The sequence below is a fragment of the Phodopus roborovskii genome, unplaced genomic scaffold, assembly GCF_943737965.1.
Source record: "Phodopus roborovskii unplaced genomic scaffold, PHOROB, whole genome shotgun sequence".
Classification (NCBI taxonomy): domain Eukaryota; kingdom Metazoa; phylum Chordata; class Mammalia; order Rodentia; family Cricetidae; genus Phodopus; species Phodopus roborovskii.
In genome coordinates, this window is record NW_026126689.1 from 7,659,414 (window position 1) to 7,781,309 (window position 121,896).

General features: G+C 47.1%; 1 protein-coding gene across 2 annotated transcripts; it reads left to right on the plus strand.

Annotated features, from left to right (window-relative positions):
• The first annotated feature begins 3,886 nt into the window (after positions 1 to 3,886).
• Creb3l2 (cAMP responsive element binding protein 3 like 2) lies at positions 3,887 to 117,414 on the plus strand. Of its 2 annotated transcripts, XM_051174652.1 has the most exons (12): positions 3,887 to 4,248; positions 66,898 to 67,114; positions 90,012 to 90,187; positions 91,995 to 92,082; positions 94,959 to 95,143; positions 97,697 to 97,843; positions 98,627 to 98,685; positions 99,808 to 99,876; positions 110,383 to 110,482; positions 110,727 to 110,853; positions 112,003 to 112,219; positions 117,066 to 117,414. In XM_051174652.1, the coding sequence occupies exons 1-12, from the start codon at positions 4,147 to 4,149 to the stop codon at positions 117,139 to 117,141; spliced, it is 1,563 nt and encodes a 520-aa protein (XP_051030609.1). In that variant the 5' UTR covers positions 3,887 to 4,146; the 3' UTR covers positions 117,142 to 117,414. The 2 variants fall into 2 exon arrangements, with proteins under 2 accessions (XP_051030609.1, XP_051030610.1); XM_051174653.1 differs by lacking the exon at positions 66,898 to 67,114.
• Positions 117,415 to 121,896: the final 4,482 nt, after the last annotated feature.

Sequence of the window (121,896 nt, forward strand, 5' to 3'; positions counted from 1 at the left end):
TGGTCAGAGTTCGCGGAAACAGTGTTGAGAGAGGATGCAGGGTTTGCTAAACTAGGAGACAACGTCCCCAGAAGGAACGAGACTCTCTCAGAGCCCAGGTCGGGCTGTGCAGTTCTAGGTTGCACAGCCTTTTCACACTGACTTGGGTTCATTTTCTTTCCTCTCAGTAACAAAGGTAACTCAGTGCTTGACACTGGGGCGTCTTCAGTTCATGGCTATACAGACTGAACTATGTAAAAACAAATACAGCCAAGGGGCCAAAGAGAAGGCCCCATGGGTAAAAGCACTGGCCACTGAGCCTGATACCTTGAGTGGAATCCCCGGGGTTCACATTATCCTCTGGATGCTACATGCTCCCTACAGCACACACGTGCACAACAAACAAACAAACAAATAAATGTTGTTCCGAAAGACCCCAGCTGTGGGAAAAGAAAGGAGAACTACTGTCTCTCTGGCCATCGAGTCCTCAGGTCAGAGGTCAGTTACAACCCTGGGAATACTTCACCATGCTGGAATGCATCCGTTTCCCTGATGGGTTCCACATCTTCATGCTCAGACTGAACCTGATCCTTTTTCCTCCCCAAGTATGAGTCTAGAAACAGGTGACTTGACATTTTATTTACTTCAACAAGGGAGTTGTAAACCTAGATAAATGTGCACAAAATGCTGCCAGGAATTTTTCAGATGTTTAACCAATCCTTTTGGAAAACGCAACAAAACAAAACAAAAATCTTGGCTCTGGAACCCATATCCAAGATCCAATGGATCAATATTTGCTGATTAATCAAATACAAAGTGTGCCAACGATAGAGGTCAGTTCAGTACAGAAGGTGGATTTTGTTTTCACGATGGGAGAATCTGTCAAGTGCCAATTCCAGAAGTGACAATGACCAAGGAGAGAAGAAAGAACTGTATAACCTCTTTGTAAAGAGGTTGGCACAGGGAAACAAACACCGTAAGGGGAAATCAGGAACGTATCTCAGTGGCTCATCGTATGTCTGAATTTGGTTTGAGGAAGGCATGGCTTCCAGTCACACGCATGTCATTTGCCAACTGATAACAGAGAAGGCACCAAGTGAACTGACTTCCACAGGACACCGAGAAGCTGGGAAAACAGTCTACTACACTGCCACGTCCTAGGAATGGGATGGTGGGGTGTGACTTTAGTATTCAGGGTGGGAAACAGGAATGCGCACCGCAGGAAGTCTTGTGTGCAATTCCCAGGAAAGCCATTCGTGAAACTGAGGAGGATCGTGCCTACATCATCGGGATAAAGGAAACCTACTCCAGGCTCAGAGTACGGATGACCCTGCCATGTACTTCACAAAGGAAAAACTTGTTGGCCTAAAGCCTCATGTCCCCTAGCTCACCGAACCTGCGGCTCAGGAATCAGTGTGGCTCAGCTGCAATCTGCCTGAAGGCCCACCTCAGAGAGGACCTTCTTCCCTGCCTATCAGCAGATTCGGTTGCTCGTGGATTGTTGTTTGAGGGGCCTCAATCCCTTGTCTGGTAACTGAACACCCTCCTCTGTTCCATGGACATATTGGTCTCTCCACAGGGTAGATGACAACACAGTGGTTGTCTTTCCTTGGGACAAACTAGCAAAAGAGAGGATAGTGTCAGAACACTTTTTATTGTCTCCTTGTTGCCCATGCTGGATTGGAGAGGTGCATCCAAAGTCGATGATGCCTGGAGGCCACTGTGGAAACTGCCTGTCGCTGGGTCATTGCTAGGGACAGACTTTGTCATATGTAGTTATGTTGGGCACAGAAATGTTTGTGTCCATATGTTAAGAAGAATGTACATTTCTAGCTTTACTTTCTCATGATGAATACTGTGTTAAAAATACGGCCCGCACTTTAATCCCAGCACTTAGCAGAAGCAGGCGAATCTGAGATCAGAGTCCAGCCTGGTCTCCAGAATGAGTGAGTTCCAGGATTGCTAGAACTGTTACTGAGAGAAATCCTGTCTTCTGTTCTTCCTTCCTTCCTTTTGGTATTTTGAAACAGGGTTTCTCCATGGAACAGCCCTAGCTGTATCACAAATAATAAAAACCCAGAGACAGAGATATTGGAGTTCAAGCTGAAGCAAAGCAGCCAGCCACTGGAGAGCTCTTACCTGTACCAAGGCTGGGGCAATCCTGTCTTCAGCGTGTTTGCAGACTGGACACTCTGCATTCCTTATATTCTTCTCTAGTGCTGAGATTAAAGGCGTGTGCCACCACCACCTGACTAGTGAGTGTGGCCGACTAGTGAGTGTGGCCAGCTTTGCACTCTGATCTTCAGGCAAGCTTTATTTGTGAGATCATAAACAAAATATCATCACACCTAGCTGTCCTAGAATTAGCTCTGTTGACCAGGCTGGCCTGGAACTCAGAGATCTGCCTGCCCCTGCCTCCTGAGTGCAGGGATTAAAGGCGTGTACACGCCATGAGCAGGGGAAACCCCGAAAGGGTGATTTACAAAAGAAGTTGTCTTGAAGGAAGCTAACAGTTTAGAAAAGAAAAAGCAAGGGCTTATGGGAAAGTTGTGAGATCTATTATATAAGCAAGCTATGTATTCAAATACTGGAGCTGTCTCACAAGATGCTAGACCAGACAAATAGACTCGTTTACATGAAAACAAAATGTTAAAGGCAATGTAAAGTTCTGAGACTTTTGAATGTTCTCAGACAGCAAAGCCAGGCTTTAAAGAGGACAAAACAAAGCCGGGAGGCAGAGGCAGGTGGATCTCTGTGAGTTCGAGGCCAACCTGGTCTACAGAGCGAGTGCCAGGGCAGGCTCCAAAACAACACAGAGAAACTGTCTCAAAAAAAAAAAAAAAAAACCCAAACAAACAAACAAACAAAACAATACCAATGCAATGCAAGACTGCCCCATTGTAAGAGTTCCTAAGAATGTAAGATGGTAAATTACACTCAACCAAGGACTGTTTTTCCATAAAATTGGGAATAAAAGGTCTATGAACCAGGCACTAGTGGCAAAACCCTGTAGCTCAACTCTCCGGAGGTGAGGCATGAAGATCAGGAGTTCAAGGCCAGCCTCAGCTACACAGTGACGTGGAGGACAGCCTGGGCGGCATGCGACCCTCTCTCAAAAACACAACAAAACGACAGCAAAAACCCATGAATTAAAGGACTTTAGCCAACTGATTTAGGACTTGGATAGGTGTGCCACTGGCTAATGTCTGTTTAGCAAAGTCCATCAAACCAGTTTTAAAAAAAAACAAAACAAAACAAAACAAAAACCAAGCAAGCCATGCGTGTGCTAGAACTGTTAAAAATTCAGATCCATGCACTAGAGTTACGTGCGCGCTTTCGTATATATGTCGCGCATCCTTTAAAACCCAGACAGACTCCGGCGACCCAGACTAGTCTGAAATGTGGGCAGCGCTCCAGCCTGCTAGATTTGTTTCTCTAAGGAAATTAGGGCTGGGAAGAACCCTCACGGGGCGCGCACGCCCTCTCTTATAAAATGTATTCTTGTCGCTACGTGACTGGTTGTCTTCTCCAGATCGCCCTCTCTCATTGGTAGACGCTCCAGTCGATCATTCCCAGACCCAAGCACCCTATTGGTCCGCCGCGACGCCCGGGCAGGCGGAGTCCTCCCGTGACGTCAGACACGGTCCCCGCCCACATTCCGAGGTCTGGGCGGAGACTTCCCGCGACTCTGCCTCCGGGGGCGGGACCTGGCTGAGACGGGGACTTGTGATACGGCGTTCTCGGCAAGACGGGCGTCCGATTGGCCACCGGCCTGGAGGGGGGCGGGGTCGCCTCTGGGTCGGTGAGCCGAGTTCGAGAGCCCGGCGGAGTCTCAAAGTTTGTCTGGAGCAGTGGCGGGGAGTGGGCTTGCGGCGCGGGGACTGTCTCGGCACGGGAGCTGCCTCCTCCTTGCCTTCCTTTCGGATGCACAGCCCGATTTAAGCCGTGCACCTCCGGCCCGAGCCCGGCAGGCTTGTCCTCCCCAGGGACTCCGGGACCTCCGAGGACACGGGTCGCCCAGCTCTCGGCGGGGCTCTGCTTAGTGCGTTTGAGTCCCACGCGTGCACACTCGAGCACTCGCGGAGAGAGGCGTCTCGCCGGCCCGTGGCGGCTCTGAGCGGTGCGCTCCTGCCTCAGCATCCCCGGCCCCGCGGGGCCCCCACCGCCATGGAGGTGCTGGAGAGCGGGGAGCAGAGTGTCCTGCAATGGGACCGCAAGCTGAGCGAGCTGTCAGAGCCCGGAGAGTCCGAGGCCCTCATGTACCACACGGTGAGGACCCCGCGGCCCGGGCAGGGGGGGCTCTGAGGAGAGAGGCGGTTGTTGTCACCAGCTGGAGAGCTGGGAGCTGGGAGGCAGCGTCTGGGACGGGGCAGGGACAAGAAGTCCGAGGATGGAGTTTTCCTCTATGAGCACATGGTGGTGCTCAGCTGGGGCTTCACACTTTCTTCCCAGTAGAGACTCTTTGTATTCCAAAGTATTACACTGTTTTTCTGTCGGCAGCACCGTTTCCTGTCGCAAACGGTACAGCATGTTGGGAAGGGGATGCGTTTGGAGAATAACGCCTCCGCCCAGTTGCCCAGTTACACTGATTTTTGTGGTTTAAAAAAAAGAAAGAAAAAAACAAAATTGGACAAGCTAATGTACTATTTTCTTCCCATCTGTTTCTTATCTCCCTCTGTCCTGTTCCTTAACTTTTTTGTTTGTATCTTTAAAATGTACGTGCGTGTTGAAAAGCCCTCTTTCTTCACACGGGACAGTGGCTGCCTTATTTAGCTGCTTCTGCTACAGTCTTGAAGACCTGCTTCCTCCCGATTCGGGGGAAACCATCTCTGGGAAGTCTGGAAAATCTGAGGCAGCTGCATATTTCAGGGAGACTTTGCGGGAGAGGTGGGACAGCTCACCAGTTCCTTCCCACAGAGACCGCCTGGGAGACTCAACTGTTGCAGAGCCATGACTCGTTTGGAGATGTCACTTTCCGCCTTTTGGCATAAGCTTGCAGGAGGGAATCTTGTGTCTGACAGTCAGTGTTGGTAATATGGCTTTGTCCTCAGTCATCTGCAGATTTGTAGACAGACAGACAGACAGACACACACACGCACACACACACACACTAACTGTGAGGTAAGAACAGGCTTGGCTGCTTTCCTGCCTTGCTTGGTGCTGTTAATGGGGTCAGTACCAGGATATTTGAAACTTTTGCAAGCCCCACCTCTGAGGCCTTTGCTGCTGCTGGCTGACTGTATTTTGGGAAAAGGGATAGGGCCTCCCTGCAGCTTCCTACAAAGCATTTGTGGTGGCTGAGAAGGGCTGGTTATAAAAAGAAGCCATGTGCAGGCTTGAGAGGGAGTGGTGGTTCACTCTGGGGCAAAAGCCAGATGCTGAGTGTGACCCTGACCATCCAGTTTGCCCGTCCCCAAGAAGCCTTTGGGTTAGGAGCCCAGATGTGCTTCCAGAGCACTGCTCTAGAAGGAGCCTGAGTATGCTGACCCATAGCTGTTTCCTAACTGTGGGGGCCCCGGATGCTCCCACTGGCAGGAGCTACAGCTTGATCTTGAGTGGAGAGACCCTTGCTTTCAGCAACAGCTCTCACTGAGACCATGCCTCGGCAGAGGCCGCAAGGCCACCCCTTCAGGCTGCCTTTCAGCAAGGTGGTGGGATAAAATGTGCAGACAGCGGCATTGCTGGATCCCGAGAGATGCCACACAGGGCTTTGAGATGAGTCCCTACCTGGGACTGGCAGGAACTGCAGGACAAAAGCTTGGCTTGGCTCCAGCTGCCATCTTTACAGTTCCAGAGCTTGAGACCTCGCATTCCCTTTGATATTAACAACTCAGGTTTTCTGTGTCATCGTGGCAAGGCAGTGATGTGGGGGTCATTTCTCTGATAATCCCTCTGCTTCTCAACGACTCTTATGGTCTCCAGACGAGGCTCTCCCTTTTGAACCGCTCACACATACAAAATGCCACTCACAATTGCTGCAAGCCGTTAGTGTGTGTATATGCATCGGTGGTGAAAGGGGCATGGACGGCTGGGTCTGAACTAGGGAAGTTTGGAAATGATTTGAAAACGGGTACTTTAATCAGCTACCTCTTGAACTCAGATGTCTAAATGCTGAGCTGTTGGTGAAATTTGTCCATGATGGCAGAGGGGCTGATTCCCCAAGTGGGTGAAGTGATGGTCTGTTTTTATTATGTTTTCATTCAAAGACATTCTTTCACTTCAAATTTATTGAATGATTTCCATGTGCCAAACACTATTCTGAGCACGTGGGATACATAATGAACAAAAACCAGACTAAAGCACGTGACTCTGAGTAGTTTACATTTTTTTTTCTTTTTGCATGCGTTTGCAAATGTGTTGGAAAAAAGAAACAACACATGATGAGCATAAAAAGAAGCAAGCAATATAGCACGCTCGACATTCTAAGTACAATGGAAAAAGTAAAAGTAGACTAATGTCACCAGGATCGAGTCTTCGAGGTAGAGGAAGGACAGGGGATAGACTGGAACTGATGAGTAGAGTCTCCAAACAGGGGTTTGAAGGATGTGAGTGTTAGCAGGAGGAGAAGCCTGGGCCCAGGCCATCTGTCAGCAAGTGGACTGTGTATGTAGCATCGTCTTCTGCTGTAGGTTAGTTAGCCTACCTTGGTGAGTCATTTTCTTTGTAGATACGGGCTGCTTCCAAGATGCTGGAGCCTGAATTGATCCAGTGAAATTTTCTAAGTAGAGTATATTGAGAAGAGAACATGGGTGTGAGTGTGTGTGTGTGTGTGTGTGTGTGTGTGTAGATGAAAGGCTGTCTTTGGGAAAAGTATCAAGTGAGAGATGATGATGATAGCTATAGTCTGTACCTCAAAGAGGAGCCCCTGGTGTGTGTGGCCCCTTGTGTGGTCTCCCAGGCCCCCACTCTAGGTTGGACAGTGTCCTTTTACTATCTTCTGACAATGTCTCTCTCTCTCTGTCTCTGCCTCTCCTGTGTGTGTGTGTGTGTGTGTGTGTGTGTGTGTGTGTGTGTGTGTGTGTGTCTCCTGTGCCTGTAGAAGCCAGGGTACAATCTTGGGTGTTATTCCTCAGGCACCCTCCACTCCCTTTGTCCCTTTGCTGTTTCAGACAGGGTCTCTCTTTGGAATTTGTCATGTAGGCTATGCTGGATGGGCAGTGAGCACCAGAGATCTTTGCTTCTCTATCCCCAGCGCTGGGATTGCAAGGCTGAGACAGCAGGCCTGTTTGTTTGTTTTTCCTTAACAATGGTTCTCCTGATTGGACTCCAGTGCTTGGGCTTGCAAGGCAAGCACATTCTGGGATGAGCTTTCTCTCCAGCCCTGCTGTTACCATCTTAAAAATCTTAATCACTTTTGGATAGGAGCCCTATAATTTTATTTTGTAAGGATTCCCTCAACTTTTGTTGGGGGAACAAATATTTCACTAAAATGAAGCTGTTTTCCCCCTTTCCTGACCCAGTGAGAGAGCCCTTGTTTGGTCTGTTTATTTTTCACCACGGTTTCCAGTTATTGAGCTAAGGTCCTCGGGTTTGTGCAGTTAGGTGCCCCTTACCTGCTGGGCCATCTTGCTGTTTGAGGCTCCCTTCCCCCATTGGTTTAATTATATGAGAAAACTAAGGCTGATTCCTTGGAGCATGATGTGGGGTTTGGGCCTCACAGCTAATTAGTGATGCAACCTGGATGCAAATCCAGATCTCCCTGACTCCAAAGCCCCATATGCTATAGGTTGAAAAATCCCAACTTAAAGCAAGGTATCTGATGAAAGGTTGGGAGAGAATGATAGGGTTATAGAAACTGCTGACTCCCGAAGCAGCTCATGTTTAACTGGGGCTGGCTGTGTCGTCTCTGACCCATGCTTTGTTTTAAGTTGGGATTGAGCTAGCGTATCTGGTCACCAAGGCTCTGTCTCAACAAACCTTTCACATACTTCGTTTCAAAAAGAGAAGAGGTCCAAGTTGCCCAAGGCTGGGATTTTCTCTCTCGGATGTGTCTTGTGAGCAGGGAGAGCAGTGTTTTTCTTGTTTAGCTAGCCATGAAGACTTCTCTGACCTGAAGGCTCACAGAGGGGAGGTGGGTTTAAAGTCACCTGCAGGTCCTGAGTGAGGAGAGCTTTGGGCTTCCTCTTGAGGCCTGTATAAAGCCTGAGAGCAGAGGTGTGACCCAGGAGGTCCATCACCAGCACTGAAGAGAAAAGGTTGTGATTAAGGTGACAGATGTTATTTTTGTTCAACCAATAGTTTTTCCATGAAAGCTGCTGCTTCCAGGCCGATCAGGGCTGAAAGTGTTTAGTGTGTTGGCTGACACGGGAATAAAACCTTGTCCCTTTTCATAGACATGCCTGGGTGTTGGACTGTTCTAATGTTATGTGCACTTGTAAGAATCTATAAAGCATTATTAAGGTATCTGTGCACAGATTGTGTCTGGGTATGTGATTTAAAAAATGGAAAATTGTTTCTGGTGAAAGGATTTGGAGATCAGGAGTCAGGAGAATGTAGGCGGTTCAGCTATATACTGTTCATTTTAAATATTTATTATAATTATTATTTGTGTGTATGTGCATATGTGTGTGCATGTGTCTACGTGTGTGTTAGGCATTGTGTGCTAGTGTGCACTGCATGTGTGTTTGTATGTGCATGTGTATATATGTGTGTATGCACATGCATATGTGTGTGCGTGCATATATGTGTGTGTGTGTGCATGGCAGGCATGTGTGTGCGAGTGTGTGTGTGTGGAGGTCAGAGAACACCTTTCAGGTTTGGTTCTCTCCTTCACTGTGAGTTCCAGGCATTGGACTCAGATTGTTAGGCTTGCACAGAAAGTACTTTAACCTTGCCAGCCTCCACTGTTTGGAGTTTTACATCCTGGATTTGCTTAGAAAACGAAGGCTTGGAGCTGGATGTCATAGTAATGGCTATAATTCTGGCATTTCGGGCTGACGCAAAAGGATCACAAGTTCATGGTTGACGTAGACTACTTAGCAAGTTCCATGTCAGCCTGGGCTACATAGTGAGACGCTATTAAAAAGACCAGAAAAGGGGGGAAAAAATGCAGTTTAAGAGACCAAGGCAATTAAATTGGAGTCTAAAATGAAACTAACGTAGATTCATCTAAATCTGGACTAGACACAATTTTCCCAAGAGTACTGGGGATACCAGCACTGCATTAAAGCATATCACTCGTGTTGCTGCAGACTCTGTGAAGACACCAGGCAGTAGGGACTCGTGGTTGAAGGCTAACCATGAGTTGTGCAGAGTAAACTTTGCCATCTTGGTCACTTCTCCTCTTCTGTTCTACCCGATGAATAGATTCTGTCAAGGCTTACATTGATTCTGTCCATTTAAAAATGAGTAGATAGAAGTAGTCTTTACAGAGTTGGCCACAGGTCCTGCTTGTCTTGAATGTACGGTACAGATGTAAAATGCATTGGGGGCTCCACTACTCAGATTTTCCATCTGCTCAGTTTGGTCTCAGCTGGTGGGAGTTAAGGAACCTGATGGTGCTCCCTGGGAAGCATCTGGCTTTCTCATCTCTGACGCTGTCTGCTGAGGAATGGGCCCATCTCAGAGACTGAGGGGTTTGACCTTCTTGCCAGCAGGCCCAGAGACTGGGATGGTTGGGCGGTGAAGCCTCCTTTGGCCGGTGTTCTCACTCAGATGTTACCTCCAGTTTTTTCCACTGGCAAAGTCCTGATGGGGAATCTGCGTCCTCTGGCTGAGAGGGTCAAATCCTTTGAAGCTGGAGTTACAGGTGTTTGTGAACTACCCAATGCGGGTTTTGGGAACCGAACCCTGGCCCTCTGCAAGAGCAGCAGCAAGTGCTCTTAACTGCCAGGTCATCTCTCCAGCCCTCAAGAAAATTTCAATAGCTCGCCAGCTGACTTGATTTATTGGGAAGGATGAGGTCATATGCCCATATCTAAACCAAAAGCTAGAAAAGGATGTAGGGTTGAAGGGACAGGCCTAGATTAATTATTTGTGGCTGAAAGAGATACTAGAGCCTTAGGTGTGATTGTTAGTATAGTAGTCTGTCAAAAGTTGTGCTTGCTTAGCAAACAAAGGTGTGACAGCTGTCTCTCAAAGGTGGGATAGCAGCTAGAAAAATGTTTTAAGTCAGCAATTATTAGCCATGAAAACAAAGGAAGGTTCTATGGCACTTGCAAAGTCTAAGGATTGTTTAGATGTGCTACCAGTGTCTAAGAAAGGAACTCCGGAGTGTCAGGAAAAACCCATGAAATACATACAATGCCTGTTCATGGAGGTGGAGTCAGGGAGAGTATGTCCTGGCTCATTGACTGAGACATGCAGAATTAACTACATTACCCATACTCTCAGCCTCAGATCCAAATGCCAGGGCTAGAGGTAGCTAGTGGGGTTAGGGATTTTGTTCACCATGCAAGGCAAAAAAGACTTGTACCATTACAAGTCCACAGCAGGAAGAAAACTGAAGGCCTTTTTCTAAGCTATTTTCCTGTTTGCATATTGGTTGTTCAAACATTGATGAAGCATTGTGTCTGCTGCTTGAGCTTCCTGCCATAGCCTGCCCTCGCTGCTGACATTCATGGGGTATGGTCCCAAGGCTTTGCTGGCATTTGCTGTTGTTGAGCTGTAGGACATCAGCTATCAGCACTGTCCCAGTGAATGCCCCTGTTACCTGCTTAAAGAATTGAAAGGAAATGATGAGACCTGTCATCTTACCATCTTTGTGTTTACTCTGAGCTATTTCCCACCCTGCTCACTGGATGTTTCCTAGTTCCTCCAAATCCAGGTGACCTTGACTTTTCCCTGGAATGAACTGTGTGCTTTAGCCATGGGGGTACAGAGTGACTTTTCTATGAGGAATCCGAGACTTGGCATAGTAAAGCAGTTTGCCCCCCTGGAAGGCAGGCTTCTTGAGGCCAGATGCACCTTTGGATTTTCCATGCCCTTCTCTTGGCTGAGGTCAAGTATGAACTACTAAGTGATCATGATAGTCCCTTGACACAGTGTTCTTGAAAAATGGATAATTCTGGGTCTTTTTTTGTTAATATATAATGCTGTATCAATGTGTACGAGTGTGTTTGTGTGTGTTTTAAATCTGTATTGTCATGAAGGCTTTTTAAGATACGCATATTTAGTTTGATAAGGACTTGGTGTAGCTGGTTTGGTGTCTCAGTGTCTCTGTTACTTTAATGAGATATCCCATCCAAGCAACTTGGGGAGGAAAGGGTTTATTTGGCTTACACTTCCACCTCGCTGTTTATCACTAACTGAAGTCAGGGAAGGAATTCAAACAGGGCAGGAACTTGGAGGAGGGAGCTGTTGCAGAGGCCATGGAGGGGTGCTGTTTACTGGCTTGCTCAGCCTGTTTACTTATAGAACCCAGCCTAGGAATGGCACCACCCACAATGAGCTGGACCCTCCGCTATTGATTGCTAATTAAGAAACCTCGGTATAGCTAGATCTGGTGGAGACATTTTCTCAGTTGAGATTCCCTCCTTTTAGGTAACTCTAGCTTGTGTCAAGTTGACATTAAAATAGCCGGGACACTGGTATTGGTATCTTCTGCCTTCTTGTCTGGAGAAGACCATGAGGGTGGAGCAATTATCCACAAGCCCTGGTTTTCACTGGGGATGAAAGTGGGCCTGTGTTGTAGAATGGGTGGGTGTTTGATCCAGGCCATGGGTTGTCTGGTGTCCTTGGGCATGTTAGTTGGATTTGTTTCTTTGCCTATAATAGACACATTTATTTTTTACCCTGTCCTCTATGTCAAACGTCTTCAGTTTGAGGATGAGCTGTCCCAACCAAGGGAGTCTGATGTCATTTGGGAAACAGAGGGGATGCTTATAATTATTCTCTCTTGTGTATCTGAATTCTTCTCTTGCCAGCTTCTATATTCAGCTATAAACACAGGTTTCTGCCTTCAACACATGCTTCCCAGCTGGTCCTTCTTGCTCATGTTTCTGTCTGTCTTGTTTATTATGGTCAGGGTCCCCCCCCCCCCCACACACAAGTAGTTATCAGTTACAGCCTCAGTTTCTTCAGTCTCATGGCTGTGCTCTGGTTCCTGTCATTGATTGTAGGCTTCTGCAACCTCCTTCTAACCAAGTCCAGTGTCTATCCTCTGTGCTTCCCTCCGGGGCCTTGTGGAGATATTTGGCAATGTTGACCATAGGCTTACCTTGGAGCTCTTTTTCTCTTCTCTTTGAGATGGAATCTTGCATTGTAGCCTGGGCTGGTCTGGAACTTCCTATCTTTTGGCATCAGCTTCCTTAGCACTGGTCTTTGCTTGAGTTTCCACAGCACTAAGGGGATGGGTGAGGGTTTAGCTTTTCCTCTGTCGCGGGCTTCTTGACTCTGCCTTACACATGAGTGTTGGGTCCTTGTCTGTCTTCTCTTTTTTTTACACCCCCCCTCCTCTCGTGTAACTGATTCTTCAACTCTGTTGTTTGTTGAGAGAGAGCTGGAGATCTTTGGATTATGACCCCAGATCCTCCTGGGTCCACCTTAGCTGCAAACCATCTTGGGCTGAGTAACCCTTGAATCTTTACAGTATGTTCCTCTGACTAAGAAGAGCCCAGACTGCTTTGTCTCCTGTTATCAGGCGTCTTCTTATCTCAGGGGTGGGTGTTTGGTGACTTAGCAGACCCGTGTGTCAACCCATGCAGTGTTCTCATGGGTCATTCCTGAGGCAGCTGCTTTGGGATTCAATGTCACCCACCACACCAGCCTGCAGCCTTGTTTTGTCTGGACTTCTTTGGACATGTTGGCTAGGGAAATTCTTTGTGGACTCGGTGTGGTGGTGATATGTAGAGTTGTTTCACTGTTTGGAAGGTCAATGCAAAAATCAGATCTTGGATCATGCCCCTCACAGTCCTGTGGGTCTTATTGCTGTTCTTAGGGCGGGTTACAATCAGTTCATGTTAACCTGGCTGCTTTTGGGTTGCTTTCCTCTGATGTAACTGATCTAAATGTAACTAGCATTATAGAAGAGCTTGGGTTGTTGTTGTTGAAGAGTTCGGATGGGCTCCTCTGAACTGCCCAAGTCTGTATGGCCACTCCTTGTTGGCGGCATCTGTGGTAGGCAGCTCTCATTGGGTTCTAAAGCATTTTGATGTAAGAACTCATCATAAGCAGTTTGATTCATACCCTGTGCAGTCTACCCAATCGAAAGTCTGAGTTTGTATTAAATGAATTGAAATCCCTTTTATGGCTTGAGTACCTACCATTGAAAGTAGTTGTTGTTTTTGTGTTCGGTTGGCCCCAAACTCACTGTGTAGCCAACACTAGAAATCTTCCTGCTTTAGTTCTCCAGAATACTAGAATTTCAGGTGTGAGCCACTAATTACACCAGGCTAAAAGTCTCCTATTTGAAAACAAAACCAGGCTATATAATGCCGTAATGAAACCCATTATTTTGTATACTAACTTAATAGTACATTAAACAAAAACTCTAGCAAAGTTTAGTTAAATTAAGGCCTATTAAAATAACAATTATAATATTCAATCGGTTGACTACTTCATTTGGACAACCTAATTGATGGGTATAGTTGTGTGTGTGTGTGTGTTTGTTTGTTTGTTTATTATAGTCAGTCTGCAGCCTAGGCTGGTCTTATTTGCCGAGTGCTGGCATTACTTACACATGCCACCCCTCCTGGCTAATTTGTATTGTATAATGTGGAAATCTGCTTTCTGGTTTAAAGGTTGGCTTCAGTGAAATCTAGACAAAATAAAAAGTGGAAAAAAACAGGGAGGGAGGAGACATTTTTTTTTTTTTTTTTTTTCATATTAAAGAGAAAAGGCCTTTCAGAGTCCTTGGCAAATGTAAAGTGTCTGGGGAGAAAGCGATCCACAGTTTCCAAGTTGTCTGGGTGGAAAACCCTGGCCTGTAGCATTTCATGTCTTGGAAAAGTCTGAATAGTTTTTGTGTAAAGGGAAATTCCTTTTGGCTGAGAGTGAGCGAGCGAGCAGGATTCAAACCGGTGTTTTTGACAAGTGGAGGAAATGGGATTTGTGGTGACAGTGCCCCCCTCACTGGGCCATCCTGTTAGCAGACAATCTGAGGCCGCCGGTTGGAGCCTTTCCTGGGCGCCATCATCCAGGCAGTCCTTGCTTCCCGCCCCCACTTCCTGGGGAAATAACACTGTCAGCTGTCTCTGTCTCTCTGTCTCTGTGTGTCTCTGCCTGTGAGTCTCTGTCTCATCTCTGTCTCTGTGTATCTTTGTCTCTGTCTCTCTGTGTGTCTCTGTCTGAGAGTCTCTGTTTCTCTCATCTTTGTCTCTGTGTGTATCTTTGTCTCTGTCTCTCTGTGTGTCTCTGTCTCTCTCATCTCTGTCTCTGTGTGTATCTTTGTCTCTGTCTATCTGTGTGTCTCTGTCTGTGAGTCTCTGTCTCTCTCTGTTTCTTCTCTGTCTCTGTGTATCTTTGTCTCTGTCTCTCTCTGTGTCTCTGTCTGTGAGTCTCTGTCTCTCTGCCTCATCTCTGCCTCTCCGTTTCTTGCTTTCTGAACTGGTTAAGAAAGCCTGCACGCGTAGGTAAGCTAACATGTGTTCTTGACCGTGTGGCTCTCCCAGTCGAGTGGGAAGGGGGGAAAGGCAAGGAGGTCACCGAGTTACATACCTGGAATGTGTTTTGCAGTAGAGCTGTGCTCAGGCTCTTTTTCCAGCATGGGGAATAGAGTGACAGATGAAAGGGATGAAGAGCCGAGGCTCTCTTTACGGAGGCTGATGTGGCATCCACAGTGGGTGCTCAAGTGTGGACTGGAGTGCACAGTGTAGAAAGATACACAAAGCCAGGGCTGCTTCCAGGAACCCTAAGTAGTTTGTTTCAGAAAGATGCTTCAAACTCAAGTTCTTTCTGTCTCTGCTCCCCTAGAGCAATGATTACAGAACAGGCACTATCACTTCCCTGCAGACACCCCACGTACTTTTAAACTGTAGTTTGAGCAAGGGGGCTCTGTGGGGGAGTGTTGGGAGCTAGCCCAAGATCATGAAAGGTTTGAACGTTCTTTCTGTAGATGGGGAGATGGGAGGCTGTTAATAAGACAGGGGCAGAAGCGGAAATGTATTTGAGGAAGGAAACTTAGAGAGTGGTTAAAAGATAAAGGTTGGAGGATGGAGTTGGTGGTGGCTGGCAAGTTCATTCATGAGCAGGAGGTCATGAGGCCCGAAGCCACAGGGAAGAACAATATAAGAGGGCTAGGAGGCGGATCTGGGTTCCTGGTGACTCCGGGAAGGAAGAGTCGGGTATGGGAGACTTCCTGTCCCCTGTGTTGGCTGCCGGAGCTGCCATTGACCTAGAATGGAAATGTTTGAAGAGCAGATGTGTTTGGTGGGAAGATAACGAGCTCATTTTCAGACTTGGTGACATGACATTCAGGAGTGATGTCTGAAAAGCAATTGGAACACTGGATCTAGCCTTCTGGAGAAGGGTTCCAGTTTGAGACTTCAGTTGGGGAAGAGGAGAGAGGGACAGAGACAGACAGACAGACACACACACACACACACACACACACACACACACACACACACTGTTCCCTTGTAGACCCCTACCCCATTCTGCCCTCACTCTCTGCTTTACTGAGTCCAGGGACATTCTTTTCATGTCTTCAGGCCTCCCAGGGACACGAGGAGTTCTTAATCCTGGCCCGAGGTCAGGCACGTAGGGGCTGAAGAGAGATGTGGCCCCAGAGAAAAGTTGTGTTTCTGAACATCTGAACAGCCCCAAGCTTCTAGAAGGGTTTTCTCCAGCTGGGATCCACACAGGTGTGTGTGTGTGTGTGTGTGTGTGTGTGTGTGTGTGTGTGTGTGTATGAGAGAGACAGAGAGACAGAGAGAGACACACACAGACAGAGAGACAGAGACAGAGAGAGACACACAGAGTCAGACACACACAGAAACAGAGACAGAGAGAGACACACATCAGAGTCAGAGAGACAGAGAGAGACATACACAGAGACAGAGAGACAGAGAGAGACACACACAGAGTCAGAGAGACAGAGAGAGACACACAGAGACAGAGACAGACAGACAGACACACACACACACACAGAGTTTCTGAGGTCTAACTAGAACACAAAGAACTATCTTGAAGCCTTTGGGCCTTGAATTTTGTTTTATTTTTGTGACTGGGTCTCACATAGTCCAGACCCGCCTTGAAAACACTTTTTTTTTTTTTTTGCTTGTTTGTTTTAAAGATGGAAACAAATGGTGTGTGTGTGTCTCCGTGTGAGTATGTACAAGTACATGTGTGTTCCAGGGAGGCACTGGAGTCATGGGCACCTAACTGTGCGCCTCCTGACAGGGGTGCCGGGAATCGAACTCTGGTCGGACAGAGAATAGCAAGTGCTCTTAACCACTAGACTGTGTTTCCAGCCATGGCCTCAAACTCTCCTGTAGCCAAGGGTGACCTTGACTTTCTGATCCCAGATAACAGGGATGTGTGCCTTCCACGCCTGTTTAACGTGTTGCTGGGTGTTGAGCCTCGGGGCTGTGCATGCTAAGTGCATACTCTACCAACACAGCCATGTCCCTAGCCATTCTTTCCATAAAAAATGTCTTGTCAATTTGAAACATCTATAAAGAAACATTTTCTAAAAAAAAAAAAAAAAATTTTTGACCTTACAGATTCTTTTGTTTTAATTTGTGTAGGGGCACTTTGTGTGTATGAGTATATACCACATTTGTGCCTGGTGCCCAAGGAAATCAGAAAAGGGAGTTGGACCCTCTGTAACTGGAGTTACAGACAGTTGTGAGCTACCATGTGAGTGCTGGGAACCCAACCCCAATCCTCTTCCAGAGTACTAATTGTTCTTAACCTCTGAGCCATCTCTCTAGTCCCTATTTTTTAAAAGCACTTTCAGGTACATAGCAAAACTGAGCACAGATGCAGGAAGTTTCTGGAACCCCACCGCCATAGAACCTCCAGCTGTCACAATGTAGACCTTGGCTTCATCAGCTGGGTTGCCTGTGGCAGTGCTTTAACTTTGTATCTTAAGATCACTCATAATGGTTTACCCACACAACCGGCAGGAATCTGGATTGGCCTTAGAGGGAGAGCCTTAGGCCTGTTGGCATACACATGCTGCTGTCCCTTTATGTTGACAGGGTTTGCTCAAACACCCAGGCGCAGACCTGTGGATTTCAGGAGAGAGTCGTTGACAAGTGAAGAGTGTTTCCCCCCTGTTTCATTCCGGATAACTTAGTCACTATACACCATCCTTTGCAGAAGGGGCAGGAATCTACCAAAGAATTTATATGAAATCCTAGTGCGGGTTATTTACATAAAACCAAAGGCTTCCCACGCCAGTCTTTGCCACTCCGACTTTTAGCTGCCTACCTGGCCATGCGTTCACCTGGGAGGTGCCGCTAAAAGTTGTTTTTCTAGTTCTGTTCTGGGTTTGCAAGTTTTCTTTCCAGGATTCTTGCTGCAGGCTGTGACCTACATTTGGGAGCCCCTGGAAATCGGGTCTATAGCGTGAGGTCAGGGCCAAGCCCACATGGGTTCAGGGCATCGAGGGCTATATAAACTTACCCAGTGACCTTGATAGTCTTGAGGTGCATGCTTTGTTCTTGCATGGTGACAAAGAGAGGCAGGTGCATTGCTGCCAGCAGCAAACCATTTTGGTGAGGAACACGAGGTTCTTTGGTGTTGCCTTCAATTTACGGGAAGAAACTGCACCAGCCAGAAGGCCAGGTGGACCGAGAAACCTGAGGTTTGGGATTTCTTGTTCCGTTTCTTCCTGGTTCCGTTTGCTCTGTTTCACGTGCAGATGGCTCAGCCCCGGGGGGAAGTGGATGGGACATTGTGGCTTCCACATATCTTCATAGCCCTGACTGTCATGGACAGACCGTAGAGAGCGTTTAAGCTCTGCTGTCATGACACACACAGAAAATCATGGTGTCCTTAAGACTCCCTGGGGTCTTGGATGAAATCTCGTCACAGCAGGAGGGATCCACCTCAAGTGGTGTGGGCTCCAACTTGCACTGCTGGTTTCCCATTCCCAAGCCCAAGCATGGAGCTGGGGCGTTCCATGTGGGAGTGAGTGTGGTTCTGGCTGTCTAACCCTTGAATGTCTACCACTAGGCTGTGGCAGAGAAAGGGTGACATGGAGTAAATGTCTACTGTTATGCCCGGTACCAAGCTTCTTGCTTCTCAGAAGGGACCAAGCTCCTTTCCTCTAGTTTCCTATATGTAGGCAGGAAACTTGTTCGATTATGAATTTATGGTGAACAGATCAATAAACAGAACAGGGTCTGTGCATTGCGACTCAGTTGTGATAGACTTTGAGGGAATATAGATGCTAGGAGTTTCTTTGACTCCCTCCTGAATCCTCTCAGGGCCCAGGCCCTTTGGTGATTTGCATGGCTTGAATTCACACTTCCATTTCTCAGGCACCTGCTCCCAAGGAACTGAAATTCTCGGTGGGTTTTGGTGGGGGAGGGTTGAGCCAGGTGCTTATATTGTTGCAGTTACAAGAGAGGACAAGAAGGGAGCAGCCCGTCCCACATACCTGCCCACTGCTGGACACGGAGATGACCAACCTTGTGTTTTTCTAACATAAGCAGCTTCCCTTGTCACTTGTGGTCCGGTAAGGAATCTGTTGGCGTGAAGACACTGGGGGAGGGGACCCCGTACATTGTTGTTGAGTGGCCCAGGTAGGGCTACAACCCATGGCTTCCCAAAGCTCATGGCCTCCCCATTTTGTGACGCCACTGTCCACCCCTAGCTTCCCAGCAGAGTGGCTCTGCCCTGTCATCGAGGAACATGAGTGGGGGCAAGGAAACTGCCTTCAGTCTTGGACTTTCTGAAGAAGTTTATAAAAATAGCCTGGAGTGGTAGTGCACGCTTCTAGTCTCGACACTTGGGAGGCAGGGTAAGAGGGTCACTACACTTTGAGGTCAGCCAGGGTCACATCCTGTCAAAAATAATAAATACATGTCCGTAAGAGCTGCGCTATTCCCTTCCTCAGAGAGCCCAGTCAGTCCTCATCATCCAATGGAAATTCAGAGACTCTGCCATGTGGACGGACCCTTTCCATAGTGTCATGTATGTGACTTTGGTCAGTTTGACAGAGCTTTGGGAGAAGCTTCTAGAAGCTGTTCCTAAATTTCCATCCTGGAAGTTACATTTTTTTTTCACTGACGCATCACTGCTCATTGTGGAGTTGACTATGAATGAGCGAGCTCTGTGCTATGCAGGTTGACGTCTTTTAACCAGATACTCAACAGCTCTTCTTTGTGCAACCCCATTACAGAAAATGTTTTAACAGTTTTTGGAGGCTTTCTGATGTCTTTGGTCTTTCGTGAAATGTGGACACTTTTCGTGGGAAAGCTTGCCCTTTGGTCTTTGCCAACTGCAAGGGAAATATCCTGGTTGAGAGGCTTTTCTCCTTATTGCTCACTTGAGAGACTCACTTCAGCCGATTTGCTTTTTGAAAAACAAAACAAAACAAAAAGCAACATCAGTCATAATATAACAAGTAGAATCACAAGCACATTGGTGAATGTCTTCAAAACCCAGGGTTTTAAACAGGTAAGAACCTACTTACACCAGTGTCCAATGTTCGTGGGGCCTGGAAGTTTCCTGTACATGTATCTTCCATCTTTAGAACAGAGATGTGTATACTGCATCACTTTCAGCCCACCCTTAGCCTCACTGGTGGAAGGAAGGGGAAGCAGGAAGGCCTGAATCGAAAAGCCAAGGATTCCTCCAAGACCTTCAACAGAATCCCATTTACCTTTCCTTGGCCACCTCTATCTGAGTGACCAGGAGGCCTTTATTACAGGAGGCCTTCCTGCCCAGAGCAAAAACTGGTGTGTGTGTGCTTGTGTGTGTCTCTGTGTGAATCTGTGTGTGTGTCTGTGTCTGTCTCTCTCCTTCTGTGTGTGTGTCTGTGTGTGTCTCTGTTTCTGTCTCTCTCTGTGTGCGTGTGTGTGTGTGTGTGTGTGTGTGTGTGCGTGATAGCTGGAAGGGAAAGGTGAGTATTTCATGGCCAACGTCTGTTGTATTTGAGTGGCATTCTACCATGCTCTGTGTCGTCATTGGTCTGGAGATGAGCTCTGAGATGCTCATAGCCTCTTCACCCCAGGGAAAAGGGAGCTGCTTCACTTTCTTCTCTTGCTTCTGGAGGAGGGAGGGAGGGAGGTGGCAAATCCTCAGTGGTATTTTTGACACCTCTGGGTGGGCGCTTATGTCCTGGTCTGTTAACTGGCTAGAACATGTGTGGACTGTGAGGTTCTCTCCCACTGGAGAGGTGGGTAGCAGGGAACAGGCAGCGTATGTGTAGGAATCAAAGGGCCTGATTATGCTTTCTCAGGAAAAGCAGCTGGCCAACAATAATTAGGGGGCCGCCTCTGAGTGCAGGGCCTGGAATCCAGCCTTCTGGAATGACCACAAAAGTCCCTGTAAGACTCAGGCCTGCCCTTGTGGACTACAAGTGAAGAGGACCTACAGTCCTAGTTGGCAGGGGAGAGACCCTGAAGAGGTGAATGGGAGAAGGAAGAAAGGCCTTGGAGTCGGAATAGGCAGGCCCAGTCGTTGGCTGTTTATGTGTGTGTGTGAATGGGGTGGGGGACAGCTTGGAATAAGGCTTGTGACACTCTGTGTGTGTACCCTTTTGAGAGAGAGAGCAGCTTTGTTGGTTGGAAACAGTGCCGTAACAAGCTGGAAACCTGGTGTTTCCCTGGTAAGAGCAGCCTGCTCCACCAGTGCTCAGGGTGTTACAGTACCCAGGGGACCACAGCCCAGTGCTCTCAAACTGGTCTGAGCCCCACACTGGACTGGGACCCTTTCTCTAGGATACTGGATGAGTACTGTGTATTGGCATCTTTGAAATTCTGAAAAAACGTGGGCATGAGCCCAGCAGCGCTAAATGTCCATGACTGTAGAGTGAACGTACCGTCATTGTCCTGTGTGAATGCACGTGCCAGGCCCTGCTGTGACTGCTGTGTCCCTTAGAGCATCTTCCAGAAGCTCTGCTTCCCACTGCTGCGAGGCGCCCATTAGACCCTGGCTGTTGTCAGGGGAGAGCCAGAGGAGAGCCTGTGGCCCAAGGACCAGAGAGAATTACACCAGCCAGCTGCACTGAACATCCGTGCTCAGAACCCAATGCTTAGACTTCGCTTCTTTGGAGTGAATGTTTCAAACAGCAACCACGTTCATCATGTCACCGATTAAAGCCTCTTACCATAGTCTCAAGGCTCTTACTCCAAGGGGACCCAGACCGAAAGTGACCTCTCTGACCATCAGTGGTGGGCAGTGACTGAGCGCTCACTCACATTTCCTGAGTTCAGCTGTGGCTGTACTCAGTCCCGCACGCTCCAGTCCTGCACGCCCCAGGCCAGCAGGCTCCCCCTGGCCAGCCGCTGTCCCAGGCTCTCGCATCTGGAGCATCAGTGGATTTTTCTGACTTGGTTGCAGTGCAGGTATTTCCCAGGCTGGCGCTTGGTTTTTTTCTCTCTCTCTCTCCTGTTCTTGCTATTGGCGTGGCTGATTCTTTTCTACACCCGTTTTTGAGTTTTATTTGACCTCGAATTGTTACATTTCCTTCGAGTCACTTAAAAACCTTTCAAAACCTGGCAAGCAAGAATGTACATGAAGAGTGTAGATTCCGAGGCTCCGGGCCTGGCCGAGGGCTGAGTCACCGCTGTCCCCAGTGCACCCCAGGGTCCTTGAAGCGTGCAGGAGGCCTTTGCTGCCTTCCCGCCCCACCTGCCTTCCCCATGTGACCTTCCTCTCTTTTGCTTTGTTTCCTCTCCTCTTCCTTGCTCTTGGACCTGCCTTTCTTCTCCTTCTCCTCTGGACTCTCTCTTTGCGTCTGTTTCTAGAAGCCCTGAACTCAGGGAGTCCTCTTTCCTTGCAAGGACTTGGTGGTCCGTAGCGTTTTGGAGGGCATCACCCACAAGCCATATATTTTTACCTGTTGCGTGGAAACTGCAGGATTTTTGCCCTGGCTGTGTGGGATGGGTAAGGTCAGAGGAGGGGTCACATCATGCAGGACCGAGGTGGGGTGGGAGGGAGAGCCTAATGGACAAGCCTGGGGGTTAGTGCGTAAATGGGGGACACAAAGGAAGGAGCTAGCCTCCCTTAGAGGTGGGTGAGGGATCTGATTGCTGGCTGGGTACACCATTCCTTCCCCTTTTGCCTTTCCTGCCCCTCACTGTGCTCATTTGGGCTATAGTCCCACCGGGTTCTCAGCCCAAGTTAAAAGATCTCTGCCGTGTGCTTTTAGAGCTGGGCTTGTCGGGTGGAGACATGAGACGCTGCTGCTTTTTAGAGCCATCTGTAAGCTTGGAGCAAGCCCTGGGCACCAGCCATCCAACCCCCTCTCCCTCCCCTTTTCTCCAGCTGCACTTACCCAGGCCTAGGGGGGGATGATGCTGTGTGGCACCTTCTTAATTAGGCCTGTGGTCACCTCCTCGGCTGACCCCAACCCTTTTGGAGCTGTAGAAAGTTCTGCTGTGACTACCTTATGTTGCTCCCTCTTGGATGTAGGTCATAGTGACCCAGGAGCTTAGGAAATAGTATCCTAGCCTTAGATTTGGGTTCAGTGGGTTCTGGGAGTTCTTCCTTCACACAGGATCCCAGACCCTCTGAGGAGCAGAACAACTTCATATCACCCCTGTGCATGTTAACTTTTCCCCACCGCACATGAATCGTTACTGAAGTAATATCTACATAAGCACTTTGGAACAGAAAAAAAAAAAAAAAAAAAAACCACACACACACACACACATTGAACTGTCATAGATAAATATACACAAATACCATAAATAGTTACTGTGTACTTTGGTATATTAACTCTTTAGCAAAGTTTCCCTGGATTCTGGCCGCTGTGTTTTGATACTTTGAAATATTAGTTTTTGAGATTAAAGTATAATTATATTATTTCCCTCTTTCCCTTTCCTCCCTTACCCTGTCCTGTTCTCTCTCAACTTCATGGTCTCTTTTTCTTTAATTGATGGAGTCCCACAGCTGACACCTTGTTCTCCTGGCTTTAACAATCTCTCCAGCCCTCTCCTGCCAAGTTCTCTAAGTCTCAGGTGCAGGGCTTGTGTTGTAGATGATCAGTTGGGGCTGGGTGCCACGTAGTCATTTGTCTCCCTCCCTTCCTCCCTCCTGTTCTCCCTTCCTTCCTTCTCTTCCTTCCTTCCTTCCTTTCTTCCTCCTTCCTTCCTCCTTCCTTCCTTCCTTCTTCCTTCCTTCTTCCTTCCTTCCTTCCTTCCTCTTCCCTTCCTTCCTTCCTTCCTCTTTCCTTCCTTCCTTTCTTCCTCCTTCCTCCCTTCCTCCTTCCTTCCTCCTTCCTTCTTTCCTTCTTCCTTCCTTCCTTCCTTCCTCTTCCCTTCCTTCCTTCCTTCCTTCCTCTTCCCTTCATTCCTTTCTTCCTCCTTCCTCCCTTCCTCCTTCCTTCCTCCTTCCTTCCTTTCTTCCTTCCTTCTTTCCTCCTTCCTTCCTTCCTTCCTCCTTCCTTCCTTCCTTTCCTCCTTCCTTCCTTCCTCTTCTCCTTCCTTCCTTCCTTCCTTCCTTCCTTCCTTCCTTCCTTCCTTCCTTCCTTCCTTTCTTGAGACAGGGTTTCTCTGTAGCTTTGGAGCCTGTCCTGGAACTTACTCTATAGACCAAGCTGGCCTCGAACTCACAGAGATCTGCCTACCTCTTCTTCCCTAAAGGTGTGAGCCACCGCTATCTGGCCAGTGACCGCTTGTTCTCTACATTTTGATTGATTGGATGTGTTTGTTTTTGCCCCCCCCCCCTTTCTGTAATGGTCTCCTTCTGGTGCAAGGAGAAGTTTCTTTGCTGAGAGGCGAGGGCTACACTTACCTGTGAGTCTGTGCTTGTTAACTCTGAGAACTACTGGCTGAGCCTTCTGAAAGTCTGACCACCTGACACATGGCTTCCTGGACCTTTGGCATTCTTCATTTCCCGAGGCCACATGAAGCTAGAGAGAGTTCAGCACACTGCCTTAGCACCGCCCCTTGCCCCCCCCCCCAAACACCACCTTCAGGGTCAGCTTGTCACCTGCCTTGGGATCTTCCCACCCCACCCCCCTTCTCGAGCAGCTCTTCATACATCTGTCCATTCAAATGCCCCAGTATGTGCCAAGGCAAGGGACAGACTGTGTACAGCCTGTGCGTTTTGACAGTTTGAGCTGCTGGCCTCACCTGGCTGTGTGACTTGGCCTGCCTGGTAGAGTCTGCCAGGCCCTGGCCTGGCGATGAGGAAGCAGGAAACTCAAGTGTCTGAGAGCTGTTATAGGCACATGCGGGTGACAGGTGCAGGGCCCTGGTCCCCCTCCCCCCCCACCCCGCTCCCACAGACAACCCTCATGAACTTAGCAGAGGTAGGAAAGGTGCTCCAGGAGCTCAGAAGGGGTGAGTGCTTGGGATCCATTCACAGGAAGCAGCTGCCCTCAGCTCCCATGGGTCCCTACCCTATCCCACATTCGAACCCTGAGATGCCACGTGGGCCGAAATACGAAATAAAGCATAGGTTTGGTGTGTAAAAGAGTTTTGCTTCCTAAAACTTGTCCCCGTCGATGGTCTGCCAGCAGATGTAAGAAAATGCAATGCAGTGATGTCTTAGAGGCTATCTAGGGGCGAGTCTGAGGCGTCGGAAAGTGCACAGAAGTGGAGCACATGTTTGCCCCGGTATAAACCGAACTGGGCAGAGCTCTAGCCAGCCCCAGACGGCAGCCTCTCCGTGGTTCGTAAAAAGGGCCACTCACGCAACTGACTGAAAGGCTCCTAAACTGGGTCCGGAAATGGCACCAGGACATCTTACTTACTTTGCACAAGGCCATGTTGGTCTGTTACAGTCTTTGAAGCGTGATCATTCTGTCCTACCCTGTGTTAGATTTTCTGTGAAGTGGTTTGAAATTAGACAAAGGTGGTCCGAAGTCAGGACATTTCCAATTTTGGGTTTGCTGAATTTCGTGGTCTCTGGTAATTTTATTTATTTTGGCATCATTTGCCTCATTGATAATGGACAGTGATAATAGTGGTTTCCATGTCACTGAGTTGGTATGAAGGCGCGTTGAGATCACTTCTGAGGATGGCAAGAAGTGAACCTCTGCAATTGTCAGGTGGTGCTAAGTCCAAATTAGAAGGCATTCCTGGAAACTGCTTCTCCATGTCTCTGTAAACAAACCAAAACGTGTTTGTTGTTATATATGATTGCCTGTCTGTCTGTGTATCCGTCCATTCTGTTAATTTATCTGTGTGTGTACCTAGCACTCTGTCTACCTATCCTGTCCATCCATCCATCTGTCCTATCTACCTTCCTTCTTACTTTTTCTTTCTCCTGTCATCTATCAATCATCTACCTACCTATCAGCTATCAATTCTTTCTCCTTTATCTCTCTCCACATTTCTGTCAAACATGATCCATCATTTATCACCTTCAACATGAAATTGCCCAGGCCACCCTGAAATTGCTGCTAAGGATTCAGTCAGATCAGATGCCCAGTGGATTGTATGACGTTCCCCCCCCCAAGTCATAGTTTCTCATCCTTTCTGAGCCCCACTAGTGTGCCTGAGCCCCTGTGAACATTTACTGTCCCCGCCAGTGCCTGCAGCCACTGTGCTATTGGAGCCTCCTTTCCTCTGTGCGGCAGGGTCTCTTTGAGGGGCTGGGTGGCTGTCACTTTGAAGCATTTTGGGTTAGGCTCCCCTGTCCTTATCTACATTTTGAGCAGCTCTAACCCCACCCCCTGCAACCTTCCTCTGTGGGTGAGAGGCAGGGCGAGGGGAGCAGACATTGCCAAGGAAGAGTGAGGTGGCAAGGTGGCGGCCATGTCCATGGGTAGACACTCGGGGGTGTCTGTGGACCCGAATGCCTGGAGTCAAAAGAAATATGTTCCCCTGTGACTCCTAGCTGCTCATCCTTTGTTGCTTTGTTTGGGAAACCTGAGGACCGCAGGCTGCTTGTGGATTTTATAGATCAGGGACGGTGAGAACAATGTGAGGTTATTGCTAGCCCTTAGGCCAGTGGCTCTCAACCCTCCTAGTGCTGAGACCCTTTAATATAGTTCTCACGTTGTGGTGACCTCCGACCATAGCATCATTTTTGGTGCGTCTTTGTAACTGCAGCTTTGCTACTGTTAGGACCGATAATGTAAATGATATCTGATATGAGACACTCCCCCCCCCCCCCGTGGTGGCTTGACCCCCCAAAGGGGTCGCATTCCACAGGTTGAGAACCACTGCCTTAGGCAGTAGGCATGAAGTATTATAACTTTCCCGGCCCCCAACTTCCCTGTGATTTACATTTGCCAATGAGAATGGTGGGGGAAACTCACCACACCTCTCCAGAGGACAGTCCCTGGGCTAAAGCATGAAATGTGATCACAGGGATGACATATTTGGGCCGGGAAATCTGGGGCCCATGCTGCAAAGCTTGGGGGCTGAGGGGGTGGGGAGACTACACCGGCTTTATGGAGGAGGGGCATTGGAGCAGCAGGTCTGAGCACATGCCTGGTGGCTGTGGGTGTGTGTGGGTCACTTCCCTTTTGAGACAGCAGGTGGGTAAGAGGAGACTCTTGTTGATCATATATTCCCGTTGAAGCCAAAGCTTGCTCAACCAGAGCTCTGAGTATCAGGATCCATATATTCTCATGGAGAGAATGGCTGTTTTGGAAGAGGCTGACTCGGTCAACAGAGTTGATGTCTGGGAAACATCTGGTTCTCGCATGTGGGAGTCGAACGCTGAGCGAGAGGAACCACAGAGGGCCATTTGGCCCAGCCTCCCACTCCGTGTCTCTGTCAGTGAATTACCCTCCGTTTATACAGCTGGGCAGGATGACTCTAGGGTACTGTTCTGAGAATGAAGCCACTTTTAATTCCAGCAGATGTGTCTCCAAGTCTGTCTTATGTAACACTCGATGGCCTTCTTCCTGCTCTCTTCAGTTGAGCGTTGAGGGTTCGCAGAAGGAACAGCACTCTAAGGAGAGCCCTGTGCTCTGCCTTTCAATCTTGTCAGCTTGTCATCCCCCATCCCCCACGGTGCAACCCTGGCCCTCTCCTTCCCGCTCCCTGGCTCCCCTGACTTCTGCTTCCACCGAGTGCAGAAGCAAAGACCCTTCTGTCCTGCCTGGGAGGCTGGGGAACAAGTTGACAAAGGCCCTTTAAGAGATGGAGACAGGCCAGAGTACGCAGATGTGACGGTACAGCCTGTCAGTGGGGGCCCAAGAGCTGCACTCAGCTTGTTGGCTGAGGCCTAAGTATGGGGCTCACTTGTGGGTTCTGGAAAAGAACTCCCCTGCGGCTGCTGAGGAACATTCAGCCCCCTTTCTGGAGCCTCCTCAGAGCTCAGAGGGATCCTCCCTCAGCTTTTTTGAGCTCGGTTACAAGTTAAACTCTGGCTGAGTTTGTGCAGCGAATGGCTTTGGGTAGCCTTGCCCTGCAGCCTTATCAACATCTCTCTCTAGAAAGTACCGAGGAAGCTTCCCTGCCACTTCCTCTCAGCTGTTGGAGTAACTGATTTTTTTCCCTTTTTAAATTCTTTACTGTTTATAAAACTCACCCATTAACATCACCTCCTTTAATTCATACAGCCTTCTAGAAAGGCCGGGTGTCTCGATGGTGACTCATCTATTCTCACTGTCTCTTTGTTGCTCTGGTTGTCACCTGTCTGTAGACGATGGACGCCTCATTACCTCTTTAACATGGTCTCTCTACGAGGTCTGTTTGTCTGGTTGCCAGTGTATCCCTGCACCAGGCTGTCCGAAGGCTCCTCAACTAAATGCCCCAGGCCTAAATGCTGGATGCTTCTCCTTCCTTTCAATGCCCCAGCCCCATCTCCCACCTGGAAGAACAGTGACGTCATCTCTCCACTGGCACAGACCAGCATCTAGCGCACCTGTCCTTGACATCAGCACCACACTTAAATCCAGCTGTCCACACAGGTCTGCAGCCTTCCTTCCCGAATGCTAGCTATTCCGTGTACTTCCGTTTCCTTTGCCACCTTGGTAGGACAGGGCGGGCCCAGTTTGGTACAGGAGTAGCCTGTGAGCGGGTCTCTTGGAATGCTCTGTCTTCTCTACTTCGTGGCTCCCCGGGATTTATAAGAACGCTTTCAAGCTCTGGTTACGCCACTGTCATCCCGTTCGCTCTGTAAATGGCCTTTACGTGGCTATTAGGATACAAACACGCCACCCAGTGAGGCCTGGAGCATTGCCTGCCGTTTGCCCTCGGTCATCCCTGTCCTCAGACGTGAGCCCCTTTCCTCCCATTTTTGAGTTTTGTTTTTCTAAATTGTATTTTACATGCAGAAATGTTTGTCTGCGCATGTTCTGCATGTGTGCAGTGCCTGTAGCTGGAACTGGAGTTACAGGTGGTTGTGAGCTGCTGTGTGGGTGCTCGGAAGCCAGCCCGGGTCCTCTGTAAGAGCAGCAAGTGCTCTTCACTGCTGAGCCATCATCTCTCCAGCCCCTTCCCACTGTCCTTTCTTAAAGCTCTATAAATATATTCTTTCTTGTGCTGGGGCCTCTAAACCCTTCTTCCATTTCCTTTGATGGGTTAACAGGTACTTGTCCTTCTGGTCTACCTCAAGGCATAAACAAACACCTTGAGACACACACACACACACACACACACTCTCTCTCTCTCTCTCTCTCTCTCTCACACACACACACACACACACACAGACCTTGTCTAGTGTTAATGTGAGTTCCGTTAGAGCAGGATCCCTGTTGCCCACCCCTGTGCCCCAGCTCTCAGAAAGATTTGTTGAATAAATGAATTCCCCTATCAGAGTTGGTGATTTGTTATCACTGGCTCGAGGAATTGCTCCTCAGAATGCACGGTGCTATTTCATAAAATGTTTCCAGATAGCTAGAAATCAGATGAAACATTGCACAGTAAACTTTGTGGGGAGTTGAAATGTCCATTCAGAAAGGGAGTTAGTTATTGGTCACTTGGTTAGTACTGGTGCCACAGTGCATGGAAGAGAGATTTAAGATGGAACTGTAAGGCCCCATTGCCACTCCCGTTTTTCTGCATGGTCCTTGGCCCTTGCGTTTCAGATCTTTTCAGTGAGTCAGGGAAAGTCTCTCATGTGCGTAGCCAGGTCTGCATGCTCTTGATGTGGGGCATCTCCCATCACTGCTTGCCCCATCTGAGGCGTACAATACACTCTGACTTAAGATTGGGTTGGGTCTCCTGGCTCCACAGGGCTGTTTGGCTTTCCATTGTGTTGTTCGTAAAGCCTAGGAACCTCTGGGTTGTTCTGGAAGCAGGGTGCCTTGCTGCAGGATTAAAGGAGTCCCTCGCAGTTGACTGCTTTTAAGCCATAGTCGCTTTGAGCTTATGGATTCTTTGGTGGACCTGTGCCTTCTGCATGAGGCAAACCTATGAGAAAACAGTTCTGTCTTGCAGCGTTGGCCAAAGGAGTTTAAGCCATTTTAGGCTTTCATACCAGCTTCACTGTTTTAAGTTTCTGAAGGGAAGGAGAGAAGAGAGGAGGACAGAGGGAGGGAGGAGGAGAAAGGGAGGGTGAGAGAATGGGCCTTCTTCCTGTCTGCACCGGGCCTGGGGATGTTCCCCAAATCAAGCAGGAGGACTCTGTTGCCAGGGCGTTCATCTGGGCACCTGATGGCAGGAAGGCACAAGTATTTACCCATGAATGTTACAGGGATGTTAGTGTTTAGTTCCCTCAAATGTGCATGGCGTTCGAAAGAAGACATCTCCTTATTCTTGATTCATGCTTTTCCCAATTTCTTAGCTAGAAAACAAAAATCTGTCATTGTTGTTTATTATAAAAAGTATTACCTCACCATAGAAGGGAGAAAGCAAAGGCCTGCACCCCTCAACATTTCATTATCCCCTTTCCCCAGCCATTGCTTTTTCCAATAGACCGTCGGCCACCACTCTCTATGAAAATGGGCTGTGTCTGTAATCGTCTGGTGCCGTCGGGCTGCAATCCTTACGTTCAGTGATAGAAACCTTCCTATTTCAGCTCTCTGGCCCGTCCTTTTTAGTGGCCACATCCATCCTTTGTATATATGTGCTTCGTAGCTTCTTAATTAATACTCACTCATAATGTTTGGCTGTTTTCCATATTTTGCCCTTTGAAATCTATTGTCTTTGTTTCTTACCGAGAAGTTCAGAAGGTGAGAATTGCCAGAGCTTGAGGTAGAAACACTAGGTGGCTTTCCTAGATGATCTGAGGAGCCCAGGGTCCAGGCAAGGCAGTCTGCCATGGGGAAGGCAGCTCAGGACCTGCATAGAGGACCTGAGCCCTGCACACACTGGCTCATTGTCACACAAAGTGAGTTTTTCTTGACTGCCCTCCCACAGACCCTTAAATCCCACACAGCACCTTCTTTCTATGCTACCCCCCCCCGATTTTTGACATAACTCAAACTCCTAGAATAAGGTAGCAATGCTAAACTCTATGCAGATTTGATTATTTTCTCCCTAGTTTGTGTCACACTAACTTTATTCAGGGACTCAGATGATGCTGAGGTTGGAGGCCTGCCATGCTCCAGGTCTTTTAGAAGTGCGGGTATTCCCGAACTCTCACAGTGGGGCACACAGTTCTAAAGTAACTGGGGTTAGGGGTGTGTGTGTGTGTGTGTGCCTGGTGTTCAGGGAGCTGCTTTAGCTGAAGGTATGGCTGAAGGAGAAAGCTGTTCTCAGAACAAGGCTCATGCTGTTGGTTCCAGACAAGCGGTGTTTAACGGCCCCGGCCCGCTGGCCCCTTGCCCACCCTCCAGCCCTGTGGAATGTGCTCTGTCTGGACTACACTCCCAGTCAGCCAGGCCCTGACTTGGAGAGAGGGCTGAAGCCTGTTCTCTAGGCCCTTGGCGCATTCCCCTGCCACAAGGAGGAATCTGTTTAGAAGACTAGGCTTTACCCTTGGCCATCCGCCTCATTCCAGAGGCTCCCCGCTAACTTATGGAAGCACTTCATTTTCCTTCTTCTTACTGGTTCTTTATCAATGTGGCTTTGCTCACAGTGTCAAAAGACAGAGTGTGTAAGAATTTACACAAAGCTTTGGTTGAGATGCAGCACCCCACTCTTGTGTTAAAGGTAGAATGGAGAGGCTGGAGAGATGGCCCCTCTGTTGACAGCGGTGAGTGACCCAGACCCAAGCACCCACATGGCAGTCCCCAGACTAGTCACTGGGTGGGTACTAGACACCAAACCTGGCTCCTCTAAAAGAGCAGCAAGTGCTCTTAATCACTAAGCCATGTACCCAGCCCTCTACATTTTTTATTCTGAGAAAGTTCAGACCCGAGGGAAGCCGTATAAACAGCACAACAGGGCCAGGAAGAGAAGAAGCTTGATGCCAAGCCCAACAAACTGGGTTTGAGGCTGGGTGGGGTACCCGTGTGGAAGGGGAGAACTGGCTGCTTCAGTTTGTCCTCCAGTCTCTACAGCGTGGCACACATGTGCCCCCAACTCCCACATAATAGAAGTCCACTGCAACAAGGGCGCCTATCTTTCTGCTAAAATCTCTAGTTGCTAATATTTACCACACGAGCTCATCTCTGTGTCTTTCCGTGTGTGTGTGTGTGTGTGTGTGTGTGTGTGTGTGTGTGTGTGTGTGTATAGGGTTCTGTTTTCTTTCCTATTAATATTTTTGGAGAGCCTCATACGTAAAAACCACATCTATATCATTCGTGACCCCTCCCACCTTAATTCTTCCCACGTCCACCCTTCTAAATTCATGATGTTGTCTTCGGTCTTTATTATTGTTACACAAAGAAGCACGTGGATATACAGCCTACTGGGTATGTTTATAATATCTTGGATGAACCTTTGCCCAGGGCTAACCACATGGGATTGGATAACCTATGTGGAATCTCAGCCCTGAAGGATGGTTCTCTTATTAGCTATTACCTCTCTGTAGCTCTTCATCTAGGAGCGGTACCCTGTGGAATTTCCCCATCCACATGGCCATGTCAACTGTAGGTCTTGTCTGGGGAGGACATGTTTTGAGGACGTGAGCTGGCAGCCGGTTTTCTGCTCTCCTGGCTCTTAGCTCTTAGAGTCTTGACTGTCTTCTCTTCTGTGACTCTTCCTGAGCCTTAGATATAGGGATTGTGTTACAGATGTCTAATTGGGATTGTGGGGTTGGGAACTTATTCAGAATATTTCTTTTTCTTTTGCTTAATGACCCTTTGAAAGCCTGTTGAGACATGATGACATCACCCCAGAATGCTTTGTAAGTATCTTTCAAGGTCCAAGACATTTATTTAAATAATCTCAATGAAAGTCATATTGCCCAAATATTTGTACACTGTTGCCTTTTATGTCCATACCCAAACTGCTCCAGTTGTCCCCAAAATGTCCTTTATTATAGATAGATGTTTTTTGTTTTACTCTATACACAGATCAAATATTGCCATCATGATTTCCCTAGCTGATGCCCCGGGCATCTCTGTCTCCAGCCAGGAGCCATTTTCCTTTGCTCCCCGGAAGACTGCAGGCCCTGCTGTGCTTCTGGACTGTAGCACGCTGTCCCTTGCGACCACAGTGCCCTTCCTCGACACCTGTTAACTCCCCGGGTGCCACACCCTGTTTTCCTCTCTGCCTTTCTTTCCCCCTTCCCTCGTTTTTCTTTCTCTCTTTCCCCTCTTTTCACTAACTGACCACAGTGCTCATAGACTCACATGTCCCTGTGTGCCCAAGAGACTAGGAGATCACAAGAGTCATCCACTGCAGTCCGGGAAGGCACTGTCAGTGGAGGCAGGAGGGGTCCGGTGTGCCGAGGCAGGTACCATCGTGTACAAACATATCAGACCAGCAAGTCTTTACTGAGTGGCCGTACTGTGTGACCTTGGGAAAGTCATTTAACCCCAAGCGCTCTTCTTCCGCAACGAGAAGAGTCCCATCAGTCTTGCGGTGCGGTGTTAAAGATTAGGAAAAATACATCCCGGAGCAAAGACCCTGGTACACAGCTGGTGCTCAGTAGTTGATGACCATTAGGTACTTACATGATGTTGGCCAAAGTCAGGGCCAGGGGAGTCCCGGGTGAATGGCTGGCAGTTTTCATGCAGGTGACCGAAGTTGAAGTTGAGACTGACCTCTGGGATGGAGTTTAGGGCAGGCTACCAGATGGGATGGAAATTTGAAAGGCTGGTGCTGACCTCAGACGCAGTGACTGCAGAAACGCCAGAAAGCACGGGGCTTGGCACCCAGAGTACAGTCTGAGACTCAGAACCAACTGTCCCATTGAGGTCACGTGAATGGCCCCACGGCTGGCTACTGAGCCATCCGTGAGCATCTCTTGTTTGCGGCTCACACTGGGAATGAACTGGGAGGCAGGGAGCTGCTGTGGGAGGAGGCAGGCTCTCTGACAAAGACCAGCATTGATATCCTTTTTAGAACTGCTGGTGCCTGGATAACCACGATTAGACTTCAGAGGGGTTTTCTTCGTGAGTCCTTGACCTTACACTAGACATTTGGCACTAGGTTGTTGATGATACCCTCTATCATGATCCCATAGTCAAATTCCTGTGCTGGTCTAACGTGATCTGAGTCTGCCTTTGTCAGCTCAGGCTGCGGGAGCAAGGAACAAAGCTCCACGGATAATGTGGTTGAAACAATAGTTCTGGAGGCTGAAGGTTCAAGGCCAGCATGCAGTATGGTGTGGTTCTAGTGAGAGCCACCTTCTGGCTTGCATGTGACTTCTTCCTGCTAGGTCCTAACAGGACAGTCATAGGGAGTGGGGGAGGAAATGAAAGAGGGTAGGGAGAGCATGCTGCCGGTGCTCTCTAATCCATCATGAGGACCCTGGGCTTTGTGACTGTATGTAACACAAGCACCTCTCTTACAAACGTCGTCACCGGCAGGCTAGAGTTTCAACATAAAAGTTTTGAGGGCTTGATTATCCTCTTCCTCCATGGCCTATCTCCTCACACTCAGGTTTCTGTATTTAATAGGAACCTTACCCTGGTGTGGAGGCAGGGGCATGATATGGAGCTATAGTCCTACCAAACTGTCCTTGAGCCTTTGCAGGGGGTTTCATGAGAGCCCCCATACTGCATGGGGCCGTCCTTTCTGCCTCCTAGGCCTTCCCATTTACACTGTTCCTTAGTCCAGACATGAGCCTGAGGCAAAATGGTATTGCTTATTCTCTGTGAAACCTCCAAATTGAACCTTTTATAGCCTCAAAGTAGAACTTTCTCCCACCTCTCTTCAATAGAGTCCATTGTCTCAAGCTTTCCTTCTTCCCAGTGAACCATGGCTAAAATCAACATATGACTCTTACGTATCAGGGCCCAGTATGCCTGGCATTTCCAGATTTCTTTGTAGGCAGAACTTGCTTTTTTTTTTTTTTTTTTTTTTTTATCTGCTTTCTGAAGGAGCATCCTGTTTCATCCAAGCTTATCAGAACATAATTCAAAGGAAGTAGTTAAGTGGGTCACATAATCCAAATACCACACAAAGAGTGGCTTATATAGCTCTAACCATTAGGAGATGACATAAGATGCAGTAAGTTATCATCTTTCTCCCGTCTGAAAGACTCTCACGGCTGATGCTCCTCTTTTCTTTGGCCAATGCCGCATATAACCCTGCTCCAAGTCCCTGCTCTCCTAAGCTCCTCATCCTATCAGTGAACATCAGGTTCCTCTCTTTGGTGCCCAGTAGGTTCCTGCTGTGTGCTCTACAGACTCCTAGGTAGCAATGAGAATTTGTTAGAAGGACAGAGCCTTGGGCCCCTCTACACACATTGTAAATTAGAAACTCTAGAGGTGAGACACAGTGTCCGTGTTTCAGTGAGTTCTCCAGGTGATTCTGATGGATCCCATTGGATAGATGGAGGCTGTGGATATTTATCTCGTTGATTCTGCTCCCACAAGCAACAGCATTTTGTTTTGGTTGTCTTTAGACATCAAGCCATTGTAAGGAGAGTAAGATATTAAGTGACCCCCTCCATCAATTCAACTCATGTGAGAGCTTATGATTTGTGCCAAAGTGTGGCAGATGGTGCCAATGTTAACTCGGGCACTGAGGGCTTCTTTGTTCTTATTTCTTCGCCATGCATGTGGGCCATGCTGCCCCTTAGAGGCCTCCTCAGTGCTTCCTGACACCAGGGTTCTTTGAAAGGTGAAGCAAGGAATATTCCAGAAGACATGCTAGCACTGACCCAACCAATCACCCATGGACTCTCTTAACATTTCAAAATTAGTGATATCCGGTATCTTAGTGGAGCTTCCCAAGCCTCAAAAACCAAGGGTTTTTGCCATTGTTTTGATTTAATTATTCTATGGGAGAAATTGAATGCCTAGATTAGTAACACTCCATATGTTCCTGCCTTGCCTTGTTCTCTTTTAGCTTTGTTCTTCTATCTTACAATGCTTGTAAGTATATTTGTGTGTAGATGTGGGTGTGTTTTGTGTCCGAATGATAAAAGGACGGCAGACTGAATTTGCTCATTGGAAAAAATGTCAGTTATCTGAGAGGAAGGAGTGGTTCTGGGGTGGGGGAAGGGCTCACCATCTTGACCTTTGATACCTAGATTAGGGCTGGTTGCTTCCAGAGTATCAGTGTCTGAGTCCTTTCTTTATCTAGCTCACTTCTACAGTAAATTAATCTCTGTAACAGAAGTAGATTTTTGTTCCCTGCTGGTTTGTTCCCTGCAATCTGAAGGGTAGAATGTAATGAATTTGTAAGTAGTGTTTTGAGAAAATCCAGCAGTGGGCTTCCTATTACATCAGGGTCTCTCCTGCCCCTCAGTGTGAGGCTGCTAGGGGCAGGGATTGGGCAGTGGTATGAGGTGATGGTACATTACAAAGCCAGTCTCCTCATGAATGACCTGGGTTTAAAACCCGTGCATTTGGAAAGTTAAGCGACTCTACACCAAGGACACGGAAGGGTTAACACGTGGCTGATCTGGACCTGTGGGGGCTGCTGGGGAAATTGAGGCTTTCTTTAGCTTAGTGATTTTAAAGGGATGGAGGTCTGTTCAGGGCTCTGAGCAATGTATGTTTCCAGAAAACAGACTGTGATGAAGTCTCCTGATAATGTCACTTGTTAATTCTTATTTCTCTCTTTGTCTTTGAACAGATATGCCAATTACTACCCTAAGCTAACACATGAAAGATGTGTTTCTATCTTAATGTCACAAGAATATATCAAGGGCTGGAGAGATCATTTAGTGAAGTGCTGGTCCTAGTGTATGAGGATCTGAGAGCGATCCCCAGAGGACACATTAAAACAAAAAAGGCATGGTGGTACCATTTGTTAATCCATCCCTTGGGAAGGTGGACACTGTGTCTCTCTGGGGGCTTCTGGCCATTCATCACATCCTGCTAGACAAGTTCCGGGCCAATGAGAGACCTGGTTTCATAAAACAAGGCGTGTGGCTCTGATAACAACACCGGAGCTTGTTCTCTGACCTGCCACACATACATGCACATGCACGCAGCACTTAATTATTAATTGATAAAATAAGTTAAGCAATGTCTGGTCACGGGTCCCCACTGTGTCTTAATACAGGGAGGAGGGTTTCAAGAGGACCAGGGGGAACTTTCCACATCTAGCTATTCTAATATAAATACAGATCATGAAGAATGAAGTTAGGAGAAAATTTAAATTTAGTCCGATACAAGATAAAAAAAAAAAAAAAAAAAAAAGAGGACATAAACAAAAGAGATTGGCAGGGGCAGGAGCGGTCATGGCACCAAAGATTAATCTGGAAATTTTTCTGGTAAGCTTAGAATTCAGAGTGTGTCCCCCTGAAGGCAGAGGGACTGATGTTTGCTTTAGGAGAGCTGAGGGAAGGGCTCGGGCTGTTGGAAGCTCATGCAAAGAGCATCAAAGGCAAAGAGAAGGAGCCTGGAAACTGCAAGGTGGGTGCAGTTCTGACTTATGGAACCCGGAAAACACACACGCTGGTTGGTCAGCAGGCCTTTAGAACCGCCAGGAAGCAGAGCTAAGGTTTGCAGGGTTTGGTAGAGTTGGTCCAGAGAGGGTAGAGTGCCTCAGGAGTGTGGCTCTGTAAAAAATGCTAAAACCAGAGGAAGGAGCTGGGGACCAGCAAGGGGACTTGTCAGGGTACTAGATTGAGGGAGGTAAGGAGGGAGGGAGGGAGGAAGGAGCCATCTTCATGAAGCTCTCAAGGACCCAAAAGGCTGAGAGAGGCTGCCTGAATATCTTGTTAGGCCCCATGTTCCATTTCACTTTGCTGGATACAAAACCTGGCTTGCCGGCCCGTCCTGAGGGAAAGCAAGGGTGCTGTGAGAGTGTGGAGGGATTCGGTTCTGGGATAGGTAATTGGAGAGTACCTCATTTGTGCATTGCTTTGTGTACCAGACTCAGAACAGTTATTTGCTGATACACGGGTGAAGACCCAGCCCCCTCCCCACGGCTGCTGACATACAGTGAGAGAGAAATACATAGCTTCTCAGAAGGAGGCTCATTTTATGGCAAAGCAGGGTGTGGTGGGAGAAGGCAGGCCTGGTGGTGTGTTTACAGAACTTGAAGAGGCAGGAAGGCCTCTTAGGTATTGGAGGTGGTAAAGACCCCGTCAAGCCAAGTGTCTAGCAAACGGCGTTCTCAAGAGATATAAATATACGAATGTGTCCGGTGTGGGGAGTCCAGGAGGCCTGGTACGCTTGGAACAGTGTGAGCCAGGGGAGTGGGGGGAGGGGCTGGTACTTGGCGAAGGCAGAAGGGGAAAGAGGAGGTGGGTCCAGGAGGGCAGCTGGTGGTCCTAATTGAGGGTGGGGGTTTTGCACACAGGAGAGAGGAAACACTCTGGGTCCTTTGGGACCGTTTTCACGTGTGTGACAGGAACCGTGTTGATGGCCGTCAGAGGGACTTAGGTGACTCTTTGAGGCAGACAGTGGGAAGCTCTGTACTAGGCTGTTCATCAGTGACCTGAGCTACTTCGTGAGTTCAGGGTCTGGCTTTCCAGCTGCAAATCTCCTAGGTCCCTCACAATGAGCCACTGAAAGTTCCTGGCTTTGGGCCTGACGTTAGGTGCGGCAGAGAGAGGCAGAAGGTGAGATGTAGGGCTAGGGTTGATGGGTTTGGGGGTTAATTCAGTCTCAGGGGATGGGGTGCTTTCTAGGAAAGGGGTCAGCTGTAAGGGCGCCACTGAGCAGTTGTGGATTAGGGAGTGTGGCTCCTGAGATCAGGGCCCCCAGGGCAGTTGCTGGGAGCCTGAGAATTTCCAGGGTCAGAGTATAGAGACTAGTGGTCATAGCCAAGGCTGTTGAGGCACCACGGGGCAAGAGGCTGGACATGCAGCCAGATGGTTAAATGCTTACCCTAGAATTCGTAAAGCTTTGGGTTCTGTATCCAGTGTGTTGTACAAACCAACATTTCCCCCAAAGTTTCATCTAGGTTTGATGTGCATGGTTGTATAGGTCTTACCCTTCGAGAACACTGAGGCTGGAGGATCACTCGAGCTTCACATCTGGCTTGGCCTGTGTATTGCAAGATTAATTTTAAAAGGTCAAGGAGAGACAGGATAGATCAGCACTTGCTGGTCAAGCACGATGTCCTGACTTAGGAATGCATCTGTAATTCCAGCACACTTAGAGCAAGATGGGAGGCAGAGATAAGGGACTCAGCATGGGGCTAGCTAGCCTAGAGCAGGCTGTACAGAAACAAAAGAGACTGCCTCGTGTTTCCAAGGTGGAAGGAGAGAGCTGAACTTTGCACAGGAGAGGGCGTGCGCGCGCGCACACACACACACACACACACACACACACACACACACACACACACAACTTTTAAAACAATCTAAAAGCTTTAGTTCTCCAGGAACCACCAACCCTTAAAGAAAGGCGGGGTGGGGGGAAGTGGAGGGGGGTGGTGGGCAGGTATCAAAATGGGCTGGGAGGGTAGTGGCTGTCAGCAGCATGTATGTGTGAGAGCTAGGCACAGGGCACACACAGGGCAGGTGGCACAGTTGCTTCTCTGGTATTCTGTGTTCATGCTGACCTATCCCTGTGTATATGCGCGTGCAGATGTATATTTGGTTTTGTATTTCTTTGTGGTCACTGTCTTTTCAGCTCGCATCCCCATGAGCACTCTTAAACTCAGCTCTCACTATTCTTTAGGGACAGTATTGCACAATGTAAGACTCATTAAGCCTGTAATCAGACATCTGGCAGTTTAAATTCTAGCTCCCACGCATTCCAACAGCGTGTTAACCCAAGTCCCTGTTTACTGCGGTACGAAATGGGTCTGATCATATTTACCTAATGAGGTAGTTGTGAGAATTCACAGTAAATCCGCACTATTAAAAGCACCTAGTAAAATGTTTTTACTGGTATTTTGTATGAGGGTTATAATGGGAATATCAGGTGTGGACCCTTATAAAAGACAGGGAAAGGGAACATGGAAGATTGTCCCCTGATGAATCAAGGGAAGACCTTGAAAGCAAAAAGTTATCGAGGGGCAGAGTTTATCATTGTGTTTTCTGCTCTGACCAGAAACCAATGATAAACTCACTGTGAATTCTAGGTAGCGCATTTAATTTCCTCACTGGACAGCAAAGGATACAGTTCACCCAGGATAATTTAACGTGGACCTTATGCCTGATTTCCGTTGCCCCATTTTGCAGTGTATGAGAAATAGTTGGTTTTGTTCCTCATCTTTGAATAATTGAATACTATTCACATACGTTTCTTTCTGCTCATAAATTAGTTCCTTGAATACACCGATTTTAAGCTCTCTTTATCCATCAGGTGAGCTTAAGGCTTTGAAGTAGCTGAGAATTAATTTTCTGGTTCTTTGGAAGGAGAAAAATCTGAGGCTAGTATATGACTGGCTTGGGATTTTTTATTTTTTATTTTTTTCCTCCTGTGTCACAAATCATATCTATTTGGCTTAGAATAACCGTAAGTAATTTAACCCAAGAGTCTGGGCCAGTGTTTTGGCCGGGCTCACTAGCATGAACTGCTCTTTTGCTGGTCCCAGCTGGGTCCCATTGTAAGCCAGCTGTTGGTGGGAGGCCAGCTGTGCTTCTAGGGTTGGCTGGCTATCGGGTTATCAGCTTGGGAGGGAGATAGAGGGAAGGAGAGGCAGAGGTTGGCCTCTCAGCACCCAGCAGTCTAGCCCCGGTTTTCTCCGAGGGCAGCTTGGGCTTCTAAGAGAAAGATTGGAAATGCCAAGGACTTTGGAGGCACAGTTTCAGAAGTTCGACAATGATACTTCCACTGTGTTCTAGTGGCCCAAGCAAGTCAAAAGGCCATTCCCATTTCCCATTTAGGGAGCAGTGGGTGACATCTTTCCCCTTGCCTCCAGGGGAACAGCTGTGAAATATTAGTCTTTTTTTTTTTTTTTTTTTTTTTTTTTTTTTTTAATTCTTTCTTCCAACAAGGATTCTGCAGACCTGTCCACAAATTAGTTGTAGTCCCTTGGAATTCATGATTGTTTTAGTTGTTTTCTCCGGGGCCTCTGTGGTACCTTCTATTTTATTTTAGTCTTTTCTGTTTTATGCCTTGGTTTCATGGATCTTGACTGTTGCTCACATGCCAAGGGCTCAGTGGCCAGCCTGCATTATTGGGAAGCATAAGGAAGTTAGGCAATTGGTAGCATTGCCCTTGAAGAGGACATGGGGGTCCCATCCCCATCCCCTTCCCTTTCCCAGCTGCCGTGAAGTAAATGGTTCCCTCTGCCACAGGCTTCCCTGTGGGAAGCAGCAGGGCCAAGAAGCCAGGTACTGAATGGAACCTTTGGAGCCGTGAGCCAAGGTAAAGCTCCTTCTTCAGTTGATTATCACAGGTATCCTAGCAACTGAAAGCTGATTGACAAGACAGGCATTCTGAAGACTGGAAAGAATTCGTAAACCTTCACGTTCATTCCAATATGCTGTGATCTCATGTGTTAAGTGCTACGCCTGGAGAATTGGGTCTGACCCCCACTGACCTATCCTGGACATCCACCCTGATAAGATGCACTTCTGTGTACTTGAGTAGTGGCCAGGATGAGTGGAGAGGTCAACTGGGTGACCTCTGGCTCAGGAGCAGCTTATTCAGTGTCTTTGATGCAGAAGATGTGACTGAGTTAAACAGGCTCCTTCTGAGCTCGCTGGGTCTCTTGGAGTAGTGACAGTCATGGCCGTAGATGCTGGAGAGATAAATGAGTTCCTTGAATCTGGCAGTTTTAAGTTCTCTTTATTCATCAGATGGCCCTAAGTCTCTGGTTTGGCTTGAAGTTGCTGAGAATTAATTTTCTGGTTCTTTGGAGGGAGGAGAAATTCCGTATTAGTTACTGCTCTGTTGCTGTGGTAAAACACCACAACCAAAGCAATTTATGGAAGAGTTTATTTGAACTTACTGTTGAGAGAGAGAGAGAGAGAGAGAGAGAGAGAGAGAGAGAGAGAGAGAGAGAGAGTTGCAAGTAGGGTAAGGCCCTACTTTAAGATCTCTTAAAGTTCTCTCCAGGTGAGGTACTTCCTCCATCAAGACCACACTTCCTAAACCTTTCAAAACAGCGCCACCACCTAGGGACCAAAAGTGTTCAAATGCCCAAGGCTATGGGGAACATTTCTCATTCAAACCATCGCAGGGCCTTAGCGGTTAGTCATGAAGACTTACACTTGACAGGAATTATTTTTTACAAATATTTTACCTTAGAATTTTAACTGGTGTTAGACCATTGTATTAGTTCTGTTTCTCATCACTGTAACAAAAATACTTGGAAAAAAAAATACCAACTTAAAGACGTGTTTATGTGTGTTTACTGTTCCCCGGGACGCAGTCCGTCATGGTTGGGAGTTCCTGGTGGCAGGAGGTGGTGGTCACACAGGGTCCAGTCAGGAAGCAGGAGGTGGTGGTCACACAGGGTCCAGTCAGGAAGCAGAGAACAGTGAAATCTGGGCTCAGCTAGCTTTCTTTTTTTTTATTGGGTGTAAGATTCTGGCCTGGGCAACAGTGCTGCCCACGGTGGGTCTTCCTGCCTCAATTAACCTGACCTAGAGAACCTCTCACAGGCACGTCCAAAGGCCTGCATCTGAGGTGATGCTAGCTCCCAGAGCCCTAGCCCTGGGGTGTGAATACTGATAGTTAGTATAAACCATCACAAAAATGAAGTTTCTCATATCCTTGGTCTTCTATGCTTGTAGGGGGATTCCCAGTCACCTCCTGGCTCACAAACTACAGGGAGTCGGATGAGCAAGCTGGGATGTCTGGAATGGTGAGGGCTTAAGAAAAGGCTAGAAAGTGACTGACTCATTTAGTGCATCCTCGGGACTTCAGGGTAACAAGCTTGGCAGACTCTGTGGGGGAAGAGGCCCAGTTGTATGACTGTTGCCTCCTCAGGACCGAATAGTTTTTCTTCTGCCCTAAGTTGCAAGCAGGAAGTTACAGAGTGAGCTCATCTGATAGGTTTTTATTTACTGTGCTGTTAATGCCCTGGCAGGGGGCAGAGATACACATACTTGTTGTAGTCCCCAGCTTCCTCCCTCTTCTTTGATGAAAACGTGTGAAATGGCTAAATTGAAATGGAAGGAGTAGGAATTATTGGGGTTTCCAAAAATAATGCCAAATCCTCTTCACTTTCTGCCTCCCTCCCTCCCTGTCCCTCCCTTCCTTTCTTTCCTTCCTTCCTTTATCATGTTTGCTTTTTTGAGACAGGGTTTCTCTGTGTCGCCCTGGCTGTTCTGGAACTCACTCTGTAGATCAAGCTGGCCTCAAACCCACACCTCCCAAGTCATTCTTAAAATGAAGAAAAATTGTTCACATTTCCTTGCGATTAAAGGTTCATTACTAGTTGAGGCACTGGAAACTCCCCCTCCCCCCGCACATAGGGAAAGATAAAATCAGGCAATGCTGAGGGTGGTCACAATGTGGCACAGAACAGCCAGGAAAGCCATGGGGTCACGGCATTCATTAGTTTATCAAGGGTTTATTTGCCTTCCGCCCTGCCTAGCACTGTAACCTAAGGCTTTCTCATGATAAAGCTATGGGTAACGTGGCCCGTGACCACATCCATGAAGAGGGGAAATGGACAGAGATGCACAGAGTAATGACTGCTGAAGGGCAAGTGAGTTTTGGGAACACGTTGGGCTCACAGCGTCATGAATTCAGAAAGGCTGTGCTGTGAAAATTGTAGACGTTTTACAGGAAGATTAATGAGGATCCAGCATTTTCCAATCCATTCCAGGATGTGTCCAAGGCAGGGAGATTTGGTGACCTCCTTATCTCTCCAGCGGATCAGACTGGAGAACAGTGGAGGGACCAGAAGAATCAGACAGAAGGTTCTGAGAGTCTTCATGCTAGGAGGGATGGGGATGAAATACACACACACACACACACACACACACACACACACACACACACACACACACCACACACTCACACACACACACGCACGCACGCACGCACACACACATACACACACACCACACACACACACACACTCACACACACTCACACACACACCACACACACACTCACACACATACCACACACACACTCACACACCCCCCCACACACTCACACACACACACACTCACACATACACATACTCACACACACACTCACACATACACACACTCACACATACACACACCACACACACACACATACACACACACACCACACACACACACACACACACACACACACACATACACACAGTGGTAGTTGGAGTGACAGACAGATGCTGCCCTAAGAATTTGTCACTAAACTTGAAACGGTTTTATAATGAGAAAGGTTCAAGTATGGAACTGTACTATAGTACGGTTGCATTTACATCCAGTCACCACCTTTAACTTAGTTTCCACAGATCTGGTGAACCGTCTGGAAATACCTCTAAGGCCTTTGGGACCCTCCTTTGTCTTCTCATCCTACACATGGCACCTGTTAGTGTAAGATGGCAGGCAGTAAGACCTGCGTGCTGAGCTCCGGGGCCCAGCTGGTGATTATTTCCAGGGACTTGAAGGTACCCAGGTGAGAGGATAAATTATCCGCGTGGCAAGGAAGGCTGGAGTCTGGCTGTGCCCTCCCGATGGCCTCGGGGACATTAGCTATCCTCTTTGAACTGTTTCTCATAGAAGTTTCTAGTTTTATGTGTAATACTTCAGCTTTCCTCTAAAAATGTAAAGCTGAGAGAGCAGAGGTACATAAGTAAAAACTGCATGGAGTTATTTGTTAGTTTTCTTGTGAAATAACTTTTTCTTTTCTTTCTCTTTTGGTGTGGTGCATGCTTTGCTTTTTGTCTTTTGAAACCACAACATTTATTTTATAACTGATGGAAATCCTCGAGATGAACGCCACGCTGCAACATCTGGCCTCTTGTTTATGTGGAACCCATGCCTGAATCATCGATAGACAGTTTTTAGGTGCCTCATCCACCCAGTCCCAATAGGGCTTTGTCGCTCAGCTCGGGCACTCCAGTTACACTTTCTCTGGTGCTCTGCAGGGCGGTCACATTTGCCGCAGGTCAGCTTCTGAGGGTGGTGGGCCTTAGAGTCACGGGAGCACATCTTTGCTCTCCAGAGCATGATGCTCTCCATTCAGCATCTTGCTGCCGCCGTCTGGGCCAAAGAGACCAGAAGAGAAGGAACTTCCGCTATTTCTGTGGATAAGCTCCTGCACTGGGGACTTCACATTATTAAAATGCATGGGCTTTTCATCTCAATTGGAAGTGAAGGTGCCGAGTTCCCTCACACATACTTCTAAGGCTCTGAGTAATTTTGCACATGCCTGTGTCTGGCTGTCAGGGCTCCCTGGGAGATGAGTGAGAGGGCGATACTAAAGTATTAACCATAGCATGGCCATTGAAACTTCCCTTATCTTGTGACACCACCCTCTACCCGTCAGTGCTGGTTGTGACAAATGTCACGAACATATGCTTCTCCTATGCCTGTTGGATGGCTTCTTACTCTACACCACACTGGTGAAAGATGAGCAAGAATTCCTTCCACATAGTGTCTAGTGACTGAGTAACCACGTAGGGAAGGCGGCGCGATTCTGAAAGACCAGGGGAATAGTGGCTGATCACAAATGGGATCACACGTTTGCTCATCAGTTACAGTACCTCCCTGGCAGACGTGAGATCCTGGGTTTGATCCCAGTACTACATACAGAACTGGGCGTGGCGGTACAACCCTGTCCCAGATTTTGAGAGATGGAGGCAGGAAGAGCAGAAGTTTGAGGCCAGCCTGAACTACATGAGACCTTGTCTGAAAAAGGTGTGCTTAAATGGATAGGAAAGGTTGGAGAATCTTGTTTAATGCTAAGTAAGAACTGAGCCTCCTGTATCCCAGGAGAGGGGTGGGTGGGGCTGTACCGCAGAGCAGCACCCCACTGGAACAGGGCTTCCTGCATCCTGGGCTCTGCCGACCCAGAAGTACCAAGTGACTGCTGGGATAATCCACAGCCTTTCCTCTTTTGTGTGTAACCACTGTCCCTCGGTGTCTGGGACCGTGGGGTGTATACCAAGGAAGTGGGGGACAGACTGGAGCGATGGGTCATCCTGCAATCCTGTCCTCTGCCTCTTTTCACCCATAGCCAAACAAGGCATGGCACATTCCAGACTCCCTTCTCCGCTGTCGGAATAACTTTCAACCACGAGGGCCTGGAGAGCTCGGCAATAAAAATTTAAAAAGAAGAAGGAGGAGGAGGAGAAGGGGAAGAGAAGGATGAGGAGGAAGAGAAAAGCCTTTTCTGAGAGACACATGATTGAATCCAAAGCCTAACATATGCTAGGCGAGTTCTCTACTGCTGAGTTATGGGTGCTCTAGACTAGATGTTCCACTTTAAAAATAGGGTGCTCCTCGAATGTTTGGATGTAAACACGTGCTCCCTGTGGGAAAGTGATGCTCCTGGCAGCTCCTGTGCAAACCCTTTCCATCTGCTGAGTTTCCCGACAGAAGCCAGCTGAGGACAGTGTGGGCCTAACCCGCCCTTGAGAGAGAGAGAGAGGTGATCCCGCAGCCCCTCCCTGCCTGCTTCACCCCCTGCGGGGCTGGGAGGGTATCTGTAATCTGCCAGTAATACCCGTAGTACCATAGCCTTCTCATTTTAGGACAAATGATACACAATTAGGACAAAACATCACTAAGTGCCAAGTGCTACACTTGGTTTCCTAGAATCATTCAACACTGTGGATCAATTTCCACGGTCGTCTGCTTATCGATTGTGTTGGAGTATAACAGATACCCTCCCGAGTCTCAGGGTCAAAGGGCAGAACTCTGGTTTTTCTGTGGAGGTTGAAAATAGCAGAAGCCCAGGAGGAGCCTCTTGGGTGGGATCTTCTCTCCACAAAGAGTGATGGGAGGTTTTTTTGTTTTTGTTTTGTTTTGTTTTTTTTCCCCTGGCGACTCATCAGGACAGCTCTGTTCATTCTTCACAGCTCACAAACCCCCTCTGCTTTGACCTCATGACAGGTTGCTAGGTCTCATGTCTGTGGGATATCCCTGGCTGGTGTGAAAGTCTTGGTGATATTTTTCCTCTTTGTTTGGCTACCCTTCTAAGATCTCTCCTTCACTTGGTTATCTAGCTAACGTGCTAGTCTGCATTAAGAGTTGCCTAGACACCATCATGAAAACAGCTTTTTGTTGTTGTTGTTGTATACCCGCAGGTGCTTTCTGGTTAAGTTTGGTGTTAGAAATAGCTCAGTGTATATACCCACTGGCCTTAGGCACGTGGAAATGAAACCCAGGCCGTCAATGGCGATGTCGCCATGCGCCTGCGCAGTCAACATTCTAAGATGTACATGCAATAGCCCAAACATCCCCTCCTCTACAACCCCATGTTACCTTCCCTTCTAAGAGACTCTGTTGTGAATTGCTGGCCCTTTCTAAGGAACATTAGCAAAAAGCAACAGAAAATCCCAGACACCATTATTCACCCGTCAGTTGCTGGGAGCATAGCCAGCCTGGGGTGTGTGTAAAGTGGGAACCCTGTTGCTCCACATCGGTCATGAAGCAGGAATGTGTTCCATGGAGTGGCTGTTAATCAGTCCCTGATAGGAAGGCTTTCAGCAGAGCGACACCAGGAGCTGGCCCTCTTTAAGCAAATCCAGTGACTTGCACAAACTTCCTAGCCCCGGATCCTGCTCCTTCCCAGGAAACAAATCACCATGGAGCCAAGAGATACCAACTCGTGTATTTTCAAAGTTCTTCTTAAATGGCTGAAGGAGTCTTAAACTCCTGAGCAGGGAGATAAATGATTGTGGCTGGACCTGGGGTCAAAGGAGGAAGAGATGCCAGGAAACCTTAGTGTTGGTAAAGTCAGCAAATATTTACTGAGCACCTCCTACGTGTGGAATTTCCCGTGGAGGTGGGGTAGGGTCGCTGTCAGAATGTCAACAAAATAGGAATCAGATAGTGAAGTTCAGAACAGATCAATGCTGATTTCAGACAATGGCAAACGTAAATGTGGATGACAAAACAGATCTGTGACTGTCTTCCCCAGCTGGCTATTGATAACGGGCAGGAGACCTGGACTCCGGCAGCCAGGATGTGGGGAAGGCGGTGCTTTGTGGTAGGGATGGTTAATAGAAATCAAGATACAGAGGACGTGCAAGGCTTTGACAGCAAGTCACTTCCAAGTTTCCCAGATGGTTTTAATCACCTTTTGGGGGAAAGCTTAACATGGTATTAGTCACACGAGTGACAATAAGGACATGTGGAATCTCCTCCGAATCTCTTCTTGCTACAAAGTCAGAGTCAGCCAATAGACAAGAAGAAAAAATGTGGAGAGTCTAATGCGCCTCTCATGCTAGCGTCAGCCAGTCGATGCGTGACCGTGATTGTGTGTTCTTGTGTTTAGAGGCACCTCCTTCAGTGTGTCCCATCGGCCTGTTTACACTGGACTGTAGCCAGGAGCTCTATACCGTGCTCGAGTGGCGCTTACCTGCCCCGGGATGTTTTCTGTTAAGGCACATGATAATCTCCTTGCTTGGGGAACACATGGCATCGTGTCACAACTGTGCCTGGGGCCACTTCAAGCAGCAGACTCATCAAAGTGCAAAGGTGTGTAAACATGACAGCACACAGCCCCTGAAGAGGGCACCGTTTCCTCTGTAAGGATGGAGCCAGGGCGCCGGCGCGGCGGCAGATAACCACTGTTCCCTCTGCTTTGTCCAGATTCCCAAGAGACCCGGAACCACCACTGACTTGGGGGTGGGAGCAAGCAAGAGACTCTGGGTTGTAAAGAGTGTCTGTCCTGCTGACGGGCGCTGTGTGATTGACAGTGTGGTAAATGGCTCACCCTGAACATGATTCTATTCACAGAGCCAAACCTTGAAAGCCTGGGGGGGGGGGGGGGAGATGGCTGGGAAAGGCAGAGGTAGGAGATTAACAGCCCCCTACGTCTCAGAAGGGCTGATGGCAGCCACGTTGCCTTTCATTTAGGAGGGGGCATGTGTGGATTCCTGTGTCGTGGACTAACTGTCTGGAAAAGAACACAGCTGTGAATTGAGTGGAATCACAGGAATTTTGCCCACCCTCCTGAAAGCTGCAAGGGTTTGTCTGGATCCTTTCTTTGACCACTGCCGCCTGGTAAGAATAGACACGCTGGAAAACAGGTCTCATGTTGCACATGCTCAGGTAACACAGGCAGGCAGGGTTCTCTCTCCCGTTGTTTAAACGTTCTGCGTGTTTATGGTGATCATACTCCACTTGTCTTCACCATGAAGGGTGACTTAGCTGCGGATGCTGACCTTTCCCTTAGAAGGATGGAATAGTGGGAAGCTCGTGGTCCTGGGTCTCTGGCTCCACCCCTTTTGAGCTTTGCCTGCAGGTCCATCGCAGAGCCTCTCCAGGCTCACGTTTTCTCACTGATAAACTGACTAGGGTAATAATTGCTTAACTCATATGTCTGTGCTGAAGATTCATTCAAATAATATACCTAGCCACGTTTCTGGTTGTACCTCCATGGCTAGGTGCTTATGCACAGCTAGCTCATCGGTGGCTCATCATCTAGACGGTGACCTTTGTCTCCCAGCTGCTCTGCCTGGAGAGGGCCACGCCCAGTTGCACCATTATCAAATCGCCAATGTACACTGGCTTCTGCATCAGCAAACACCTAACCCGATATCACTATTTACTTTCTTCTGAACACAAATGTTCCAGAGTAAACATGGAGGCAGATTCCCTTAGATTTTTTTTTTCTCTAATCTTGAAGGAGTTGCCAGGTTTTGTGTGTCAGCTGTTGAGTAAAGGGCTCAGGGACCCTTGCTAGCTATGACAGACAAGTGAAAGGTAGGGGAAGCTACTCCTTCAGTGTGGTGCCCATCTCATTATGGGAAAAGTGCAGTAGTGGGAATGGCTTGAGCCACAGGATCCTGATCAGTGGCCAAGTCTTTGAGGTACTAGATTGTAGGACCTCAGAGAAGAGGTCAGGACCCTCTCTCCAGTAAGATGAGACCACATGGAAACACTTAGATTGATAGACATGGGTTAACATTTAACACAGAGCTAGCCAATAAGAAACGCTAGTAACAGGCCAACAGCTTTATATCTAATACAGCATCTGCGTGTGTTATTTGGGGCTGATACAGCTCTGGGACCAGGGGGCAAGAAACTGCTGGGAACACTAGACTAGAAACATAAGGACTCCCCCGTTTTGTGATGATTTTGCAATTGCATGGTACTGTGTGTTTTTTTTGTGGAGTTTGGAGCTCCACCTTACACCTAATAAGGACATTTTCCAGTATTTATATTTTACTTTAAAACTCTACTTATGGTCCTGTGGATTGGCCCCAGGTTTGTGGGCATGCTAGGCACATGCTTTGTTACTGAGCTTCATTCTCAGCCCATGAGGGTCTTTTAAGAACTTGTATGTGAAGTTAGCAGGTGAAAACCAACTACCAAAGTACATTGTAGGGTCAGCTTCACAATGGCAAAGACCACGGGGTCATCAATCTCATGGTCCAAGTGGCTGTTTTTCTCTGAACTTTGGTAGCTGATATCCACAGGAGAGAAAATGGCATTTGTTCATGATGTTCATATGTGAACATATGCAGCATCCCGTGACCGTTTGTATTGGCACAGTCTCTTGATTGCCCACCTATTGCTTTTGTGTAGGCCACAGAACAATGATGATGCCGTGCATCCAACACACGTCTAGGGTCTTACAGTCTAAAGCAGTGGACAGGGTGGCAGGTGATTGTGACGAGGCTACTTTCCAGTGGTTCACTAGTATTCATGAGAAAGTATTCATTCAAACTAGAAAACCCTAGCTGAAAATGAAAGCACACTTCAACAGCCAAGAGGGCCTGTCTTAGGGCTAAATTCTTGTCTTGGTTAAGGCGAACTGGAATTCCATTTCCTTCTGGTAACTACACAGGTGAGAGCCAAGTGAGGATGCTAAAACTATAACACATTTATTTTGACCTTACAGGGTTAGAGAGTTGGAGGACAGGAGAAGCTACAAGTAACTTTTGTGTCCCCTACCCTCCCCCTCCTCCCATAGAGTTTTCCTGGCTACCGTTGAGCTGGAGCTTAGGCAGTAGCTGGGGAGAATAATTGGATCCTGAATGGAGTTTTGGCAGAATGTAGTGCCAGCCTCCGTAATAAATAAGCAGGTACTTTTTAAGTGTCCTGCTAGGTCCCAAGCTGATTATTCTTGTATATTCAGAGCACACGTGTTCACAACACGTCCTGCATTCTTAATGTATCTTCTCTAAATTTAAGACAAAGTGGGCAGAGAGCAGAGAGAGAGACCCTGTGGCAGCCTCAATACAGCCAGTAAAGCAAGCATGGCTTTGAAAGGTGCCTGGGGTTAGGTGTAGGAGAGGCTTTGTTGAGGTCATGCAGGGACCTTTTGACCACAGGGAGCCAGAAGCCAGAGTAGAAGGACCTGGTAGGGTGGTTGCATGGAGGAAGGGCCAGGAGGCTACAGAACTAGTCAGGGAGCCTGCTCAGAACGGCTGGAGGGAGGCAGGTGCACTGTCACTTGCAGACAGGCAGAGGGAGGAGGCAGAGCGTCAGCAGTAAAGCTGGGCTGCGACCAGTCTTGAGTACAGCAAGCCTTATGCAGATATGTGTCCTTTGTGCACAGCAAGAATCCTTCCTCCGTCCTTCCTCAGTATTCTTGTAAACATTTCTTTCAAAGGAAATCAACTTCTTGCTGCTTTAAACCATAAGGGAAACAGACCACCCCACCCCTACATACACACATCTCCAATCTCCCTCCAGACATAGGCCAGAGCAGAATAGCAAGCTTGCTGTCTAGGAGGCCAGAGGTGAAGTTCCAGCCAGACTTAACTTGTGGCCAGACATCACAGAGGGGTAAGTGACAGGTGGGAGGGGACATCAGGCTTAAGAACCAGTGCGGAAGTGGCCCCTCACTCCAGGCTAGTGGCTGTGTGCGAGGTGCACAGCTTCCCCCAGTTACCACCCGTGTCTCAGGATTCCCTTTTCGTCATGTAGCTATCTTCAGGGGCGAACAAAGGAGAGAGGGTATAGGTACAGGAGTGGACGGACATGAAGCCAGGTGCCGAGTCTATGAGTTTTCTGTTGTTCCGTGTATTAGTCTGCCTGGGATACTGTGTGTAATAAAGCACCATAGCCTGGTTGGCTTCAGAGCCAACTTCTCACAAGTGTATAGGCCGGGAAGACCTGTCAGGAAGCCAGTGTAGTTGGATTTGGTTGAAGGCTTGAACCAGGTTTATAGATTCTTAACTGTGTTCTCAAAGAGAGAGGAAAGAGGAACCAGAAGGATGAGTCAGCAGGTAAACACACTTGTCACCATCACCGGCTGGAGCTTGGCAAGCTTGGTTTGAGCCTAGGAATTCACATCCCGGAAGGAAGGGCCCAGTTCCGGGAAGCGGGTCCTCTGCTTGTACTCCATGGTGTGCCTACCCCTCCCAGCATAAATAAAGGCTGTTAAAAAATAAAATGTAAGAAGAAAAGACGGGAAGAAGACAAGGAGGGAAGAGGAGAGAGAAGAAAGAAGGCAGAGGGAAAAACAAAGGAAGAGAAGGAGACAGGAGGAAGAGAGGGAGAGGGAGAGAGAGAGGGAGAGAGAGAGGAAGAGAGAGAGGGAGAGAGAGAGAGGGAGAGAGAGAGGGAGGGGAGAGGGAGAGAGAGGGAGAGAGAGGGAGGGAGGGAGAGAGAGAGAGAGAAGGAGGGAGAGAGGGAGAGAGAGTGAGAGAGAGAGGAAGAGAGAGAGGGAGAGAGAGAGGGAGAGAGAGAGGGAGAGAGAGGGAGAGAAGGAGAGAGAGAGAGAAAGAGAAAGAGAGAGAGAGGGGGAGAGAGAGAGGGAGAGAGCCAGCCAGCACACCCAGCTTTGTGACTTTGATTCTGAGTATTGAATTCGCAGACTCACACCTGTGCACTCCACACCCGAGCCACCTCTTCGGCTTCTTTCTTTTTAGGAGAAAACTGGTCCCATCATGAGGGCCCTTCCCTGTAACGTCATCTAAACCTAAAAACCTTCTGAAGGACCCATCTCCAAAATACCGGCACATTGGGCGTTAGAGATCCCACTCGTGAAGCTGTGGGATAGTTCTCTGTTTAGCGTCATTACAGAAGACCACAGGCATAGCAATTTGAAATGCCACATTTATCTTCTCTTGTTTCCTGTGGGCAGAGCTACCTCCCCTCTCAGTTCTTAAAACCTTGTAGCCAGGTGGCAGCTGGAGCCACAGCCTTTCTGTGGTCCCTCTTGGGACCTCTTGGGTTCTCTAGCCAGGTGTAAGTTGGGTTGAGGTTTTGTGGGGGGGGTGGGGGAAGTTGGTCTGCAGGAGGGAGGTCTGTCTATTGGAGATATTATTTAAAAGGTCCTAGTGTCTTAGTTAGGGTTACAATTGCTGTGATGAAACCCCGTGACCAAAAGCAACTTGGGGAGGAAAGGGTTTGTTTGCTTACCCGTCCACATTGCAAGCCAGGGACAGGAACTGGACCAGGGCAGGATCCTGGAGGCGGGAGCTGATGCAGAGGCCATGGAGGCTGCTGCTCACTGGCTTGCTGCCCCTGGCTTGCTCAGCCTGCTTTCTTATGGAGCATGGACAGAAACATGCTAGATGGGCTGAGCCCTCCCCCATGGATCACTAATGAAGAGAATGCGGTACAGCCACATCTCAGGGAGGCACCCTCTCAACTGAGGCTCCCTCCTTTCAGATGACTCACTGTGTCAAGTTGACATAAAACCAGCCAGCACACCTAGACAGGATGGTCTCCCATTTAATGAACCCAGTCAACGGAACCAGAACCTCAATGACATCTATAAAATAGCCTCATATCACCGCCTCCCTTTTCTACCCTACTCTTACTGCGGAGGCTGAGCTTTGGGGAGGAGACTGAGTACCCAGAGAATAGAGAGCAGGGGCCTGGGGTCAGCTTAGAATTCGGCCGGGTCTGTGTGGTGCCCTAGCTGGCAGTAATGGGGTGGGTATTTGGATTGTAGGGTCAAAACTATGCTTTTTAGGTATTTTGTGGCTGGCAGCCACGAGTCACAAGAGCCAGGAACTACTAAATACTATTAAAAACTACAAGCTTAACTGAAGTAGTTGGGGGTGGGGTCCATGGTGATGGAGTGGTTCTGGAAGCCCTCTAGGGGCCTGCCTGGTGAGGGGCTGTGAAGGAAAGGGGCCATTGCAAGGGGGGGTGTAGAGTGGGGGAGGGTCTTGTGTTGCTGACTGGAGCTGTCTGCAGACCTGCCCCGTTCACCAGGACAGCTCAGAGGGTGTGAGTAGTAATTGCTAGTAATGTGGGGGGAGAAACTAAAGGGGGGATTTCTGTCCCCTTAACAATTTAAAGTCTCAGAGAGACATTTGGTGACTTGGGGTATTACTGCTATGGAGACTATTTTAAATCCCAATCCCCAGTGGGCTCTTTACGTATTTAACAAGGATGGAATATCCAGTATCCGCCCTCTGGATAGAAAATGTTGCCGTCAGGGATCCTCACTGTCCTTTGTTCCCGGAGGACTATCCAAACCAGGTCTCCCTTAACTCTATTAAAAGGAGTCTGTTTTCAAGGTGGAAAAAAAGTGTTTTGTTTTTCCTCTGTTATAACGAACTTGAAAGTTTTTGTTGCAGAAAACGTAGACCAGGAAAATCACATTATCTGTTTTCCTCAGTAGATGCTCCCCCATGCTTACCATTTCTCTGTGTGCATACCCCTACTTCCAGCATTTTGTAAGCAGTTTGCGCTTTGATCGTTGAGAGACTGACGGGGAATTCAGGTTGTTGTTCAATGCGTATCTGTGTTGGGGCTTTTTGAAACATGTTAGCAAATGGACTTCTGCCACAGCATCTGAAACAGTTACTTAGACACCTCTTAAGTTACTTTAGCAGTCTTACCTGGGCAGTTTCTGTTTCACACGGGAAGCTGGTGGCAGTGCAGGGTGATCAGTTCCGTTAGGAGACCCACTTAGTGGCTGCTGTCCTGTGTGTGGATCCAGTGCTCAGAGCAGCGTGCCGTGACGTGCCTGCTGCTTGCAAAGGCCAAGCTCCTGCTGTATATTTCCCTTTCCCCTGCTCTGTTCCCAAGGCTCCTTGCAGTTTTTAAATGCCTCCTTTGTGAGTTGGCAGCCCCAATAAACAAACCGCTTTGTTGAATCTAGGAGTATCAAGGCTGCCAGTCTCCCAGTGCGACTGTGCGTGGCAGACATCAGGAAATGACAGGGTGGTCCAGCTTCACCTTGCTTTCACACATGGGCTCTGTGTGCAGCTCAGGGAACTGGGGTTTGTCTTTCAGTTTGTTTTTTTTTTTTTTTTCTGAGATACTGGGGCAGAAGTCTGTTTAAACTAAGGTGAGCAAAGGATCATGGTAGCGCCTCAACTTTAAAGCTTCGCTGGAAGCCTGACTTTGCAATGAGAAGGGCATTGAGGAATGTGGCACATGGATTTATCAGCTTACATATAAATCCTTTTGTGGTTTTTTTTTTTTTTTTTTTTTTTTTTGAGACTTGGTCCCACTCTGTATAGAGAAGGATGACCTTGAATATTTGTTCCTTCTGCCTCAGCTTCATGAGTGATAGGATTACTTGTACCCAGTAGCATGAGATGCTGTAGACGAAGCCCAGGGCTTGAGGCATGCTAGCTAAGCACTCTGGCAACCGAGCAGCATCCCGAGCCCGGGCTTCCATTGTGCCAGTATACCTTTTTGACTTTTCGGACCCTATGGTGACACTTTTGGTTGTTGTTGTGATGAGAAAGGGAACAGTTCACTAGCATTTCATGCCCAGGAGCCTGATCCATGTGAAGGCTTGTCTTGAACAGTCATTTATAGCATGGCCTGGTTGAGTACCTCTAGCAACTTCAGAACAGTTGGGTTTCTTCTAAGGAGTGGTGTAGAATGGGGTAGAGGACATGAAAACATGGCCCCAGGTTGCTCTGGAAATTGTCCTGCATCTCTTTTTCCCACTGAGGTTATTCAGAGCCAAGGCTGGGAAGATCTTGGATTTGTAGGTCAAGGAAAAGGAGTACAGGGCTTTTAAGCATTCATCTACAGTTGGCCTGTAAAAGTTGAGTCATGGTTTTGTTTTGTTGATAAATGCCTTTCTGGTTGTTTGTCTCTAAGGCCAGCTGTGGGAAGGGTGGAAGTCAGCCAGTCCTGTCCAGCTGTTAGCTCAGCTGTCCTCAGGGGAGGAAATTCTTTGCCAGGAGGCCCAGAAAAGGCCAAAAGAGGACTTTGCAAGGAACACTGACTCAGGCTTAATATTTGTTTTCAGGCTATATATATTCCCTCAGGTGTAGGGGAAGCAGAAGCCAGCTGTGTCGTGGTTACTGCCTTCTGAATATCAGGGTGGTATGAGAAACCAGGTCACCCTTTATTTTATCATCTGAGAAAAGAGACCTAGAAACGCTCAAGGACTGTCTGGGTGGGGTGGGGTCACAGAATCAGATAGTGACAATATGTCTACAACTAAAAGCCTTAGATTCCCAATGAAGCATTCTTTCCAGCACACAGGCTGACTTCCCACAATTTATTAGTGAAGCTTTGTTGACTTTCTTTCTAAAATATTCCCCTCATTCCCACCAAGGCATTGCATCATGGTCCCATTCAAGCCACATGTGCTTCTTAAGGCCATTGACTGCACGATGGGGGAGAAGGATGTTTTCTGAACAGCAGGCAGCTCTCTCTCTGATCATGCTGCTGTGAGCAGCTTTCCACCATTGTTTAGCCGTGAGCAATACACAGAAGCAGCACCCTATGTTGTCTTCAGTGTAGGGAGAGAGAGGACAAGGGTGACAAGGATCTCACACACACAGAGATACACACACAGAGATACACACACACACAGATACACACACAGACACAGAATCACACAGATGTGCACACACACACACAGGTACACACACAAAGATACAGACACAGACACAGAATCACACAGATGTGCACACACACACAGGTGCACACAGATAAACACACACAGATACACACATAGACACAGATACACACACAGATGTGCACACACACACACAGATACACACACACACAGATACACACACAGACACAGATACACACACAGATGTGCACACACACACACACACAGGTACACACACAAAGATACAGACACAGACACAGATACACACACAGACACAGATACACACACACACACAGATACACACACAGACACAGATACACACACAGATGTGCACACACACACAGATACACACACACACAGATACACACACAGACACAGATACACACACAGATGTGCACACACACACACAGGTACACACACAGATACACACACAGACACAGAATCACACAGATGTGCACACACACACAGGTGCACACAGATAAACACACACAGATACACACATAGACACAGATACACACACAGATATGCACACACACAGGTACACACACACAGATACACACATAGACACAGAATCACACAGATACACATACAGACACAGATATACACACAGATGTGCACACACACACACAGGTACACACACACAGTTACACAGATACACACTACACACACACTCGCACACATACACACAGATGTGAACACACACAGATACACAGATACACATACACATACACACACACACAGATACACACAGATACACAACACACACAGATACACACACAGACACAGATACACACACAGATGTGCACACACACACAGGTACACACACAGATCCACATACACATACACACACACACATACACAGATTCACACACATATACACACATACACACACACACACACCTCAAGTAAGCTGTTTGGTAACAATTTTTAACATGTGGTGCCCAGAGAGACTCTACAGAATATTTTCAGTTTGGTTGATCTTATAGCAATCTGTTACAATCAGAAGACACCATTTCTGCTTTTCCCGAGGAAGAGAGCAATGTGACCTCTGTTGCTTAGAATCAGAATAGAGAAACTTTGGGTGTGGCCATGATGCTTTCTGTCAAGCTTTTGAGGTTCACTCCTTTTGGACTGGGCTCGTCAGTACAGTGACCCAGTGTGTGGGGTATACCTCAGGCTCCATAATGCTCACTTTAAGTCATTTGGGTCTTTTTGGTCAGCAGTTTTACTAAAACAGGAATCTGACAATGCCGCTAAGTGCCGGCCAGTTCTCTTATAAAAGTTGGGGTGAGGGCTGGAAAGATGGATGGTTCAGCAGTTAGGAGCTCTGACTGCTCTTCCAGAGGACCTAGATTCAGTTTCCAGTGTCAACAGGGCAACTTAGGACGCTCTGTAACTTCAGTCCCAGGGGGTCTGAGGTCTTCTGGCCTCCATGGCCACTGCATGTATGTGCTGCACAGACATTCATGAAGGCAAACACCCCTACATGAAGTAAAAATAAAGGGAAAATCGTCACATGGGTGGCAGGTTTGCATAAAATTATAATCTCTGGCTAGAAGAGCACGAAAGAATTCCATGGGTATGGTCAAAGTTGATTTATGGAGAAGCAGTCATAGGGAATGAGAGAGATGATTTGAGCGTGGAGATGTGGATCTCTTCAGAAAGGAGGAAAGAAAGCATATTTATTATAAACCGATGAACTAACAGCCAGGGACATGGCTTAGTTGGAGGAGTGCTTGCCTAGCATGCACCAAGGCATGGGTCTGATACTTAGCATGCACAAAATGGTGGGTTTGATCACTGCATGAGCTTCCATGTGTCTGTGTGTGTCTGTGTACATGTATGCACACATGTGCATTCATACATATCTGTAGTTCTAGCTCTTGGGAGGTAGAGGCAGGAAGAGAGCAGGAGCTCAAGGTCATTCTTGAGTACATTGTGAGTCTGAGCCCATGATAACCTGTGTAAATACATAAGTTAATTTTAAAAATAAATTAATGACCTGAACACTGAATCCCTTACTTAGTAAAACGGGCAAACAGGGAGCTGGTGTAAGTTCACTAAGAAAAAGATGGCATTATAAATTAATGAGCTCGATCATTTTTTACAGTATTGTCCTATGGACGAGTCAGAGAAGTGCTTGTTAGTGACGAGAATGACATCAATAAAACATCAAACCTTACTAAGCTCGTGTTATTCGAAAGGAGCTGTTGTAAGTGTTGAGAAAAAGACCAAATTCTGCTTGAGAGGAGGTATGGAGCCAGTAGAGCATCCTTTAAAGTGATGAGGTTTAGGTCTCTAGCAGCACGGCTACCATCAGGGGCTTCTCCTGGGGCTGGCATGGTAGAGTAACCGGACTCAACAGGAAGTTCTTCCTTCTCCCCTGCTTCTGGATATCCTGTTTTGAGCAGGCCATTCCGCCTTTAAATTCTAGACGCATTTGGAGGTGGAAAGCATTTGTTACTGAAGTCAGTTTAAGTCCATTAAAGGATCTGAATGTAAGAGCAGACAGCCAGTGGCTATTGTGTTCTCAGTTTCTGCCACTGTTAACTGGCCAGACAAGATGGCGATAAGTACTGGGACATAGCTTTCACGTTCAGATGGTTTCCTCAGCCAATTCTCTTTTATTATGTCATGTCTAAAATATGTATGTATTGAATTTGTTGTCATTGTAGTGCTGAAGGGCAGATTGTATTTGTGATTTTCAGATGAGATAGAAAGTACAAGTGATTTGACCACAGTCAGATGCTAATAATAATAGAGCTGAATTAAAAATAAAGCTATCACCAGGCTATGGTGGCACACGCCTTTAATCCCAGTATTCAGGAGACAGAGGCAGAGGCAGAAGCAGAAGCAGACAGATCTCAGTGACTTTGAGGCCAGCCCAGTCTACAGAGCTAGTTCCTAGGACAGTTAGAACTGTTACACAGAGCAACAAAAACCACAAAACAAAATTTAAAAAAAAAAAAAAAAAAAAAAAAAGCCAACTCTCAGGACCTAAAAGATGATTGGTACTAGAGTTCCCTCCTTCCTCTGAGATTAACAAAATCTGTAGACACTCAAGCCTTTTGCATAATGAATGACTTGCATAAACCTACACACATCATCTCATGTACTTTAAATTATCTCTAAACAGTTTACAGAATAAGGCTATGTAAATTGATGTTCAGGGAATAATGGTTGCTTGGTCTTTGTTTTGTTTCTGAACATTTTCAGTTTTACTCCATGCTATCATGTCCATAGTTTGCAGATGGAGAAACACAAATGAATATATGAGCCCAGTAAGGGAAACAGCTTTTCTTGGCTAGTGTCCCCGATGTGTGGTAGTTGCTATCATTCCAGAGAGGTGGGTCATACTTGTGAAGTCTAAAGGATCAAGAGACTGCATGGCTGAAAGCCAGAACCTGTGGGATTCCTGTTGCCTTATCTAGGGTGATGGAGTTTCTTCTGCCAGTGAGCCCCTCCCTGGGAGTTTAAACAAGGCGGTACCTTGTACATCTGACACACCCGCGCCCTGTGACATCGTTGGCTCATAAATAAGACAGAGTCCGTGAAGTATGCAAACTTCATGACTCCTTTACCTTATCATACCTGACAACTGACCTGGTATTGGGTCTTGACTTAAAGTTAGATTGCATACCAAAGTATATGTCCTGTTCTTTAAGATTCCAGGTGGCATCGGACCTGTGAGAACCTCCTCTCCCTCTACTTTGGTGAGCCTTGAGTTTAGTCAACCCTTGACTCTGATTCATGTACCACTTTTGGCCTCTGTTCTTCTCCAGTTGGAATGATCAGGCTGCTACTTATGATTTCCAGAGTTTCTGCCATCATCAGTAGTCTCAGACTTTGGGGCTATGTTATCCTCCACAAATGTCTCAGGAATGGCAGGTGTTCGTCATTCAAAGTGGACTCAAGATAGTGAGAATGAGTATCTTAACAGTGTCTTCACTGCAGGAGATGAGGGAACACCCTAGACTGTTGGGGCAAAGCCCAAAGGTTGACAATAGAAGATAGGAGCTGAGGGTAGGTGGGTGTACATTCTGTTGAAGAATGAAAGGAACCTAAAAGCTGTAGTGGGAAAGGGGAACAATATTTCTAGAAGACATTGAGCAAAACACCCTCCACATTCACTTACATAGTGAAAATGTAAAGGGGTTAAAATCTGCAAACTGAAGAATCCAGGAAGGGTTAGCAACAGGGGGCAAAACAGAAACCAGGAAGAGACTCTTGAGGGACATTAGCTGGAAGATGAGAAATCAGAAATTTAAGTCCACTTAACTTTACCTGTGGGTAAGTTGTGTTTAGACTGAGCTGTGTTAGAGGCTGTTTTCTGAGTGTGGAAGAGTTAAGAACGCTGGTTTTCCAGGCTCCGGTGTGTCGGTCAGATCAGGCACGAGCCCCTCTGTTACCAGCACACCCATCTAAGGGAGGTGGCTCATCTGAACTTTGCCTTGGAAGGAGAAAAGGGAAAGAAGGGACAGACCGTGAATACAGCTGTTCTCTGTGCCTGGAGTCTGTGTCTCCCCCTTTATGTTTGGAGAACAACGTAGAAACGCAGACTCAGTACTGCTTTAGCATTGAGTGCTTTGCTCCATCATGATTTTGAGCGACTGTCATTTGATAGTCAGATTCAGTTGCCTGCTAAGGTAGAAGAAGCAAGAGAAGGACTCACAAGCTGAAAATAAACCAGAGGCCTCCTCCACCGCACAAGATTCTGCTGTTCTAGAAGGATCCTAAGGGTTTTCTCTATTATCAAAGGAGGTGGTCCTGCCGATAGGGCCCAAGTCAAAATTGGAAAAGGATTTCTTTTCGATGACTAGGAATCTGAGTTACTAGCTCTCTGGCAGAGATGTAGAAGTGGAGGACAGTGATGGAAGTGTGGGGGGCGCAAGCTAGAGGCCAGGAATCCTTCCCTGCTCTTTGGATTCCAGTCTCCACCCTCTGGCTTATCCCAGTCTTGTGAAGATAGCTAAAGCAAGAGTGGAAGCTGTCTGTGCCTGCAAAGCACCAAGCACTGAACACGGTGAAATACAGCTGTAGCTTCTCCAGTGCCCCACGGGGGGACTGGATGGATTCCAGTGGGAGGAGAGGCTCTTCGTCAGGGTTAGGCTCTGGTTCGGCTTCAGAAGTCACTCAGATACACATTTGGGGGTCATTCGCATCTACAGGTGCAAGCAGAAGGCAGATTGTGCTAGCCGAGCGAATCGCTTGGAGCCCTGTTGCTCATCAATGGGCTTTTCCTCCCTTAAAGTCATGAACTTGTGCTTGCAAGCCTCTCCCCTCTCCTCCCTCCCCACCTGTGTGTGTGTGTGTGTGTGTGTGTGTGTGTGTGTGTGTGTGCACGCACGCCTGTGCATGTACAACAAGAGCCACAGTCTTCAAAGGAAAGAGTGCATTCTCCCTAAAGCAAATTCAAGAAGAGCTGCTGCGGGCCATTAAGGATTGGCCTACATTTGGTGAAAGTTTATCATTTCTTATTTTAATGATGGAAAGTTACGCAGTTTAAAAGCCGTTCTTGCTGGCGTGAGGCAAACAGCATCTGTAAAGAAATTTACATTTAGATTAATAAATAAATGAAGGGTGACAAGAAACTTTGAAGAGCACTTTGAGTTTTGCAGCAGAAGTGAAGAAGAAATACTAGAGATTTCCCAGACAACTATATTCATGGTCGTCGTCTGGGTCAGAGTGACCCGTATGTTACAATTGATGGGCACTGACCACAGCCTTCACAGGACAGCCAGCAGTTTATGTTAGACTTCCGTCAGTAGTGTCAGCATCACGATGGCATGTACAGGAGTTAACTGTCCTTCAATCCCAGGGTGCCATTGTTGCTCTTTGCGGAGTAATCCTGTATATAAACCACGGATGCACCTACCTATGGATTCATATTTGCTCTCTTAGGATCTGCATGCGCCTTTATACTTTGATTAATTCTATTACATGCTTTATCCACAAAGAAAAGCACACCTGCACACAACATACTTAAGTGTGTATGTCTTAGGGTAGGACTTGAGACATTTCTGTTACTGCTAGTTTCAATAAAACAAATGACAATTACCAGAGTAAAACCAATCCTCTCAAAACACGGTCACACCTTTAACAATGAAAGGAGCTGCAAGGCGTGGCCCTCTTTTATTTTTTTAATTTAGAGACATCTGTAATTACCTAAAGTTTAGTGCCAGAAACAAATTGGGCACACTTGGAGTTTGCTTGTAATGGGATTTGACTCATCAGCACCCCCCCCCCTTTTTTTTTTTGATTTCTTTTTTGGCTTGTGACGTTGACTGTGTTGCCTTCTTCCTTCTGGCTGTGTGTGTGTACAGAGTCCTGAGTCAGAACCGCTTAGATCTAAGGCCTCTGTGGGGAGGGGACAGGGAGAATAGCTTGATGGCCTCCAGAGCCCATGGAGACCTTCTAGCCCACCTCAGTACTGTTCTGCTGGAGGGAGGCCGAGCTCTGTGTCTAGTCAGCTTGAGGCGCGTCCTCTAAATGTTTTTGTTAGCTTGTCCCACCGCATTCCCCACTTTGGCTCTGGAAGTGTGCTATGTGTGTAAGCCTTGAGCGTTTTGAAGTATAAAGCCTCCCTTTTCTCTGTCCAAGTGCAGTCTTTCAGGCAGAGGCCCACAGTGACCACAGACATGGAGAACAGGACTCTTAGCAAGCACAGATTGGGGGCTTTGGATGGCTGGCCCTGGGGTTCTTCCACCTGAACCCCAGGGTAGAGGTCATGGGTGGGGGGACCCAAAACACACCAACCAACTACTACTATAACAACAAAAGTAGCGATAAAGCAAACCCACAATAGAAGAAGGTGCTTTCCCTTCTCTAAGGTAGGAAAGCATGCATAGCCTCATTTTAGGTTGCGTCAACATTTTAGAAAATTATAGAGTACCCTAGCTGAATAGGTTACTAACCATGGCCTGCCAGTGTTTGTGAGTGATTACTATTATCTTTGTTGGCAGTTCTTAGGCTCAGTTCATGGAATACCCCTCTTCTAGCTGGGATAGACTTCAGGGGTGGGCAAGCCTGGGTAAGTGGGGTTTGTGTGTCTGTGGCTGTGGGTGTGTCTCAGACAGGCTGGTCCAGCACATCCTGTATGAGTTTGCACAGTTGGGCCTTGAGTCCAACATCTATATGTTCCACCATCCCTTAACATAGAACACCCTACTCATCGAGGTGGACAGATACTGACCACATCCAGCATTTATTTCATTATTCCTCAATGCATCCCCACTCCACTTCTCCAACACACACACACACACACACACACACACACCTGATTTCCAAGCAGTGGGTTGACAGCTACACAGTCCCAGTCTGCTCTCTTCTTGTTAGGCTGAGCGCACCCAGGACCATGACCACAGGATGTGCTTCAGATCCGTCTGTACACGAGACTAGTTATTTTCTCTCTTCCTGCCTAGCCCCCTCACTTGGCCCAGTGCTTTGTCTAGAGAGCTGTATATAAGCCACATTGGATGAGTAGCCTCAGGGGTGAGTGTTTGAGGAAGACCATAGGAAGTCAATGTACCAGTTATTTGAACTCATTATAATCCTTTCATTTTCTTTCCATCTCATTCCTTTTTCCTGACCCCCATGACTTCAGATCTTGGAGCAGTTATTAGCATTAGGTCACCTTTGGGGTGTGTGTGTGTGTGTGTGGTGTATGTGCGTGCATGTGAGCGTGTACACACCTGCCATGTATTGAGATCAGAAGAGGTCACTGGGGGTCCTGCTTTACCATTCTCTGCCTTATTCCCTTGAGACAGGGTCTGCCATGGAACCCGGAGCTAGACTGGTGGCCAGCAAGCTCAGCCATCCTTCTGTCTCCACTACTATAGCTCTTGGGTTATGGGCACATCTGGAGAAGGGGGGAAAAGCCGTGCTGTTTGATTTAAGCTGGCATGGAGCTCAGCCAGCTACACGGTAGACCCACAGCCATAGAGTTGGAAAGAGAGGTTGACCCGTCTGCTGAGTCCCCAAGACCAAAGCTGCCGAGTAGACCTGGCTAGCTCCCCTTTGCCGGGCTGAGTCATGGCATCTGTTAGAACTGATTGGTGCCATCTCTTTAGTCCCTGAACCCACTCAGCAGTTACCTTTGTTAAGTCCATGGTGGGTGGCTAGGTGCTGTTGGTCTTTGCTTCTGGGGAGCTCCTTTTCTGCAGAGGGGGAGGTTATGATGTGGATTCTCAGGGCCACCTGTCATTAGGGCTAAATTGTCTCATAACATGATAATTACTTTATCGTCCAAAGTAGGGGGAGCCTGAGGAAGGTGAACAGAGCCCGGAGTTTATTATTGGTTATCAAGAGGATGTTCATGAAAACATTCATTAGTGCTGCTCCAGAGAAAGAAACAGGGTGTCAGCAGAGCAGGCCAGCCCAGGCAACTTCGCCTTGCCTCTGGATGGGCCGGGATTCCAGAGGCTTAGTGGGGCTGGCCTATCTAGCCAGCGTTGACCTTGTGACTCGGGACAGAGTTGTGGTTTGGGTACGGGCAGGCTGTGATCAGTGCTTTTGAATCTTACGGTTTGCATTATTTAACCTCCCTTTCTGTCACTGTGATTTTGTTCTCAAAGGTAACGCCATCAAACACCTCATAATACTCACCGTCCATCAATCCGTCCATCAGGCCGGGAGCATGGCCTGCTTAGGGGACCATACACTGACCTTAGCTTACTGTATAACAGGAAATCTGGTTCAGATCTTAGCCTCACAGCTGCCCTGCTCCTCCCTGGATTCAGCTGGTCGCAAAGGAAGGCTCGTGGGCCCCATGCATACATGTGATTCAGAGTCTCCCTCTTCAGTCTCCCCGAATAATTTCTGTGTATGGAGAAGTTTAAGACGCCCTGTCCTAAGTGGCCATGCCTTAGGGAGGCCTGGGTCTTTTTTGTCTTCTTATTTATTTCATGTGCTGGGTCTTCCTAAAGTTTGACTTTAGCTGCAACGTCTGTGGCTCTTCTTCTCATCTTGGACGCCGCATCTACACCGCTAGGGACAATGCCAGTGTTCCAGGACACAGGTGGGTCAGGCAGCAGAGCAGTGAGTGGAAGTGGGGCCAGCTTCCTGTTCACAGTAGAAGCCAGCGTGGAATTACAGGTGCTGAGGGTGGCTTCAGCACGGAGACACTTTTGGTTTCACACCAAAGAGGGGGTGTTCCCGACATCGAGGGGGTATATACAGACCAACCCCCACCACACACACACACACACACACACACACACACACACACACACACGCACTCCTGCCGCCACCTCTACACCAGAACCGAAAGAATTATCTAGTCCAGCATGCCAGCCGTGCAGTGCTGAGCATAACTCCGCAGATGCTCACTGGACCGGTGCAGCCCTCTGGTGGGGAGGGTTAATGGGGCTTCATCCCCTTCAATGTGGGAGGGTGAGAGGGGAAGATAGCGGCCCCAGGTACTACATACAGACTACTCCTATAGAGTAGAGTGCCCATGGCTTGGCAGGGACTGAGAAGTCAGCTGAGTTAGAGATGGAGGGTGGAAAGTGACTGTAGCGCACGCCTGATATGATTAACCTTCCCCTTGGCTTATGTTGTGGAGGGTCCTGCGTGTAACTGCTCACGTTGCATAATCGGTTCATGCTGACGCTGCTGTTCCGGGCAAGCCAGCACACCTTGATGTGCGGGTACATGGCAGAACAGGGCTGTTCATCCCGTGGCTGAAAAGTGAAAAAGAGAAAAGAACCCAGGGTCCTGTGTGACCCGAAGACCCCCGATAGGCTCCACCCCAGAAAGGTTCTTTTACCTCTCAGTGGCAACATGGGTGAGGACCAAAGCTAAGACATAGACTTTGGGGGAATATTCTAGACCAGGACTATAGCGCTGCCTCTGTTGCTTTTGAGTCGGGCTCCTTGCTGTAGCCAACTCCTCACTCTGTAGAAATAGAGGGTACCCTATTTAAAGATGTTGCTAGTGCAGACTGTGGCTGAGCATTCCGACAGTGGCTCTCAGGGAATCACACTCATCTGCAAGTGGATTTTGATATATATATATATATATACTTTTTTTTTCTCTCCCAGGAAGTAGAGTTGTATTGTGCCACCCCATGAGCCTTGATTGGAGTGTCCATGGAGACAGGGACTTTGTGAGACAATGGTGTATGATTCTGAGGTCATTCATCTATCATTTTGTTCTTCCTGGAAGATTTCTACCATTCTGTCAGGGAACCCCACCCAGCTGCCTTGAGTGAGGACCCAGGCATCTAGCTGCCTGAGCCTAGACCCTAGCCAAGCGTGCAGTGTGGCTAAATCATGGGACCTCAATGAACTCAGTACCTCACTCAGAAAACCCACAAAGTGACAAGGGATAATAAGTTATGATTAGTTTAAGCCGCTAAGTATCAAGTGTGTGTGTGTGTGTGTGTGTGTGCATGCACTCACAGGCTAGAGGTCAACCCTAGTGCCCTCAAGGACTATCCACGTGTCTTTGGAGCAATGTTTCTTGCAGGGACCTGGGGCTCCTTAATTAGGTCTGACTGGCCAGCAAGCCCTAGGAGCCCACCTGATTCCCTAGCACTGGCATTGCAGACATGTGCCATTGTGCTTGTATTTTCATGTGTGCCCTGGGGACCAAACGCAGGTCCTCATGCTTGTGCAGAGAGCACTTCACCAGCTGAGCCTCCTCTGCAGCCCCTGCCCACCGCCATGCTTTGACGGACAGATATAGACGAATGGAATTTGCAAGTGGCTGCACGCCGGTCCGTCCATCTCTTCTCCTTGAGGTGTGTGTGTTGAGTGTCAGATCAAGAGCGAGCAACCCTGAATTCTTCCTCCTCTGCTTTCTTGCAGCACTTCTCGGAACTGCTGGATGAGTTTTCCCAGAACGTCCTGGGTCAGCTCCTGAATGACCCTTTCCTCTCAGAGAAGAGTGTGTCCATGGAGGTAGAGCCATCTCCAACCTCACCAGCGCCTCTCATCCAGGCTGAACACAGCTACTCCCTGAGCGAGGAGCCCCGGGCTCAGTCACCATTCACCCATGTGGCTACCAACGATGGCTTCAATGACGGTAAAAACAGAGCAACAGAACCCTGGGGGCCTTAAACCCTTTGACTGCACCTCATTGTGGAGACAGGTGTGGGCTGTCATCGTTAGCATCCACGTCAGCCGCTCACCCTCTGCCTGGTGCTGAGGCTGTAAATGCCAAGAGGGACAGCATGTACTTTTCTGTGCTAGGCTGCAGCTCAGGGAACTTGCTGTCACCGGAATCATCTTGTTCTCTTTGACCGGGGCCCTGGGCAGCAGAGCAGCCATGTGCAATCATGCTGGCTTCACAGCGGGAAGCCTGCTGTTTTAAGGGATTGTGTCATTTTCTTGACAAAGAATTGCTATGGTAATTCCTATCTAGAGAAACCTCTGGGGGCACCCTCTTAGCCATTTTCCAGCAAGAGCCTACATGTGTGGGATCTTGGCGAATGTTTTGGACTCTCTTGTTGGTAACCCTTTAGTGCCTGTTCCCGTCACCAGCACTGCTTCTTGGCATTGTTGAAGGACTGGCTTTTCTAACGCGGAGATGCTAAGGTGTCTTGATCGTTATTCTACAGGCCTTTGTTTGCTGCGTTTTCTACCTTTCCAGTTCTCCTCATGTGCATGCATCCACACACACATGTACACAACACATGTGTACATACACATGTTCATTCTGCCTTACACCGGCAGGATGAGGTGTAACACCTCCCAGAGAGAAAGGAAAAGGGAACGGGGCTAATTTGAGGACATAATGGCATTCTGCAGGTAAAATGAGCAACCTCTGCTGAATAGCATCTCTGCTGAGTAGCATCTCAGCAAATCATATTCTGCTCGTGGTGCCTGCCTGCTCCTGTGATTTGTTCGGTTCGTTTCAGAAATGCCCTCAAATGAGATGTAGAATATGCTCTCTGTTGTGACTAGTACCGTTTTCTACCCTTAGCCTCATCACAGATGGTGTGTTGCCATAGCAACATAGTACAGCAGAAGTTATGTGAAACACATGAATCGCTTATTTCTCTAGTTTTCCGTGTAATATCGTCAGACTGATTGACCATGGGTAACTGAAACCGTGGGAAGTAAGCACAAATGATGGGGATGTTATCCTCATTCCTCACTGAGTGCAGGACAGCTCAAGGAGGTCAGTTGTCTGGGTTTCAGGTTAAATTCATGTAAGCCCTGCATTAATTTCATTATTTTTTAAAATGGACCTTTGGTGAGTGGCTGGACAAAATGACTGTTAAGATTTCTCCGAACTCTGAGATTCTTTGTGGGGATGTTCTTGCCTTTATGCAAGGTTCCTTGTATTCTTACCATTGCTTTGTCTATATGTGTCTTATAATTCCTTTGAAACCTCTATCTCTAGCCCTTCTTCATTTGTGGAGATAATCTTCAGTCTCTTTTGCATTAGCTATTTATACTGTGTAACAAATATCCCCCCCCCCCCGAAATTAATGTCTTATGAGGTTTGTACTTAAGTTCTCCAAAGTGATAGTTGTGTGGTTTTGGTTCATGATTCACCATGAGATAGGAATCAGATGTTGGCCAAGACATTCCCAGGGTTAGACACTCTACCCTAAAAGCAGCTCTCTAGAATAGCCGATAAGCTATTGGTGGTAAACTGGCAATGGGTCTCCCAATGGGAATGCTCTCCTACAAGTGAGAGATCTCCTGTTCCTTTCCTGACACAGCCAGGTAAGAGGCTCCACTGCCCACACAGGATAGCTCTGACTCATTGAGATAGGGATTTGCACAAGAAGGTGGTGCCCTTCAGGAGGTGCAGTCCCTGGAGGTCCTCTTGGATGCCAACACTGGCACTGTGAAGTGAATTCTTTGTGTCTGGGTTCTTTTACCTAATATTACTATGCTATACACTCTTCATTCATTTGCCCAGTGGGCTTTTGTGTTCATATTCAAGGCCCTGAAGAAATATAAAGAAAAAAAATGCTCATTGCTCTCTAAGAATTTACCAGGAGGGAAGGATTAGAAATGTGCAGTACAAAACTGATTATGAAAACATTGTACATATGCCATCCCTAGTGGAAGCTATTCACACCTGTTCCAAATTCTACATTGCCACTGGCTGGCTCTGGGAGGGCCATTTAACTTTCCCAGCCCAGCTTCCCCGTGTGCAAAACAAGAGTGAGGACGGCTCTTCATAGTTTCTCTTGAGGATTAAGTTTGGTAGATTTTATTTTCTCTCGGGGTCTCACTGATAGCAAGGAAGTTCTTGGCTCTATTGCAGCTGTAGTTCTGCAAGAGGACAAGGTACTTAGACTGCAGAGGAATTTTTAGGACTTAATTTATTTATGGGGGGGGCATGAGTGTGCACCTCCTGTGGAGGTCTGAGGAATCTTTGCAGGAATTAGTTCTCTCTTTCCACCATGGATTTGGTTCATCAGGCTTAGCTGAAACTGCCATTACCCAATAAGCCATCTTTCTGGCCTCTCAGTTTACCGGCCTATAAAATGTAGTAAGAAATTAGCTCATTAGTGGGTCATTTGATTTTTACTAGTTTGTTTCTTATACATCAGCCAGGCCCAGAGAACATGCCCCAGATTTTAATTGTTTAGGGGACAGAAATTAACTGTAAGCATAATAATACTATTTATTTGTTTAGATTATTAGTTATCCTTGTATTTTTCAATTCCCTGTGTAAATTGGGTCTCTTCTATATTGTGAGTTCTGTTGTGTGTCTTGCAGTTGGCATTATGCTTGGTACTTTGAAGAGGCTCAATGAATATTTGTATCATTGAATTGTACAGCCAGTTGTTAAAAAAGAAGAGACCGGTGATGGAGCATCTGTTTCTGACCCATGGGGTAAACTCATGGAGGCCATTGCTCTGTTCTGCTCACTGCCTCTCTGCATGCGCAACACAGGCAGGGTTTCACCATTGTGAGCTCCTGGCTGGTGGATTCACCATTGTGAGCTCCTGGCTGGTGGTTTCACCATTGTGAGCTCCTGGCTGATGGATTCACCATTGTGAGCTCCTGGCTGGTGGTTTCACCATTGTGAGCTCCTGGCTGGTGGATTCACCATTGTGAGCTCCTGGCTGGTGGATTCACCATTGTGAGCTCCTGGCTGACGGCAGCTTTCATTTGCAGGATCACACGTGGTGCCAAAGAGAAGTAGGCGTGTTGCTAATGCTTTATGGCTCGATTTCAAATCAATGTCATAGCAGTTTTTTAGTACTGCACCTTATAGATGCCAATCAGCAACATATGGAAAAAAATAGAATGCACAGGAGCTTGTAGGAAGGGAGGGAGTACTGAAATCTGAGTGACAATACACAGGTGATACAAAGACACGTGTGGAAGAGGGAGGAACTGGTGTGTGTCTCACACGTGTAGTGTGTGTCTCACACGTGTACTGTGTGTCTCACATGTGTAGTATGTGTGTCTCACACGTGTAGTGTGTGTCTCATATGTGTAGTGTGTGTATCTCACACATGTAGTGTGTGTGTCGCACACGTGTAGTGTGTGTCTCACATGTGTAGTGTGTGTGTCTCATGTTTAGTGTGTGTCTCTCACACTTGCAGTTTGTGAGTCTCACATGTTTAGTGTGCGTGTCTCATACGTGTAGTTTTGTGTGTCTCACACTTGTAGTGTGTGTCTCACACATGTAGTTTGTGCGTCTCACACTTGTAGTGTGTGCGTCTCACACTTGTAGTGTGTGTGTCTCACACGTGTAGTTTGTGTGTTTCACACGTGTAGTGTGCGTGTCTCACACGTGCAGTGTGTGTGTCTCACACATGTAGTTTGTGTGTCTCACACGTGTAGTTTGTGTGTCTCACACGTGTAGTTTGTGTGTCTCACACTTGTAGTGTGCATGTCTCACACATGTAGTTTGTGTGTCTCACACTTGTAGTGTGTGTCTCACACGTGTAGTTTGTGTGTCTCACACTTGTAGTGTGTGTGTCTCACACGTGCAGTGTGTGTGTCTCGCATTTGCAGTTTGCTGTTCAGAACACCCAAATTAGAGCTGGCCTGCTGAATTCAGTAGACTAACTTAGCTTCAGCTCCACGTGTAGGATGCACACCTACTGTGTGCCAGACTGTGCTTAGATACTTACGAAACACAGCATTAAAACATGTTCCTGCCTGTGAGGAGGAAATCTGCCTCTGAAGAAAGCATAATGTACTTAATACCATATTAGGCAGAGTTTGAGCAGTGTTCCAAGAGGAAATTAAAGTGTAGGAATTTCCAGGAGGGAGAGCATGCTCCCGGAGGAGTCAGGAAGAGTGGCTGAAAGAAGCAGGGTCCCAGCTGGGCCCTGGCTGGCTGCCTGGAGTCAGCCCCCTCACCCCCCACACCCCTACCCCCCACCCCCAGGAGCTGACTCCAGGGCCTGAGATGGAGAGCAGAGGAGCAGAAGGCCCGGACACAGTGGCCCTTTGAAAAAAGATCCCCAGCGAAAAGATTGCTCGCAGAGCAGGTTTCCAGAGGTCTGGGGTTCCTTCCTGTTCCCTTCATTAGGTGTCTCCCTTTGTCTCCGTCTGGACATACTGTTTCTCCGTTGTGTTCTGTCCCTGAAGTTCCTTCCCCTGTGGAGGTTTGCCTGGTGCCGATACTGTTTGATGTAGCTTTTATTTGACTGGCTGACTTGGAAAACTGCTCAGTTCATTTTCAGCGTATCCATTTCCTTGCTGATTTTCCCCCCCTCTAGTTTTGGACTCCCTGCTCCAGTTCACTGTTTGGCTCACTTTGGAGACTGTCTTGTCAGGGAATAGACTTTCTTAGCGCACCTGCTTACGTGAGTCATCTATATAGTCATTAATTCTTGTTAATAAAAGGACTCTGAATTCATTGTGGGCGTTTCAGCCATATTGGGGACTTGGGGTTTCATTGTGGGAGCTGGTAGTTTGGGAAGGAGTGATGGAGAAGACATCCCTTAGGAAGACTCCCAGAAAGCAAAAGAAGCAGATAGAATTGGCTGCCGGTGGCAGGGGGGGGGGGACAGTTAAAGCTAGGAGACCCATTCAGCCTTACAGACTTTGAAAGCCCAGCAAAGAAGCAATACAAATATAAGACGGTGTGTGTTTCACATTTCTTCTCATTGTTTACACGCAACATTAAGGAATTGTACGCAACATAAAGGCATCATACGGTCACCTAAGCTAACACCCAGTGTGGGGAGAGGCAGTCAGCAGATCGTGTTAAGGAGGCCTTTCCTATGGTAAGACCAAAGAACTCACTGTTGCATCCCCATCTGGCACCCGGTGCTACCTGTAGCTTCTGTGCTGTGACAGGCTACGCTCTTGGCTAAAAAGAGGCAGAGGGGGCACGGATGGGTTTTGCAGAGGGCGTGCCGTCCACAGTTCCTCTTTGTGAAGCTCTGGTGTTTTCTCTCATGTTAAAAGTAGGAGATGATAGTACGGGGTACAAATTGTTTGAGATGTTTGACATCAAAGGTTGGGTGAATGGAGATAAGGGTGGTCTTACCCAGCACAGCCTCCCCTGGGTCTTAGCTTCAGTTGTGTTGCTGAGGTTTGAGAATGGCCAGTGTGTGGTGACAATATTACTTTATTCTCTCCCTTGAAAGGAGGAGTCAGCCCCTCCAGTCCCAGCATTCAGAGCAGATGACCACACTGATAAGGTACGATTTCTCTTTAGGAAACATATGCACACATAGTGTTTAAGAGCAAGTATTGCCAACAAATGCAATATTCCTTACCTCTTAGTAACCAATAGCTAAATTAATACTAGGAGCCCTCATATGAATAAAGCACTGTTGGCCTGTAGGAAGGCAAGATAGGCGGGCTAGGAGACAAGGAGGATTCTGGGAGATGTAGTAGAGAGGAGTCAAGATGTAGGACGTGAGAGAAGAGGTCTGGACCTCTTTCTGGTACGATAAGACCACGTGGAAACACTTAGATGGATAGAAATGAGTTAATATTTAAGACAGAGCTAGCCAATAAGAAATCGTAGCCATTGGCCAACAGCTTTATAACTAAAAAAAAAAAAAACCCAAAACAAAAACAAAAATACTAGGAGCCCTAACCTCTAGTGTTGGATAATGGGATGCATTCTTGGGAAATCCTGTAATTCAGTTCTCCTTGTCCAGTTTTCCTTAGACAAACACTGCTCTTCTGCAATTGCTTCTGAGCTTGAAGGCAGCGCTAGGGCATTCAGCTAAGCAGAGGCTTAGTTTATAAAGATCCCCCTTTTATTCATCCCTGCCCTCTTCCTCCTGCCACAACCCTCTGCCTCCCCTTCCCATCCCTCCTTACTTCCCCTTATCCCTCCACCCCTGCCCCGAGTCCCCGGGCAATCATACAGAGCAAATGGATGTCTGTACCCTATCTGATGAGCTCTGGACCCCTAAAACTCTACACAAAATTTGGGGCTGTCTAAGTTTGTTAACTTTCCTGGTGGTACAAGGCTTTATAACTTTCCTTAGTTTATTTTTAGAGTGTGTATGTGTGTGGTATGTATCCATATGGTGTATGTGTGTATGATGTGTGTGCCAGTGTGCATATAGTGTGTTTGTATGGTATGTGTGTATGGGATATGTGTGTATATGGAGTGTGTATGTGTGTGTGTGTGTGTGTGTATGGAGTCTGTGTGTATGTCTCTGTGTATGTGTGTGTGTGTGTGTGTGTGTCTGTGTGTATGGTATGTGTGCCTGTGTGTATATAGTGTGTTTGTATGGGATATGTGTATATATGAAGTGTGTATGTGTGTGTGTTTGGGTGTATGGTGTGTGTACCTATGTGTATACAGTGTGTATGTGTATGGTATGTGTGTATGGGGTATGCGTGTATATAGAGTGTCTGTGTGTGTGTCTGTGTGTCTATGTGTGGGTGTGTGTCCGTCCATATAAGGGAATGCACGTATTTCACAAATGCTGAGGTTCTTTCTTTCCACTGTATGGGTCCTGAAGTATGCTGGGCTTACCTGCAAGTGCCCTCACCCTCCAAGTCATACTGTGGGCTTCCATAGCCTCCTTTAGCTTCTCCAAGATCCTGTGACTGAAAATGGAAAGTTGAGAACCCCTGGTCTGCTGCAGCATAGCTCCCATCCATCTCAGAGCTTACTGAAACCCTGCAGCCACAGGGCTAGCTTCATGGGGCTCAGGCCACGGAAGCCAAGCCCGGGAACGTGGCTGATCTTCATGCACACTGGAGGCCGTGTCCACCCCATTCAGCCCCCTGTCCTCAGGGTACAGGCTGGTGACTAGCTGCTGAGAGTGATTCTTGTCCAACAAAAACAGTAAAGTGATAAAAGGAAAAAAATAATGAGGCGGCTTAGAGAAATTCCCCAGTGGAATATTCCTGGCTATGCCTATGATATTGGGGTGAACAAACCTTGTATGTCACCCCAAAGGTCGCCAGTGCCTATTTGGGGTCCTGCTCCAATGTAATCAGATTGGGCCATTGGGCTTATTACTCAGTTTCCTGTTACTATGGCGGATACCGGTGTAGTCGCCGTCTAAGGAAAGCGGACACGTTTGATGGCTTTGGAGGTGTCTCCAGTCGCTGAGGTCTGTGGTCCAGGGGTTTGTGGAGAAGCAACACATCACGGTGGATGTGTGTGGTGGCGCAAAATCGCTCACCCTGGGACCAGAAGGCAAACGTGAAAGATGAGACTGGGGTCCCTAACTCCTCGTGAAGAACATGGACCCACTGACCGCAAACCACCCGCTAGGCTGCACTGTTTATGCTGGGCGCAAAAGCAGGTGCACACGGGAGACACGGTCGATCCACGCTACAGCTGGGCTTCTTAGTCTTTCCCCACTCAATAGCACCTTTCTGCTCAAGAGATTTTTGTGTGACCCTTGGGGCACAGGTGTAAAAGACAGGCATATAAAGCAGACGTTTACCATAATAAAGAATGAATGGATTTTAAAACAGTTCTGCAGTGTCATTTTACCATTTATTAAAGACTGAAGCAAATAAATATTCCATTGAGTAGAATTGACCATACTTGCTTATTTTTGTATATTTTATATATCTTGTCCAAATGCTGCAAGGTGTGGTGTGTCTTCAGTGTTTTAAGCTGTTTTCATTTTAAAATCATCAGTGCTACTGGGAATGCTGTTTTGCGTGAATATTTACTATAGCGTGGCAAAAGCATGCTTAAACCTTTTCAGAAATTATTGGAAATTCTGTCCTAATCCCAAGTCAAATTCACCTAACCATTTTTGTTCAGAGATTTATTTTATGTATGAGTGCTCTATTTGTATGTATGCCTGCAGGCCAGCAGAGGACACCAGATCCCATGGTAGATGGTTGTGAGCCTCCGTGTGATTGCTGGGAATTGAACTTCAGGACCTCTGGAAGAACAGCCAGTGCTCTTTACCACTGAACCATCTTCATTAAAAAAAAAAAAAAAAAAAAGAAAGAAAGAAAGAAAAGAGAAACTCAAGTTTCAGAAGAAACTCCAAAAGCAAATTTTAAAATCAAGCAAACTAACACAATAGAACCCCAAGAAATGCTAATTTGATACTCACAGGTTGAAGAGAGACATCCAGAAATACTAAAAGCCTTTGTTTTTTTTTTTTTTTTTTTTTTTTTTTTTTTTTTTAAATAATTAAACCATTCTGTCTCTGTAAGAGGAAGCAACTTTGCATGGGCACCGGAAACACTGCCGCCCATGACACACAGTTGTCCTGAATCTGAGCTGAGGAGTTTTGGTTTCAGTGGCTGGTGATCCATGGCGTAATAATAGCCTGCACCGTGCAAGGCACACACACCGTGTGTTCAGAACCAAAGCTGCAGGGAAGTCGCTGGGGGCGGTACTGGGTGAACTCTGCAGAAGTACATCTGATTGATTGATAGGAGAACTCTGCAGAAGTACCCCTGATTGATTGATAGGAGAACTCTGCAGAAGTACCCCTGATTGATTGATAGGAGAACTCTGCAGAAGTACCCCTGATTGATTGATAGGAGAACTCTGCAGATGTGTCTCTGATTGATTGATAGGGGAACTCTGCAGAAGTGTCTCTGATATAGTAGCTGTCTTAGTTAGGGTTTCTACTGCTGTGAAGAGACACCATGAGCACAGCAACTCTCATACAGGAAAACATTTCATTGCAGCTGGCTTACAGTTCAGAGGTTTAGTCCACAGTCATCACGGTGTGAAGCATGGTGGCGTGCAGGGAGACACAGAGGCACACAGTGTCTGCTAGAGCGGCAGCAGCTGACAGTTCTTCATCCAGATCTGAAGGCCACAGGAAGAAAAAGTAGGCCTGGCTTGAGCTACTAAAACCTCTAAGCCAATTCTGTCTGACACACTTCCTCTAAAGGCCACCCCTTTAGGAATGCCAGTTCCTATGGGCCCACGGGGACGATTTTCATCCAAACCAGCACGGTATAAGTTTGATTTTCCTTCTTTTGGTTTTTTTGAGACAGGGTTTCTCTGTGTAGCCTTGGTCACTTTGTAGACCAGGCTGGTCTGGAACTCACAGAGATCCACCTGCCTCTGCCTCCCAAGTGCTGGGACTAATGGCTTGCACCACCACTGCCCAGCTAAGTTTGATTCTTTTTTTTTTTTTTTAAATCAATTTCTGTCTGTTGTGTATTCAGAAGCCTTTTACTGTTACCTAATTTGTCCTGATCGCCACATTCAGTTGTGTGACTTACAGCCGAAGACTCTGAAAACAATGGCATAAGGTACACAGTTGCTTTGTTCTTTTATTTCAGTCTTTTTTTTTTCCGCCTTGAAGGAGAAACTCAGTAGTGCCAGACGACTGCGGCATTCAGAGAGAACTTAATGTGGCCCCTGTTGTCCAAGGTTGTGTAAGAATCGAGTTTAAAAGTCTATAAAATGTCAGCAGGCCAATCAAAAGGGATATATAACATGTTTGTGCCAAGGAAACTTTATTTGCGCTGGATTAAGAGGCTAGCTCCTGGGGGCTGAAGAGATGGCTCAGTGGTTAAGGGAGTGTACTGCACGTGGAGACTTCGGTTCCTAGCACTTGTATTAGGTGACTCAAAACCACTTGTGAATTCCAGCTACAGTGTCCTCATGGGCACTCCATATATGTGCACATACCAATCCTCCCGACACAGACATATACACACGATTTAAAAATGAACAATAAAAGTAAATCTTTATGCAAAAGACCGACTATTGCTGTTTTAGGTCTATAGAGTACAGACCAGGGGCAATCCCTTGTGACCCGTTGCCCTGCTGATGAATCCACTGGGGCTTCTTAGGGTTTGCAAAAGCTGAAGACAGGGCCAAGTATTGGCACCTTAAATTTGCGGAACTGTATTGCAGTAAATAAGGATCAGGATAAACAAATAGGCCGAATAGATGTTTATTCAGGGAGAAATAACTTACAACCTAGACAGATGAACACCAGGAAATTCAACCCGATCCTCTCCTGTCCGAGTCACGCCAGAGAGAGCCTTTCCTGGCTCCCCAGTGCCACAGAAGGACTATCTCACTACAGAACTGTTTTCACAGTTACAAATAAAAGGCAAGTCCTCGGTGAGCTGGGGTGAGTAACTGGTGTTGCTCTGAGGACACACTGGGAGTATGTCACAAGACAAGCTGCTGGAGGAGAAGGACCCAGGAATCGAGCACTGTGGGATGGATGAGTGGGAACCAGGGTCGGAGCAAACAGGGAAGTGTTTGTTGAAGAATCCAAGGAGAGGATAGCGGCTCGGCTCGTTGCTGAGGTTGTGAGAGCAGGCAAGAGGTGCACAGAGAGTTGCATGCAGAGAGATGCACAGGTGTGTGACATGGACGGCAAATAAAGTGGCTTTTTTGCTTTGGTTTGATTTGGTTTGGTTCTGGTTTTGGATTAGGGAAACAGGCAGCAGGATTCACACGGGGTTGTGTGTGTGAAGAAAGGGCAAGGGTGAGCCATGTGTGACTTAGGTTTCTGCTCTGTAGCCTTGGAGGGATCTTGGTGTTGACGTGTTCCCAGGAAGTGGGACCCAGAAAAAGAAAAAGGCTCAGAGATGAGACAAACAGCTAATCACATTTTCTCTGAGCTGGTGTCGAGAGCATCCGAGTGAGTCATCCCAGGGGGGCAGGAAGGGATGACGTAGTCAGCATCTGCTCCCGTGCGGGGTCCTCGGCCATGGGTGGGATGAAGAAGGGGCCTGCTTGTGATTGGGTTAGGACAAACTAGGGAAAACGGGTGGGAAAGGTAACAGTGTAACGCGGTTAAATAAGGATCAGGATAAACAAATAGGCCGAATAGATGTTTATTCAGGGAGAAATAACTTACAATCTAGACAGATGAACACCAGGAAATTCAACCAGATCCTCTCCTGTCTGAGTCACGCCAGAAAGACCCCACCCATGGTTCCACCCCCCAATGGGCGTGGTCAGTGCCACAGAAGGACTATCCCACTACAACAGCGCTTCCTCTAAAACAGCAAAACCGTGACCCTTTGCTTAACCACTGCAGTCTAGATAGTACAGTGTAGCCAGGGCAAAACTGACAACCATCTATCGAGTAAACTGCTGTGACGATTCATGAATGGCAGCTCTGCCATTGATGAGGAAAGTTAAATACACGTCAGTTTTGTGTTCATCTGTATACTAAATTAGCCTCTCTCAAATCCGCCCTTTGTCCTGTGGATATTTATGTGGTTCGTGCTCTAAACATGACATCCTCCCAGAAAAACCGTGAGTCTACAAGCAGACTACCGGTGAAGTGCAGCACGGACCTCTAGAGTCCTGTTGTGTAGATCTGAGTCTGGGCTCTGCCCAGATTATGAATGACGTGCGCCTGGGCGCGCTACCTCACTCCTTTTTCTCACCATCCAGATCTTTAAAGTGAGAATATGATGTTTACCCCCACAGCATTGCTGGAGGATTTCTCTGAGTTAATATTTATTGAGCACTTAGGACAGTGCCTGTCACTTTGCAAGCAAGTATGAGCTATTATTGCTGTTGTTCTTCTGTGGATTGCCCTGTAATTAAATACATAATTTACCAAGTGGCTGTGATAGGAATGACAGGCGCTGAGGGGAGAGTTTGTGTGTGCACAGGCACCGAAGGAACACAGAATGACAGAGATAGCTGATTGTGTTGGTCTCAGAAGCCACAGACTAAGCACAGCATGGTTTAGCTATTACGACGAGTTGGTCTTAAATGATGTTTCTTCATGTACATGGATTGGTGGTCTGTAGTACAGGAGTCATCAGTGTTTTATTTTATTTTTTTTCCTCTGCCTACTTAAGGACTCAAAAAGACCATGTGTTAAAATACAATCCTTCTAGGCTGGATTGAACCATTGCCTCTCCCTTGGAAAGCAGTGTGTGCCTGAGAGAGTGAGCCCAGGCCATGGGACAAATTTCTGTGTGAGTTCCAGGTCTGACACTCACCAGCTGTATGTACACTTTTGGGTGAATTACTTAATCTTGCAGTTTGAGAGTAATGGTTATATTAACCTCTGTGGTTACTCTTAGGACTAAGGTAATGTTTCAAAGGACATAGAACAATGCTCCAGCCCATAGCTAATACTTACAGTACTCCTGATTTTCCTGTCATAGAAACCTCTCCACACCATTCTATATGGGAATTCATTGTAGGGCACCATAGGCAGACAGGCTGCTGGCTTCCATACAGTGGGCCATAGCTTTTTCATTATTCTAACGTGTTTCACAGTATCCTTGCCCTGTAGCCACCTTCCTTCCAGACCTCAGCCTTGGAATTTCTAAAGGAGATTGATTTTCCCTCTATTCGTCTGGATGTTTTGCCTGCATGTGCCTCTGTGAACCACTTGTGTGCCTGGAGCATGTGGAGGCCAGAACAGGACATTGGGTCCTCCTGGAACTGGTTATGGACTGTCATAGAGTGCTGGGCATTGAACTGACGTCCTCTGGGAGAGTAGCCAGTGCTCTTAGCCACTGAGTCAGCCAGCTCTCTAAGCACCGGAGAGTTTTATGTGATAATAATAATAATAATAATAATAATAATAATAATAGATTTGTTAATTTCGTTCAACACATTCAAAGAGCAAACAAGTAAGATGAAGGATTAGGGGAGACATTTAGATACTTTCTTCAATTTATATATAATATTTGAATGATAAATGGATACATGTAGGCTTTTTTGTCATAGATCCTATTTGTACCAAGTGATTTCTCTTAAAAATATATGTTTACCCCTATTCTGTGTTCTGTAGTGTGTGTGTGTGTGTGTGTTCACACACATGCCTGTGCATCTGTCTATGAAACACATGTCTCATGCAGGGTCCCCTGTCTGTGCACGTGGAAATGAGTGAGGCTTTATTCTCCATGCTGTCATTTTATTGGCTTTAAGCAGCTCTGTCCTTTGGTCTCCAAGGCCACCTGATGTTTTAGTCATTTAGCATCATGGTGTTATGGCTGTTCCATTCTGAGGTCAGGGAAGAACTTGTTCCCTACCATGAGACAGTGACATCTTTTCATCTTTGCTGATAGCCAAGACTGATGCTCAGGAGATGCAGCCCTGGAATTTGACCTTTAGGGGAAGCTATGCAAACAAAGTCTGTCTGATGCTATGGGGGCTTGGGGGGGGGGGCTTTTCATCCAGAATATGCACTATTAAAACTAGGGGAGGATGTCTTTCATTTGAAACGAAACTTAAAAGGCATTGTGGATATAATTCAGAAAAACACCCTTTTTTGGTTGTTGTTCAAAGTCTGAATTGCAGAATAGACTAATATTTCATGTACTTAGTTCTCTCTCTCTCTCTCTCTCTCTCTCTCTCTCTCTCTCTCTCACCAGTTATACAAATAACTGAGGATGCATCCAATTCTAAGCCTCAGTGGCCTTTTTGCCAATAAATTTTAACTGCAAAACTAAGGCCCCAGGCAAACTGTAGAGCCCACTCCTTTCCTGCTAACCTTATAGGTTGCATTTGCAATTTTCATTTCTCTAATTTGATATTTAATTCCATTGGGGGGGAATTTAGGTCAACAGCCAAGAGTTGGGAACGCAAGCTCTCTTCTCCAATTTCAACCACGCTGAAACGCTGTTCCCATCACTCTTCATATTGACTGTATTCCTTAATCTGAGAGCAGATCTTTTACAATGCATATGGAGGCTGTGGTCGACCAGTCTGCAGGCATTTATTTATTTTTGTTAATTGTGGCATGTGCAAGTCAGAGGGCAACTTTTAGGTCTCGGCTTTCCTTCCAGCTTTATGTAGTTCCAGGAATTGAACTCAGGTCATCGGGCTGGGCAGGCAAGAGCTTTGATCTGCTCAACCTTCTCACCGGCCCATCCAAATGTGTATTGACACAATCTCCAGTTGATGACTTAGAGGAGTTACTCTGAGAAATCAATGCAGTTATCCTATTGCAGTGGATTCTGATGTCATAATCACAGCCATGTTGTATTAGCTAGCTATGCTGTCTAAGAGGCCATCTCAAACCCCATACTTTTACTTTCTGTGTGTGTGTGTGGGGGGGGCGGTTTATTTCACGGTGGTCTCCAAGTTAGTCTACAGTCAAGGATGATCTTGAACTCTATACCCTCCTGCCTCTGCTTCCTGAGTTTGAGCACTGGGATCGCCAGTGTTTATGTGGTACTGGCGCTTTGTGTATACTAGGTAAGCACTGTATCAACTAAGTTTCAGTACCTGAAGTAAAAATCAGTTCATTACTAGAGTTTGTGCGTTTCCACTACTGAGGAGACTGACTGACATGGGATAACCTTAGCAATGGCTGCTTCCAGCTACATTTGCTCTCATCTCAAGGCTGGCAGAGACTTGGATGGCTTGTCTCGGCTCGCCTTGGCGTGCCTTTGATCAGTGTGGTAGTGCTCCTTCCCCTGGGGTCAAGAGATCAATTATCCTAACACAGTCTTCTTATGTGGTCGTAAAACCATAAGAACATAAGCCCAGTCTGAGCTAACACACGGCAAGATCTCTGCTGTACTAATAAGCTGACTTGCTGTTGGTTAGGTTACATTTCAGGGCAAAGCTGGGAGTCTCATATAGCAAAAGAGACAGTTGGAGGGTGTGATGGCTTACATCCGTATAGACACAGTTGGAGGGTGTGATGGCTTACATCCCTATAGCTTGGCTAGACCAAGATTCACCTAGGAAAGAAGTCACGGGACACACTAGTGAGGGATTGTCTTGGTTAGGTTAATTCAGCCAGAATGCTTCCTAAATATGGGCAGCATTGGGTTGGGCTCCTAAAAAGGAGGAAGCTAGCTGGGTACAACCTTTATCTCTCACCACTTAATGGATACAAACTGACCATCAGCCCCACACTGTAACCACTATGCCTTCCTCACCTACGATGGACTACCCTCAAACAGTAGCCTCCCAAATCCTTTCTCTCTTAGGATGCTTTTTGCCAGGGTAATTTCTCACAGAAACAATGAGACTAATTATTACGAAGTGGGAAGGCCGGCTGGTGTCAGCAGGGGGTTGTCTCACCCCAAAGCAATAGAGGGGGCAGGGCAGACATGTCCCTGTGTGACATCTGGGAATAGTGTTGATAGATTCAAACGCAGGCTTTTAGGAATACTACAAAAATGTTGAAGAATAAGAAAAAAAAAAAAGCCACAATGTTCTGAATGATTATCTTGATCTATATTTACCATTCAGGCATGTTTCTTCTGTCGCTGTCTTAGTGTATTAATTGTGTTCTATTGCTGTGGAGAGACGCCATGACCAGAGCGACTCTGATAATGGAAAACATTTCACTGGGGCTGGCTTACAGTTCAGAGGTTCAGTCTCTCATCGTCATGGCAGGAAGCTTGCTGGCGCACAGGCGGACAGTGCTGGAGAGGTAGATGGGAGTTCCACACCCGCACCCAAAGGATCAGAAAGAAAGAGTGAGCCAATGGGCCTGGATTGGGGTTGTGAACCCTCAAAGCCCATCCCATGGCGACACACTTCTTCCCACAAGGCCACACCTCCAACAGTGCCATTTCCTATGAGTCTATGGGGCCATGGGGGGGGGGATTTTCATTCAAATTACCACAATCCCTTTTCTTCATCAATAGTATGTTATTATACCAAGGGTTTCCCTAGAATGTTATGGATCTTCCCTTTATTACTGAAAAGGTTCTGTAAGTATGTCAATGTCTGTGTAAGTATTCTACTGTGTAAATAGACCACAAGCCACCTCATCTTCTCCTTCTTCATGGATTGGTTGTTTCCAGCACCTCATCCTTCTAAATAAGAGTGTGTCCATACATATTCATGTACAGATCTTCATCCATACACACGTTGACTTGTTTCCTTCACGGGAAGAGTGCTGGTAGGCATCGAGCGATGTGGGTCTGACCTCGGGTGGCAATGCGGAGGAGACCCACATTTGCCAGTGTCCTCGTCTATAAAATGACGCCTTTGAGCTTAGGCTTCATTTGAACAAGATGGAGGACTAAACTGCAGTACGGGAATGGACGCAAGAGGGCGCCATTAGATGTTGTTTCTCTTCATCTAAGCTCCCGTTTGGTCTTCTCACTTGCTTGGCTCCTGCAGTCTTTAAGAAAGGATGCTTCCTTCTGCAGTCAGGTACCATTGCTGGCTCCACAGTCTCTGCTCCCAAGACAGCAGTGATTGTGTTTTCAGATAGGACCATGGGGCTACGCATGAAGAGCAAACGCTGTCCTTTCCCGTTTCCCGCACACGCTTATCTGTTAACAATGGTTTTGCCCCACTAGAAGAACCGATTTCATTCTCCTCTGGGGCTTCAAGTGTACCTTCTTCATTTGATTTTTCCTGGAGTGTGTATTGTGAATTAAATCGGGTCCCAGTCACTTTGATTGTGACATTAGGACATGTGTCCGTACCTCACAATTTGCTGATCATTGCATGGGGCCGTTTTCCCAGGAATGCCCCTCCCACTTTATTTTACTATACCCAGAGCTCGATTTCCTTTTACTCCAACCCTTCCAGCCTCTTCTGGTAGCAAACAGTGTTGGGTTCGGGTTGTGAGTGTGATCTCTACAAGCAGCAGCAGCAGCAGCAGCAGCAGCATCTCACTGATGAGTGCAGAACATGATCCGTGCCCTCTCTCTGCCTCTCCCTCCCTTCCCCATTCTGCTGTGGACAGTGTTCTAGTTCTGAGCCTCCTTGCGGGACAGTCACTAGTCTTCTTTGGGACTGTGGTTCCCTTGTTTCTATAAGCTGAGCAGGGCGCCCATCTGGCCAGCAGAACTATGTGTCAAGTGCAGTGTGGTCTCCCTCCTCTGGCAGCCCTTAAAAGGCCCTTTGTTCCCTCCTTGACCCTACTGGTCCAGGATGTCGCCTACACCCAGGGATGGAAATCCCCCCATCACACCAGACACTGGGCAGCTTATAGAACTCGCTCAGAAAGTAGAGTGCCACCTTGTGAGTGGAACCTAACCTTTTCTGTGCTCAGAGGAAGCAGCTTATGGAGTTCACGTTTGTCTTTGTGAGCCTTTTTTTGCTCTGCTCCTCTGTTCCCATGCTTCCCTCCCTAGCAGTCCCCTATGACTTCTCAAGTACCGCCCGCCCGCCTTCTCTCTTAAATAAGACAACCTGAGCCAAGTTCTTGAGTTCACAGTGGGGGCTGCTTTGCAGCCCTGAGCAGTTATAGGTAACCGTGCAGGTGGGGCTTGTTTTCAAATAGCAGAGGAAGGCGCCTGCTTTGTGCATGCCCTTCCTTGGTAAAGCTGGTGTCAGTTGCGGGCTGTGGGCTTTGGGAACTGCTGGCCTTGCCTTTTTCTCTGCATGCTTCCAGACTCCTTGGCTCTCCTTCCTTACCCCACCCACTGTCACTGCAGGGTCGGGCTGAATACTTTGCGCTGAAGCAGTTTGGTGCAGCTGAAACTCCAGAGCAACATGTGCCCTGTGGCTGAGGAGACCCACTGGCTCCTGCTCCACAGCTCTCTCTCCCCTGGCCCACCAAGACTCTGCCCTCTTCCCATCTCAGCCAAGCAAACCCAGAACTTTCCAGGGGTCTGTTCAAAGTCTCTGGAAGTCTAGCTAAATTTGAAATTTAGGTGGGGAAACAGAAGGAGGCAAAAACTAGGGAGTGAGAATTGAAAAACCGGAGAGAGGGAGGGGAGAGGGAGGGAGGGGGAGAGGGAGGGAGGGAGGGAAGAAAAGAAGAAGAAGACAAATAATTGTGAAGAAATCCTCTGTCTCCAGGACTTGCTTGCCAGCCATTAGCTTCTTTTTCTCTTCTTTTTCTCTTCTCTTCTCTCTCTCTCTCTCTCTCTCTCTCTCTCTCTCTCTCTCTCTAAATTTAAATTTGAAACAAGATTGTTTTACAGGTCAATCCCAGTTCCCTCTCCCTCCCCTCCTCCCCTGCCCCCTCCAACTCCCATTCAATTCCCTTTCTGCTCCCTAGAGAGGGTGAGGCCTTCCATGGGGGATCTTCAAAGTTTGGAGCAGGGCCTAGGCCCTCCCCCGTGTGTCTAGGCTGAGAGAGTATCCCTTCATGGAGAATGGGCTCTCAAAGTCCATTTGTACACTAGGGATAAATACTGATCCACTACCAGGGGCCCCATAGACTTCCCAGTCCTCCCAAATAACACCATATTCAGGGGATCTGGGTCAGTCCTTTGCTGGTTTTCCAGCTATCAGTCTGGGGTTCATGAGCTCCCTCTTGTTCAGGTCAGCAGTTTCTGAGGGTTTCTCCAACCTGGTCTTGACCCCTTTATTCATCACTCCTTCTTCCCTGTAACTGAATTCCAGGAAGTCAGCTCAGTGTTTAGCTGTGGGTGTCTGCTTCTGTTTCCATCAGCTACTGGATGAAGGCTCTAGGATGGCAAATAAGGCAGTTATCAACCTCATTATCAGGGAAGGACTTTTAAGGTAGGCTCTCCACTATTGCTTAGATTGTTAGTTGGGGTCATCCTTGTGGATCTCTGGACATTTCCCCTAGTGCCAGATTTCTCTTCAAACCTATAATGGCTCCCTCTATTATGGTATCTCTTTTCTTGTTCTCCTCTATTCCTTTCCTGACTCAACCTTCCTGCTCCCTCATGTCCCTCTCTCCCCTCCTCTCCTCCCCTTCTCTTTCTCCTATCCCCCCCCCCCATGCTCCCAATTTGCTCAGGAGATCTTATCACTTTCCCCTTCTCCAGGGGACCATGTATGTTTCTCTTAGGGTCCTCCCTGTTTCTTAGCTTTTCTGGCAGTATGGATTGTAGGCTGGTGATTCTTTGCTCTGTGTCTAAAATTCATATATGAGTGAGTACATACCATGTTTGTGTTTTTGTGGCTGGGTTACCTCACTCGGGATGGTTTCTTCTAGTTCCATCCATTTGCCTGAGAATTTCAAGATTCCATTGTTTTTTTCCTCTGAGTAGTACTCCATTGTATAAATGTGACATATTTCCTCCATCCATTCTTCAGTTGAGGGGCATTTAGATTGCTTCCAGGTTCTGGCTATTACAAATAATGCTGCTATGAACGTAGTTGAACAGATGTCATTGTATGAATGTGCATCTTTTGGGTATATACCTAAGAGTGGAACTGCTGAATTTTGTAGTAGACCGATTCCCATTTTCCTGAGGAACTGCCATACTGATTTCCAAAGTGGCTGTACAAGTTTGTACTTCCATCAGTAATGGATGAGTGTTGCCCTTTCTCCACATCCTCTCCAGCATAAGCTGTCATTGGTGACTCTAATTTTAACCATTCTGGCAGGAGTAAGATGGTATCTCAGAGTTGTTTTGATTTGCATTTCCCTAATGGCTAAGGATGTTGATCACTTCCTTAAGTGTCTTTCAGCCATTTTAGATTCTTCAATTGAGAATTCTCTGTTTAGTTCTGTACTCTACTTTTTAATTGGATTATTTGGTGTTTTGGTGACTAGCTTCTTGAGTTATTTGTATATTTTGGATATCAGTCCTCTGTCAGATGTGGGGTTGGTGAAGATCTTTTCCCATTCTGTGGGCTGCTATTTTGTCTTGTTGACTGTGTCCTTTGCCTTACAGAAAATTTTTAGTTTCAGGAGGTCCCATTTATTAATTGTGGAGCTCAGTGTCTGTGCTACTGGTGTTATATTCAGGAAGCTGTCTCCTGTACCAATTCATTCAAGAGTACTTCCCACTTTCTCTTCTAAGAGACTCAGTGTGGCTGGGTTTATGTTGAGGTCTTTGATCCATTTGAACTTAAGTTTTGTGCATGACTATAGATATAGATCTATCTGCAGTCTTCTACACAGCAGCATTCAGTTATGCCAGCACCATTTGTTGAAGATGCTTTCTTTTTTCCATTGTATCATTTTAGCTTCTTTGTCAAAAATCAGGTGTTTGTAGGTGTGTGGATTAACATCAGGGTTTTTAATTTGATTCCATTGGCCTACCTGTCTATTTTTGTGTCAATACCAAGTTGTTTTCAATATTATAGCTCTATAATAGAGCTTGAAGTCAGGAATGGTGATGCCTCCGGAAGTTTCTTTATTATACAGGGTTGTTTTAGCTATCCTGGGTCTTTGTTTTTTCATATAAAGTTCAGTATTGTTCTTTCAATGTCTGTGAAGAATTGTGCTGGGATTTTGATGGGGATTGCATTGAATCTGTAAATGCTTTTGCCAAGATTGCCATTTTTACTGTGTTGATCCTACCTATCCAAGAGCATGGGAGATCTTTCCATTTTCTGATACCAAAGACTCAAAGTTCTTATTATATAGGTCTTTCACTTGTTTGGTTAGCATTACCCCAAGACATTTTATGATTTTATGTTATATAGTAAAGCTACTGTTGTTTGTTTGTTTGTTTGGTAATCTTGTATCCTGCCACTTTGCTGAAGGTGTTTATCAGCTGTAGAAGTTCCCTGGTAGAGTTTTTCAGGTCACTTATATAAACTATCATGTCATCGCAAATAGTGAAAGTTTGATTTCTTCCTTTCCAATCTGTATCCCCTTGATCTCCTTTTGTCTTATTGCTCTAGCTAGAACTTCAAGTACAATATTGAAGAGACACAGAGAGAGTGGACAGCCTTGTCTTGAGTTTCTCTCCATTCAGTTTGATGTTGGCTCTTAGTTTACTGTCATCTCTTAGTGTTGGTAGAACATCTATCCAGGACCTTCTGTCCTTCAGAGTTTCCATGGAGAAGTCAGGTGTAATTCTGATAGGTTTTCCTTTATACGTTACTTGGTCTTTTTTCCTTTGCTGCTCTTAATATTCTTTCTATATTCTGTATGTTTGGTGTTTTGATTATTATGTGGTAAGGGGATTTTTTTTTCTTTCCTTTTTTTTTTTTTTTTTTTTTTTTTTTTTTTTTTTTTTTTGTGGTCCACTCTATTTGGTGTTCTGTAAGCTTCTTGTACTTTCATTGGCGTATCTTTCTTTTGGTTGGGAAATTTTTCTTGTATGATTTTGTTGAATATATTTCCTGCACCTTTGAGCTGGGTTTCTTCACCTTCTTCTATACCTATTATTATTATGTTTGGTCTTTTCACAGTGTCCCACATTTCCCGGATATTTTGTTTTAAGGATTTGTTAGACTTAAGATTTTCTTTGGTCGATGAATCTATTTCTCCTAGTGTATCTTCAATGCCTGAGATTCTGTCTTCCATCTCTTGTAATCTGTTGGTTATGTTTGCATCTGTAGTTCCTGATCATTTACTGAGCTTTTCTATTTCATTTCCAGCATTTTTTTTTTTTTTTTTTTTTTTTTTTTTTTTTTTTTGGTCTCTATTTCAGCATTTCAGCTTTCAAGCCTTGCACTGTTTGAATTGTTTCTTGCAAGTTTTGGTTTGTATTTTCCTCCATTTCTTGATTTTTTTTTTTCTTCCATTTCTTTAAGGGATTTTCTCACTACCTCTTTGAGGGTCTCTATCATCATTGTAAAGTTGTTCTCTTCTGCTTCATCTGTGTTGGGAAGTTCAGGTCTTGCTGGTGTGGAGTCCCTAGACTCTGGTGGTGTCATATTGATCTTTCTGTGTTCTTACACTGTTGTCTACCCATCTCTTCTTCCTGTGTGTACTGGTGGGGTCTCTTCCTGTCCTGGTGGGTACGGGACCAAGATTCTCTTCCGGTGGGTGCAAACAGCTCCAGTGCTTCAATGGCTGTCCTCTTCCAGTGAGTGGTGGCGGGACTAGGATGCTGGCAGACTCTGAATGGGCTGGTCAGCCCGGACAGGCTCCCCCTGTACATGTGCAGTGCCCAGACTTCAGGAGGGTGTGAGTAGGATCCCAGAAGGTGGGAAATAGACCCATAGATTACTCCTCCCATGGGTGCATGTGGGACTAGGATGCTGGCCGACTCTGGATGGGCTGGTCCGCTGGGCAGGGTTCCCCTGTGCACAGTCCCTAGTCCTCGGGGCTCCGATCAGGGCACAGGAAGGCGAGCTCCTCCAGTGGGTGGAGGTGGGACTCTCTTTTTTCCTTCTTATTTTTTGACTATACTTATTTATTATTATGTAGATAGCATATCCACTTGGTTTGAAAACCAAAAAGTAACATGTTACATGGTTAAAACCTCCCCTCCTGTCTTATTCTCTATGTACCAAGCCCCCTTCTTGCTCTGCCCAGGAAACCCAGTGCACTAGCTACTTTCCTATTGGCTGTGATAACACACCATAACCAAGATAACCTATGGAAGAAAGGGTTTACTTGGCTTATGTTTCGGGAGGGTTAGAGTCCTTCATGGCAAGGAGCCGTGGCAGCAGGGAACAGAGATGGTAACAAGGACAGATGAGAGCTGAGGCAGGAAGACAGGGAATGCCCTGTGAATGGCTCAACACACACCCCGGGCACACTTCTTTACGCAAGGCCACACCTCCTCAACCTCTAGCAGCCCCACCAACAGGAAATCAGGTATTCAAACATCTGAGCCCATGGGGGACATTCTTATTCAAACCACTTGTCAGATTCTACCTTTCAGCGTAACCGTCCCAACATTTCTTCAGGCTTATCATGTCCGGGCATATACAGATAGAGATTTTTTTCTTGCTGTCCATTTCCACCTCCGTGTATTTCTCTTTCCACATACGCCTCTCAGTTGTCCCTTGTTGGATCTGTGAGAGAGGAGTAGCCAATCACCACGCGTCTCGCTTATGGCTGGTGCCCCGGTGTGCTCACGAGTGGCTTGTCCTTTTCCCACAGAGGAAGTGGAGAATGAGAAGTGGTATCTGTCTACAGACTTCCCTTCGGCCACTGTCAAGACAGAGCCCATCACAGAGGAGCAGCCCCCAGGACTCGTTCCGTCCGTCACTCTGACCATTACAGCCATTTCTACTCCTTTTGAAAAAGAAGAGTCCCCTCTGGATATGAATGCTGGGGTATATATGGTTTTCTTCATTATAAATATGTGTGTGTTTGTGTGTGTGTGTGTGTGTGTGTGTGTGTGTGTGTGTGTGAAAAGGTAGAGGTCTTTGGTCTCCAATAAAGCATTTATGCTAGGAGATGCATGTATTTGAGGGGAAATAGCCAGGTATGTATGCTTGCATTCATGTGTGTTTATATGCACAAGTGTATCAAGAATATGTTAATTGTTATCAACATCGATTATGGCAACTTTCAAAGGTGTTGCCCAGAACAATCAGTAGCGAAGATGATTCATTTTTTACTTAACTGCCATCTGCATGGCATAGACATTCATTCTGGCGGGAGAGGAGGAGGTTATGGTAGAGTCCACACCATTCGGTGCCGTGGTGGCTGTCCATACTGGCTCTGTGTAGACTTTTCTTTCTCTAGAAGCCTGCCGAGTTGCCCTTCCCAATCCAGGGTCTCCCACCTGCTGATTCACACATGTCATGTGCCTAGTAGAGATCATAGGAAGGGCCGGAGTCCCCTCCTCACCGAAGCCCCTCACTGTGGAACGTAGAATTTAACTGTGCTCACGTCTCCCTGGGGGTTTCAGTGTCTGACGACAGGCCTGAATCACATGTATATTTTCCAGTTCTAAGTTCAGAGCCTCATTGTAGCAGCTCCAGACATCTCCATGTAGTTACACATTCCATCAGCAAGATGTGCTATTTGTCTGGTCCTGAAAAGGGAACGTATTGGGAGGGCCACAGACACGTCACAGCCTCCTTGGTAAGGAGATCTGGGTTGCAGTAGATCCCAAGATCCCTTTCTCAGTGCCTCTCTAGATCCCTGGCAGGCTCCTGAGATCTGTGTTAGTCTGCTTTTTCCAGAAGATTTTTGTTCAGTTGATTTATGTATGTGTGTGTGCGTGCCCGTGTGCATGTGCATGTGTGTGTACGTGTGTGAACTGTGCATATGTGTGTGCGTGAGTGCATGTGTGTGTGCGCGCATGTGCACGTGTGCACATGTGTGAGTGTGTGCGTGTGCGAGTGTATGTGCGCGTGTGCATGTGTGTGTGTATGTGTGTGTACGTGTGTGAGTGTGTGTGTGTACTGTGCATATGTATGTGCGTGAGTGCATGTGTGTGTGCACGCATGTGCATGTGTGCACATGTGTGCGTGTGTGAGTGTATGTGTGCGTGTGCATGTGTGCGTGTGCATGTGTGTGTGTGTATGGTGTATATATGTACCACATGTGTACATGAAATCAATGAGGTCAGAAGAGGGCATTGGGTCCCCTGGAGCTGGAGTTACAGTGGCTGTGAGCTGCCGTGTGGGTGCTGGGGACTGAAGCCAGGTCTGTAACAGCGGCAGGAGCTCTGAACATTGAACCACCTGTTCAGGCCTTGGTTGGTTTTGAGGTCTGTCCGTAACTAACTAACATCCAGGGTCCTGTGCTCTTGCTTCTCTTTCTCCTCTCCCTGATAGGTATTTTATAGTTAGATATTGTCATCGGTCATCAAAGCGTATGGAGGGATAGGACACAATGGAAGCCTGTGGCTCTTCCAAGTTTTACCAAAATATTTCACCATAAATGTCTTTATCATAACACCACTGCCACCACAAGCAATAATGATGATGATGGTGACCGCAACAATAGTAATAATAGCAATGTAACGAGCCTTGGACTTTAACTAGCGGTCTCAGGTCTGGCTGTGAGAAGGTAAGATGTAGCCCAAGCCTTACTGTGCTGGCCCCATACTGAGGCACAGTTGGCAGGCGGCCTGTTCGTGAAGGCTGTCTCTGAGTTATAAACTCACGTTTGAAATTCCTTTTCCAGGTGGATTCCTCGTGCCAGACAATAATTCCTAAGATTAAGTTGGAGCCCCATGAAGTGGATCAGTTCTTAAACTTCTCTCCTAAAGAAGGTATGCTCCCCACCCCCCCTCCCCACCCCCTCCCTCCCCACCCCCTCCCTCCCCCACCCCCCTCCCCCACCCCCTCCCTCCCCACCCCTTCCTCCCCACCCCTCCGTCCCCACCCCAGGCGCTCATTCCAAAGTGAAGGGAGCACAGAACAGTGGTACAGTACAGGATTACAAAGGTAGCTGGCTGTCCGGAACAACTCTGTTCTTAAGAATCTTGATTTTGAAGGTGAAACCTTTCTCTAAAGAAGTGACCTCTCTTTCTGCCCTTCCCTTTCAGCTAAGCGTCAGTGTGGTTTGATGCTTAGCTTACCAGGCGCGGGGCTTTAGACCCATTGTCCACTGCTGTGACATCCCTGCAGCTGGTGAGAGCCACTGTCCTTCCACACTCCCAGTGTGAGCCTGCTAGCACCCCTACGGGCACACAGCAGTGCACGGTGGCACTGGCTCAACCGAAACTTGAGTTTTAACCCTCTGCGAAGAAGTCATAGTGTGCCTGCACAACCAGGGTGTGGTGACAGTTGTGACAGGCCCCTTTCCTGCTCGGTGATGTTCACGGTCCTGATGGTGTACCTCTTCGGGCTTCTTGTCTTTAGAACCCAGTCGTGCCTTGGCATTGTTTGCTTTTTGTTAATTCTCTACATCTTATTTTTTTTTTTTCTTCTTCCTGACTTCCCCGTTGTGTTCTCATATGAGGCCAAGTTGGGATCCTGGGTGAAGACCCTCTGCCTCGGGTTGGGGGGTTGGCACAGGATGCTCTCAGTACTTAATTTATACAGAACATGGAGCCCGCGCTTGTTAAAATTCTGTCTGTGATGCACCTTCCTTTTATTTACACGTTCAACATTGTTTAGACGTTCATTTCATTGCATGGCCCACAAAGGAGCCAGCATATACAACTGCAAGGAGCTCACATTGCATATGAACATTGTATATCATGTACCTGATTTCCTTTAGGACTCCACCCAGGGCTGGATTTGAGACCACCGAATCAGGGTTGGCCGTGACAGCCTTTACTATGTGTAAAGAAGTAAAAAGTTAAATTATCCACCTGCGTCTGTATTGAGCCTTTGTTTCTTGGCATTGAGCGGAATGCATTCATGTCTTTGAGCCCTGGAATCTGCTCTCGAGTATTTCCTTCATCTTTATGGCTGCTTCCCACCACCAAATGTATCTTGTCCTTTTTTACTGTGCCATGATGTGGTTCAGAACCTGTCACAACCCAAACAACAGATCCTCATAATAGTGTCAGGATCTGGGGTCACCGGAGGAGGAGTGGCTGTCCTTCCCTGTCATTCTGGATAAAGACAGATAAAGAGATTGAATATCCTGGCGTAATCAAGGTTTCTAGGCGGTAGCTTGTCCCCAGCTCCTTGGGCAGCCTCAGAGCAGCATATTTCAAATCAGGTCTAGAAATCTGATCCTGGGGCACCTGTGTCCAGATGGGCAGGATTTCCTGCCAGCCTGCGTCACTGTTTTGTGGGCTCCCCCACTACTCAGAAAGGAGAAAAGCGTAGCTTAGCCTCGGCCAGGTCGGCCAGCGGGCAGAAGAACTCTTGGTGCCCTGGGGAGTTCAGCTGCAGTCTCTGTAGATTAATCTCATCCACAGCATCATATATTCCTGGCATAGGGGAAACCTTGGCAACCTTGGCTGATACTTATGGCGTGCATGCCTGCTTTCTAGCCAGGCACGTGATGTGTGGAAGGGGCGTACTCAGCCTGCCCCTGAGCTACTTAGGTTTGTAAAGCATGCAAATGCCCTGTGGATACAGAGATGCTGCATGAGGCTGACCTACCCCCCCCCAGGGGCTGGGGGCAAGGGGCTCTCAAATGTAATCTCTCTCAGCAATAGCCCATAGCAGAACAGAAAAATCCTGTTCAGAAAAAAGAGGGAGGGAGCCCCCAGTGAACCCCAGGTGATGCAGGGGGTGGGGCTGGGGGGGGTGTGGTGGCTAGAGTGGGTTAGCCTGACCTCTGTGGGGAGCTCTCAGCCCTGGTAATGCGCCTTGAAGAAAGGCCTTAGGGGAGAAGGCACCGTGCACCCCCATTTTTTTTTTCCTGTGACTACTTACCGGTCCAATGGTGGATGTAGGGTTTCTGAATGAAGAATGCCTGGCCTCCTGCCCGCAGGCCCCACTGGGCACATTCCTTCAGAAACAAAGCAGCTTTTCTCCAGGGATTCCAGGAGTGCTCTCAGGTCGGCAGGTTCCAAAAAGACTGTTTTAAAAGCTGCATACTACTAACAGGATTTGCGAGTCAACTTGTGTAAACTGTCTGAAGAGTACAGCGGGCGGGCGGGGCTTGCAGCTCAACTGATAGAGGGCTTGCAAAGCTTGCAAGAAGCCTTCCATTCTACCCCCAGTACCACATATGGTGGCACACACTTTCAATCCCAGCATTCCAGAGGTGGGGGAGGCAAGAGGATCAGAAGTTCAAGGTCACCTTCAGCTGTCCAGAATGCATGGCCAGACTGGTGTACATGATTGCCTGTCTCAAAAATAAGCTTATAAAGGACCACAGTCTTGTCAGTACCATGTCAGGGGGCACCCACCCTCCCAGGCCACCCCTGGGATCACCCTTTTGTTAGTGTCTCATGCATATGTCTGCCCAGGGTAGTTTTGTGCTAGGACTAGTGAGTGTACCTCTGTGCTCACTTTCTCTCCCTTCCCATACAAAAGAGGACAACTGGACACACTGTTCTGTGCCCGGCTCCCCTCTTCTCAATACATCTCATCTTAAAGAACTTTCCAGGTCAGCGAAGAGGGTCACCACTCTGTGCACCTACCCAAGCTCCTAGTGTGGAGACGCGTGTGTTTAACTGAGTCTCATGTTACTCCTCCGTGGTGGGTAAAATGCATGCTTTCTCTTCATCCGCAGCAGCCTCGGTGGATCAACTGCACTTACCGCCAACACCACCCAGTAGCCACAGCAGTGACTCCGAGGGCAGCCTGAGCCCTAACCCACGCCTGCATCCCTTCAGCCTGTCTCAGGCCCACAGCCCTGGCAGAGTCATTCCCCGCGGTGCCTCTGCCTTGTCCACATCTCCCCTCCTCACTGCCCCCCATGTAAGTATCTGAGCCGCCCTTCTGGCAAGCCAGGAATCCTCTCAGTAGGATTTTTCATTCTTGGAGTGAAAATTTGTTTAATGGTTGCAAGTCTTTGCCCACGTTATGTTGCCGTAGCAAATTAACCAAGAAGGCTGAGTAAGTTGAGGAGATTATTTTGTTGTTTGCTTGTTTGTTTTGGTACGTGATCCTGGAGGTGGTGAATTTCAAAAGCATGGCACTTATATCTCCTTAGCTTCTGGAGAGGATGCTTCAGGCATAACAGGGAAACAGAAAGAAGAAGGGCCAGAGAGACATGTATGTACCCAGGAGACAGGGACCCGTGAGCAGGGCACCCTCATGGTAACTAATCCAGTCCTGTGAGTCCCAGCTCAAAGGCATTGATGGGCGTTCTTCACATGCACACTTCTCAGTGGTACCACACTGGGTCCCAGCCTCCAGACGGGGACAGACTGGTTCAAGGTACATCACCAAAGTGGAGTAGTAAGAACCCCAAAGAGCATGTTTGCAAAGACTTGCCTACAAATCTCAGTAATTCTGTTTTTCATATGCACAGGTCCAGTTCATACTGATTTATTTCCCAGGGCTGGAAGACTAAGGCATGCCATTTCTGTGCTTTTCCCCTCAAAGTTCTACCATAAACACTTGCCACTAATGTAGACTGTGCTTACTTAGTGTGCACTAGGGAATGCCTTTCATCTTTCAGATAAGCCGTCTTGGGTGAAATTTGAAAAGAAAGTCTCTCTGAGATTAAGTTCTTTGATGTCAAAAGCTTGAAAACATAGTTTAATCTTCCTGTGTGTTGGAGGGTTAGGGGCAACCTGGGACAAAAATAGCAGGTCGTCATTCATCCCACACACATAAAAGGAGGGGTAGAGAATTCACTCTCATTTTATTGTTCTGAAGAGGGAGTCTGATTTCTATGAGGCCTTAAAAATTACAATCAGAATTTTAGAATTATACTATCGTGAAGAACAAATTTTAAAGGTATTTTATTCTTTGAAAATTTCACACATGCCTGCAAATACAAATAAAATGTTTTAAGAAGGCATGGGAACCATCTATCAGTATAATTTTAAAAGTTTGAGATTCATTTGTCCCCATAAGTTTTAGATCCTAACATAGCACCATTACTGAGAACAAAGGAATTCACGCCCCCTTCTTTGCCTTTTCTACTTGAACCTGGCTTTGGATTGTTGGAATAATTTCCATCCTCTATGTCTGCATCTCCTTCCAAGAATTACCCATTTTGAACACTTTGGGGGGAAGTCACCCCCCCCTCCCCGTATTCTTGCTGGCAGCCAGGTAGTATTTCCTGCTAGATGCCCTGTGGGGCCCGGCCCTCAACAACTCACCCTTTGCTGTCTTGGTACTTTTCTGAGTAGAGCACGGTCTTTTGCTTATAATACCAGCTCCCCTCCCCCCCCCACTCCTGAGAAGGCATCACTTTTTTTCAGAGAGCAGCCTTCGCGTCTCATCCCTTACTCTCAGCCTGGAAACTGACAAGGGTCCTCTCTCTTTGTCCAGCCAACACCACAGCTTTAGCACTGAGCCGCCCTGAGATTTCAGGCTTAAGTCTTGATCCTAAGCCACTTCAGAGACTGGTTTTGTTTTCAGCCCCCCCCCCCCCCCCCCCGTGGCAGGGAGCATGAAGGTTAGGCACCAGTGAGTCAGCAATAGAGATGCATCATTGTGTCCTGGGCTAAATGGACGAGCTGTGGTTCTCATCTTCATGCTGATGGGTAGTGTAGGACTCCAGAAGCCTGAACTTGCGTGGAAGGTGCCTGATGGTGTATCTCTGGGAGTTTGGGCTCTTCCTTAGCTGTAAGGAGGGGAAGAGCAACTGTGGTGTGTGTGGAAAGAGCTAGTTATAAAATTAGCCCTTCAGTAGGAGAACAATACAAGTCTTGAATGAAGCTGAGCTCCAAGGGAATTTTCCATCACCCCTAAGTGGCTAGGGGTGTGGGGTGTGAATTCTATACTGTTACTTTTGCATGTGCTAGATATGGGTTACTTCCTGGGAAACAGTGGGTGGAAGCTTCTTTAGGCTTTCCTTTGATTTAAAACACCCACTTGGGAGACTGGGGGGGGGGGTGATTCAGAGGGTCTGGAGGTCTTGCTCTGCAAGCATGAGGACTTGAGTTTGAATCACAAGCACCCTCATAAAAAAGTCAGGCATGGATGCCTGTGTCTGTAACACCAGCCTTGGGGGGTTGGGACAGGTGGATGCCAGGAGATCACTGGCTAGTCAACCTGGGTGAGAACATCAAACTTCAGGTTTGTTTCACTACAGTTTAGAAGAGTTCCTATGCCCTGTTCTGGCCTCCATATGCACACAGATGCTTTACACGCTTACACCACACATACATATATACACATGCCACACACATGATAAATGAATAAATCACCCACACAGGCACACCTTTTCTCTCTTGTCTCTTACTTGAAAGCGCCCACTGTTCGTGAGCCACTGTGATGGGTTTCCCACACTCTATGTTGAGGTCATTTTTCAGCCACTGCTCTTTGACCCCTCTGTGCTCCCTGTCTGCACAGAAGCTGCAGGGATCTGGCCCACTTGTCCTGACAGAGGAAGAGAAGAGGACATTGATTGCTGAGGGCTATCCTATTCCTACAAAACTGCCCCTGACCAAATCTGAGGAGAAGGCCCTGAAGAAAATCCGGAGAAAAATCAAGAATAAGGTGGGTTGCTCCCCTCAAGGCGTCTCTATGACAGACAAGGAAGAACTGAGCTCTCACAGCCCCCAGTCCCCAAAGTCCACAGTGGGACTGCCTATAGCCAGTCAGGAACATAGACACCATCTGCCCATCCTTTCCAGCAAGTCCCACCCACCATGGGTGTGAACTTTCATAGCAGTGTGCATACTCCTTCTTGTATGATAGCCTGTTCAGAAGCAGGAGAAGATACAAGCATCTCCCTTTGCATATCTTTTTAGAAATCCCAGCCTTTTGGGATGCATGTATTTTTCTTCTAATTGCCCTATATGTAGTTTATAAAACACTATGACTTTATGCTGGGTAATTTAAAGGTTTATTTTTCTTGATAGTGGTCTGCGATGAAAACAAACTTGAGTAGCCACCTGGTCTCTGTCTGGGCTCATCTGTTGCTGCCAGGGCTGAAGGGGGCTGGTGAAGCCCTGGCCTGTGACAGGAGAGGAAGCAGAGGGAACCAGGGTGATGCCTCTGTACCCTCACGCAGAGCCAGCAGACAGTTTATATATGTCCAGGCCCAGTTGGCTGATTTTATATGTAATTGAGCCAGCTGAGGTCCAGAGAGCTGACATCATTTTTCTTAGCTATTTTAACAGAAATGGGGTTGGTGGAAAATAGACTCCTCAGTTTAAACAAAGGGGAGGCAGACACCCAAGTGAGGCCAGCTCGGCTGACCTTTGCTTCCTGCAGTCCATCCACTCCTGTTTTACTTACGGAACTGGAAATTCACCCCCTCGCCTCCTCATTTCACAGATTTCTGCCCAAGAGAGCAGGAGAAAGAAGAAAGAATATATGGACAGCCTGGAGAAAAAGTAAGCCAGCTCACTGACTGGTTGTGGTTTTTTTTTCAGGCAATGGTCAACAAGCCGGGCGGGTGAGGGGCTCAGTTTGGCTTCCACGATCCCCCTCTCCCCGCCCCGTGCATCAATCAGCAGTGTTGGCCTGCCCCCTTGTGGTCATGTGGGAGGAATCGCTGCTCTTGGACCTTGATCTTGAGTGCTTGCTTCTAGGCTCCTTGAGCAAGCCTTAGATACTGACATTCGAAACTCCTCAGAGATGCCCAGCTTCAGCCTACTGGAAAACTGTTGTTTACCCAGGTCCTATAGGCCTCAAATGACACAAACCAGACTCTGGTGTTTCCTGTATTCAGTAATACACACTGTGGGCAGACTTTTTTTTTCTTTTTTTTTTATACAAAAATACATGAAGGCACCTTTGTTCTCTTGAAAGCCCTGGAATGCTGTAAGAGCTCCCAGAGAAGTGTGAATTGGGTGCCATCTCTGCTGACTCTAGAAAGTAGTTTTTCATCTGACAAGTTGGCGTGACTTTGAGATAGGAAGGAAGGAGGTCCTAGAAGACCCATAACTGAGTCTTTCTTCCTCATTTGTGCACGTGGGAGAAGATACTGGCTGGCTTCTAACTGGTTCTAGAAGTTTCTCTGGGAGTAGTGTGTCTATGACTTGACCTAGATGATGCTGGTGTAGCATCAAGCACTCCTGTTCGGTTTTAATGTGCCCTAAAGGCGTCTGTAACTAAGATTATCTCTATGGACCTCTCCTCTGCCTCTCTGGGTGTGTGGGCTACAGTACATCACTGTCCTGGCTTCTGGTCCCGGCTGACTTTCACACAAGCTCCAAGCTTTGTATCAGATCTGGCTCAGATCTGGTGCAGCTCACCCATGGTTCTCCACGCTGTAATGTAATGGTGGGATGAGAGCAACAGGAAGAGGTGGAGAGCCAGGCTGAGAGCCTAATGGGGGCTGCGTGTGTCCAGCCTGTGCTCCTTCCTGAGGAGAGCCCTGGCCTGCCGTGCTGTGCGCCTGGACTCTCTTCTCCACTGACCACCCCTACTAAAGATGCCACTCACCTCAGCTGCTCCTAGCTGAGCCGTTGCCCCGTGGAGAGTGACTGTGTGTCTTTGCCCTCTCTCCTCAGAGTAGAGTCTTGTTCAACTGAGAACTTAGAACTTCGGAAGAAGGTGGAGGTGCTGGAGAACACCAATAGGTGAGTGTGGCCACAAGAAGGCAGGGGCTCACAGTACAGGACTGGAGCAGGAGGGAAGGGCTTGCCTGGATACCCAAGTAGCTGGGCACCGCCTACCAGCTCTGCTTCATGGGCTCCGCACATACACACAGGTGTATGCACAAATACACTTGTACGCACACCACATGCATGTTCTTTACTTTTGAATGGTTGGTAGGGAGGATGGTCATAACAAGGACCGTAATAACGAAGTTAAAGGGAGTGGGACTCAGTCATAGAATGCTTGCCTAACATGCATAGAGCCCTAGGTTCAGTCCTGGGTGCCACAAAGCACGAATGAATAAAGGAATACCGAAGGGAAACTTGCAGCAGAATGAACCCCTCAGTCTGACTCTTCTGAAAGTGATACTGAGTTTTAGAGGTGGACAAGGAGGCGTGGGGATTTAGCGTCAGTTAATTATAGCAATAATCACGTGTGTTAGTTTAAGAAGGGACTCTTGGCTTTGTGAGCCTGTTTTTAATTTAAAAACTAATGACTTACATTTCAGTCCCATTTTGAAAGATTAGTTGGGCCTTTCTTTCCAGTGGAGGTGCCTTCCAGGCCTTTCTGGTCCCCTGGATCCTATACCTCAGCCATTTCTTTAGGGTTCTGTCTCCTGCCTGTCATTAGCTGCTATGGATGTTCCCTCCGTGTTTCTGAGTGTGAGCTGGAGAAGGGCCGGCAGTTTGGGCCTGTTGGGGCTGGGCTGTTAGGCCTCCCGTTGGCCACAAGGGTGCAGCAAAACCTCAGCAGGGTTGCGTGGGGACCAAGAAGGAGCATGTTGAGAGAAAGGGCCCACGAGCCACCTGGCCTGGGAAGGGGTCTGCTCCACTCTCCATCTGGCTACAGTTTGCTTTGTTTGTTTAGTCCTTGGTAACCACGGACGTTTAAAACTCTCCCTATGCTTTTCACCTTCCACGTGCCAGGGTTACAGGTGTGCACCCCACATCCAGGCTTGAATATTTTTGCTTGCTCGTTTGTTCATTGGCTTAAATCACGTATCCACACCCCCCCAAAGGTTCACATTGGTGTAGGCGTCCATTGTGTGTCTTCTTATCTTTAACATGTAGATTCTCTTCCGTGTTCTTATTTGCTTTGTATAGAGCCCAGGCAGCCAGCCATGACCTCTGCAAGTCTGGCGTGCCCGTGGCTGCCTTTAGACATCCTGTGCTTACCGTGGGCTGCTTTGCTTTGTGTTCGGGTTTAGGTATGGATTCCTCATAGGGTCCACTCAGCCTCCTCAAGAGGTTTATAAACTCTCTCTCTCTCTTTTTTTTTTTTTTTTTTTTTTTTTTTTGGTTATCAGCAATGTGCAATTTCTAATAATTTCCAGGACAGGTAAATATGTAAGGGATTTGGAAACAACTTTGTAGACACCATCAGTTTCTTCTTCAGTTGTTAGCAGGATATTTTTTTATTTAATAATGTTGTGGGAGATTGAAATCCATATCTTTGCCTATCGCTCTCCACCTTGTTTTTTTTTTTTTTTTTTTTTTTTTTTTTTTAAGACAGGATCTCTTACTGAACCTGGAGCTTGCTGTTTCTATAGACTGGATTTCCAGGGAGCCCTCAGAATTTGCCCCATAATCTCCCAAACCCCAGTGATGGGATAACTAGAGCATACTACCACACTTGTCTTGTAAAGGAGTACTGGCTATCCAAATTCTTCATGCTTGCATAGCAAGCACTTTGCCCATTGGGCTAGAGTGCTCCCCGGGGCTCACTGGCCAGTCAGCCTAGCCTAATTGGTATGCAGCAAGGCAACACCTCCGGAAGATGGCATCTCTGCCCTGCCACAAACATGCACACACACAACACACACACACACACACACACACACACACACACACACATAAATTCAGTATATGCTTATATAGAATACATACTTAAATCTCCAAATTCTTTGATTTGGATCTACCATTACTTCTTAGGATAATTCATATATATGTGTTTGTGTCATGCATATTTTTTTATTAAAAATTTTTCATTGAATGACATACACTGGACTCATTGTCCATGGCTGTCTGTACTGAATCCTCATCTGAAACTGTTTCATAATTCTCACAGGACATTGGTGTTTGGCCCTTTCCTGACAGTGGCTGTCAATTAACATAGTCAGGCTAGTATTTAGGCACTGGCCACAGTAGAGAATGGGTTTAGCTTGTTCTGCCCTATCTTTAACTTTACCTGGGTGTAACTGACAGAGAATGCTGTACATTTTCAAGTGTCATCATTTCATACATGTGTCCATTGTGAAATGATTATCATAGTGGAATAAATTACACTCCCCCACACACACGGTTATCTCTGTTTTCCTGTCATGCAAACGCTTTAGTAAGAATTAGTAAGAATTAGCAGAATACTGCCCTGTCATTAATTGCAGTGGCCTGCTGTGCATCAGCTCACAGTTCCTTTTCACCTGAAATCCTTTAAGGAACCTCTCCCTACTTCCCTAGCTCCCCAGTCCTCTGGGCCAATTTCACATTCTTGTTTCTGAGTTGGACTTTTAATAGATCATTCTGTATATAAGCAATGCCATAGTCTTCTTCTGTATCTGTCTAGGTTCTTTCGTTTCTAACGCAGGGAGCCTCTCTGATTTGCTAGCCCCTCACTTTGCTAGACTTTTGATAGCCAAGAGCTTCCATGTGATTCCCTCCTGAGTCCCTATCTGCTCTCCTCCACTTCCCCTGGTTCAAACTTAACTTCCAGTGGACAACCTTCAAGTGGTGGTTATGACTGGAGCTTGACCCCTTGTACTGTTTCTACAGATAATTTTAGCCAGGAGTTCTCCAGTCATCATACCCCAGTACCCATATTTCATGTATTTTGACTTAAAAGGTGGATACATAAAAGAGCTGTTGTTGCTGAGGCGCAGTCTCTGGTGGGTCCCACCGTCCCCCCCTCCTTCTCTTTCTCCTGTTTCTTGCAAGGGCCTCCCCTTGCTCAGAAGACCACAGTGACCAAAACAACTATGGTGTAAACACCTGTGCTCCAACACCAGCTGGGGAGAAGCAGGTGTCAGGGGAGGCTTCTGGACTCCTCATATCACATGATGTTTGAACTGAGCACAGCCCTGGACGGAATGAATGCACAGCTGTGTTTGTGCTACTGTGGACACTTCTCCTTTGGAGGCAGCCAGACAGATGTCGAAACTGATGACTAATGCCAATGGGAACCCGATTGCAAGAAGTGGGTGGGGGACATAGAGTGCCATCATTTCTAACGGCATGACACGGTGGGCGACTATGTCACCACTAGAGGGAAACAATGCCTCTCATAGCTAAGATACCCGGTAAAGGGTACCGTCGGGGTTCCGAGCCCATCTGGACTGTTTGCACTGACTTCAGCAATGGACTTCCCGGCATGTTGGTTGGTTTCTAGGGGAAAGGACACCTTTTTCTGAGCTCAAGACACTGGATGGGGCCCAGCTAGCGGTGTGTGTACGGGGTATGTCCCTGTTTCCTCTCTCTTCAGAGCTGACGCGTGGTGCTGGTGCGCTTTTATGCCGCCTTTACTAAGATGGTCCACTAATTGCATGCCATCAACGGAGCAAAGATGATGCTGTCCCAGGGGACCCTTCCTCCTAACCCCAGCCAGTAAGTGTATCCACTCAGTGGTGCCAGTCAGGGCTGCGGGAGACTCCTCTGCTTTACCCCCGGCCTCTCAGGATGCAAATGCAAGCTCTCAGGAAGGCCCTGCCCTTGTCTTACTCCTGAGACATCCTGTTCTTCAGCCCTGTGGCCACTTTGCCTAAGTGATGCACCTGTCCCACCCAGCCCATCACAGGGAGGTGTTTGTGGCTCCGTTTGTTTTGCTCTGTCTCTGAAAGGCTGTGGCTCCAGTGCCTCTCTTCCAGACCCGATTTCTAGGCTCTTATGAATATGCACTTTAGAGAGCTTGATGCCTCCTTGCTAGTCACTGTCAGGCCCGGTGAGGTTAGAGTCATACTAACAGTGGCAAGTAGAAAGGGAACTGGAATTCGACTTCCTGGCTGTCACCCTGTGCCTTTCCCTGCTCCTGTGCGGCTCTCCCTCTACTTAGCATGGGACAGACCTGGCCAAGGGAGCCTGTGCCTTAATGGACCCTGCTTTCTGTTTCTCCAGAGCCACAGAGGGATGAATGGTCAGCACGACCATAAGGGTGTGTTCCCCCCAGAGCATGCACTCTGCCCTGGTACCCAGAGACCTGGGATTCTTTGTCCACATGCTCTTAACCCATTCCCAGGGTCCATGTGGACTTCTACCCCAAGTCCATCCTCTGAAGGGTACGCTAGGGGCCCTGTGGAACCCTGAGGCCAATGGGGTACATACGATTGGAGCTGAGGGGCAGGAAGGCGTGTGGCAGGGTGCTCTTTCACAGTCTCAGGCCTAGGATTTCATTTGACCTTACTATAGGAGGTCCGAGATTCCGGAGTCCAAGACACAGGACTTGTTTATGCCCAGCATAGCAGGCAGAGTGGCCACTGACAGATTTGTATCGGCTCTCTTTGCCACCATATTCCAGAAAAGGTGCAGGTGGGCATGGCTCTCCCAGTGGCTAGGGCTAAGGAGGCCATGGAATTGAGGGCTCCCTGCTTCTTTAGCAGGTTGTAAATAAGCCCGCTTTTGTGCCCAGTGGTGTGAGGAGAGAGCCTTCAGACTCATGGGATATGCAGGCCCCTTTCCTGAGACCGCAGGGGTGTGAAAAATCACCCAGTTTTACTCTTTGACCTGTCCATTGCTGAGTCCTCTCTTAACGTCTGCTCCTCTTGGTCTTTAAACCCTGTGTAAGAATTCCTACCACAGATCTTCCCATTTAAGTCTGCTGGGCTTTGCCTACGTCCTGGCTCTCCTGGGGCATCTGTTGAGCCTACAAAGCTATGTGTATTCCTCCCTACACACTATTGTATCTTCTCTGTGAGTTCGTCTCATCTCTCTTGGACCGGTTACTGGCCGAGCCCACCCTCTGCCGTATACAGAGGAGCCATAGAGGACAGAGAAATTACCCATATCATGTTTCTCTAGATGTTCACCCTGGTTTAATTCACTTTTCATTTCTCTAGTCTCTACATCTGTTGTATGCTGTGTGTTTTCTTTTCATATGGAAATATCTCAAACTTCAAAGAGGCATTGCAAGCCCTACCATGGAGCTCCCAGAGAGATCAGAAAAGCATTTTAGTGTGCCTTAGTAGTGAAGGTAGAAATCTCACAAATTGGGTAAATATTCCAAAATTCTCTTTTGTGCGTTCCTAGGGCAGTAGGTAATGCAGTCATTCAGAAATACTTTCTGGTTCTTTTAAAATAAGTTTCCTGCACCATAGAAAACCCCCAGAAAGAAGGGTGTAGACATGACTCGAGTTAAGAACAAAGGCTTCTCTTCCAGAGGATACAGATTTGATTCTCAGCACTCACATGATGGGTCACGACTGTCTGTAACTCCAGTTTCAGGGGATTCTCCACAGGCACTGTACATATGTGATGCCCAGACATAATAGCGATAAAATACCCATACACGTAAAATAAAAACAATTTTAAAACTAATTCACCCAGAAGAAGGAGACAACAATACCCCCCCACACACACACCAGTTCCTCTTTTTTATTAAGGCTGGAACCCCATAAATGACTCTCAGAAAACAAAAGAGTGCAAGCAGCGGGAATTAAAGTTTACGAGCGTTAGCTGTAGTTGCTTTTTGTAGGTGTCACACTTTAAGGTAGCGAGATAGTTCATGTTCCTTCTGAAAGACCTTGATGAATTTCTAATTGTTGACAATGCATTCTGCCACCCAATGGGGTAGATGTTTGGGGCTTTGGACTCCCTGGGGCTCATAAGTTGCCAGATACTAGCTGTGTATGACTACACAGAGGCAACGTGGCGAGAGCAACGTGAAGACGAATGAGGGTGAGTTTTGCTTCGAAGGGATGTGAGTGCTTCTCTGTTCCATTGAGCCCCTGATTCGTGTGTGCGTGTGTGTGTGTGTGTGTGTGAGAGAGAGAGAGAGAGAGAGCCCCTGATTCGTGTGTGCGCGTGTGTGTTTTTGTGTGTGCGTGTGTGTGCACATGTGTGTGTGTGAGAGAGAGACAGAGAGAGAGAGACTTATGTCTTGGACATAAGGGATATAGAGGAAAACAAAATTAAGCCAAATATGAAGATAACAAACTGATGCATTTTCCAGTTCCTGCAAGATTGCATCTCATACTCTTGGATACTTTTAATGCTTTGCCAGGTTTTCGCTGATGGTCTGTTCAGGGTACAGGGTGATGCTTTATTTATGGCAAGGCTGCAGCTTCCTTTGACTGCTCGCTCTTTTGCAAGGATGTGTATGAAGATAGCCACTAAGTTTATTGTTACACTTCACCATAGGACAAGAATCTACATTTCCAATCAAGCATAGGACACTCCAATTTAACAAGTTGTGAAAAGTCTGTTGGCCCAGATAAAAATATATGTTGAGTGTTTCTCCCTGTAAATTAAGACCTTGATCCTAGAAGCCCAAGAATTATTAAGCCATAATTGGCCCTACTCACTGATGATGAAAATATGATAATAATAATGCATGGGGCTTTGGAGGAACACTGTGGTCTTATTGCTGCTTTTCATATCTCTAGTTTTAAAATAGTGTTTCTGTTTCATCTGATAGCTGCTTTTCTTACAGCAAGTTGTCACCCAAGTTTTCAGTGCTGCAGATGCTGACATCTGTCCTGGTGGCAACATAGAATGCCCCACATCACCTCAGAATATCATATCCATTCTGAGGCTTTCCAGAAAAGGAAGCTTGCTTCGTCTAGCAGGTGTGAAGAGGCAGCAAGTGCTTTTCAGCAATGCTCTGCTTCGGTGAACGGGCTCCGCAGCAGAGTGATCCTTTCCTGATTCTGCTAGCTGATCTGGTTAAGGAAACTAGCTTTGCTCAGCTGCTGAAGTAACTCGATTAGTGGCACAGAGTTGTCATGGTGAGCTCCAAACGTGGGCTCCCTCGCATCCAGAGCCAGCCTTCCTACCCTGCTGCCGGTGCACCTGCTCAGAGCACTACAGCAATCCATCCACTTGGCGCCTGACAGAGGAACCAGTCCCGTCTCTCCGTTTGTCTAAATAAATAAGCAAATCCTGGGTTTGACTTCCCGACACTGAAACCTGCGCAGGGCGCATTGCAGTCATCTGTCACTTGCATTACCTTTAATACACCCATAGCAGTCCCACAAGAGTTTGTTTCCCTGTATTGTTTATGACTGTCCTAAAGTTAGCATAAAAAGGAATGGGTTCCATTATGGAACTCTCATGTGTATCTCATTGTGCTGGTTCTTATTTTTTCTCTTCACCACCATTCTCTGTCTCTCTTCTGCTTTCCAGTCACCTGTATTCATTACATTCTCTCCCCTCTCATGGTCCCCTTTCTGCTTTCCTCACACACACATACATGCACACATACACACATGCAGATGCATGCACACATGTATACACATACATACATGCATCTATAAACATGCACACATATGCAGATACTCATGTACACATATATACACAAATACACATATACATACACACATACAAATATCCACACTTATACACACATGTAACACATATACATACACCATGTACATATACATATACAATGCATATACACACACAAACATATTTATATGTGCATGTATAAACATGCACATATATGTACACACATGTACATATAAACACATGCATATACATATACACACATGCAGATACACATATACACATATACAAATATATACATATATAACATACATATACACCATACACATATACATATGTAATATATATACACATATATATACACATATATGTACACACAGGTGCCCATGTCCACATGCATAAGTGTATGTGTACATACTCATATACATAGGTATCTATTATATGCACAGGTACACTGATACACTTGTATACATATATGTATGTATATAGACACATGTACTCACAAATATTAATACATATATACATGTATCCACATGTACATATATATGCATGTACACATAAATCATATACATATACACATACAGACATGTACACACAGGTACGCAGGAGCACATTATCACATACATGTATATACACATATGTAAACATGCGCCCCCACAATTTATTTGTGTCATTATTACTGAATGTTAGCTGGGAAACACCTCATTGCCATTGGAAAGGCTGTTACCATAGCCCTTTATTTTTGCCTGCATTTTGCTACAGCTCTTCCTTCTGTGGTCATTTGTAATAGTGACATTTTATGTCTAGCCGTGCACATAATGCTCCAGTCACATCACTACCAAGTTAATGTGACTGGACATTAAGAGGATGTAATTAAGAAGTATTTTACTGTGAATTGTATTAGGTGTTGATGAGGGACTTTGCTGAGCACACTGGAAGGTGTGCAGGCTAAGGAATCAGGTGGTTTGGGTTGACACCTTGGCCCAGGGGCTCACTGGTTATGGTCCTCATTACTGCAGCGTGGTCTGTTCCTAGAACTCACTCTCTCTTCATTTCCTAGAGTGAAAATGGTGGTTCTTGTGGGATTAGTCATGAGTTCCCCAGACTGTTGGCTCACAGGAACCTATGTGAATGCTTGAGGTGGAGAGGTTGTTCTTTTTCTCCCTGTCAGGGAGAACCTAGCAAGGGGCTGGGGGCCGGCATTACAGATGACAGTGTATCCCACAATGCTATGGCCTGCAGAATCTCAAGTCTGCGGAAGGAGTTCTGCTCAGCCAGTGGCCACACAGTAAATCACTCAGTATTTGATGCCGTGGTGGGGCTTTGTGCTGTAGTGCAGAGGTGTGTTCTGAGGAAGTTTTGTCAGAAGAGAGAATAAATTCAGTGACAGAAGAAAGGGTCTACAGCACGGGAACTCTTGGTTATAAACTTTTAAAGTAGAATTTAAAATAGGTATTCTATCGGTATATCTCAGTCTTGAACAACATACAGTGTGATTTTAAAGAATATCCTACTGTGATAAATATTCACAGGTCATGTCTGACCACATCTTGCCATGCTTTTATGTAGCCAAAAGGAAAAGTATGATTAGGTACAATAGCCTTCTGTAGTAAATATCATTTCACATTTCACTGAGATTATTCTACAGAGCAAAAATCCAGAAGAGATGGGACCAAAGGGGGATTTTCTTTTGAGTTCAGGAAGTTTCTACCGTGTGTGCTGAGGGCTGTTCCAATTCGCCCACCAATCCCACCACTATGTACTCTGCAGAAGGGAAAACTATCCTTAAAGCCAGCCTGCACCTGATTTGCTTAAACTAAGAGGACTCCATCCTGTGGTAGTGGCCAGGGTAGGACTGCAAAAGCCTACCATTGTTTCCAGCATTTGAAAGCCATTTGGAGGGATAGCTATGATGGGAAGCAAGCCCTCAAGGAAATTCCAGAATTATTCTTGCTTGGCTCTGACACATATCATGGTGTGCATTTTTTCTGAAAATCGTTGACACTCAGGAGACTACATTTTCTCATAAACCTTTCCATTTTTATCATGTACACTGGCTTTGAGTGGAGGAGATAAGGGTCACGCCACACCAGTCACACCGAATTCCTGGGAGACACTAATCCAGGAGGGGTTGCTGCCAAAGCCCGGATACATCTTGCCATTCTTGGCTATTAGCATTTACAGAGAAGCTATGTCTTGATGTTACACAGAGCATGTATTACTGTACTCGTCTCTAGACCTTCAGAGTTGTCCAATTTGGGGAATAAACCACCTCCCTCCTCAGGCTCCCTCTCTCCTGCTTCCTTCCTTCATTTGCGGTGTGCTCTGTATATACTTGTTACTCAGAGGTGCACTGGCCATTTCCAGTCATAGCCACCACCTCTGGCTACTCCTTCAAATGTTCTCTGTCGCTCTTTGGTTTTTTCCTTCTGGTGGTTTTGTTTTTATAGATCAGTGCTTCTCATCACTCAGTGAAATGAGCCACTGCCCCGGTCTGTTCAAACTGCTGTGGCACAATACCATAAACGGAGTGGCTTAGAAACAACAGAAATTTAGTTCTTACTGTTTTGGAGGCTCTCGAGGCAGCCAAGATCAAGGTGCTGGCAGATTTGGTGTCTGGTGAGGGCTGCCTTTTGGCGCCTAGATAGAAGGCAGCTCCGTTGCCGTGTTCTCGTGTAGAAGTGGCGATGTCTGCTTTTAGCCCCTTAAATGGGTGCTGATCTTGTTGTGAAGACTCCATTGTCAAGGCCTGGCCATCCCCCACCCCTCCAATCCCCACCCCCCCTCCCCTCTACCCCCACTCCCACTTCCTGTCTGCAGGTTCACTTTAAACATATGGACTTGGAGAGAGGGGACACAGAAAGGTTAAAGTTTGGCCGTGATGTGACGGTGCCGGCAGGTGTGGTCCTCCGACAGCATCTTTCCCCCAAGTAAACAAACAGCTCCTCTGACCCTGCTCGGATGCAGTTGCAGAGGCACCAACCGGGACTTCTGCAGGAGGTCGGTCATTCAGAGCATCGCTATCTCACACGCCCCTTCCTCTTTCTTTTGTTACCTTGGCAGGACTCTGCTTCAACAACTTCAGAAGCTTCAGGCTCTGGTGATGGGCAAGGTCTCCCGAACCTGCAAGTTAGCCGGCACCCAGACTGGCACCTGCCTCATGGTGAGTTTCCCGATTTTCAGATTCCCCTGCCTTGGAAATGCCAAGAGTGAATGACGCCAGAGAGGCCATGCATCCGGTCCCAAGGCTTCTCCTCTGCATGGGACATGACTGGGGGAGTGAGATGGCCCCAACAGAGAGGCATTCTTCCTCCTCCTAGTGCCCCCAGGTGGCTTGTCCCTGAAGGTCTGCCCCCCCCCCCCCGCCGCAGTCTGGGATCAGTAGCCCCCCATGTTCTCCCCTCCAGGTCGTTGTGCTGTGCTTTGCTGTTGCGTTTGGCAGCTTCTTTCAAGGCTATGGGCCCTATCCCTCTGCCACCAAGATGGCTCTGCCCAGCCAGCATCGCCTGTCAGAGCCATACACAGCCTCCGTGGGTAAGTCATCGGCGTGTTTTCTTTGTCTGAAGTTAGCTGGCTTTCCCAGCTTTCTGAACGGAATCTCACCCGGAAGTAGAGGGGCTCCATTTGCAGGTGGAATGTCCTGGGAGTAGCCACTGGACTCCATTGTGTAGACCAGAAAAGATCCCTTTGGGATCTGACATGGGGGATTTGGTACTTGGAAGACTGGAGAGTAAGGAGGACATTTAGTTTTTCTGACATCTCATGATTGTTCAAGAGTGACTGCAAGGGGAATTCTATACTATTGCAATGAGAGTTTGCAGCAAAGTTAAAGAGTTGGTCTGTCTCGTGCCCAAGACTTTGAGAAGTCGGAGGCTCTGGGGTTCACATAGGCAGCGTGTACGGTTCTCCCCTGGAAAAATGATGCTTTTTGAGTGTTTAGAAAATAGAGGGAGGACAAAGAGGAAGTAAACACAGAGTGGTACAGCGATGTTAGGAGCAACACGCCCAGAGTTAGAGACTCAGGCTTTGAGGAAGGGAAAATTTCGCCATCCTCAAAATGCCTGTGGATTTCAGTAGTTAGTATATCCAGGCCAGATACATGATAAAATGGCACTCCGTTAAGATGATTTCAGTGGCTTGTTGGGAAGTTTCTTTCCTGAGGGAAATGGCTCTGAATTTTGGAAGCTAATGGGCACACATTCTCTATGCCCAGGAAATGGCTACAGGGTCATCTAGCCATATAACTGTCCCATAATGCAGCAGAGATTGCCTCCCTCTGACTCTGGGCTGTCTCTGCTTTCTGGGGATGCTTCCTCATTCAGCTGGGTTTTGACAACTCCAAGTGTTTAACCCTCATTTTCCACGTGCTGTTTCCCCCAAGACTGTAATGGGTAGGGATGGGAGACATTTTACTAAAGGCGGTGTGTGTGTGTGTGTGTGTATGGGGGGGGGCGTTGGCTTTGTATTTGTTTGCTTTTATGTTGTTCTCCCAACCTATATAAGTGGTATAATTTTTGCTGTCTAAAGTCTGAACCCCGAAGCCATTACAGGAAGCCCAGCCCAGCTGGCACTGTCTATCCCAGAGGATGGGAGCATGTCGTCATCTGCCACTGGCCTCGGGCACTAGGAGCAAAGGCCTCCTATGTTATTTTGCTAACATCTGTTGCTCTCTTCTTTCTTCAGTGAGATCCAGGAACCTGCTCATCTATGAGGAGCATTCTCCCCTGGAGGAGCCATCCGGTCCAGCTTCAGCTGGAGAGCTTGGGGGCTGGGACAGGGGTTCCTCCCTGCTCAGGGCATCGGGGCTCGAGGCCCTGCCGGAGGTGGATCTCCCTCACTTCATCATGACCAATGAGACCAGCGTGGAGAAGTCAGTGCTGTTGGAGCTTCGGCAACACCTGTGAGTCCTGTAGGTGCAGGCCTGGTGGCCGGCTGTGGGCCCATTCGAGGCGCTGGCGCTGGGGAGAGCCTGCTGATGGCTGTTAGCAGGGCAAATGTCTCACCATCAGCCCAGAGCTGGCAGCGGTGGCCCCATTGAGCAAGAGGGGATGCCACTTCCCTCAGTCACAATCTCCATTTTTCTCTCAATGCCACAGTGTGGCTACACGTGGTAGCTCATGCCTTTAATCCTAGCATTCGGGGAAAGTCAGCAGCTCAAGGCCAGCCTCTGCTTCATAGTGAGTTCACTGTTAGCCTGGGCTGTATGAGATCCTGTCTCCAAATAAACGCCTGGTGACATCAGAGAGCTTGTTCTACAAATGCACCTCCTTCTAACTGGAGAGGAAAAGAAAGTTGTGGTGGATATCAGTATGATTAAGGATTTACATGTCAGTGCACGGGAATCCGCTGTAGGTGCTGATGAAGTGTCCTTTGTGTGAAATGCTTGGGACTGTTACGAATAGTTTTCCCACCAGCCTGACAGCCACATCAGTCCCAAATAACACCCAGAGACAGAGACGTTGTATTAGATATGAAGCTGTTGGTCTGTTACTAGTGTTTCTTATTGGCTAGCTCTGTCTTAAATATTAACCCATTTATATCAATCTAAATATTTCCACGTGGTCTTATCTTACCAGAGAAAGGATCCGACCTCTGCTCTCTTGGTCCTACATGTTGACTTTCCTTCTACCTCTCCCCCAATCCTCCTTGTCTTCTAGTCCTGCCTGTCTTGCTTTCCTATTGGCCAACAAGGCTTTATTCATTAATCAATAAGAGAAACATATTACAGAATGACATCTCCCATCATCTCCTCTTTTCTGTCTAAAATAAAAAGGGTTTTAACGTTAATATAGTAAAATTACATATAACAAAACAGTTATCAAATAAGAACTATTGTTAACAATATTTATTACATTACATTTAGCAAGATTTAAAGAAAATATGTCATCATCTATCCTATCTTTGTGAGTCTAAAGTCCTATATGTAACTTCTCTTTAATCCCAACTAAGGAAAACTATAACCATAACTGTCTATCTTCAACTCTATCAAAGACCACAGAAGGATAATATATAAATTCTAGATATAACAGAGACATCTTGCTACCTGGTCAGTCACCGGAAGTTCTTCTGTAATGTCACATCTTTAGGCTATAGGCCATAGTGTGTCTGGCAGACTCCTCAGCAAAGCAGGAAACTTTAAACTTGGCAGTTTGCCAGTCATTTTTCTCTGTGTCCTGCAGACTGTCTGGCAGACACTTCCATGAAGCAGGAACTCTGTAGCAATGTCCATCTTGTTTCAGCAGTCACTTTCCTGTGGGTCCTGCATGTCCAGTTTATACAGCATAAAGTCAAACAGTCCAGACAAGAGCAGTATCTTGCCCAAATGGCTAGTCTTGCCATATTGGAAGCAAACTCCGTAACAGGTTTCTTCGATGTCCATCTTCCTTTGTGACGCAGCTGGTGTTGCCAGGAGCAGTTGTGTCTCACTGTCAAGAAAAACCATAAACCATTTTAAATTCCATATTCTGCAGGCCTTTGAAAGGTTTGAAGAATTCCTATCCATCTCAAATACATGTCTGTATATCTAGAAAGTCTAACAAACTTAACTCTAAGTTTTGACTATTATAGGTAACTATCTAAAATCTGTACTAAATTATACATTTTTAAATGAGCTATATAAACACAATACCTAAACAAGAGAAGAAATATACATATCACAAATCTGACCTTAAATTGTATCAACAAATAAAAATCCATTCCAAAACAAAGTACTCATTTCTATACCATAATCCCCTTTTTACCTTTAAAAAGAGATTGGTTGTGATCATTAACCATTTATAACAACCCCATTTAAATGAAAACAAACATTTATAAATAATATTTGGGAATTTGGGCATTGTTCTTTCCAAACTGCTTCTTGCTGATAGGGAGTGCTGTCGTGGGGATCCTAAGAAGACACAGAAATCCTGGCTGTAGTTGCCTGCAAGGCTGCCTTGTCCCAGCTGTTTTGAATGTTGGATCACCTGGGACACTGTTTCAGGGGGACTTACTTGATCAAACCATGTTAGTCTGGGAGGAATCCACAGCTTTTTATTTTCTGTGGAAACAAAAATAGAAATTCTTTTCCCCAGTAACCTGTCAGACTTAAATTTGGAAGTCAAAGCATTTTTAAAATATATAAATTGGATTAATTCAGCAGCATTGATAATCAAGTATATTGTAGCAATTATTCCTTCCTTAGCAATTGAGCAACTCAAAGACAACATAATAGCATACAGTATCCAGACTCTCTGTGTATTTTCCATTTTCAAATGGCTTTTTTATTACTCTATTTTTCCTATTCTATTTTTTTATTTATTGAGACAGGGTTTCTCTGTGTACCTTTTATCTGTCCTGGAATTAACTCTGTATACAGGTTTGCTTTGAAATCACAGAGATCTGTTTGCCTCTGCCTCCTGAGTGCTGGAATTAAAGGTGTCTGCCACCACACCCAGCTACTTTCTTGTTTTTTTTTTTTTTTTTTTTTTAACCACTTTATTCTGTTTCTTTTTTCTCTCCCAAGCCTATGTATATTTTAATGTAAACCTTTAGAGGTTTTTCTTTATCTGAATCTGTCTTTACTGTAAATCTTATCTTTTTCTGGCCACTAGTCTTTTATCTGCTAAACAACATTGCTAAAATGAAAGCCACAGCTGTATTAGCCACAGTCTATCCAAGATGGTGTGTGGGGGGTGTGGGGAGGTACGTTTACCACCAGAACTGAGAGCTGTGCTCACTGTCTTAGTCTACGCTACCATCCAGCAGCATGCTGCCAGCTTGGAGATGTGGTCACTGCCATTGCCAGCTCTAGTACACACCATTAAGTTGTTAGAAGGGTTTGCTGCTTATGCTGAGTCAGGAAACCTCCCTTAAAGGAGCAGCGCAAATTTCTGCTTGTCTCTAGCAAAACAAAGTCCTACCAAGAAAAATGCTGTTACTAAGAAGCCTTGCTTGTCTCTGTTCTTTTGTTTCTAAACCCCCATTTTAAGGTTTTGTTACTTTTTAAGTGGAAGTTCTTAGTAGCCACGTTGCCGTGGCCATTTTGTTACAAGCATTTTCCCAGCCAGCCTGGTCCCACAGCCACATCAGCCCCAAATAACACGCAGAGGTGCTGTATTTGATAGAAAGCTGTTGGCCTGTTATTAGCATTTCTTATTGGTCAGCTTGTCTTAAATATTAACCCATTTCTATTAATCTAAGTGTTTCCACGTGGTCTTATCTTACCTCTTACAGAAGAGAGGATTCAGACCTCTGCTCTCTTGGTCCTACATGTTGAACCTCCTCCTACCTCTCCCCGAATCCTCCTTGTCCCCTAGTCCTGCCTATCTGGTTTCCTGTTGGCCAACAGGGCTTTATTCATTAACCAGTAAGAGAAACATATTTACAGAGTGACATCTCCACAAAGTCTTTGGAATAGTTTCCAGGTATTGGGATATTTGCATATATTTAATGAGGTATGCTGGGCATTGGACCTCAGCCTTAAACACGTAATTTATCTGTGTTAGGTAAGAAAGTTTAGTTTTTAGAGCAGTTTAGGGACTGGGAATGCTCGGCTGTAAACATGTATGCATTTGTATTGAGGGAGTGTGGCGATGAAACAGTGTTTCTTTCCCATGTTGAAAATCATCTACACATGGCTCCAACTCTGCACACACTGTTCCTCTCACATAGCTGGGGGTGGGGATCCATTTGAAGCCATCAGCGTAGGAAGGATGCGTGTACCCTCTGCGTGATGTGTGGTGAAACTTATGAATTAGCTAATATGCGCTCCTAGATGACCCAGAAAAAGGGCTGTTCCAGGGTACCCTTGTGCACCAGAGTCCATAATCACATGTACTTTTTGTATACACGATATGCATATATTTAATACTTACTAGTACTGACCACTGCCCAGATGTGTTATCATAACAAACCTTGTAATTTTATCCCCGTTATGGAGAGAACCTGGGGCCAGTACTGGAAGCCCCAGAGACTGAGCTGCTATTGGATAGCCCCGGAAACTGAGCTGTTGGATAGCCCTGGAGACAGCTGTTGTTGGATAGCCCAGGAGACTGAGCTGTTGGATAGCCCTGGAGACAGCTGTTGTTGGATAGCCCTGGAGACAGCTGTTGTTGGATAGCCCAGGAGACTGAGCTGTTGTTGGATAGCCCTGGAGACAGCTGTTGTTGGATAGCCTGGAGACTGAGCTGTTGGATAGCCTGGAGACTGAGCTGTTGGATAACACGTCTCATAGCACAGTCTGCTCTCCTAGCTCAGTGTTTGGAAGCCCCATTCACATTCCTCAGTTTACCGTGATGTCTCCCAAATCCTAAAGCCTCCCTGACTCCCATCATAATGCTGGGAGATTTTGACCACATGTCTGTTTTGTGGTATGTATTTTGTTTTATTTCAGTTGATTCATTTTTAAAAAGATCCTTGTCTGGATTCTTAATTTTGGAGCAGGGCTCAGCCCTTGTCCCCCTGCACCTTCCTTCCTGTAAGTTACAGCATTGAGGCCATTAATAAACAGAGAACAGTTATTGAAAGCAATTTAAAGTAAGTCAGCGTGGAACCACCATGGGTCTCCCCTGGGCCCAGATAAAGTTGGGAATGTGGGGGTGAGCTCGTGACTAGTGGGAGACTTGGGGAGCCAAGAGTAGCCAAGTAGGGTTTTAAAAGACTCTGCCAGGTTCGACCCACAGAGCTATAACTGGGTCATGATACAGGATGTGAGAATTTTAGCAAGATCTAGGGGCTCACACTTCTTTCTCCCTTTGATGCCTTCGCAGGGGCGGCAGCAAACTGGAAGGCAACGAAACGCTCAAAGTTGTAGAACTCGAGAGGAGAGTGAATGCCACCTTCTAAGGATCCCTCTCCACCTTCCTCTTCTCCTCACTCCAGCTGTGCACCCCCAAACCGTCTTACCCTTCAGCTTCTCCTTCACCCCTGGATTCCGAGGAGGATGTGGACCAGTGCTAGTGGCTTGAGACGGGAGGCCAGCCTGGGGCTTTCTGCTTGTATGTCCCCATAGCTCTACACAGAAGGGAGCTGGGCACCTCTCCATCCCTTTCTCTTACTGCCGTAGGAAATTATCGTAGGGGTGAGGTAGGGGTGGGGCGAGCAGGCTTGTTTCCATTAGTACCAAGAAGGTAAGGCACGACTCTTCCCTGTGAGGTGTGACCCTTCCGAAGGAGGCGTTCAGCTGGGACCCCAGACTGGAGCCACAAACATGTTGTGAAAGCGAGTGGCTAAAAGCGCCTGTTCCTGACGTACCTTGCTCACTTGGACTCCAGTTGACCCTGTGATGGATGGCAGGCGGAAAAACCCGTACACGTTACAACCCTGCTCCTGCTGACGGTACCAAAGTGTCATTCCAGCCTTCTCTCTCAGCTCTGCACCCTGGAGCCCCGCCTGGCTTCCTGCACTGCCAAGCAGGACTCTCTCCACATTCTCAGGCCGCACGTGCAATTCCTGAAGGCATCAGGCTCTTCTCCTCCAGGCCAACCTGCCCAACATGTTGCTTGTAGGAGACCCCCCCACACACACACACACCATACACACAGCCTGCATCCCTATGGGACAGTAGCTCTGTCTCCCTGGCCTCCCCACCCTATTTGTAAATAGTATTTATTAGCTCGCTGAAGCTCCCCACTGACCATGGTAAAGAAATTCCATGACCCCTCCCAATAAGCAAAGTCTTTAGTTGGCCTTTGGAACAGGAGAGTCCCCAGGATCTGGAACCCCCAGTCTTTATAGTTAATGCCATATTTTCTCCATTTCCTTTTTTTTTAAATTGGAGACCTATAAAATAACCACTGCAGGGCAATCTTCTTTAGCATGTGCCCCGGCTGGATGAATTCACTGGGAATGACGGAACGCTGTCCTCTTGTTCGGGCTGCAGGCTCTATGGCTACCTTGCTTTCTCTCTCCGTGTTCCTGGGACAGACAAGGGAAGCCCTGCCCCTGACATGAGGCATTGCTGACAACCTTGCTAGCCTGTCCTGCATCCTGCCTCCCCCTCCTCCCCCCACTTCTGCCTGCCTGCTCTCCACCTGCCTTCACTGGGGGCGGGGCTGGAGTTGGTGACATCTGTGCACCCACAGTCAGGTGTGGCTACTTTGCAGCTCACCCAAAGAGACACGGTGACCCCCGGAGTCCTTTCCTTTTTTTATGATTGAAAAGTGAAGTTTGTAGTTTAAAAAAAAAAAAAAAATCCTTTTCTCTTTCACACAAATAAGAAATGGAAAGTACTCTTTTATTGTATGAGATAGAAGACTCTTTTTAAGTGTCCCCTCCCCCCCAGCTTGTAAAAAAAAAATTATGTAAGAAATGTGCTTATACTCTGTATTTTATTTTTAGCAACAGCTGAAGGGCCTTTAGTTTTGGCTTCTCTCCTTGCTCGCCTGCCCTCTCTCTCTCTCTATCTCCCTCTCTCTTTCAACTTAGAGCCTGTATAAGAGGGATTATGACCACACTGGTCCTTGCCTTCTATGTCATATACAGGACTTGGTGTTATTAGTGTCTGCTGTCATGCTCCATGAACAGCTTTCTATTTGGTGTGCTCAGGTCATCATAGGGAGTGCTCCCTCCTCCTCCCTCCCCCTCCCTCCCTCCCTCCTCCCTCCCTCCCATGGTGGGTTCCCAGCTAAGCCGGCAGATGGCCAAGCTCCCCTTGTAGTGTGTGAGACCCACCTCAGGGCCACTGTGATCCTGGCAGCCCTGCTGCCCACAGGGCTGCCGCTGCCCCTTATGTTCAGAAGCCTGGACTATACAGACAGGAGAGTGGCTGTGACTTCCTTCTGCTTTCTTTCAGTCTCCTCACTTCCTCTGATCATCCTGGGCCTGGCCCATCCTGTTCTTTAGAGTGCCAGATGTTTCTGCGTAGTAAACATAAAAAAAATGCCTGTGAGAGCCTAAGAAGGGGAAACCTCAAGATGAGGTAGAATTGGTGTGATGAGAAAGGGGGAGTTTGCAGTGAAGGGCGGAAGTGAGGTTTTAGGCTGATGTGTACATCTGCTGGGCCGAACCTTGGTTCTCTGATGTGCCTGGACCAGCAGCCTGGGTGGAGCCCTATTTGAGGATGCAGAGGGAGAAGGGAATGTCTAGTCATGCCTAGTTCTCTGAGGATTTGGTTTTCCTCTCTGCCTACTCTTTCGGACGTCACTGTCTACAGACAGCAGGGCCCTTTGTCTGTGGGAAATTGGCCTTCCAGAATAGAGTCTGTAACTAGAGACGTGGGACACTAGCCAGAGAGCTCAAACAGCCCTTTAAAGGAACTCTCAGCAGCCAACCCTGCCATCCTATTGAGAAAACCTTCTGCTGACTGCTCCTGGCTTAGTGAGCAAAAGGGATCCTGTGCAGTCAGGGGACCCAGGGTGGGTTACAAGTAATGAACGATGAGCGCACACTTTCTGTCCAAAGTTTAAGGCGAGAATATCAGTTTTCCCCACTAACTGAGCTGTCCTGCGGACCACTCAATAACGTATGGATGTCTCTGAAGGTTTGGAATAGTGGCAGACTTTAACACCTCGAATTGAAATTTTGAAAATAACCAAGACTGCTATATTGTTAGAGAAGCCAGACCCATTAGTTTGCCGGTTCTGTTTTCATCTCCCAGTCATGGTTTTTCCAGTGGGAATGTCATTGCCCTCCCGTCATTAATCTTTCTTTCTTTTTATTTATTTTATATAACCAAGTCCATTTAAATGAAAACAAACATTCATAGACAATATTTGGGAATGTGGGCGTCGTTCTTTCCAAACTACTTCCTGCTGGTAAGGGGCGCTGTCATGGGGGATTCGAAGAAGATGCAGAAATCCTGGCTGTAGTCTGCAAGGCTGCTTTGTCCAGCTGTTTTGAATGTAGGATCACCTGGTACTCTGTTTCAGGGGGTCTGGCTTGATCAAACCACATTAGTCTGGAAGGAATCTACAGCTTTTCATTTTCTGTGGAAACAAAAATGGAAATCCTTTTCCCCAGTAACTTGTCCTTCAACTTAAATTTTGGAGTCAAAGCATTTTTTTTAATTTAATTTATTATTTTACATGTCGATCCCAGTTCCCCCTCCCTCCCTCCTTCCCTTCCCTTTTACCCTTTCTGCCCTCTCACATGCACTCTAACCACCCTCCCCTCCCATCCCCCCACCCCAATTCCATATGTAGGGGAATGCCATCCAGTTGGGGTCATGTAGATCTGACAGGTCAAGTGAAGTAGGGACTAGGGCTTCTCTCCTGTCTCTAGATTAAGGCAGTTATCCCTCCATGGGGGATGTGTTCGCAAAGTCCTTTTGTGCACCAGGGATACATCCTGGTTCCACTGCCCCATACACATTTTTAAGATCACTTTAGAGATGGAGACATCTTGCAGAGATGTAGAGAATAAGCCCCCCCCTCCCTTTTTTCCTGTAGATGAGGCCTGAGTAACCCAGTTGCCCCTTCCCTTGGGTCTCTCCACAGCTCCAACTTCCCACTGGGAAATGGGCCTTATAAATGAGAGGAGTCAGCACCAGCATTGGGGGAGGGTCTCTGAAGTGTCAGGGCACTGGAGGGTAGCTCCCCGAAAGAAAGCGTACTATAAAAACCAGCTGAACTCAGTTGCCCCTTCCTGGCAGAAGGTGGGTGTGGGATCTGAGATCGGTGCAGGCAAAGTTAGGTAACCTTTTGGTCCGTAGGAATGATTTTGTGGATTGGTGAAACAGCTTTAGGGCCACGCTACTTACAAACTGTATGTACCAGGGCACTGGATACCCCCTCTCGAGCATCAGTTGTGCTTGAGTAGCCCCGTGGTGGCTATGGATCTTACGTCCATGTGCAGCAGGAATACCGGGCCGACCCCTCTTTGTGCTGGGACAGCGTCCACCTCCGTCTTTCTTACCGTGTTAAAATTCTTCCCAACACTTCATGTCCCCTCTTGTCCCATATGCCCAGACAAGGAAAAAGCAGCAAATCAGAATTAGAAGTGTCTCCGAGCCAGCTCCTGTGGACATCAGTGCCTTTGTGAGGTGTGTGTGTGTGTGTGTGTGTGTGTGTGTGTGTGTGTGTGTGTGAGCCCAGCAGAGAAACTGAGACATCTTGTCCCCACCTGAGGAGCGGACATCTGCCTGATCCTTGCCAATGTGGAGGTGTGGGAATGGGAGGAGAGGCTTTTATTGGCTAATTTGTTTCTGCTGAGCCAAGTGTTTGAGAAACCTGGATGATGAGCTCGGCAATCCTCTTGCAGCCTGTTGGGACCTGTGGAGCCATCCACAGTGCGGTCTTGGTGAGAGCCATTTTTTTTGTGAACACAAGCAGCACAGGGGTGATAGGATAAGTTACACCCCCCTCCCCTCCCCCCTGAGGCAGGAATGGAAGGAGCGGTGAGATGGGGGCTAGAAGGAGCCAGACATAAATTTCAGCTCATTCGTGCATTCATTTATTCATGCATTCATGCATTCATTTGTCCATTCCTTAAACTTTGCACTTTTCCTAAGGAAGAGTGGGCGTCATAAGACCTCAAAAATATTGGAGGATAAGAGGGACTTGGAAAGCCAGTTTGTTAGTAGCCGTTCTGAAGACCCAAGTACTAACTAATGCTAGTGCTCCTGCCCCGGACACACACTCTTCTCCTAGGTACTTATGTCTC

Coding starts and splice junctions, on each gene's coding strand:
- Creb3l2 (XM_051174652.1), top strand. CDS start 4,147: ATGGAGGTGCTGGAGAGCGGGGAGCAGAGTGTCCTGCAATGGGACCGC. Junction 97,844..98,626: donor GGAGAAAAATCAAGAATAAG/GTGGGTTGCTCC, acceptor CTCATTTCACAG/ATTTCTGCCCAAGAGAGCAG. Junction 110,483..110,726: donor AGACTGGCACCTGCCTCATG/GTGAGTTTCCCG, acceptor TCTCCCCTCCAG/GTCGTTGTGCTGTGCTTTGC.